Source organism: Ylistrum balloti, unplaced genomic scaffold (assembly GCF_031769215.1).
Source record: "Ylistrum balloti isolate Yb309-2 unplaced genomic scaffold, AGI_CSIRO_Ybal_v1 Utg370100, whole genome shotgun sequence".
NCBI classification, from domain to species: Eukaryota; Metazoa; Mollusca; class Bivalvia; order Pectinida; family Pectinidae; genus Ylistrum; species Ylistrum balloti.
In genome coordinates, this window is record NW_026782127.1 from 370,917 (window position 1) to 485,830 (window position 114,914).

At 35.2% G+C, this 114,914-nt stretch overlaps 3 protein-coding genes and 1 non-coding gene across 4 annotated transcripts; 1 reads left to right on the forward strand and 3 right to left on the reverse strand.

Annotated features, from left to right (window-relative positions):
* Positions 1-20,593: 20,593 nt before the first annotated feature.
* Positions 20,594-31,115, reverse strand: LOC132550009 (probable peptidyl-tRNA hydrolase 2). The gene is made up of 6 exons (XM_060214003.1): positions 30,986-31,115; positions 28,823-28,958; positions 27,614-27,706; positions 26,669-26,880; positions 25,991-26,105; positions 20,594-25,587 (listed from the first exon to the last, which is right to left on the reverse strand). Exons 2-6 carry the CDS (start codon positions 28,940-28,942, stop codon positions 25,501-25,503), a joined length of 627 nt encoding a protein of 208 aa, XP_060069986.1. The 5' UTR covers positions 28,943-28,958; positions 30,986-31,115; the 3' UTR covers positions 20,594-25,500.
* A 4,742-nt stretch (positions 31,116-35,857) lies between these two features.
* Positions 35,858-90,608, reverse strand: LOC132550022 (E3 ubiquitin-protein ligase UBR5-like). Its single transcript, XM_060214020.1, has 48 exons — positions 90,547-90,608; positions 89,428-89,554; positions 88,773-88,846; positions 88,458-88,583; positions 87,289-87,466; positions 86,672-86,731; positions 85,112-85,346; positions 84,590-84,807; positions 84,227-84,349; positions 83,603-83,871; positions 82,859-82,985; positions 81,526-81,671; positions 80,988-81,121; positions 76,878-76,999; positions 76,584-76,706; positions 76,009-76,275; positions 74,955-75,146; positions 73,386-73,467; positions 72,798-72,920; positions 70,284-70,440; positions 69,695-69,988; positions 69,186-69,426; positions 68,584-68,675; positions 67,781-67,927; positions 66,774-66,961; positions 63,952-64,078; positions 61,121-61,226; positions 58,687-58,853; positions 58,095-58,275; positions 57,369-57,542; positions 54,782-55,025; positions 54,444-54,593; positions 53,942-54,055; positions 53,190-53,440; positions 52,524-52,755; positions 50,587-51,994; positions 49,986-50,144; positions 49,225-49,444; positions 48,622-48,801; positions 48,272-48,341; positions 47,554-47,855; positions 47,020-47,150; positions 46,267-46,491; positions 45,564-45,792; positions 44,601-44,726; positions 41,552-41,696; positions 41,150-41,235; positions 35,858-39,675 (listed from the first exon to the last, which is right to left on the reverse strand). The coding sequence occupies exons 1-48, from the start codon at positions 90,606-90,608 to the stop codon at positions 39,463-39,465; spliced, it is 9,147 nt and encodes a 3,048-aa protein (XP_060070003.1). The 3' UTR covers positions 35,858-39,462.
* Positions 73,727-74,001, reverse strand: LOC132550025 (small nucleolar RNA U85). Its single transcript, XR_009554206.1, has one exon. It is a non-coding gene; the product is annotated as a small nucleolar RNA U85 (small nucleolar RNA).
* A 1,311-nt stretch (positions 90,609-91,919) lies between the features above and the next one.
* Positions 91,920-99,658, forward strand: LOC132550024 (translin-like). Its single transcript, XM_060214021.1, has 6 exons — positions 91,920-92,006; positions 93,751-93,844; positions 94,729-94,825; positions 95,291-95,406; positions 96,322-96,401; positions 97,162-99,658. Exons 1-6 carry the CDS (start codon positions 91,929-91,931, stop codon positions 97,387-97,389), a joined length of 693 nt encoding a protein of 230 aa, XP_060070004.1. The 5' UTR covers positions 91,920-91,928; the 3' UTR covers positions 97,390-99,658.
* The last annotated feature ends 15,256 nt before the right edge of the window (positions 99,659-114,914 follow it).

Sequence of the window (114,914 nt, forward strand, 5' to 3'; positions counted from 1 at the left end):
GGAATCATACCAAAGTGGTTTGATATATATTATCTCTGCCTCCAAGGATTCTAAGATTGACTTAATTACAGAAGTGAGAGAATTATATATATTTGTACACTTTTCCAAACAATTAACAGGTAGATTAAGATATTGATAGAATCAATATTACCTGTTGATTTATTTTAGGACAAATATATCGTCTGTGTAACATTAGTTTTGAAAAAAAGTTTTGAAAGCTGATTCTTGTGCAAAAATTGATTCGACAACTGTCGGCATTTTTGTCTAATACAGCGTTGGTGTAAATATTAATGTTGAAAATCTTCACAATTTTTATAAATTTGATTCTGATTTTCATGTAGTGATTCACTTGACCTCGAAAGGTAAAAGGTACACTGTGTGATGGGATTTCCAGTCAATTTCAAATGGTGGTTGGTTTTATTTTTATTTTTTTTTTTGCCGTTTCATGAGGTTGACATTTGAAAAAACCTGACTAATCATATAAAAAATAAAGTACTGTACTTGAAAATAGAATTGAAATGAATGCCAGATGGCAAAAGATATTAAATTATTTTAAAACTCTTAAACAAATCTTACACACACCATAATAGAGATCTGTCAATTTTCTCAGTGCCTCAATCACTAACTTCATTTAGGTAAATCACTAAAGTTTTTATATACAAGAAATTCAAAATGGATTTTAGAGTGTAGTTTGTGATAGGATGGTCTGATGGTTCATTTAACATTGCGTTCCCCTGACTTATTTTAGTGAGGCGTGATGTCACCTTCCCACAACTAAATGGATTAATTTCTTCTTGGTTCCTTCCCAACTTTCTTCAGCAGTAAATTCTTCAGCACACTTTAACCCAGGCTGACAAGAATCTTTTGTAGTTGTTGATGTAACTTCATGTATAATTCTTACAGAAGTTGTTATTTTGTATGTGAATGAATTGGTAGTACCATTCTATAATGTAGAGTTATTGCCCTTGATCTGTTTTTGAGACCAATGTAGGACTGATAGAAGAACCTTACAATGAAATATTTTTGATGTTTCGAGTATGAATATCACCATATAATTAAAATACATGTTAGAAACTTTAGGATATCTTCCTACAGACAGACCATTGTCTGATCAACACTCAGAATTCATATACTTTCAATGTTTATGTAATTTTTTATATTTAACATGAGGATTTTTATCAATAGGTGATTTCATAAACATAGTTCCTGCAAGAAATCAAGTGCCCCCAAAATAATGTTTTATACAGAAGTCTTAATAATTGGAGACCCAATGATACCATCTTTTTCTTGGGGCTCCCTACAGGATTTGGGTTAAAAATTTCTTTAAATTGCATTTAACTTTACAAATTAAATGTAACGTACATATAAGCCTTTTAAAGTTACATAATTATAATTTTTCATCATAAAATTACATAATGATTCCCATATTTTTCTGTAGACATGTGCTTAAAGAAAACATCTCTGTACATATTGAGTAAATTTGATGAAAAAAGATTTATTTATAAATGTTTGAATTGTTTACCTGTAACATCAATCCCTTTGATGTAAATTTCTGTAATTATAAATGATTACTTGTAAGCCACTTTTTAGTGTAGATTATTTCAACTATTGATTTTTACGTGTAAGGTAAATTTGTTAGTTGTAAATTTCTTTATTTATAAAAGATGTTGATGTTTCATTACCTACAAAATGACTCTTTACCCCCGATAGAAGCGTGCTTCAATTTACATATGTTTATTGACGACACAAAGATGCCCATTTCACCAGTTAATCTTAGTATGGAGGACACTTAACCAGATGTACTAGCTGACAGGATAGATATATTGTATATTGATCTGTTTGTAACATGGTCAGGAGACAAACCTCCTCACTGCTCCCCCACCCCACTTTCACCTTTTCCCTCTCTCTTTTTCCCTTTTTGTCTTTTATTAAACTTCAGAAAAAATTCAAGTTCATCGTACATCTCCATATTAGCAATACAAATGCATCAATATATAGATCGAGCTTTAAAAAATATTTAATGTTACATGTTATATGTCAAAAAGCTAACAATGCTTTTAGATAACTTGGGGTCCTTAGATTTTACAAGAAATCACTGGTATTGTTTACCTTAGATTATTAATCAACATTAAGGAGATCAGGTTTAGCTCACCTGGGCCAAAGGTGAGTTAAAATGGTCATCTCATTGAGTGTAGCCTAGCGTCGACTTTTTCCTTTAGACAACTTTTTTTCTGTGACCAAAAGTTTTTTTGCTGGTATGTTTCTGGGATGAAGCCTGAAAAAGTTTTCGAAAAGAAATCAATTTGACTTATATTCAAGGTTAGAGGGGTCTAATTTGTTAAAACATTTAAACAACTTCTTCTCATAAACTAAAAGGCATAGAGACATAATATATGGCTGCTATGTTACTGGGTTTAAACCTGACAAATTTTGGAAAAAGTAAAGACCTTGACCTATATTCAAGGTTACAAGGGTCAAATTTGTTTAAACATTTAACTGTAAGTCCTAGAGGCATGATATTTGGCTGATAAATATACAAGGTGAGTACTGCTGGCCCATTTGGTCTCTTGTTCTACTTTCAAATTTATAAATATCTACACTTGACCTTTCATTTGGGCCATTATTGATTCATACACAGTTTTAACTAAAATAAGACTGAGAAGTGTCTGCAGAAACTCACCAAAGTAGATATTTTGTCTGCTTATGTTACAGACTGACAGGGTTTGAGTGCATTGGTTAAAAGATTATATATTGAACTTAGATATAAATATGGGTTTACAATAACTCTGTCAACAAAGTGAGATATTTGGCAAGTTCAGGGGAAGATCTGAAATGTGTGGTTTGATTCCAACACAGGTCATTTTATGTTTCTCAGAAAGCTATATACATGCAGACAAACCTCATATTGTTGAAGGTTAAGGGGATTTTCTTGCAGGAACTTTGAGGTAAATTGAAAACTGATGACCAAATAATATTGAGTCTTGATTGAAAAGGGATGATTTTGGTGGAGGTTTAACGACTCCTGATGGATGTTTTATGGTTTTGTTTTTTAAGACGTGTGATCAATTTAAGTTTTAAATTTTAGTGAACTATATTTGGATGCTTCTTTTTCTTCTTAAGATAAAAGAGAACAAGGAAATCTATTTAGAGATATTTTTTGTAGATATTGAGTTTGTGGGCAGAGGTTGCTTTCTGAGAAATACATATTATATATGAAACATACAACAAAGTGTGACTGTTTGAATTCCACTTGAATTTTTAATGTTTTTCTTTCTTTTCTAAATAAATCTTCATTTCAATGTTATTAAGCAATATTATTGAGTTATAAATGATATATTTCAAATTGAACAAAATTATACCAAAAAAAATATGTGAAACATTCATCCTTGTTTGGAATAAAATAGTTATCTCCCCTTGTGAGTTAAAACATTATCTCCCCTTATGAGTAGAAACCATTATCGTATGATGAAGAAGGAAGTAGACACAGCTATTAAGCCTTTTAGAGGAACAGTTATCTCCCTTGGGGTATCACAAATGGCTTCTGCAGGTTTTCTTTTCTTGTCTGGATTGCCTGTTTTTCAGGTATAATGTGACCATATAGAATGTCCTGCTGGTTGATTTGCTGTGTGATAGCACTATAAATAAGCTTCTATTTCAGGCTATCACAAGGAGTAACTTTAACATATCACAGCCTCCTGTAAACACACACTCAACACATGCATTCTCTCAACTCACATACATAGGGAGGCCATGATTATTGATCATAACTGGGGCATTAAACAGTAAAAAAATAACCTAAATCCTTTTTTATTTGTATCTCTTTTATTAGTATTGGACAACAAGAGGAAGTTTATTAATTTCTGTTAATGAAGGTTTAGTAGTGAAATTACAATATCACCCGTACAACGCACTTGTTTTGTATGGAAAAAAACTGAATCTATGATGTTTTTGCAGAGTTGGTCTCTACACCATCCTCACAGCGAATAGCAACAGGTATGTGAAGTTTATTTCAGTTGCAATTTCACAAAATGAAAAATGATATTTAATATCAAATAATTGTACACAAGGAAATCTTTCATACTGATATTTCATAACAATCCTCTGCTCGTTTAAATTTTCTTATTAATAGATATACATTATTTCTTAATATTTAAATTGAGATTAAAGTTGATAACCTGGTAATAGCAATTTAACTAGGATTTTTACATTCTAATTTAAATTAATTTTGATCATTTTAAGAATAATAATATCACATATTACTTCTAATTTAACTTCAAATAAAGATAATGAATGGTAATTAACTTGAATGTTTTCATCCTAATTGAAATAGCTTGCATCAGTAGCCTGGCTTCGTGACCTTGACCCTAGATGTTGACCCTTGACCCTAGATATTGACCCTTGACACTAGATTTTGCTTTAGATATTTATGTCTTTATTATCTTACTAATGAATAAAATACTATTGTTGATGCTAGATTGCATGTTTTAACTACAGATATAGTTAAATCAAATCTTTATTGCATATTAACCTATTAATATGAAACTATTTACCTGGATAATGTGCTGATTATATGATTGTATTTTAATACAAAAACAACAAAGAAAACTCTTGTCTGAATTCAATCACTAATTCAATAAAACTATGAAAAAAAGAACAAAAGAAAGATTTATGCAGAGACTCCAGAAGTGTACAAGGATAATAAGACCAGATGTTTTGTGTATTCTGCTTGGTAAATCCAATTAATCAATGTCATGTTCACAAATGTGAACAAAGTCATCAACAATGGGCGTGTAAACCCCATTGGTTGGGGATGCAGGTATGCTGTTGTCCAGAAACAGAAAATTCACAATAGGGAAATAATGCCCATCTTATTGATATTGTAACGACAGATGTCTAAACATTTATGACAAGTTTCAAAGAGACTTCTGTATTAATTTCTGGTTAATTATGACAGTTTAAACTAAATTTTCCAAGTCTTCTTCATTCTTTAAATTTCCAGAAAAATATTATATCTTTGTATGCATCTTTCTTAATGAAAATGTTTAACCCAAGAATATATATATGAATTATTATTTTAGTTTTAATGACTCAAATTTGTTACTTATTCAAATATAGATGCTTACTGTAACTAAATCCCTCAGATCATCCTAACCATCCTGTATTCTGTTCTTTTTTATCCTGTTCCTGATTTTCATGGATAATGGATTGGTTGAACATTAATTTGTAACACTGTGTTAATACTAAGGTAAAACGAACAGACCTATAGGATGTGAGACCGTAGTTTTCCTTGTAGATATAATGATGTGTAGAAGTTATGATTTCAGCTTAGAAAGTTTTCTCTCATGAATTGTTTTTTTCAAATTTGTAAAATGGCCGATCACCAAACCAGTTTATCTGCAATCTGATGATGCATTTCTGGCATAAATTAGGATGAGCCTGTAAATATCTATACCGGCCTCAAACGGCTTGGCTGAAGCTTGACAGAAAGTGAAATAAGATCAGTAGGTCTTCACTTATGTAATAAATGAACAACCCTGGTCCAATCTGTCAAACCAATAATAGTAAAAACAATCCACTTACCTTGATACATTGTGTATGTATGTATGTGATACCTACCTTGATACATTGTGTATGTATGTATGTGATACCTACCTTGATACATTGTGTATGTATGTATGTGATACCTACCTTGATACATTGTGTATGTATGTATGTGATACCTACCTTGATACATTGTGTATGTATGTATGTGATACCTACCTTGATACATTGTGTATGTATGTATGTGATACCTACCTTGATACATTGTGTATGTATGTATGTGATACCTACCTTGATACATTGTGTATGTATGTATGTGATACCTACCTTGATACATTGTGTATGTATGTATGTGATACCTACCTTGATACATTGTGTATGTATGTATGTGATACCTACCTTGATACATTGTGTATGTATGTATGTGATACCTACCTTGATACATTGTGTATGTATGTATGTGATACCTACCTTGATACATTGTGTATGTATGTATGTGATACCTACCTTGTAGCAAAGTCCACAAACTGAAACCAAATTGTATGTTCTTTGACTTAACACCCTTAAAACTTCTCAGTAATCAATTCTCTGAGTGGAAAAAAATTATTCAACCATAGTTAAAACACAATGATATGGCATAGAACTTTGTATGAAATATTACATAAAAGAAGACTTTACTTGTATCAAACAGTTGATAAATTTTAACGTCAGATTAGTCCTCTTCATAATATCATGTTTTTCAGAGCTCTCAGCCCTTATGTTCACGTTACCACCAGAAATAACACTCCTTTGATCTATAATTTCTGTTTTGATATAAAATTCAGTCAACACATATGATTGTGATCAGTTTAATGTTTTGAATCAGTTCTGATTTGACATTTTGTAAACCTATACTTTATAAATATCTCCATTATGTAATTTAAGTTTGTTGACACCTCCTATTAACACATGTGGATTTGTGTTTGACATTTCTATGTATTGTTGACACATGTCTTTGTTTTTTAGTTTTTTTTTTTGACATGTGTACTTGTAGGTTTGTTTGCACCGCTATACTTGCTTCATTTGCACAATCTATATTTAAACTTTTGTTTGCAGTGTTGTGCTTACTTTAATCTGGTGTGGGTGTTCTTTTTTCTTCTTCTGTTTGCCTGTAGAATTAGAGTCACCTCCCCTTACTAGTACTCCTCTCAGCTTGGCATCAGATTTCCTGACATGGTCAAAGTTCACCACTGGGCCAAAGGTCACGACCCCACCTGTGTTACCTCATATTACAGAGAGACCTCCACCAGTGAAAAAGGAAAAGGTCAAGAAGGTCAGACGTGAGGTCAAGGATCATGATAAAACAGAGAAGAGACAACTGGTCAATGGAGACAGGGTAGGTAATAAGGTCAAATTCAAGTTCATAGTTCAAACTACTAAGGTTACCAATAAAATTATCGAAGTCATTAGGTATTAAAAAGCTTAGGCATGAATGTTGATAAGTAACTTATTGTTATCACTTATTTCTCTTTACTGTTTTTGAACAAGAATTATGTGACTTCTAGCAAAATGAATGCCACTTTCCTGGTGCTGACATCTCATGGCATGCTGAGAAATCAATTACTTGAAATGTGGACATGTTTTCTCTGTATATATGTCAGTAGTTAGTGAAAATTCAACATAACCCAAATATGATAAATATAAGTTCAAACTCTATATTAGCCTTAATACTTGTTCATGAACATTGGACAATTCTGAAGCAGGCTATTACATACTTATTTACATTTTTTTGTTGTAACTTGGAATGACTGTTCCTTTTTTCTGAAATATACAGACGGAGATAAAAACAGAAGCTACATGTTTTTGTTTTCATGCATATGTTCTGCAGGTTTCTGAAGTTTTCTAAGGTGACTGATATCTTATTTTGATTTTAGAGCCATGACTTTTCTCAAGTGCAACTGGAACAGGAACAAGAAGTCACTCTCATCAATAGCACTGATGAGTTACCTCCCCTCACAAATGGACATGTTGAGTCACCAGAGTTACCTCCAATGGAAATACCCCCGTTACCAGAATATGTGGAGGAGAAAAAGGTAGTCCTGAAGTTTCATGCGTAGATTTCAAACAAGCATGTTGATTCTTCATAGAGCTTTACCGAATGTGCACCAAAATAGATTCAGAATGACCTATGTGTGTAATTTGACCTTGACCTTAGTGACTGAAATCAGGTATGGAATCTACAGTCCAAAAATACAATCAATCATAGTTAGTCAGAGTGAGTCAAGAAATTATAAGAACATGGGATCAACACAATCTATTTTAGGTAAACTTTATTCAAGTGTGTTGTCAGTATGGTGTGGCTGGGTGGGGTGTGTCGTCAGTATGGTGTGGCTGGGTGGGATGTGTCGTCAGTATGGGTGGGTTGTGTCGTCAGTATGGTGTTGCTGGGTGGGGTGTGTCGTCAGTATGGTGTGGCTGGGTGTGGGGTGTGTCAGTATGGTGTGGCTGGGGTGTGTCGTCAGTATGGTGTGGCTGGGTGAGATGTGTCGTCAGTATGGTGTGGCTGGGTGGGATGTGTCGTCAGTATGGTGTGGCTGGGTGGGGTGTGTCGTCAGTATGGTGTGGCTGGGTGGGGTGTGTCGTCAGTATGGTGTGGCTGGGTGGGATGTGTCGTCAGTATGGTGTGGCTGGGTGGGGTGTGTCGTCAGTATGGTGTGGCTGGGTGGGGTGTGTCGTCAGTATGGTGTGGCTGTATGGTGTGGCTGGGTGGGGTGTGTCGTCAGTATGGTGTGGCTGGGTGGGATGTGTCGTCAGTATGGTGTGGCTGGGTGGGGTGTGTCGTCAGTATGGTGTGGCTGGGTGGGGTGTGTCGTCAGTATGGTGTGGCATATTATATCAATGTTATGTTGGGTACCAGAAATTAAAAAGCAACAAGAAACAATGCTATGATTTATTCTTCAGGGTAAAAGAAATAAAAGGAGGTAAATTTGATTTTTAAAAAACAAGACATCTTGGGTAGTGTGTTTATTTTGATTGTGAATTTTATTTTGTTGCAGGAAGTAAAGATTAAGGAGGATAAAAGGACTCTCATTAAACCCCTTCCTAAACAAAAAGAGGCCAAACTTCCACCCCCACCTGCTCTTAAAGGACCCAAGAAATCGGTGTATGTATATAAACTGGATTACAATGTACTTTATAGTAATTATCAAACGTCTATTGATCAATTAAAATTTAATGAAAGCAAACAATGTAATACTTGATAATTACGTGACAAAATTGTTAAGTATTTCAATTGATAGGCTTAAAACAGGACCCAAGAAGAAGGCACGCGTGCCGTCAGCTGAGGCGCCAGTCACTCAAGAGGAACTCAGTGATATGACAGATCCCTTGGATTTTCTCACAAAATATTGCATTATACAGTACGTAATCTCACAACAAACTGGAAATTGGACTTATTTTTCTTTTCTTTTTTTGAGTCATATTATTTTTTTTTCAAATTTTTAGACAGCATACAGGTACTAACTACTAAACGAATGTTAAAAGTGAACATTTTTAAACTGTTTACAGATTTATGTAACATGAGTTCATGGCTTGTATAAACTTTAAAAAGATGGCAGAAAGACCTATCGTCAAATTTATGAAATAACTCAACTTCGATAAAATCCAACTTACAGTATAAATATACCGAAGTCCCTGAATTAATGTTAAATGAATGTGTAACCCATTTGTAATCCATTTTATTACAGAAAATATGTTATAAAATGAAACAATAGAAATCAGTGTTACTCCATACTAAATTTGTCACTGCAGGTTTTGTTTTTGTTTTTTTTCTTTCTTTATTCAAAAACAAAGAATTTCTGGTGCATACTTTTCCTTTGGATGAAGTTTACATTTTTATGACAAAAATGTGGAATTTATTTTGTATATCAATACTTTTCTGGATGGATAAATAAATGGAAACTTTCTCTTAATTTTGTGGATATGCCACATAAAAACTGATAAATGACAAAAAATTCAGTGTACTGATGTTATATCAAAATGTGACAAATAACATTGTCAGCATTTTGTTGTTTGGGGCTCTCACAGTGAGCTCATGTAATTTGATGAAAAAAAAAAAAAATGAAAGAGGAATTAGGAAGAGGAGACGAATACGTGTACTTTAAAAGCTGTATTCAGCAATTGGGATTTACATTATCATATATAGCAATATTCAGTTGATAGGTAGTTTATGTGTTTTAAAAGTTTTTTTAAAAATAACATTAAGTTGTAAAATCTTTCATTTATTGTTTTGCTATTACAGTATGGATCGTTTACCATTCTATGAGAGAATATTTAGCAATGTTGTGGAAACACAGACCCCACGATATGAACGGGTGCGGCCATTGTCTCCACGAACTGGAATGCCATTGTCCCAATCTGAGATGCCACAGTGGGGAAAACATGAACTTGGCATGTTTCGGGACTTGGTTGTCATAAGTCGAGGACAGGACCCTGACAAAATCGTAAGTACTTCACAGTATGAATAAATGTTTTTCTCCATAAAAGAGGTAATTATCAGTAAAGAGAGAAAATCTGTTGATATAAAAAAAAATAGAATATTTGTAACAAGACATAATAGGTGATAGGTAGTAATTTACTGTTCAAAGGCAGAAAATTGAAGTAAAATTAAATTCTGCAGTTAACAGGGAGAGAAAGTTCAGAAGTACTACTCAGGCGAGTCAGAGTATATCCTGATGCAAGGGAGATAATTAAGCACTTTAAACAGAAAAAAAAACATATAATTTTATATAATTAGTAATAAAACATGATAAAATTTTGCTAACCAAGATACAGAATTTTAATTTCATTGATTTTTATGGTTAACTTCAACTGATAAAGGAAGATGCATGTCAAATGACATAGCTAGAAAAAAATCTGATCTTTTTTTTATTGTGACAGGGCCTGAGTCCCCCTGAACAGTATCTAGAAAAAATCTGTTACACACTAGAGATCCTCACAGACAGACGCAAGGACATTTGTGCCTGTCTAGGTGAACTTGAATGTAAGTATTCTGAGATGGATATGAAGTAAAGTTTGTTTATTATCTATCTATTTAAGAGGTTTCCCTTTTCTGTAGTCATGTACACTGTATAAAATATGTGGTTCTCAAAATACTGAGTACTTGATGTAGTATTCTGGCCATAGGTTATGAGTTGGCCATAGAAGACCTGATCAGATTTAATTGTTCCAGAAAATCAGCTGCTAAATATTTTGCAGTGAACACTTTTAAAACTTGAATGACATGATGAATATTGAAATCACTGTTCCATAATTTTTGAAATTTTAATTTATTTCAGCATCAAAAACTAAGAAATTAGCGGAAAGGGCTAAAGAGGTTATAAAGGACATCATCAAACCAAACTTCACCCCCAAAACACCGAAAAAAGGAAAGAAGAAGGTATCACGTCCAAACTTACTTTTGTCAATGAAATTGCAATTAGAGTATTGACCTCATACCTATGTCACTGTCATATGTCACTGTCATTGTCACTGTCATATGTCACTGTCATATGTCACTGTCATTGTCACTGTCAATGTCACTGTCATATGTCATATGTCAATGTCACTGTCATATGTCAATGTCACTGTCATATGTCAATGTCACTGTCATATGTCAATGTCGCTGTCATATGTCAATGTCGCTGTCATATGTCACTGTCAATGTCACTGTCATATGTCATTGTCAATGCCGCTGTCATATGTCGCTGTCATATGTCAATGTCACTGTCATATGTCAATGTCACTGTCATATGTCAATGTCACTGTCATATGTCACTGTCAATGTCACTGTCATTGTCACTGTCAATGTCAATGTCACTGTCATTGTCAATGTCACTGTCATATGTCAATGTCGCTGTCATATGTCACAACTGTCAATGTCACTGTCATATGTCATATGTCAATGTCACTGTCATATGTCAATGTCACTGTCATATGTCAATGTCACTGTCATATGTTACTGTCAATGTTACTGTCATATGTTACTGTCACATGTCACTGTCAATGTCACTGTCATATGTCAATGTCGCTGTCATATGTCACTCTCAATGTCACTGTCATATGTCACTGTCATGTCACGTCATGTCACTCATATGTCACAGTCATATGTCACTGTCAATGTCACTGTCATATGTCATTGTAAATGTCACTGTCACTGTCAATGTCACTGTCAATGTCACTGTCAATGTCACGGTCATATGTCACGGTCATATGTCACCATCAATGTCACTGTCATATGTCACTGTCAATGTCAGGCAATCTTTGAATGTAATCGGATTCAAAATTCAAAATTTTCTTTCACTTTCTGGAAATTAATACATTTGTCATATCAATGATACACAATTCTCTCTCTGTTAATACTTGTGGTATTGTTTTCATACAATTCTTATCTTTGACAGAAGAAAAAGAAAGGACAGCAGTCAGTTGACGAACCCGAGGTGCCTCCTGTACGTCTCACGTTAGATGACATCACAGATGAAATCATCGTTAGTAGGATAGATGAAAAAACCATGAAAATGGTATGTAATATTCAAGATCCTTATACAGTAAGAAATGATCTGTACAATACTGTTGGTTAAATTTTCGAGTCATCATCACTCACCTGTTAATTAATTTTCAAGAAAATGAAAACTGTTGATCTTTTCTTGACTGATTGAATGTAAATACCATTTATTTTTCCCGTGAAACTATGTTAATGTGGAGTTGTACGATTGAGATATGAAACAATGATTTACTGCAACTAGTGTAATGTTGGAGAGTATTACAGTTAGGGAACTTTTAGTCTTTCTGTAGATGTATTAGATTATTGCTTTGTGAGTTATTTCCCCTTGATACAAAATGTATATGAAGTGATTAATTGGTTGAGTTGATTCAATTTTTGTATCTCCTTGACGCTGTTTTAGTAACTAAAAACAAAATTAAAAAGGCCACGAAAAATGCCAGGATTAACAGTACTAACTTGTATGATTAAAAAACAACAAATATTAATGTGTTAACACAATCATAATCTCAAATTCAATAAAACCAGAGCAAAATAGTAAAACAAAAGGTTTATACAGAGACTCCTGAAAAAGTACAAGGAGAATAAGACCAGGTGTTCAGAAGAGTAAGCATCTTCTGCTTCATCGAGTTATACAAGGAGAAATAGATATCTCAAAAGAGAAATAATTTCTGGTATCCTGTTTGTACTGTAGTTATGTAAGGAAGAAGACATCTGTCAGATCAACCTGGAGATGGAAAGATGTAATGAAAAACTGGACAACATTGAGGAGAGGATGCTGCACTTGGACGGTAAGTAGCTTCTTACATATCATTGTTCAGATAAATGTAGCATCATGTACACTTGTCAAGATTAAAGATACAAAGATTCATGATATTTTATTGAACAAACATTTGTATTCTCTGTTGTTTAAGAGACAAAGAGTCAGGATATTGTATTGAACAAACATTTGTTTTCTCTGTTGTTTAAGAGACAAAGAGTCTGGATATTGTATTGAACAAACATTTGTATTCTCTGTTGTTTAAGAGACAAAGAGTCAGGATATTGTATTGAACAAACATTTGTTTTCTCTGTTGTTTAAGAGACAAAGAGTCTGGATATTGTATTGAACAAACATTTGTATTCTCTGTTGTTTAAGAGACAAAGAGTCAGGATATTGTATTGAAAAAACATTTGTATTCTCTGTTGTTTAAGATACAAAGAATAATGAATTTATTCACTCATTAATTATCTGTTAACAATGAGTAAAATGTAGAAAATGTAACAAGCAGTTGTTGAAAGCCCTTGGAATAGACATAAAAAGTAGACTCATCATTTTATTGTATAACAGTACAGTGTAGGAAGGTATTCAGTTACAGACGTCTTAAAATTTAAGTTAAGGAGATATGCTACCTTTTAATTACTGGAAAATTTGTTGACGATAAATATTTTTTGATTCATGAAGAATAACCTTGACCTTTGACCTTTTTTGTTATCCAGGTGAAAAGAATATATTGGGGATGTATTGTATGGAGGTGTACTTCCTTGAGCAATTGAACAATCAAAAGCCAGTGGAATTTCGTCGAGCTCAAAGTGCCCTCTACAATAAGATTCACCCACATCCTGTATGTACTGTCACTTCAAGCAAATCATACTGCTGAATCCTTATGTAACAAAACTGAATTACTTGCTTTTTAAGATGCTAGGCCATTCTGTAAGACCAAAAGCACATCCCCACTCGCCCCACCTAATGATCTGGAATAAAAATATTTTGATGACTTGAATATTTTGAATCAAATTAAGTAAAATTCCAAAATTGGACTTGATTTTTTTCCCCAGGATGTTGAGATGAATGTGGATGAGTTGGAAGGATCCCTCCAAATCATAAACAACAATCTTCTGTCTACAAAGGAGTTTGAATACCTTTTTCATGTAAGTAGTGATTTATACCATGTAAGTACTAAGTGATTTATACCATGTAAGTACTGAGTGATTTATACCATGTAAGTACTAAGTGATTTATACCATGTAAGTACTGAGTGATTTATACCATGTAAGTACTGAGTGATTTATACCATGTAAGTACCATTTTGTGTTGTCAGAATATTTTCTTGATCAGTTTTTGTTGTTATTTTACAGGTGCTCAATTTACCAGGTAGAAGAAAATTAAACTTCAAGTTGTTCAGTATTGTGGCAGCGTTATCGGAGAAGGTCACACAGATGGAGTGAGTACATTATCCATCAGATAAGTCATGCGCTCAGGTGATGATAAAATCTGTACATTAAACAAGGAATGATATAAAAGTTCTTAGATAAATGAGTCTCTCAGCCATTGTTTTTTTTAATTTTTTTAAAAGTTTACATTTAATTGAAAAAAAAGACACTTAACCATTGAAAAATAAAATAATTCACTGTTGTCTCAAATTGCAGCCCTGTCGTCCGGAAACTGATCAACAAGATGGACTATCATGCACTAGATCACAAGATGAACAGGTCAAAGGTCAGTCTGTTTATAAAATACTTAATTTTACACCAAATTTTAATCAAAGTTAAGTTATATTTGTGAACTATACATTGTAGTTTTCTGTAGTTTATGCTTACAAATCAATCATCCATGAGTCAAAGTTTTTCCTTTGTTCTGCTGCAGGATTTGTTTGCGTTGATCTGCGATGGAGAACCCACACCTAGAGGGAACGCAACAGCATCAAACTTGGCTGTGGAACTGACAGCTGGCGGACTGACCCCAGAGCATGTCAAAGTTGTAAGTAAACTTATTGTATCAGAATCATTTCCAGGTATCATTTGTATTAAATTGCTTTTCTGTAAAATAAACAAGGCGACGCTGTTTTAAAGGTCATTCACCATAGTTGTCTCATATTAAGCCCTTTCAGATAGAACCTAAGTTCTAACTCAGTGTAGTCAGGCAACTTTACCAAAGATTAATAGTAAAGCAATGGTTGGCATTTCAACTGAGACTTTGTAGATTAATTTTTCAGAAATGAGCTTAATACCAGGAACATGATACACATACTGGGCACAATCTATATGTATGTTAATAAAATCCATGTACTTTTCACAATCTGTTTTTGTCATTTCAGGTCCTGAGCAAGTTTAACCGCGAGGGAAGTGGCTACATAGACTTCATGGACTTTGTAATGTACATTCCATTGTTTATAGAAATACATGAACGTATTGTACAAAACCCTCTTGATGTCAGATTTACATTATGATGAATGTTATTGGGCCATTTGTTGGAAATTACAGCACAACAAAGCGATAACCAGGAGATTCATGTGAGGCTATTGTGTTTCTGTTCAATATTGTTTTAAAGATATGTTGCTGGACTTTTTTTCAACAACTATGATAAAGAGAGAAGAGATCTGGTCACACATGTACTGGCTACTCAAGTCCGTTTGGTAACAAGAGGTTTGACATCATACTGAATCTAGTTCCTCTACAAAAAGTCTCTATTGTAAGTTAATTTTAGCTCAGCAAGAAAACTTACAGTTTAATAATATCCTCTTCTGTGAAGTAGCATTATTGGATACGCAGTAAGGGAAATTAGGATTGTGCTAAAAATATATAGTGATTCCAATGACAAATTATAAATTGATACCTTTTCCTCTTACCAATTAATTTTATTTATAACTTGGTCTGTAGATCTGTAGGAGGTAGGTCTGTAGAAGTCCTATTTAACTACATTCATTAAGTAGGATCCGATAAAAAGGAAGGTGTATGTTATCTCCCTTTGACGTATGGTAGTTAAATGAATCTGTTTAAAAATCATTATTAAAGTTTGTTTTCCTCTTGCCAACAATTTTCTGACATGCTGAGAATTGTTTGCTATAAAAGCAAAAATCTTTAGATAATATCAAATATTTAGCATATTTTTTCTTTCTTTTTCAAAAGATATGGTAAAGTGATTATTTTTTGGAGGGTACTATAATTTGCTGTTTGTGAGGATATTATTGTATTTCAGTGTTATTGAGAAGATAATGAAATCAACAAATAAGATAACATTGCTATAGAATTTATTGCAAACGCTTCACAGTTTGTACGATAATTGCTGTGAGAAAAACATACCTTTGGCATTTGAATTTTGGCAAAAATAGGAAAATTTGAACCATAAAAAAAAACTTACTAGTTTGATTTGCAACATTGATGTATAAATAGAAAGCTATTTTGTTTTCTCCATATTATTCTTTGTTGTTGTTTATTTTCCTCTGTTTTTTTTTAGTTAAATTATCTTGCAATAAAGACTGACTAACAGTTGTTTGAATTTTAGCAAGGGAGATAACTCCATGTTGTTGATCAGTGATTCATCATGTTTAAAGTTGATGTGGTGTAGAGATTTGTTTTCCAATAACTGGAATTGTTCAGTCCTTTATAAGTAGTATCTTATTAATTAGTCAGAAGAATGATCCCATAATCACATCGATTCACTGACTTTTCTCCCAAAAGTTACACTTTGTGATTAACTATCTATGTTTGCTGTTAAACCTACCCATCTTAAAAATAAAAATGGATGATTCATCTGGTACTCAATCTTTAGTCCAAAAGGTTTCCTGTAACCTGCATGCAATTTTTTACTTCACTCCAATACTGGCACGGCTCTGTTCTATTGAAATCATGCAATATTGAGAATTATTGAATTGTTGAACTTCAGGTTTGATATGTCTCAGCTCATCTCCTTATTGACATCCTTTCTAACCACTTTGGTTTTTCCTTTGTTAGGTTCTTAGCATCACTAAACAGTGGTGATGGGAAAAAAGTTTACTGACCTAGAATTAACATCAAGAAATTATTGGGAGATGGCATTTTTATTACGTATAATATGATTTTTATGTCATCTGACCCAAAGGGTTGTGATGACCTGTAAACATCATGCTTCATCCGTTGTTGTTCGCCATGCATTGTCTGCCATGCATTATCTGCCATGCACCTTCCACCATGCATCATCTGCCATGCATAAACTTTTGGCATTTTAAACTCCTTGTAAAGTGAGAATGAGTTCCAATTTGTTTGAAATGATCCTGAGATGGTCCTGACCAAGTGTTGTTATTTTTCAGGTTGGTCTGAAATCAAAGATGGCCACCATCTTGAAAAACATATTTTAAACTTCTTCTCCAGTTCCACTGGTGCAAGTGAGCTAAATCTTTGGTGGGAATGTTAAGGAAAGGTAGTCAACAAATTGTTTTTAGACCTTGTCAAAACTTCAACACAGCAGCCAGGGAGGCCATTTTGTAACATGATTTTCATGGTAATTATGGTTTTCCTTTGCAACACCTATTTCAAGCTTCTTCTCAAGTTTCACAAGTGGGATTGAGCTCCAACTTGTCTGAAATGATCCTGAGATGGTCCTGACCATGTGTTGTTATTTTTTCAAGTCGGTCTGGAATCCAAGATGGCCACCATCATGAAAAACATATTCTTAGTAAGATTTCATACTAAGAAGAAAAAATAACCGTTCCTTTTTGTAGACAGATGACCATTAAGGCCTGTTGACCTCTTTGTTTTTTCTTTGTTTTTTTTTTTAACTATAGACACAAGAATATATTGAATATTGATGATTGATTATAAAAATTACAATCAATCATTGCTTCAAATGATAATCGATATCTGATCATCGTCCCATCACTAATAAACAGATAAGTCCTAGAAAAGAAGAAACAGCTGTATGATGCAGTTCAATTCACCATCTAGCTCTACTGTATCTTATCTAACATTGTAAGGTGCTAATCACTTGTGCGTCTTCTCCATCCTAAATATTTTGCTCTCAGTCTATTCATTTGGTTTAATCACCTGTCAGGCTGTCGGAGATAACATAGACTTAGTTTACTTTGCCTCGTATATTTCGTTTATAGAGAGTACTTTATATGTTGAAGTAATATATCCACACCTCCACACAAATACTTAATGATCACACTTAATGCACGCATGCTATTTAAACAGATTGTTAATTAATTAGTATTTAATGTGATGTAGAGCAATCAGACTGTGATAACTTATTAAGAAAATGACCTGTGATAATTAATTGTTGTTATTATCATGTATATTCCTTGTTACACTTTGTAAGTAAATATTTCTGTTTGATTTAGTTCATACCTTGAGATAAACATGTTTGTTTTATTTATTTACTTTTTTTTCAAAGATCCCTTACAATGTAGCTGTATCAAGTTATTTGTGTACTTGTAATTAAATAGAATCTACACAATTTTACCTTTGGTTTGATAATTTTAGATTCTGCTACATTTAAATTATAGCAACTGATATTTGTATGTTAGAATTCACGAAAGGGAGATAATTGTACAAGTCTATATGAGCAATTGATTATTACTTTTATACATATTATAAAAGAAAACATTTGGTATTACAGAAATCAGAAGGTAATTTGTAGAGATAGACAGTCATGTTGGGGGATTTCATCGACTTTTACTCAGATGTTATTTTCTGTCACATGTATATCTTTGCTGATATAAAAATCCCTCTGTAGGGTTTATACAAACAGGCAGTTATTGGAGACTAAATGGTTTGCTAGACCACCGAGTATTAGCTCTGTGACATCGTTAATGTTTGGCAGTTTCATTTTCGTTGGATTTATAATTCCATGAACTTTTAAAATGTTGCAACATATATATGTTTGTTAAAAATAAGAGGTTTCCAAAGTATATTTTATGCAATTAAATATGGACCTATCAAATTGGATTTTTAAAAATTAATGAATTTTATGTCTTACAAAAATATAAGATTTTTTTGTCTCTGTTAAGTGTATTGTAACTCTGTGGCAGATTGTTTTATTTTTTGTGTTTGTTCACCTACAATAATTTACAAACACTTTGTTTTGTTTTTCTGTTTGTTCACCAACAAGAATTTACATACACATTTATATCTGAGTAAAAAATGCAATTTTCTCACAACTTGCAATATTTTCAATAAAATTATTGCGCGATTAAATCTTTTGTTTGTCTTTTATAAGAATTGTTCTTTGCCAGAGATGAAGCATATGAGTGGTGGGAGGAAATCCGGAGTTAAACCCACATGGTCAATAAGGTGACCTCTTATCTTTCCATGTCAGTCTGCTGAATCAAACCCAGGACATCTAGGTGAAAGGAGAGGATGTTACTACCCGACTACCAAACTCTTCAGTTACGATATTGTCAATTTTAATGATTTATGAACAAATTACGCAGCGGCACATTGCGGGGAATCTTAATAGTTTATTACATTATAATAATATGGGCTAAGGGGCTATAACAGCTGTAGTGCTTGCCAAAACTTCAGTATTACCCGGCCAACAAGTAAATGCTTAAATAGAACGTCAAGATATCGAAGCTGCTGGCCGAGCTATGTACCTGAAGAGAGGCAACTTAACTATTTACTGCCAAATAGAATTCTTGGGGGACTTACGAATTACATAATGAAGTGAAATGCCCAAATAGAAGATGTACCACAGCTGAAATACCCCCCAGTTTTAATGATTATTGTATATCTGACAACCAAGAGGTGGTAGCTTGTTTTTCGGCCCACCGGCTCGCATCTACAAGATGTCTGCTTATGAACCCATGGATTTCCAGTTTAATAGAAATTTGAATGATGAGGTCCTGAAGAAGCTCGCCACCAGGGCGAAACTAGTAGACCATATCTCACTAATAAATCCCTTAACTGTAACGCTCAAACGTGTTGTTGGTTCCTACCATTTTCTGACATTCATTTTTTACTATCTAACACACATCCACATGAATTATGTCAGAAATCAAAAGACTGATATCTCAAAATGCAGATGATGGAATGTATTTTCCAATGCTGACAATCAAAAAGCTTTCACATGACCCTGTGGCATTGTTCCTGTCATCGTCTTAAATATTCTTTCTCTCTATGAAGAGCAGTGCACAATGTGTTTTAATCAATCAGGCCCCACTTGTATAAAACATCTCAACTTGAGATTTCCTCAAGTCGAGATTTTCCTCAGCTAATATTTCCTTGAAAATATCTTGTATGAAAATTCCTCAAGGAATTTCAGGACATCCTAGCCGATGCCTTCCTCCTGTTCCTTGAGAAAATTATATACAAGCCGTTTTTGAGGAGATATCAGCTGAGGAAAATCTCAGCTTGAGGAAATCTCAAGTTGAGATGTTTTATACAAGTGGGGCCAGGTAAATAGTATCAATCACAAAAGTCTGTGGAGTGGATGTTTTTGAGATTTATTAGGTATTTGTCGCCCAGTTTCGCCCTCCTTGGCTTCTTCAGGACAACAATATCAATTCCAACCCCACTAAAGTACATAAAATGCGGCTCCAAGTTTGCTAAAAATAGTACATCTGCTATTATGATGTTATACTATTGCAAGTTTGTTAACTCTAATTCACGGTACAAACTCTGTATGTTATCAATTCCTTTCCGTCCTACTATACATGTATATACCTATGTACACATTATAAGTTAATTATTGACATCAAAAACAACATCGTATATCCATCACAGCTAGTAGATCATCAATACGTTGTTATATGTACATCAATCAGTGTTCATCTAGATATAATGTAGATGTCGATACATAGTTCTATTGTTTATATAGTCCCTTATCTGTGTATCCTCATCATTCTCCGCAGTGTTCGGTGTGGATCCAGATTCGGCACCCATGGTGTTGATTAATTAATCAAAAAAACTTATTTCATTTTGCCTTAAATATTTCATTTTATTTTCAATTTATCGTCTAACAAATGAAATTATAGACCACAATGATCATACAGTTATGTAATGGTGAATTCAGCAACACTGCAGTAAAATGCAACAGATTTTAAAACAAAAACCATTAATATCAAGGAACATAAATGCCTTCAATTAAAAACAAAAATGAGAAAGAAAACTGATGATATGATTTTCCTGTTCTGTCAATTGTATTATTAGCTGTGATCTACTTGTAGTACTGGTCCCAAATATATATAACTAAGATTGTAATTAAAAAATTGTTGGTGTTTTACACAAATCTTTGATTCAACAGAAACTGTTTAGAATCACTTCTATAGATACTGGTAATGGTTTCTAGATTGTTAAAAATGATGTGTGCCTTTCACAAACCTTTCATTAAACAGATACAGAATTTACACTGAGATGTTTACCTGATCCAGAAGAGAATACCTTACAGGGGAAAGTTCTCAAGAGAAGAAAAATTTTAAAAGTAAAGTATTACATATGATATGAAATTGCAGTGTTTACCAGGACAGTAAGAATCTCAATGATAAGATAGCTAAACAAAACTGACTAGTATGAATATGTAAATTGTAACATTAAATGGCCTCTCGCTGAATGAAGTGTGATTGTCATGCTCAGTTACTTACATATCTACCATCTACTTAAAGTCCAACCAAACAGATTACAGGAAAATGAAAGGTCCCCTTCTTCTTACAGAAGGATCAAGTTGTTAAAGATGAAACAAATACAAAGTTATCATATCAAAAATGACCTAGTAGTATTATTGCCCAATCTGAAGATTCCACATAAAGCTAAAAAACAGAAGTCATTTTGACTGGACTATAGTCATGTCAACACAAATGACTAGTAATAAAGAAAATTATATAAAGAATATCAAGATATCTAAGTTTATATTACCATGACAATATTACAACTCTCACACTAGCATGAAGATACCACCGATAACATAAATTAATATGGTATGGATAGATAATATTCCTCGTAAAGCTATTTTTCAGTCCCCAATACCAGCATCATATTCATGAAGTTAATCCATGAACTCTATGTAAAAATCCTCTGGCTTCTTTCAGAAAATATTCTACTTCGGAATAATTACAATCTTCTGCTCCTGCGATGACAAGTAAGAAATAAAATGTATGCCTGATACTCTTTTTCGTATCTAAAATCTCATTTCTAACTGTTTCATATGATTTCAGAAAAATGAAAAAAAATTGATGAGATGGTGATATTGAACATAATCTTCAACATGATGAACATTTTATAGATCAAATAATGTTCTATGCATGTCTGCGTGAAACCACACTCCATTCCTAATCCTTGAACACATAACTTAAGTAACAGTACAAGACTAGACTCTATAATTTAATTTCTGTGATAATTCATTTGCAGGGGGTGAAAATCCACAAAAGATATCTTTTACAGACTCAAAAAAAAAAAAAAAATGGTGAACCAGGGTCTGGCTGGTAGGTTAAGTCCTTAAAAATATCCTGATATACGAAAAAAAAATCTACATACATTTCCAGACTTTCTCTCTTTTGATTGTGATTTTAAATTCTAATTTCCAATTTTTGAGCCATAAATCATGTTTTTTTTAGACCGGCAACACCATTAAGATTCCGTAGCCGCCATTCAAGTTAGCCATTTCTGAAGTCAGTTTCGTGATCAGTTTTAACCTCTGGTAAATTTGTTAGACCTACCTACTTCTGGTCTATGGTAAATGTGTGTTTAGTCCATAAAACATCATTAATTCAAGATTATTAAGGTATCTTTATATACAAAATATGACTTCAAACTATTCTATGTAGACCTCTGAAAACAATTCTTCAGTATTAAAAGGTTCTCATATGATTATAACTGAATCGTTACTATATGAACCTCCAAGGTGACAAACTATTCTGTAACACCGAAAATTCCGAGAAAGTCATCTTTTTGACCTTGGAATATTTGGGGATTTGAAATTAAAGAATCTTACATCTGATATTTGATGGCATTTTTTTTTCTTTCATTTCATCTTTATAGCACCTATTACAGTAGAATTGTATTGATACCAGAAATTCCTCCGCTGCTAACTATGAACTGCACACACTGGAAATGCCAAGGGCAAGCAAAACTGTAAAGTCACGTTAAAATGTGAGAAATGTTGTGTTTTTTATCTAATTCAAAGAGCAGCTATTATCTTAAAACTAAAAAAAAAACCATTAATATTTCAGTTTTGAAAATGTTGAAGTATGAACTGTATTACCGATCTAGATAAACACATTAAAAAATGATCAACTGAAAAACAAATATATTTGTAAATTTTCAAATAATTTCAAAAAACTTGAAATAGATTTGTTTGTTGATCCTGGTTATGTGCTCAAGACCTGAAAAACTGGACCCCACCAGTGGTAAAATAACAAAACAGACAGATGCACAACTGTACTAGTATGATACAAATGCCCGTGATGGGTTTTATCAATGAAGATACATATACAATACATAATGCTGTGAAATACACATCATACAATAATTAGTGTCTTTAACAAAAATCACAACTGTATTTTTGTATTCACTTCACATAATGCTTACAACAACAGATTAAACAGGACCCAGATATTTACAAATTGGGACTGAAATAAATGCAACAAGATGTGTAATACTGTAAAATTATAGATTTTTGTGGGGGTTCAAGTTTCGTGGTTTTTCAAAAATAAACATTGGTTAAATCTTGCTCACAAAGTCCACTGATACTATAATTTGTCAATTTTTAACTGTTTATCATTTCACGCACAAATGAAATTTGTACCCACAAATTAAACAAAAATAAGTCCCCCACATAGTGATCATCGTAAATACACTGGCCATCTTCAGTGACTCTTCCTTACTTTTCTAGGATTTTTCCTACAAAAGAACAAGAAGCATGGGCCAGGAAGGGTTGGTAACAAGTAGGTACACTATACCTTTGTCAATGTTTGGTGTAGATGCTGCTGTTTTTTTTTTAAGAATCGAAAGGTCTTGCTCTTGATTACCTTCTCGTGATCAAATGTCTCTCCCTGATCTCCTACAGACCACGCGATATGTTCACCCTGATCTCCTACAGACCACACGGTATGTTCACCCTGATCTCTTACAGACCACACGGTATGTTCACCTCGATCTCCTACAGACCACATGGTATGTTCACCCTGATCTCTTACAGACCACACGGTATGTTCACCCTGATCTCTTACAGACCACACGGTATGTTCACCCTGATCTCTTACAGACCACACGGTATGTTCACCTCGATCTCCTACAGACCACACGGTATGTTCACCCTGATCTCTTACAGACCACACGGTATGTTCACCCTGATCTCTTACAGACCACACGGTATGTTCACCCTGATCTCCTACAGACCACATGGTATGTTCACCCTGATCTCCCACATTCTATATTCTATGATATCCCTGATAATATGAGTCCAATTTGTCTACAAAAAATGTTACAAAATGCAGCACGCTTTAAAATCACGGATTTTTGTAGGAATTGTGAAGCTTATTAAGAAATAATTATGTCATAGACAATGATGCTCGATTTCAGGGATGAAAACTCAAGATATCCATTTAAAAATTTAATTTCATGTTAAATTTTGAACAGCTTATTGATACATATTAAAGAGTACCCCTGAAATCAACGAAAAAGTTCCCCCACAAAAATCTGGTTTTACAGTACCTGTGATGCTTTGATTAAAAAAAAAAAGTAATATAGCAGTGTTACTGCAAGGTTTACACATTTTGGTCTAAGAGTGTCTCTCTGATAATCTCATGAGTACTAAGTACAAGAACCATCTTTCTAATTGGTCAGTGTTTTAATACCTGAAACTGAATTAACCCAGGAGTGCTTAGTCAGAAGACAATCCTAGGTGTAAAGTTGATACCAACACTGAGAAAGAATCCCTAGGATTTTAGAGATATCAGTTACCAGGGTGTACCTTAACTGCCCTATATTCATAAACATGGAAACATCCTAATTTAAACTATTTACTGAAAATTGGTATGTATGTTTGTATTATAATTTTTTTTTTATTTTTCAAGAAACATTAAGTCTAAAAAAGAAAAATTCAAAACATGGTTTTGCCATCTAGAAGACTTAGAGGAAAACTCTGTGTGAAAAAAACGCTTTCTGAATGTTTATCATAACTTACATAACTTTTAAAGATTCATATTAAACCTGGGAATCTGTTATCTTTTTATATTAGTTTGATGAAGTTCTCATCCAATACATGTAAGACATGGTAATGAACACACTGACCAAATTGAATCAAATCTTAATCAATGACTACACCTATTAAGTAATGAGTTTCTGGTGATAACATTTTTTGTCTACAGTAAGCTTTAGGGCCTTACACATAATCTCTGACTCAATCAGGGGAGAAAGCAAATGAAATGCTATTGGTTTGTAACGCAGCAGAACTGAAAAGGAGTTGGTTCTCCAATGCGGAACTCTTCACACACCGACCAAATGATTAAGTCCCTATGATACAGAATAAATTGTGTCGTCTTCAAGAGTTAAAAAAACTTGGCTATCAACTAGCCAAATATACATAAAATTATGAAAACTGCAATTTTTTAAGGTGCTTTGGTAGAATGGTTTTCTAAAACATGATGATGATTCAGATGTTTTGGCATCAGAGCATCTTGTACACATACTTGATTATCACAGCGCAAGCAAGGCCAACAATGGTCACACGCAATTTTAAATACTCCCATACCAGAATTCTAGGATGATTTTCAAAGCAACTTGAGACTGCCTGTCACGCTGTCTACAACATCGATCTTTCCCATAATTCCCAGCACTGTAACAGATCCAGCTGCAATCTGGTACAAAAACAGAAAACATCTTGTTCTGAATATTTGTATATGATAATATCAGTAAAGGTGTATTCAGTGTATTTGGTGTATTTTGTGTCCTTTGGCAAGACAAATTGACCTAATTGATCTAGATGAAATACAACAGACTTCCTGTAGGTCGTTGATTGAGATAGGCACCAGCTACTATAACGTGACTCCACCTCAAAATGACCTCAGCTGGTCAAGAAGCAATAAACCCTACAAACAAGCTACAGCTAAACTGGTAAATCATGGTGAATTAATATATTAAGATCAGAAAAAGTATTAAGCAAGGGACCTTAATTATTTATATAATCACCAAAACTTCATGCATAAATTCTGAAACATTAAATTTCCTCTGAAGTATGCTAAAAAAAGGGCAAAGTTTCACCTGTGTTTTGCCCGCGTCATGGACTAGATAATTGGGGAGCCCAAGTCCTTCAGCTTTACTCGTCAAGTCCATCAGCTGTGTGGAGTTGTCTCCCTTCACCACAATTTTTGTTTCTCTGATGACAAAAAAAGTTCCCATACTGCATTTATGCACAAGAACAAAATCAATTGGTAAACATCACCTGAGGATTCATTTCCCTATTCAATTTGTAAATGCACATGGATGTTTTCAAGAACCTCTGCTCTCTTCCAAAAGCATGACTGCAAATTCATCAGTGATGGCAATACAGTATTTTTGGTCTGTGCTTCAATTATATCAAAATACTTTGGATTTTCATATATGTAGTAGTAATTACCTCCCCTGACAACACTGGGCGTACTTTGTATAATCAACATGGCTGACACAACATAAGGAGGGTAACCATCTAGCTGCTTCGTCAGTCTTTAAAGCTGCAGATTATAGGATTTACTGTTTGAAGATCACACCACAATTGTTAGCAAAAGAATGCCAGATGTCTGTATTTTTGTCCAATAGTTCATTTATATCTCATATGTCACAATATTTATTATCCCATGACACATTTATCGTGATACAAATCCTAGTTCCGATGACCTAAACTTTGTGATACAGATGTCTTTTATTTGACTATAAGTATACCAAATTCAAATCAATACTTACCCAAACTGTTCCCAGCTCATCAGCATTTGTCCATACTTCTGTGGTGTTTCAAGCAGAATTCTGTGAAGTCCGAGGGCAGCATGAGCAGCTTGGGCCGCAATCTTTCCGACACCCATGTTTAACTCTGCGTTTACAACAAACACCATCTTGTAGAAATCGACACCCTCAGGAAAATAGTCTTCCTCACTATCATCTGAGTCACCAGCATCTTCCTATGATAAAAAAGGAAAAAATAATCAACTTGTAATGGCATCTAACCAACTTCTATTTTTTATTTTTTGACCCTTACACGGTTAAAATACTGTTCAAACATAACATTGAACAACATCTGAATACATACAACGGTGATAATTACACAGTAGAACTGATCAAAAGACCTTTTTCCTTCATGATTGTTTAAAACACTTTGTCACTCTTGATTTTAAAGGGCTATCACCAGTTATTACATGACTAGAGGTTGATGACTGTAAAATTACAATTTCACACCAGACAAAGTGGCAGTCTTGTTAACTCTCAATAAATGATTTCTTCTAGTACAACACAAATTTGGATAACAAATGTACTGAAAGTGTATATAACACATAATTATTACCGATGAATTGTTATCGTATAGCATTTATATGCAGATGACTGATACTGTGTTCTGGCAAACATCACAAGTACAAAAGATGATGTTCCCCTGTCATTCATATCAATTATAAATGTCACATCGTTTACAGGAATTGTACATAAAACAGAATCCTAGCTTTCTCATTGCTTTTGCATAAGAGTAAGGCACATAATATGACATAAAATAGCCTAAACATATTGTCTCATACTGCTCAAAAATTAGATTATAACTTAACCCTAAATTTTATTTTGTGGCAATTTTTTGCTCCTTATAACGACATTTACAAATATAACAGGAAACAAACCACCACATCTATTTTTTTTATTTGGCCTGACCTGGAGTGGACTATCAAGGTCAGGTTTTTCCTGGTTGTCCATTATCCAAGCTGCAGCCAAATCAGCATTGTAGTTTCCTGTGTAATACAGACCCTAACAAAGACAGAAAACAAATATATGTATTGTTACACCTGTTTCCTGTGTAATACAAAGACAGAAAACAAATATATGTATTGTTACACAAAGACAGAAAACAAATATATGTATTGTTACACCTGTTTCCTGTGTAATACAGACCCCAACAAAGACAGAAAACAAATATATGTATTGTTACACCTGTTTCCTGTGTAATACAGACCCTAACAAAGACAGAACACAAATATATGTATTGTTACACCTGTTTCCTGTGTAATACAGACCCTAACAAAGACAGAAAACAAATATATGTATTGTTACACCTGTTTCATAGATTGTTACATGTATATCCTCTCTTCTTTAACTCTCAACAACAAAAGGGATTAAAATTCTTTCAAAATTAAAAAATGAAAAATATTCTGATTTTGATTCCAAAATATTACTGCTGCCTCGTACACAAGTATTCATACCCTGTAATAACAAGTCCTACAATCGATGTAATGTTTCAGCTATCAATGTTAGATAAAAAAGAAAACAATATTTCTTACCCAGTTTTGATGGCAATCTGCCAGCTTGATCATTAGTAACATTAGTGATAAGGAATTTACTTCCACCTTGTTCACAACACCTCAGTGGCAAACATGGTTTCATAAACCCTAAGTGCCCTATAATAAGTCCATATTCACTGCAGTCAAAATGAAATGCCAACAAAAAATATTTCAGTTGTCCTGAAATAATCCTGCTTTCCTACTCTGACTCAAAGAGACTGCCATACTTTAGGATCAACTTGTCCTCTTGTTGTGACACCAGGGAACAACACTTTACTGATGTCTGATATGCCTAACATGTGTTGTTGGGCTCAGAGGATTTTTGAGCTTGTGTAGGATAAATAAAGTGAATCAAATGATATTTGTTCAGTTTATGGATGACACTTTGATACACAGTGCAGTTGAAAAAATTATTTTAACAACACTCACATCCTGATTAGAAAACTATGAACCAAATAAGGAACATTTAAATATCAGCTTGTTAAATCACAATATCATATTATCTTAATTATTATCTCCTCATAGCATTAATTCTTACGCAGACTATAAGTCTGAAATTTGGGAAATAAAGGGAGATAACTCTTACTTTGATGGCCGCATTCCTACTAAAAGCTAGAGACTGGACAAGGACCTGTACTAAAGACTCAACAGGCTTGAAGGTAGGACTGCTGTCTTCTGATTCACTGGATTTTACTGAAGCATCCATGTCTATACCAACAGCGCTGTAACACAAGAAATCTTCATAATTTATTTGATTACCTGGGATCATTAAAGGATTTGCCAGGTTTGGATTGTGGAGGAAGTCTGGAGTTCCTAAAGAAAAAAAAAACAAAACACTGACCAGCAGCAAGTATCTAGCAACTGCCATATATAGGATTTGAACCTGTGACCCAAAGGTGCAAGGCTAGTGATAAAGACAGTTAGATGCCAAACCACTCAGCGGTCGGAGCTCTTAGTCTCCACTGGTCAAGGGTACTTATGGTGTTCATATTAATTAATATAAACTTAAATGAACACACAAATTTTGTATTGAATGTTTACTATCACTGTAATCCGAACTTTGTCAAATGACCATGATGCTAGGTCTGGATATTATGGAAAGTACTATTGGATTTATATGAAGACTTCCTCCAGGGCTATTCTTGTTTATGACGTCATAATCTATTGTTATAATCACATGACCTCCATTGTCACTCATCTACATGTAAACCAGGTAAGCCTGATGACAGTTTGCCTTAAGGCCAAAACATGTCGGCAAACAAACAGTAGAATACAGTATTTGGCTTCAGGAGTAGGTGTTCTTCTTTTATTTTAAGCTATTTTTGGTTTTATCCAGCTTTGTATTGTGTTAACCTTTAAAATGTAAATTATACAGAATATAACTCTGACTGCGTCTCATAAGTCTACATAGGTCGAGCATTCCTTACACATCAAATATGTTACTCTGTATACTTCATATCCTGAGTGACTTGTATTGAAATGTGTGACAAACTTAATGAAATATACATCATCATTATACCGGTAATTATCAACCACTGGCTAAAGAACTAAGTAAGATCTGTTTTTGCTGGTGCAGACTGATTTCTATTTTGAAATGTTAAAGAGACATCATAGTAAAACTGTTATTCTTATTATTGACTGTGCATCTTTTATATAATTCCAATTACGTTTATATGCTATCTCAATATGCAGTTATTTCCAATGTCCAGTTTGACCACTCAATATAGGAGACCTCTCTCAAATCTGTAGCTGATAGCATCATGTGACAGTTTTAAAAATGATAGACACCATTTTTTTGCCACCCAAATTTATCATCGACATGTATACATTGTTTAATAAAGTCAAATTTAATTAAGAATCATGAAAACAGTGACATTAATAGCCATCTTTGTGTAAAAATCACATTCCACTTTTACATGTACTGTAAACACCATGCAAAGCTTTGACCTAGTTAGTTCCATGACGTCATTCCATGAATCAACCCAGCATAGTACATGCACCGTCAAAAATGCCTTCTCCTCTAATAAGTTCTAATCTGCCATGGTAAGCTTCCTGAACAAAATTCTCTATGGCTTTCATCTGCCCATCCTTTTCTTTGTGACTGCTGACTTTCAAATTTAGTGGGATAAAAATTTGTGAAATATGAAATCTTATAATTCTTTTTAGATCATGATAAATATAAGCCTCATCCACTATTCCACAAAAACAGGGAAAGAGGCTGAAGCATGAAGGTGTTTCTGAATCATGCACTTTTGAGGTCAAGTTTGGATAGAAAGGGGAAATATATCCTGGTTACAAAAATATACTGATGTAGATGATCAACATGAATTCCTTTATAAATCACTGATCAACAAAACTAACAATTTATTATTGATGGCTTTCAATGTATGAAACATGAAGGTAGGATCATAACCGAAATGTTAAAGCACCATGTGAATGAAACTGTCTTATAAAACCTAGTCAATCTCAAGATTTGCTAGGTAGTTCCCAACCTGATTGTCTCTCCAAAATGTATACCCTGGGGATTTATTGAACGGGAAAAGACAGAACGATTTTAACACGTAATAAGGATGATATGCTTATACATTAAGAAACTGTGCAGCAATTAAAACTTTGTTATTAGGTATTGAAATCTTGAAAGAAATTTGAAAAATTGACTGACGTAATCGTCAAAACTGGTGACACGCACAGAAAGTGTTGAAAAATTGTCGGCATATTATGACCATATAATTCATATTAATATTCTTACGTTGTAAATGACAAAATAATGTATGTCAGAAGAATGGCTCGTTCTTGAATGATAGTGCCCTTCACGCGCCTATACAGACTTAAAGAAACTGTGGTTAAATGCACGAATCACCAGCATGCGTCATCCTCAGACTCAATGTTATAGGCGGCGGCCATAATGTAGTGACTAACTGGGGAACCAGCTGACTGACACGGAAATTATTCCGTTCCTGAATCTCCATGATTAATTCGGCTGAAAACGACCATCGTATAAAATAGATTATTTGCACTATGTCAGTTCTCAGCCATATTGTAAGATATTCAATGGTTCTGTTTATATAAACATATTCTATTTGAACTCGTGCTAGATATAAGCTGATCTTTCAGGAACTGGTTCAGTGTCTATTTAACTTTGTAACATGGTAAATTATTTTGTTTTTTTCCTGAAACATAAAAGAGTTATAATAATAATTATAACTCAAAATCGATAAAACAAATGTAAAATATTTATAAAGAAAAGTACAAACATTAATGGAATGCATTTTCTCTAAGTAAGAACCAGGGTAGTGTCCCTATAACGCAGCCATAAGTCATGCTAAGGAGCATCAAGCCGAGGGTTTCATAAGGTAGGCAATACTTGATAATGAATGATAATGTCTGTATGAATTGAACAATTTCTACTTTATGTATGCAAATATGGCGCTTATGTTTATTCACCCAGTCTTCAAAAAGGACATTGAACGGAGTTTAATATTGTTATTTTTATACAGGAATTTACTGCAAGCTCACAATCTCAAATGACAATGGTTGCATGTAATATTAAATTAATTTCTTTTCTGTACCATTTTTTGGGGTTCACATATTGAACGTACTGCAGTGAAATGTTGATCCTAGAGGGTGTTTCGCCATGGAATCAGCAATCTTCGTTTCACCATGGCGATACAACAATTTATCATTGATGTGTTTATATCATTTCCAATGCATCTGTAACATTAAATTTATCGACGTGTTCTAAATTGGTTGTCCATGAGTAACTTCCCCTGCCGATATACTTTATTATAAATGAAACTTTCGTATTTCGTGGGTGTATAGATCCGAGTCAAAACAAAAATAAAACACAGCAGTGGCCTTTTCCGTTTTCTGTATGTACATTTCCCCAACATAATTTCACTTTGTTTTCTGTCCACATTTCCTGAACAGTATCAGGGACGTCCCTGACAGTATATTGTAACGTTTTCCCTTGTCACAAATATTTTTAAGGGCCCGTGATAGTCTGCGAAAGTACAAGAAAACAACTCATTACATTTACATTTATTGCTATAGTTTAGATTACAACGTGACAGGTGGTAAAATAATGTCACACCAACCAGACATCTTGGTTCTGTGACACCAACAAGTTACCATACAGGGGGCTTGGTAGGTACTTGGTATTTGGTAGCTACCAAAACCAGGTACCCCACCAGATGTGATTGGTGAACCTCTAGTCACCACTCCCTTATGTAAGGGTATCTGGTGGTGGCTACTTGGTTACTACCAAGTCACAGAATAATGAGGATCTGTACCAATAAACGTACCATGATTTGAGCTTGTGTCATAGCAAGATGTGCTTCTCTCCTCTCCTGAAGGAGATACCAACGGTCAATGTATACCCTCACTGGGGTTATAGGTCATGTGTGCCCATGCATGGCCTAAGACAGCCAGGTGTCCTACACCTGAGCACATAATCACAGGTAACCCCCAGTGCTATATACAGACAATAGGGTATATGTAAACAAACACATATATTATAAAAAATAATGTTATCACAATATTCTTGTTTTAAATCCACATTTTCCCGTTTTTTCCCCCTGTTTTCTATCCTCTTAATTTTGTCTGTATGTTTCTGTTTCCTGTCCACAGCCAATATTTCTTAATTTTCTGTCTACATCTCGTCAGTATTTGTCAGTTTTCTGTCCACATCTCGTCAGTGTTTTTCCATTCCTGTCTACATCTCGTCAGTGTTTTTCCATTCCTGTCTACGTCTCGTCAGTATTTTTCCATTTCCTGTCTACATCTCGTCAGTATTTTCCCATTCCTGTCTACGTCTTGTCAGTATTTGTCAGTTTTCTGTCCACATCTCGTCAGTATTTTTCCATTCCTGTCTACGTCTTGTCAGTATTTGTCAGTTTTCTGTCCACATCTCGTCAGTATTTTCCCACTCCTGTCTACGTCTCGTCAGTATTTTTCCATTTCCTGTCTACGTCTCGTCAGTATTTTCCCATTCCTGTCTACGTCTCGTCAGTATTTTCCCATTCCTGTCTACGTCTCGTCAGTATTTTTCCATTTCCTGTCTACATCTAGTCAGTATTTTTACCACTCCTGTCTACGTCTCGTCAGTATTTTTCCATTCCTGTCTACGTCTCGTCAATATTTTTCCATTCCTGTCTACGTCTTGTTAGTATTTGTCAGTTTTCTGTCTACGTCTCGTCAGTATTTTTCCATTTCCTGTCTACATCTAGTCAGTATTTTTCCATTCCTGTCTACGTCTCGTCAGTATTTGTCCGTTTTTTGTTCATATTTTGTTGATATTTTTCCATTTCCTGTCCACATCTCTCCAGTATTTGTCCGTTTCCTGTTCATAATTTGTTAGTATTTTCCCATTCCTGTCCACATCTCGTCAGCATCTGTTCGTTCTGTGTCTACACTTCCTCAAATTGATGTTTTTTCTATCCTCAAGGATAAATATGGGATCCTTGTTTTATGAAGTTCACAATTTTGTGAAGCACATGAACATCCTTGAATCTGTATGGATATTGAGATATTGTGATTTCAGTTGGCCCCACCCATCAGCCCTCGAGGTCAGTCAGAGTCAACATGGGCATAACATCAAATATCATTCCATAGATAATTCTGACCAAGTTTGAATTATTTCCATGCAACATCAATTAAACAAATCACGCTCAAACGTGTGATATCCCTATACAAATATAAACTAGAGATAATTTAACCCCCTCCCCAAGGGAAATGTAGGATCCCAAGGTCACAAAATTCTTGGTTTTTGTAGTGATATAAGACCTTACAAAAGAACATAGAAGAATTTTGAAATTTTAGTGAACTTAATCTTTTTGGCCCGATTCATCAACCTCTGGGGTCAATCTTGCCCAGCATGTCTACACCAGCAAATTACCAACCATTGGGTTTACTAGATAAATTGAGGTGTCATTTAAAGATCACATATGACCCCTATGACCTTGTAATATAATAAACTCTGTCTTACAGTATACCCTATCACCACAGAGCATGTGTTTTAAAATGTACTCCAGTATTACCACTGATCTGCTGAACGTGTTCTCATTTGGGAACTTGACATTACTGATGTAGATTGACCAAGATTTACATATTACATGTCATCAATGAAACAGATGATGCTTACTCTTCCTGAACACCTTTCTCTCCTTCTCGAACTTTTTCAGTAGCCTATTTCCCTTGTTCTCATTTGATCCAGTTTCATCAAATTTAGTTTGAATATTTTGTTAACATGTCGGTATTTTTTTTCTCTTCTCAAACTTTTTCAGTAGCCTCTTTCTCTTGTTCTCATTTGATCCAGTTTCATTGAATTGAGTTTGAATGAATATTCTGTTAACATGTCGGTATTTTTATTCTCTCATTCTCGAACTTTTTCAGTAGCCTCTTTCCCTTGTTCTCATTTGATCCAGTTTCATCAAATTTAGTTTGAATGAAGACTCTGTTAATATGTTGGTATTTGTTTTTCTTTTTAAAACCGAGCAAAATCTGTTGAGGAATGAATGAGTTATCTTTTACTGTAATACCTATTTAGTAGACAGACATGCACATATATGTTCCTGCCTCTTTACCATGCCAAGAATTACGATAAAGCCTAAGAAAACTAGAACTGTTGCCTAGATAGCTGACCAATACCCCCCGCACACTGCAACGAGTCAATGGATAAGTTAAAGTGTTATTCTGAGAGTAATTGACATATTCTGCATGTGCCTGCATTTCTGGAAATCAGAAGGGGTGGAATACATGTTGTTCATGATCAAGAGAGTGTTGCAATACTTACAACTTTATTGAAGTAATATTTTCCACTGAAGGGCCACAGAGACAAAAAAATGGTCATTATAATAAGTGGGTACTACATCAATCTCAAACTCCTCTGGCAATCGGTTGATAATCAGAGACCAGGATTGTGTTTCCGCGGTAACAGTTTGGGAAACTAATATGTCCAATTATTGGCCTTACCGAATTACATCTTTTTACTAAGTTTGAATACAATCAGTCAAATAACTGAGGAGTTATGGACATTTCTTAGAAAACAAGTTTATAGTGACCAGTTACCATGGCAACCAAAATTAAAAAAAAAAAGAACGGGGCATGCATATCTACACATGTTTGTCATGGCAACGAAACCTATTTTATAATGTTTGGCATCCCCTAATAACCCTATAAACTAGATTTGGTCAAAATTGGACAATATCTAAATTTTGACCAATCAGAGGCCGGGATTGTGTTTCTGCGGTAACAGTTTGGGAAACGTCTAATATGTCCAATTATTGGCCTTACTGAATTACATCTTTTCACTAAGTTTGAATACAATCGGTCAAATAACTGAGGAGTTATGGACATTTATTAGAAAACTTGTTTATAGTGACCAGTTACCATGGCAACCAAAATTTTCAAAAAAAGAAAGAAGCATGCATATCTACACATGATCCTTAATATTTCTGTAAAGTTTCATCAAAATCGGTTCACAGGTTTAGGAGGAGTTAGCCGGACAAAATGTGTCTACAGACAGACTGACGGACGGACAACCTGATTCCAGTATACCCCCCCTAACTTCGTTGCGGGGGGTATATTGAAGCAGTGGAGAGAAAAATAATGGCAAAAAAGAGTATAATTTTCCATATTTTCCTTTAATGTATACCGTCTCTCTTACAACTACACAATCTCTCTCGCACTGAAGAATCAAACAAGTCACATTCCTCGGGACCAACATCTGATGGAATTTAGTTCAAAAACAGAACAGGGAAAATTAAATTTGTTTTTGTCCCCTGATTATAAAAATATTTATCTCTTCAGATCCTGTGTTTATTTTATAAACTATTCTAGTGGTATTTGATTTTACAAACTATGCAATCCAAACGAAACTTAAAGAAAAGGATTCTTTTTAAAAGTTTTTTTTTTTATTATTTTTGAATGGGGGGGTGGGGTGGGGGTTTACAAATCCACATTATAAGCCTTAAAATTCTATTTTTTTTAATCAATAAGCTAGTTGTTGAGTTACTAACCAAGCTCTCAAAAAAGCATGATCATAAAAACACTTGTCCGCTTCACAAGTTATCCAACTTTTGTCTGATTTACATAAAATCTGCAGATGATGATTTGAATCCACAATGTTTGTCTTTTATATTTAGGATATCAAATTTGAATAACCCTCAAAAGAGGCTGACATATGATATATCTTTGACAAAAAACAGTCAATAATATAAAACTAAAGATGTTTTATCTATATAATTAAAACCCCCCCAAAATCTTTTAATTACATTCCATCAAATGTTTGGTCTATAAACCACTCCTACATTCAAACTTATCACATCTAATTCATCTTGCACTAGACATTCAATTGCATGATATAAATGCTAAACTCATTTAATTTTCAATTTCAGTTTGATTTATCTAACACAAGTGTACATTCCCGATGTGCAAGAATTCTTAGGTCATCGAGACAAAAAGAAAATAAAAAATAAGAATATCTTCAAACGAATCAAAATCTCTGGCTATCCAATCATAGACAAATGACTTTGAAATAAAGGACCATATCATCCAGTAATAGATATACTTGTACTAACAATATCAGAACAGATTTGATATATAATTTTTGCGTATTGCTACAGGAATCTAGAGAAATTTGCGACGTAGGAAAACCCGTGCCTGGTTGTTCAAAGCTTATGACATATTACATATTGCAAAAAAAAAAAAATTTCTAGGATAAAATCATAATGGTTGTAATACAAAACTAGACTTTCTTCAGTAGTTAAAAGAAACACAACATGTGATATCAGATATTTCTATAAAAAAGAAAACTGCACTTAGAATAATTTCTACACAATTTCCGAAATAATTACAATTTGAACAACTTGGCATATATTACTTGATGTATCTTGTATGTTATCACAATCAGATGGATTGACAGCAGCACGAGTAATAATGAGGGTTTAGAAGTTCTCCTCTACTTAAAACTCCAGTAGGATCTACTGCAGTGTTTATAAATCTTACAATGTTAAATACATCCCAACTATTAAATAATGTGTTATTCATTTTTCCTTGACACACTTAAGATTTTTCATGCCTCTCACAAACAAAACACACATAAAAACAACCAAACCACACAAAGATGTCTCACTTGCCCAGTTTATACTATTATTCAGCATACGATAACCACTGATGTTGTATTTGTTCAACAGTAAGCAAACACCCAGGAGCCAATTCAGTTATGTTGTACTTCAGTAGAATTGCCAACAAATTCTACTGTTCAAATAAATCTATGAAGTAAATTTTGAACAAAGATAATTTATTGGCCACTGGGCTTATTGTAGGACAAATACAGTAAATAAATGACATACATGTGCCTAAAATGTGATCACATCCTAAAATCCATGATTCAATATACAGTACATATACGTCTGCATGGTTATCATACTGTACTGTATAATGATTTCTCACCTAATTCTAAAAATTAGATTATGTAGTATACAGAGTAATTCATATCATTTCTAGATATCTTATTACAAATTTCTCTGACTATGTAGAAAAAAATGGAAGAATTACAGGAAAGAAAGTTTTTGACAGTACACCTTACGTAAAACGTAAAAGAACTGAAGATATTGATTCAATCCCTGAAAAATTCAAAACATAAAATTTCTCTTTGAAGTTTCACTTTAGGTAAGATTTGATAGAACTATGAAACCTCAATGACAGATTATCGAGAGGCCTAATATATGGGTATAAAAGAGCTCCAAGATTGTGACATATAACCAAAATAAGTTGAAATTTTATTTTGAAACCAGGATGAAATGTTTAGAGAATAAAAAAGACACAATACCAGAGAGAATTAAACCTTGAATCAATAACATCAAATCATGTTAACATCTCTTAATGCTGTCAAATGATATTACACTTTATGCTGATAAATGTTTGTTCCATGAGTGTTTCAAAACCGGGTCAATCAACTCATTTCAAAACCGGGTCAATCAACTCATCTCAAAACTGGGTCAATCAACTCCTTTCAAAACCGGGTCAATCAACTCATTTCAAAACCGAGTCAATCAACTCATTTAAAGTGTGTTAAGTCTGTAAGCTTGAAATAGCAGTATATCATTAGGTAAATTACGTGACGACGCTGAAAACTGTTGACAAAAGCTGAAAACCCTAAAATGATTTCTGCTAAAACATTTTGATGACTTAAAGAATTACTGCTAGTTTACAATAATGATATTGTAAAGGACAAAGAAATAACTTAAGTGGAATAATTTGCCATGGTACACTCAACACAAATAGCATACCAGTAATAAATTATAGCACTTATTTCATATCCACCAGAATTATGAATGTTTTAAATAAGATTACCTATCTCTAGCAAGATAACTAAATTTGAATGAATATTAACTGCATTCATTGCATCATGAATGCAAAACCTATAAATACCAGTAACACATATTAGAACGCATGTATTAATATAAAATCAGTATGAGTTGAAAAGGTCAGCATTTTTTAATCTGTTTTGCTTTATTCTAAAGCCTTCCAAAACAATATAAAGACTGTTTCAGTCATCCCAGCTAAATTCTTCATGAGTACTGTACTGTATGTGGCTATCGTTTTCTCATATTATCACTATTACACCAAACTGATTTCAACGATAATATACTTTTTACTATATCAAAAGCAATATTTTGGTTTTAACTTCGAGAATGTGGTATTTTAAAACTATGAAGTATTACGTGCAAAACTGAAACATCATTATTGATATACAAAAATTAATGTTTGCTATTGTTAATATATTTAAAATAGATAATTTTTTCTTTCTAGAAAAGTCAAATCTTAGCATAAAACAATTTAAATAAAGTTGAAATAATTGCTGTCACAGGTGCTCTCCATTCTCAATATGTGCCCACACGGTCGAGGCTCATATGACAAAACGTTCGTTTTGCTATCCTGGAAATTCCTGGTTCTCCAATCGCATACATCCTCAATCAAACACTCAAGTTATCTTTGAGGAAGTTGGCATATTACAAAATATCTTGGAATATTTCAGCTGAATTTGAAATGTTTCTTTATCCATTTCTATTCAATAGATACATGGCAACAATGATTTTAGTAAGTTCGTTATTTCGGGGTTGGAAATTGTCTTTGCAACCCATAACAGATACTTTCAGAAAGTCACATCTTAATTAAAATCTAGTGACATTTTCTAGTGTATATTGCAAAATTTCCCAACACATCTCAGACAAATCCAAAAGCCTTGGTTTTGATGGCCAGTATAAGCTTGCTGCGTAGTACAAGCTTGGAAGAATACAGGGGTATGTAGAGACGTGAAATACAGGTGTTGGCTGTCGGGAGATGATCGTCATCTGCTGGCCGAATTGTGATGCTGGGCATTGGTTGAAATCCTTCCTCACTAGCTGGCAGTGCAGGACTGGACGTCCAGAAATATACCTAGTGAGAGTGATAAAAGTAATGGAACCATTTTATACAAATTAATTTTTTTTTTAAAAAAACATAAATGTTGAGATCACAGTGTAAATCTTTAAGAAAACATGCACAAGATTGAAGTTGAAATGAAATGGAACAAAATGTCTCGCCAAAAGACTAGAACACTGACAGGTGAGCAAGGTCTAAGCTATTTGGTCTGACAGGTGAGCAAGGTCTATGCTATGTGGTCTGACAGGTGAGCAAGGTCTACGCTATTTGGTCTGACAGGTGAGCAAGGTCTACGCTATGTGGTCTGACAGGTGAGCAAGGTCTACGCTATGTGGTCTGACAGGTGAGCAAGGTCTACACTATGTGGTCTGACAGGTGAGCAAGTTCTACGCTATGTGGTCTGACAGGTGAGCAAGGTCTACGCTATGTGGTCTGACAGGTGAGCAAGGTCTACGCTATGTGGTCTGACAGGTGAGCAAGGTCTACGCTATGTGGTCTGACAGGTGAGCAAGGTCTACGCTATGTGGTCTGACAGGTGAGCAAGGTCTACGCTATGTGGTCGAAAGTCCCAAAAAACAATATCCCAAGCAAACACTTTTGGTAAGGATGAATTTTATGAAGTTTTAATTAAATTGGGCAAAGTAAATTCAAATTATTGCAAGGAAACTGATTTTAAATAATTCTTATAGTGACCTTTGACCTTTCGTTCTGAATGGCAATCCATCTCAAACAAGAGAATTTTTAGTTAAGAAGCATTGCATCAAGTTTGAGTTAGATTGGCTACACTCCATAAAATGGTTTTTCCATTGCCGCAACAATTTTGACTTCTGGGTTTGAAAGGAATCCCTAGCAAGCATTGTCAGTAAAAAGCATTGTATAGAGTTATGTCAGAGAAACCAATTTTCTACTCAGAGTAACAGTAATCTGGACCATTGACCCTGAAAAGTGAAAAAGCGATTCAAAGCAAGCCACTTTAGTAAGGAAGCAGTGTACGAGGTTTGAGTTTGATGGACTAAAGCAAACTTGAGTTATTACAGGGAAACTGACTTTTCTATTTATAGTAACTTTGACCTTGATATTTGACCTTCGAAGATAAAAAGCAATCCGGAAGTACTGTATGAGGTTTGGGTTAATTTGGCCAAAGCAAACTCTAGTTTTAACATTAACATGCAAGCCCTTTCAAGAAAGAAGCAATGTATGCTGATGGCCAGACAGATGGACAAAAGGACGGACAGACAGAAGGACAGTTGGGGGGATGGACAGGATATCTCTAAAATAAAAATTTGATGACCATTGGCTCTGCATTACATTTGTAAACCATGAGTTAGAAGCATTGAACCTTGGCTTTGTAGACCAATGCTCAAATTCACTGCGCTATTGTGGCACCTTTATTCCAGTATAACAATGAATGTAAATTTTTACCAAATGTGGTATGGTCATACATGTATTGTCTCATCAGAAAACCAGTTGGTCATGTCAGAATACTAACCAGGTCTTGGCGTTCATGGTTGTTCATTTTCTCCACCACTGACCAGAACCAACGTTTAAATCTCTGTACCTTGTCATTGTTTTCACCTGAAACATATCAGTTCATTGAATATAAAGATGTTGTATGCATTATGACATCTAAAACATTATATTCTCTTTTTTTTTTTTTTGCTTAATTTTTCAGTAAAACTGTTAATAACATTTTAAGGTAGCGCAGGTTTATAATTCCTAGAAATAGAAGGAGTTTTCTCATTCATTTGTTGTATTTCTACAGTATAAAAAAAAATTTACAGATGAAAAGTTGTCACAATTTTTTTTTACATATATCGAGTTATAAGGTGATTTCTAAATTGATACTTTATACCTCTTGTTTATAACAATCAATATCAGTTCTATCACTTACCGCTCTCGTCATTAAAAGAAGTGTAGCTAATAAGTGTCTGTACATTTATATCCCCAACTCCGTTTAGAAGAAGACGCAGGTCCTCTGAAGTTAAACCCTCAAGTGAATTGGATGGAATAACATCAAACACTCCGAGGCGCAGGTTCTAGTGAAAAAACAAAATATCCAGATTCATTATGTTTTCTTCTCAAGTGTTTTAGTTACAGTAAAGCTCTATTTAAGAAAACTTAGTACCATGTTGATATAATTTACTTGAATTTTAAAGCACCAAGTATATGCTTAAAAGTACCATATCAAAGTCAGAAATTTTTTTTCTTGATAATTTTGCAGTTGATTTGAACATTACCAGGAGCAAGTAATTGATGGTTGTTAGCGGCCTGGTATAATAATACAAGGTTATCGATGTTGAAATCTCAACACAGCTAATAATGAAATAATCTGTTTTTAATTGGGACTGGCCTAATATCAAAAAGTTGAGGACACTCATAGACGCTATGTGTATGTGTATTGAAATAAACAAATAACAGAAGTGGTAAATCAGAATAACATAGAATCTTGAGTGATTATAGATATCAAAATATCTTCAAACAACATGTTGAATTTCACCAGACAATGAATTCAACCTTTACATATACATATATGAAAGTTAAAGGCATGTTGTCAAGATTAGATCATCATTATGATGGATGAGTCTGATTGGAGAGGTAATAACTGATCATACCCCGTTAAGTGTCAATCTGAAATCTTTTCCAGCGTAGTGCATGGTTATTGGTCATTGAAGATTATAAAGCAGTGAACTCTCATAAATTGGTTGAATAGTTTTTTTATTGTTCATGGTGATGGGTTGAGATTTCAACATCAGTAACCAGTTATTATAACAGGCCGCTAACAACCATCAATTACTTGCTCCTGGTTAACGTTCTAGCCTTGACTAGTGATATTTTCTCGCTAATCTAGTGTCCAGCGTGTCTTGCCAGAGATTCTCGTTAATCTAGTGTCCAGCGTGTCTTGCCAGAGATTCTCGCTAATCTAATCTAGATTCTCCTTAATCTGTCCAGCGTGTCTTGCCAGAGATTCTCGTTAATCTAGTGTCCAGCGTGTCTTGCCAGAGATTCTCGCTAATCTAGTGTCCAGCGTGTCTTGCCAGAGATTCTCATTAATCTAGTGTCCAGCGTGTCTTGCCAGAGATTCTCATTAATCTAGTGTCCAGCGTGTCTTGCCAGAGATTCTCGCTAATCTAGTGTCCAGCGTGTCTTGCCAGAGATTCTCCTTAATCTAGTATCCAGCGTGTCTTGCCAGAGATTCTCGTTAATCTAGTGTCCAGCGTGTCTTGCCAGAGATTCTCGCTAATCTAGTGTCCAGCGTGTCTTGCCAGAGATTCTCATTAATCTAGTGTCCAGCGTGTCTTGCCAGAGATTCTCATTAATCTAGTGTCCAGCGTGTCTTGCCAGAGATTCTCGTTAATCTAGTGTCCAGCGTGTCTTGCCAGAGATTCTCATTAATCTAGTGTCCAGCGTGTCTTGCCAGAGATTCTCGTTAATCTAGTGTCCAGCGTGTCTTGCCAGAGATTCTCGTTAATCTAGTGTCCAGCGTGTCTTGCCAGAGATTCTCGTTAATCTAGTGTCCAGCGTGTCTTGCCAGACTAAACAGCCTCCCCAGAATCATCAGTATTGGTGGAGGTGAAAACCACAAAGAAGAATTCAAGCTACAGGCCTAATTCACACCCCAGCAGCTAAGGGCTGTATTTTTTATTACTCCTACCAATTACATCTGTTTATTTTAATCATGTGCAACAAAACCTAAGAAGATCTAAACATCTTCATTTTTAAGTGAAAATATAAACCAATCAATTTCTAGATACAATCCACAACTGCACAATAGGTTTCATTTTATATTAAAGTTGGTATATCTGTGCTTACGATTTACACATTCCAAATTATCACAAGAGTATACAGAGACCAATAAAACATGAAATAAGAAAGCCTATTAGCTAAGCGTTTAAAAATGCTCTTCCAGTATGCTGTAATTTCATGATAAGGCCTGTAAGCTTATGACAAAGATGAACGTGTAATCAGAACTGTTGATGATATAAAAAAAAAATTAAAAACCTTAAATAGCAAAAATTTGATGACATAATCTAAAGACTGCCCTGTTCACGTCTATGTAGTTTTCAGATTGCATCATATTTCTTCACGCAATATATCTTTCACACTCTTAATCATTTTCTCATCCATGCTTACGAACAAAGTTTACCACCAGAATTTATCCTAAAAAGCTAACTGCTATAGTCAATGTTTTTTATTCAAATTAGAGTTTTCAGAAAATGTCCAATTCATTCATCGTTATCATATAATTATCAAAAATGAGAAGAATTTCACACATCTATTTGATAAATCATGTCAGGAACTCGGAGACGTAGTAGTAACACCAACTTAGATATTGACAGAGAGTCACTAGTGGTATTGAAAATGAAACTAAGATTCCAACTTCTGGTTTTAGAATAATGTTAGAAATCAGTTACCCTTTATATATCTAGAGAACAGTAATATAATAATTGAAAATATTCAAACATCTTTTTAGTTATGTAATGGAATTAAGATTTTACCACAAAATATCTGTGTAAGAAACTTAGTATGGACAAAGGGAGATAAATTGATAAAACAATATAACTTTTCTTCCAAACAGAGAAGAAGTGTACTAATATCTGCATGAAACAGTTCCCAGATGTAATTTAAAAGCCAACTTCTTTTAACATTTTTGTATTTTCTTTTGTTTCTACTCATCTCACTGAGATGTATTTATAAAATAACAGCATCAACTACTTCATGTACTAAATACAAAACACATTTTATATCCTTTCTGAAAGGTGTATGTGTGTTGTTGGGTCTTTTTGTGGCGCAAGTTCTGCCCAGTCTATAAATAGCCAAGATAGCTAGCAACTGATCCTGGTGATGGTTATAAACGCTGAGCATCTGTTTGTTATTTAATCTGTTCAAAAATTTATCATTTTGGAAATCAAAGTAATGTTTTCTGCTCACTAAACACCTACCTTAAGTGCTTTGTCTGCGACCTTCACCATTCTATACTCTGCGTAGCGGCGTACGTAGTCATGCACATTCTGGGCATTAACTTCAACGTCTGAGCCGTTTGTCATCAGCTCCACTTGTTCTCCTCCCTGTTATAATATTCACATGAAATTAACACTCTCTCATATTTATGTAAGATATAATTACCCAATTAACAGCATTTTATCAAAATTAAATATTTGTTTGTTAAAATGAAACTTCATGCAATAGTCAAATACAAAAGACTACTCATGGAAATAATTTTTTTCCTGAACAATATTTTAAGTTTCTAAATTATATATACATCAACAGTTTCCAGCATATATCTGTACACTCACATATATCTACAGTCAACAGTCTCTCATGTATGTCCCTAGACAAAAATACATATTATACAGTCACAGAACTTGTCTTTTTTGTCTTTAATATGACTGAGGATATTAACACCAGTAATAATAAGACTTAAATTGGTAACAAGTCCTGCCACTAATTAAAACTAACATTATTCCGTCATGATAATTAAATAATATGACTGAGGATATTAACACCAGTAATAATAAGACTTAAATTGGTAACAAGTCCTGCCACTAATTAAAACTAACATTATTCCGTCATGATAATTAAATACTGGTTCATAGCAGCCGAGTTTTTTTCTTTCACCGATTCCATACTTACAGAGAAAATCCTGGAACTTTACATAAATGCAGTAATTTTCAGTAATTTTCCTAAATATAGGAATAAAGAAGGGTTTTTCGATATAAAATTGGAAATATGGAGAGGACAATTTTTTTTTTTTAAGCACCAATGACCCCTTGACCTCTTACAGGATTATCTATGTATTTTTATACTAATATGAACTATATATTAGACAAGTTAAGTATGTGTTGTCCTTTATTTTTTACTGGTGATTGACAAATAAGGAATTTTAATTTGTGAAGAATGCTTACCTCCTCTGCACACAACTCGACACAAAAGTTCATGTCCAGGGCAGTGAAAAGAAGAGAGGCATCTCTCATCTCAGAGTCTTGGACAAGCTGACGTAAACTCTCATACATAACAGGGTCAAAGAACGCCAAATCGTGCCAGCCGATTTTGCGGCCCAGGATATATTTCAGTACATGTCGGTTGAGGAAAAGTGGACATAATTCATTTTGTAGTAAACACAAACCAAGTACCCTGTAAACACAGAAAGGAATCAGTTTAAACGCTGAAGTTTTAAGACATAACTTCCATTTCTTTACAGTGTATCAAAATACATGCCTCCACCATTGTCTTTAGGACAATATTTCAGATTCTACTACAATAATACAAATTTCTTTTCTTTTTTTTAATAATACAAATTTCTACAAAAGAGAAAACTGAACTACAGAATCAACAATAAAGTTAATTCATACCCAAAGTAAAAAGATCCAATGACAAATAGTGTAGATTATATGGCCCTGACAAGATAGCTGAAGGACACAACACAAAACTATAGCATCCGGTTATGGAATAATAATTCATGCAAATAGGACTGCTACTTATCAGAGAGGAAAGATCAAAACAAAGCATCTAGTTCTCATACAAAAGGTAACTTCATGCATAAAGAAACTGTAAATGAGCTTGTTTGTTTTCAATTCAGAACAAGAAAATATTTTGTCTTTTCCTTACCGGCCAACATTTCTAAATGCGTTCAGTCGTTCAGACGTGTTCTTTCCCGGCCTTGGTGAGTAAAATCCTCGTTTCCCTGGTTGCCAGAATAATGGGGCATTGTCTTCTAAATCATCTTCTTCCTCAACATCACTACGACGGTCTGAACCCGTTGACTTCTTTTTCTTGTCAGATGATGACAAATTAAATATATCTAGGTCAAGTAGTGCTTCTGCACTCAGTTCTCTGAAAAATAATGATAAAAAAATAAACTTTTCATGATCTTTCACAAATAAAAACATTTTCTAACATTCTGGATATCACTTCCACATGATTCACTGATGTTTCAGGATGAGCAAGTAAATTACCGGTACATCATTTCAATTGAGAAGAATTAAACATTTTGTCTAACAGTTCCAATTGAGAAGAATTAAACATTTTGTCTAACAGTTCCGATTGAGAAGAATTAAACATTTTTTCTAACAGTTCTGATTGAGAAGAATTAAACATTTTGTCTAACAGTTCCGATTGAGAAGAATTAAACATTTTGTCTAACAGTTCCGATTGAGAAGAATTAAACATTTTGTCTAACAGTTCCAATTGAGAAGAATTAAACATTTGGTCTAACAGTTTGCACTTATTTACAACAAGATGAAATATACATTGTCTTTAAATCTTATTTGAAAGCATTTTTTATTATTATTTAAACAAATTCAAAACCAAAATTAATGTCTTTTCAGAAGCAAAAATGTCAATACAGAATCTTTTACTTACCGGCCGTGTGAAAGGATGATGTCAACTGCTTCGTCAACACGTTGTCGTAACGTCTCCTCAGACGTTAGCATCAAAAGGAGCTGGGCAGGAGACAATTCCAACAACATTCCAGTAACCTTTGGGGCCAGTGACTGAACAAAGGTCAAAGGTCAACATATCAAGGTTAATTCAAACTCACAAGCAAAAGCCCTAAGGACAGCATCAAAACAAAGAGGTTAATCTTAAATTACAAGGGATCAAAAGTTAAAAAGCTTACAAATATATTCCAAATACAGTTCTGTTGTATTTTAACATGGGTGTCATGTGATGGAAGTATGTAAATGGAACAACATTATCATTTAGTGACTCTGCAGTTTCATATATATATCTGTGGTAACTTGAGTCATGTTTGATTGTATCAGCAGCACATTTTAGTAAATTTCTTTTGTAGATCAGAACAGAGAAGCCAAAATTCTATTTGAATAGATTTCACAACTGTTCAATTTAGTGTAGTTATCTAAATCTGAACAAAGTTAATATATAGATACTACTTACTGGCTGTAAAACTCGCACCCTGGGGTACAAACGCTCGCCCAGTTGTCTACGGTACTGTGATATCGTGTCACTATTGCTACCTTCTGGTGGGGGCACACCTGCCCCCTCTGTGGGGTTGGGCACAGCCACACTGGGGGGTGTGGTCGCAGGATTAGCATTGGCACTTTCTGCTGGCATGTAAAATGGTGGGGCATCATACGACAATGTACGTCGTGTTTCACGGTCACGACTTCTCTGTCGCTGAACTGCAGCTCTCTGACGGTCACGTTCTCGCTCACGTGATCGTGCTCTCTGGATCAAACCTAAAAAATATGTATGCAATGAACTTTCAAGACTGCTAATGGCTCTCTTCATTACGACAAAATATTTGATATCTGTATTCAATGTATTTGACATATTAAAATTTTTCTCTTCAACCTGCTTTATATATTATCTAAATGTATTTATTTACAATTACAGGACTAAACAAGCTTTTTATTGATCAATTATTGGAACATAACTGTGTAATCCATTTACTCTAGAGACAATCCTTTCACTGAAATTGTTCATAAAACCATTTTTTTTTTTTTACAAAAGTCCATCCCAGATACTACTGGAGTAACCAAGGGGAATAATAGGTAGTCATGCCATGTTCTTCATTTTCAAGTCGGGAAGGAGGAGTCATTCATGGACAAGAATTTCTATTCTTGACACAAGAGTTTTAAGTGTAGATACTCACTGTATTGCAGACTTTTGCCTCCAACCATCACACCATCCAGAGCAGGCAATTTCTCCTGAGACAAAACGGCCTACAAAAAACATACAATTGATATCGATACCAATTTGGCCAAAATCAAATACATGTTTTCAATATTTACAACCAATTAATTACTTCAAGCAAGCACTTCCTGTATATGTTTGACAATTAATGAAGTTTACAATTTCAGCTTCAGAGGGCAGATTTTCTGATAATTTTTCAACAAATAAACAAGTATAACTTTATTTTTTGTTTTTTCCAACAATCTGCAGACTCCACTAACAAACATGTGGGCAATCGTGTTTAAGAACTTAGATGGGATATTAACTCACATTAGCCAAGGCAGTGTAGAAGCTCCGGGCTACTCCACTACCCTCTCCAGGTTCATCTTTAAATGTGACCTTGACACGATGAACAGCCAAGGGCTGGCTATTACTGTTGGTACGTCGGTTGAAGAGTGTGTTAAGTTGTCGGAAGGCCTGTATGATCAGCAGATTCCTGTCCCTTTCCACCTGTTTCAGACAGTGATAACTTCTTACATCTAAATCTCACAAGCCTTAATTCTTATCTAATTTCTCTCATATATAGACCTTTATCTAATTTCTCACCAACTTAGGTTTACCTCAAACTTCTCGCACACCTAGATCTTTATCCAGTTTCTCAAAATATCCAGGTTCTCGTCTAACTTCTTCAACACCTCCAATCTCATCTGCTTATTCACATACCTATGTTCTCATTTAATTTCTAACACAGAGCATTATTTTCATCATATTTAATTTGCAAAAAAACACTTTTCTGTTTTGAAGATAAATTTAATTTTTTTGACCTTATTTGGACGTACATTTATATCTAACTGATCATGTTGAATTTTAATTAACACATAATAAATAAGAATAAAGAAATCTAAAACCATTACCGATCACTTTCGTAATTACCTCCAATGTCAGGTCTTTCTGTTGCGAGTTTCGAATTTTCTCCATCTCACGTCGGAACTTGCTTTCTTTGACTGGGAATCCCCCAAGCTCACTAATAACAGATCCTGGCTCCGCTCCAACATCATCACAAAACACGCCTCCGAACAACTCGAGGGCCAGACGCCATCGTCCCAACAAAACATCATGCGATACCAATGTCATATGACCAATGTACATCTGCCTGAGAAAGTTAAAATATTGGAATCAATACCAATGACTAGTCAAAAAGATTTAAAATATTTGTTTCTTTCTAATGTCAAAAGGTTACAAAATGTTGAGATACCACCTGCCATTCCTAGCTGTCAATAAGTCAACTTCTTCATAATCTGATAATTTTTCCTTCACTTTCCACTTTTAAAAGTCAGACAACATGAACACCATCAAAAAACAGATTTAACCAAACAGGTTTCCCAGCAGGGGTATAATGACTGTATTCAATGATATAATCCAAACATATTTCTGAAATTTCTATATAGTTATAAATCAACTATTATGGATGTGCTACTTTGCAAATTAGTGCTCATTGTAGAACATTTAATGTTTAAATTAATTTTTAATTAACTTAACCTTAAATTTTCACCTATTTCATTAAATTAAACTTACAAAAAAACCTCCTCTTTGCTTCAAACAGATAGCAAAGAATAACTTCAACATTAAGTACATGTGCAAACATTGAACAACATAGATTTGGTACACAATAGTCAATCTACTTAACCACTTACTCATTACTCTGGTGTCTATTAGGAGCTTGAGTTCCTGTGGCAGGGGAGAGAACTCCAGTTTGCGACGTTTCCACAACAACTGTGTTGGACACATTTTCATGGGCTCCGACAATATCCACCGGAGTGTCAAGACTGGAACTCTGTATGGTGTCTCCAAGGCTACCAAAATAATGAGATCATGTACAAAGAGTTTTAAAAGTTACAGAAATAGTAAGGCAAAAGAACAAAGTCACAGAAAAAATGTCTCCATGATTACAGAAATATTGAGGTCACTGTATGTTGATGGCTAGTATAAAACATAATTTTCATTCACCGTATCCATTAAACTCATGCTAAGAAAATCCTTTCACATTAGAAATCTTTGAAAACATGACCAAGCTGAACATTCAATATACATACATATGACAGTTTTGAATACATTACAAAAATTTTATACCTTGCTATACCTTATTCAATTCTAACATTTCTACACGTCAGTCACTGGATACTTTTACCTCTGTGCATGTTGTCTGGTCTAATTACACCTTAATAGTGAAGATCATTAATTTGAAAGAAAACATTGAAATTTCTTCTAATAAATTTCCATTTTTTGGTTACCTACCTGCCTGCTAAGGAGGATGATGGTAGAGTAGAGAGTGACCCTGTTGATGGAATACTGGGTCCAGTTGATAAACTGCCACTAGGTGGCACTGACAGGCTACTTCCTGCCTGGGCTGAGGAGGTTTCTCCACTATGTAAAGCAGACCCTTGTGACAGGTCCATGCTGTTTACATCCATGGTTGAACTCTGACTTTGTGACGACCTTTGACCTGAAGATGAAGACCCCTGATCAATATTGCCTAGTCCAGTCAGTGTGAGTTCACTGTTAGCTGATGACATCATAGAGCTACTACGATTTCCAGCACCAAACGTCATGCTGTCAGATCTAGCTGGTATCATCAGAACGTCGTGTGACAGTGCCACTCCCTGTGATGAAGGTGGTTGAGCCATCATGGGAGTCTGAGAGGAGGACGAACTTGCATGAACAATGACACTTGCCTGCTGACCTTGACCTGAATTTTCCTGAACCTTTGGTTTTGGTATGATCGGAGAGGCTGGAGATTCTGTAACCATGTCAGTCAGTGTAGAAGAGGCCCCAGAATTTGACCCCAGGATTCCAGAACTTGATCCCAGGGAAGAACTTCCCTGTAGAACAATGTTGGTTGCCTGTTGTACGATACTTTCCACAGCAGTTCTGCTGCCAGTATCCATTGGAACAGGTGTGGCCCCAGCTGTAGACACATTAGAAGGTTTCACAATCACACTTGGGTTACTAAATCCTAAGTCAGGAGCCAGGGAAGACTGCTGTGCTCCACCGGTTGCAGAAAACACAAGTCCACTAGATTGTCCTGACGCCTGAGATGACTCAGACATACGACTAGCAAATCCCATACGTACAGGAAGTTTATCAAAATGAGTACGGTGGGGTGATGTTTGTGGAGCATTTCCATCAGAACTGCCACGGTGTGGTGGTACAGAGTGATGGATCATACCAAACATGTCCTCACGGCGTGCGTTGGGCTGAAGCAGGTGAGGCTGATCTGCCAATGGCAGTGCTTCCACTAGTGGTGTCTGGAAAGGGTCCGGAGGTGGACATCCAAGGAAAATGGTTGAATCAGTTCGATGGAAGAATGAATGTTTTCGTCCAGATTTGGCAGTGACATCACTTTCACCGTCAACACTCTCCGCATCCATCGACAGACTGTTGTTTACTGGTTCGTCTTCATGCTCCTCGTTTTCATTTTCATCATGGTCCCATGATATTACTGATATTCCATCACGGAACACCTCACTATCTGTGTCTGTACTACTGCGCATGTAGTATATAAGTGCATCAAAAACATAGGCGACATGACGCATGGCGGAAATGTCGAGACTAGGGAGTGTGTCGGAGTGTTCGTCATTATGGGATCTCATAAGAGACAGGGCGTAGTTAAGGAAGTCACGTCTTGCCACATTACCATCAGAGCCTGTGTAATAAAAATTTGATTATGGATCAAACTCAGAAAATCTAAAATCTATACTGTTAGAAGCCAAACTGGTGCCTCAATGCATCCAAAATGGACCAGAGGACATGTGAGATCAAAGGAGGTATATATATATATATGTCTTCAATTTATGCTACTTTGAATCAAGTCGTCCAAAAGCAATCCTGCTGGTGGGGATCATTGATATATAAATTTTCCTTCAAAATCTGGATTTAAGACTTTCTTTATCAAGCAAGATATTAACATTTTAATGCCATTGTTAATTTCTTTTAAACTCATTATGTACATATCTACAGTGACCACTGATTAGCTAATTTCGTCAATAATAAATATCTTGAAAGAGTCATTTAGTTCTAATAGTTTATACAGCAGATTAAAGACTAAATGAACTACTTTATACTAAAAAATATAAATTTGAAGATAAAATGATAAATAAGATGAACTCTGTAATGATACTGGTTGGGGAAACCTGAAAACACACAGCTGTTCAGACACTGTACCCTCTACTTACCAATGGTACCAAATCTTGCGCGACGTCTATCTAAAACCTGTAAGATACGGTTCTCCTCCCTGTTTGTGCGGTCTCGCATGGTACGCACATAATTGGAGTGAAGAGGATGACCAGGGTTGGCCGGGTCTGTGGTATGACTGAGAGCAGAACCAAATCGTAACTGTGCCTCAGTGGCGTCCATCACATCAACAAGCCACTCCCACGTTATCTTTAGATGGTCTTCTGTGTATAACTGTAACAGATTAGGAATGCTATTATAATGTAACGTAACAGATGTCATTATTTATGCCTCTGATGGGATTCAACCTTGGAACCTTCACCTTACTAGTCTTAAAACTCAGCCAATTGAGCTAAAGAGAAGATCTCTTCAGCAGACAGGTATATTGAAATCTACCTGAGTAGGTTACTATAGTGTGAGTGGTCGGGTGTCGCAGTTGTAACACACTGGCCTTTCACCTAGCCGGTTTTTCATGGTTACTCCGGTTTCCTCCCACAATAAGACCCCTTGTGCGCTTAGGAGTTAGTATAAGTTGAAATAACTTGTTTCGCAATTGTTTTAAAATAAGTAGTTTAACAAAAAAAAAAAAAAAAACAGTGTTCTACTATAGTGTAATAGTTTCCTACCAATTATTGCTTATAAAACATTTTATTTGCAGGATATTTTACCTGTAGATCAATGGAGTCCTGATCGGTGATGTCAAGCACACGTGGCAAACTAGGGGCTAATGCATGGTAGTCTTGTAACATTGTCAGTAAGTCTGCGATTTGTCGTACTACAATTCCAAATGCACGTGCTAACTGACTTGCTGTGGTAGTCATAGTAACAGCCGTATCCTGTACTGCTGGAGTTGTTGTAGTGACTGTTGTTGTCCTTCTTAGTGTGGATGGGTCAATGTAGATAAGTCCTCCACTTCCTCCTTTGAATCATAAATAAACAGTCTTTCAAAAAATCCCTTTCTTCTATTTTTTTTTCTATCTCGGCTGTTTCCATGTTCTATTTACTGCAAACTTTCTTCAAGTTAATTATTGGTTAAAACAGTAACTTGTACGTTTAAGGCCTCAGTATTTTCCTTGACATTCTACAAAAGAATGTTATTCTTTGTTTCCTCCCATTTACTAAAGATCAGCATGTTTACCACCAATGACCTGAGAATTTTACAGTTGAACTTTACATTACAGTCCCAAGAAATGTCTTTGTTCCCAGGCAAACTTGAAAAGTATGAAAGTGTATTTTACATGTAATAGTGGAATTAACAGGTTGATCCGGGTCGAGTATTTCATATGGAAGTTTATTGCAAGGAATATAAAGCCTCTATTGGTGGTTGATTTGGGGAAAGTCAGTAAACTAAACTACAAATTTTATTAGGTAAACGGCAAGCGAACAGAAAGTTACACAGTGTTAAGTAAAGAGATTTTACCTGTGTTCGTGGTCGTGCCAGTGGCTGGGGGAGGACGAGCTGTAGTTGCCTCCCTTTGTCGGATAGCCCACTGCATGGTCTGTGGTGCCTGGAGTGTTCGCTGGCCATGGGAACCTAAAACAAGTGTATAAGGTTTATAAATCTACGTAGAATCTTGACTTCCAACTGAAAGCATAAACCTGAACCCCAGATTCCAAATAAACTATCTAAGGTTTCCATCAACGAAGCTGTCAGTGCATGGAAATTTGCAGAAAATGTTTATTCTTCCTGTCCCCGATGAAGAATGGGAGAGTGGAAAAACTGATGCCATTGGAAAGTTATGCCACAACAGAGAAAACTGATACTTTAAGCTCATACATGTAGAAGGATTTAGTCAGGTACTATTTGACCAGTATAAATCAGTCTGTGATATCCCTATATAAACTGTAGCATTTGAATTTTGAAATTATCAGCAGTGATTTACTATCAGATAGAAAGGCATGATATACTCTTCACTCAATACCTGATGTGTTACATCGCTCCAGCTGTTCGTCGATGTAGTTCATATCGTCTGCGTCATTTTGATCGCTTTGGTCACCTTCACTTTCATAGTCGTCCTCTTGATTGGATGATTCACCCGAGTCCTCAGAAAAGTGAGCTAGACTACCGAGACCTAAAACATGTCAAAGGCCAAAATATACAGCCCCCAGGACTGGCACTGACAAGTCTAACCAGATGTTTTATTATCACTGGTCTTCAAACTTTAATAAAATCTTGCATTCAAGATCAGAAACTATTTTTTTATAGCGTCCTATCATATGCGAATCATCGCAAAATTCCTGATTCAACATTTAAGCCTACCTGCATCTGAGCCTGCAGTTGCTGCAGTAACAGCACTGCGCTGTACACTGACGTTATCCTGGTTGCTATGACTACTATCACTGTCACTATCAGACTCAGCAAGAAGATCAAGGTCCATGTCACTTTCAGCAACACCTTCCTCCTGCTCGGCCTGGCCATGGTCAGCATCAGAGTGTTCTGATTGGTGGTCATCACGGTCGTCATGGTCACTTCCCTCATCTTCCCCTCCATCCACAACTTCAACCTATCCCAAACAGTAAAAGTAAATAGAGCTCAAAAAAGCATTTTCTTAAAATGATGCCTTTTATAAGAAATATCTTCAAAGACACTATTTACTGTTCTGTAGCGTCATTGATTTAGACACTAATTACTGTTCTATAACATCATTGATTTAGACACTATTAACTATTCTGTAACATCACTCATTTAGACACTATTTACTGTTTTGTAACATCATTGATTTAGACACTAATTACTGTTCTATAACATCATTGATTTAGACACTATTTACTGTTCTGTAACATCATTGATTTAGACACTATTAACTGTTCTGTAACATCATTGATTTAAACACTATTTACCGTTCTGTAACATCATTGATTTAGACACTATTTACCGTTCTGTAACATCATTGATTTAGACACTATTTACCGTTCTGTAACATCATTGATTTAAACACTATTTACCGTTCTGTAACATCATTGATTTAGACACTATTTACTGTTCTGTAACATCACTCATTTAGACACTATTTACTGTTCTGTAACATCACTCATTTAGACACTATTAACTGTTCTGTAACATCATTGATTTAGACACTATTACTGTTCTGTAACATCACTCATTTAGACACTATTACCGTTCTGTAACATCATTGATTTAGACACTATTTACTGTTCTGTAACATCATTGATTCAGACACTAATTACTGTTCTGTAACATCACTCATTTAAACACTATTTACTGTTCTGTAACATCACTCATTTAGACAATATTTACTGTTCTGTAACATCACTCATTTAGACACTATTTACTGTTCTGGAACATCATTGATTTAGACACTATTAACTGTTCTGTAACATCATTGATTTAGACACTATTTACTGTTCTGTAACATCACTCATTTAGACACTATTAAATGTTCTATAAATCATTGATTTAGACACTATTTACTGTTCTGTAACATCATTGATTTAGACACTATTACCGTTCTGTAACATCATTGATTTAGACACTATTTACTGTTCTGTAACATCATTGATTTAGACACTATGAACTTTTCTGTAACATCATTGATTTTGACACTATTACCGTTCTGTAACATCATTGATTTAGACACTTTTTACTGTTCTATAACATCATTGATTTAGACACTATTTACTGTTCTGTAACATCATTGATTTAGACACTATTAACTGTTCTGTAACATCACTCATTTAGACACTATTAACTGTTCTGTAACATCATTGATTTAGACACTATTAACTGTTCTGTAACATCACTCATTTAGACACTATTTACTGTTCTGTAACATCATTGATTTAGACACTATTAACTGTTCTGTAACATCATTGATTTAGACACTATTAACTGTTCTGTAACATCATTGATTTAGACACTATTACCATTCTGTAACATCATTGATTTTGACACTATTTACCGTTCTGTAACATCACTCATTTAGACACTTTTTACTGTTCTATAACATCAATGATTTAGACACTATTTACTGTTCTGTAACATCATTGATTTAGACACTATTACCGTTCTGTAACATCATTGATTTAGACACTATTTACTGTTCTGTAACATCATTGATTTAGACACTATTAACTGTTCTGTAACATCATTGATTTAGACACTATTAACTGTTCTGTAACATCACGCATTTAAACACTATTTACTGTTCTGTAACATCATTGATTTAGACACTATGAACTGTTCTGTAACATCATTGATTTAGACACTATTTACTGTTCTATAACATCATTGATTTAGACACTATTAACTGTTCTGTAACATCATTGATTTAGACACTATTTACCGTTCTGTAACATCATTGATTTAGACACTATTTACCGTTCAGTAACATCAATGATTTAGACACTATTTACCGTTCTATAACATCATTGATTTTTGTGGGGAATTTATTTTGGTTGATTCTGTGGGTACTCTGAAAAGACAATTTCTATGTCCAATAAATGATAAACAGATGAAACTTGAATGGATTTAATACTATTTAATACTTGTGAACTTGTAAGCATCCATGAAACAAGGTGCCAACAAAAAAAATATTTTTGGAAAACCACGAATTTCAACCCTGCATAGATATATGATTTTACAGAATACAGCTATGCTATCATGTTTTCTAGTGATCACACCAACAAATTTACACTGGCCTTTGGAGTATGTTTTAACATATCTTTTTACAAAATCTGAACATTTGTGTGATCAGATCAGGTCATGCTGTCTTATCAACAACCTGTGTAATGTGGACAACTGTGAGTAAAATTTAGTCAAAATGGAGTTCACGTGATACAAATTTATTGATTTGGTTTTTTTTCACTAAATTCCCTTTAGTTCTTACCTCTTCCACATCGGCTGCCATGATGTCATCGTCATCACGGTCCGTGTTGGGATGGGTTGGCTGACGACGGGCCTGGCTGGGGTGGGGGATGTAGGTTGTGACAGGGTGTGTATCAGTATCTGTGGGTTCGGATCGAGGGGGGATTGGGTCTACATTAAATACCTCTTCACTTCCCTGTAATACCATGAGTTTTCAAAGAATTTAACATTTTTACAAGTGGAATAAATACATTTCTTCAACTACTGGAATATAAAATACAATTTTAATCATTTCTTCAACTACCGGAATATAAAATACACGTTTTATCAGACTATCAATGAGATTATTTTATCCTAAAACATAATGGTTGGCTTTCCCTATTTTGTGTTTTTCCCCAATATCCACTTCCACCAAGGATGTGGTTTGGAAGTTTTGTTTTGATACATTATTTGATGCAATAACCTTAGGGATTAACACAGCTCTTCCTAGTCAAAGTCAGTCAGTGGGCTTATCACAAGACAAGGAAATAGCACAAGTTCATTAGTTACAGATACTAATATATACATTAGTGGGCTTATAATCAGACATAGAGTTATTGCATTATAACTTGGATAGTGACAAAATGTTCTGAGTTTTGAAATTGCCTTCAGTATCATAATATAGAGAAAAGCATAAATACCAACATTTTTGTATTAACTCTCATTCCTAACTATTGAAAATCTAAAATGTTCTCTGTGACCTCTATACCTGTATAGCCTCGCCGTTTGCCGACACAAGGGAAAATGGAGCTGTGGGTCGAGTCACACCCATTCGGACTGGGGCAATCAGGGAGTTGGCAATCTCACACAGTTCCTCGATAGCTATGTTTATCAAAGCCTGGAATGCTCTCTTACATTTCACAAGAGGCTGACATGATGTCAAGGTCGAGCTGTCAATCAGAAGGGGTCAATAATTCATATTTAGATTTAGTTCTTACCACATCCAAGAACAAAAGGTCATATATCATGTTTAAAAATCAATAATTAAAGAAAAATCCAAAATTTTACCAGGCTGAAGAGGGAGGAAGGAAACATGTTTTTCTGAGATTTCATCAATCATCAAAACATATCCAATATGTCCATTACCACCAACAGACAATGATTAAATTCCTTCTCCACTTTACAGTTATGGAATAATACCCAATTATTTGACACCTATCTATCTTGTGACACAGACTACTGTTAAGCCAAGCATCACAAACATCATCACAATGGGTAAAACATCCCACGATAACGCTTCACTATTACAAACTTTGCACCATGAAATTTAATTTTAACTTTCAACCACTGTCATTACTCACCTCTTTTTCTTATTAGTAGAAGGCGTCATTTCTACATTCAGGACAACAAATATTCTAGCAACAGAGCGTAAGAATCGTTGTGCTATAGTGCGAGCTTCTGCCTTTCTACCCTCCACGCTATCGTTTTGCATCTCACGAATCAATGTTGTAAGGAGGGTATCCAGCATCTATGAATGAATTATATATCAAACATTGTAACATTGATCAGTTTTATTTTTCTCTGTTGTATAGTCTTTGTCAGGAAAAAAAAATATAATGGTAATCCAGGACTTTTAAAGTCCTTTCCTACAAAACTAATCTATATATGGTCAAAACCTGGATAAGATTTTCTGATTTCAGTCTTCACATTTCATATGAAACTAAAATCCATGACAGAAGAAAACAATGAATTAAAATTTTAATTATCAATCTATACAAAATTTAAATAAGAATCAATCTTCCAAGAAGAAAACAAATCAGAATTATTCACATTTCATCATTTTTCAAAAGACGCCATAGCAAACTCAAGCATAAACCTATTTTCAGTTAGTTTTCAAGCATAAACTTAATTTGATCATTTTGCACTTTGTTTGTATGAGACCGCGTTTTCCATAATTTATCAACACAACCATCAAATGGATTTCACAGTATTTTGTATTGTACCACAGTGATGTTAGAAAGTAACACATCAATTCAAAGCTTAAAGTCATAGTCCATTATTATCTTATTCTTGTGACAGGCTTTGACCTTCTTTATAATAATGATTTCATACTTTCGAGATGGATATATGTCAAACAGACTTTTCCGGGCAAAGAATTATCATATCAATTACTTGGAAACTGATATTTTAGAACATACACCTAGATAATTCCCCCCTTCCCTCCTCCCATTTCCCCCTTCCTTCCTCCCACCTTTCCCTCTCCCCTCCCACTTTCCCCTTCCTCCTCCCATTTCCCCCTTCCTTAATCCCACCTTTCCCTCCCCCCTCCCACTTTCCCCTTCCCTCCTCCCACTTTCCCCCTTCCTCCTCCCACTTTTGCCCCTTCGCTCCTCCCACTTTTGCCCCTTCCTCCTCCTACTTTCCCCCTTCCTCCTCCCACTTTTGCCCCTTGCCTCCTCCCACTTTCCCCTTCCCTCCTCCCACTTTCCCCCTTCCTCCTCCCACTTTTGCCCCTTCCTCCTCCCACTTTCCCCCTTGCCTCCTCCCACTTTCCCCTTGCCTCCTCCCACTTTCCCCCTTCCTCCTCCCACTTTTGCCCCTTCCCTCCTCCCACTTTCCCCCTTCCTCCTCCCACTTTTGCCCCTTCCCTCCTCTCACTTTCCTCCTTCCCCCACCCACTTTTCCCCTCCCCCCTCCAACTTTTCCTTTCCCTCCTCCCACTATTCCCCCCTTCACTCCTCCCACTTTTCCCTTCCCCTCTCATTTTTCCCCTTCTCTCCTCCCACATTTCCCCTTCCTTCCTCCCACCTTTCCCTCCCCCCACCCACTTTTCCCCTTCCCCCTCCCACTTTTCCCATTACCTCAGTACTAGTAAGTTGTGATCAGAAACGCAGTTAATCTAGTATTTAATAACCTTACCTCAGTACTACACTTGACCAGTTAGTTGTGATAAGACACAGTAAATCCAGTATTGGATAACCTTACCTCAGTACTACACTTGACCAGTAAGTTGTGATCAGAAACGCAGTTAATCTAGTATTTGATAACCTTACCTCAGTACTACACTTGACCAGTTAGTTGTGATCAGAAACACAGTTAATCCAGTATTTGATAACCTTACCTCAGTACTACACTTGACCAGTAAGTTGTGATAAGACACAGTAAATCCAGTATTGGATAACCTTACCTCAGTACTACACTTGACCAGTAAGTTGTGATAAGACACAGAGTTAATCCAGTATTTGATAACCTTACCTCAGTACTACACTTGACCAGTTAGTTGTGATCAGAAACACAGTAAATCCAGTATTGGATAACCTTACCTCAGTACTACACTTGACCAGTTAGTTGTGATCAGAAACACAGTAAATCCAGTATTGGATAACCTTACCTCAGTACTACACTTGACCAGTTAGTTGTGATCAGAAACACAGTTAATCCAGTATTTGATAACCTTACCTCAGTACTACAATTGACCAGTAAGTTGTGATAAGACACAGTTAATCTAGTATTTGGTAACCTTACCTCAGTACTACACTTGACCAGTAAGTTGTGATAAGACACAGTAAATCCAGTATTGGATAACCTTACCTCAGTACTACACTTGACCAGTAAGTTGTGATAAGACACAGAGTTAATCCAGTATTTGATAACCTTACCTCAGTACTACACTTGACCAGTTAGTTGTGATCAGAAACACAGTAAATCCAGTATTGGATAACCTTACCTCAGTACTACACTTGACCAGTTAGTTGTGATCAGAAACACAGTTAATCCAGTATTTGATAACCTTACCTCAGTACTACACTTGACCAGCAGGTTGTGTGTGAATTTGTCCAGTCTGGCTGTCCCACTCTGACTATCCAAATACAGCTGATCCTCATACAACAGATCTGGTGAGCTACAACAGAGAATGTTTATTCTATACTTCAAGACTGATGTCCAATTCTTCTATACAATCTCATTTCACTTATATTCTGATTGTCATTTTTAATATCATATTGACATGAAAATAAAGCATATCCATAGCCAATACAATCAGTACACAGCTTTTAAAGAACTGGTACAAACATCTAAACTTCGGGTCAACTGTCTTGTCCAAGGACAGCACATGACAGCCCAGGATGGTCTGTGATCTCAGCTTTCAGAGAAAAACAAACTGCCCGGAGTAGGGAAAATCTAAACCTCCCGAGTAGGGAAAATCAAACCTCCGGAGTAGGGAAAACCAAACCTCCTGAGTACAGATAATCAAACCTCCGGAGTACGGATAATCAAACCTCCTGAGTACAGATTATCAAACCTCCGGAGTACAGATAATCAAACCTCCCGAGTATGGATAATCAAACCTCCCGAGTAGGGAAAATCAAACCTCCAGAGTACAGAAAATCAAACCTCCCGAGTATGGATAATCAAACCTCCCGAGTAGGGAAAATCAAACCTCCAGAGTACAGATAATCAAACCTCGCGAGTAGGGAAAATAAAACCTCCGGAGTAGGGAAAATCAAACATCCTGAGAAAAATCAAACCTCCGGAGTAGGGAAAATCAAACCTCCGGAGTACAGATAATCAAACCTCCCAAGTACATATAATCAAACCTCCAGAGTACAGATAATCAAACCTCCCGAGTATGGATAATCAAACCTCCCGAGTAGGGAAAATCAAACCTCCAGAGTACAGATAATCAAACCTCTGAAGTACAGATAATCAAACCTCCCGAGTACAGATAATCAAACCTCCTGAGTACAGATAATCAAACCTCCGGAGTACAGATAATCAAACCTCCGAAGTACAGATAATCAAACCTCCGGAGTACAGATAATCAAACCTCCGAAGTACAGATAATCAAACCTCCTGAGTACAGATAATCAAACCTCCGGAGTACAGATAATCAAACCTCCGGAGTACAGATAATCAAACCTCCCGAGTACGGAAAATCAAACCTCCCGAGTAGGGAAAATCAAACCTCCCGAGTACAGATAATCAAACCTCCCGAGTAGGGAAAATAAAACCTCCCGAGTAGAGATAATCAAACCTCCCGAGTAGGGAAAATCAAACCTCCCGAGTAGGGTAAATCAAACCTCCGGAGTACAGATAATCAAACCTCACACCTTAACTCTTCTATGTTGTATAATCGGACGGTCTACAGTCTGACTGATCTCCTACAGCTGAAATAATCTACAAGTCTGTTTATATTTTTTTTACTTTTTAAGGATTACTAAATCATTTACACTACAGTGAATCTTCACCTAACAACCACCTCAAAATTACGACCACCCTGTTATTACTTTTTTTCAGTCCCGTTTTTTTCCACTATATATCTTTGTATTGGTCACTTCAGTATTATGACCACCCCGCTATTCCGTATTACGACCACTACAGTCCCAACGACCACTAATTAACGATAATTGACCTCAGAATTACGACCAAGTTCTGACCAGTGATTAAAGTTTACCTGGTGGGCAGTGAACCACAAACCATGAGCATGTGTGTCATTCTCAACCATTGTTTTTGTAATGTGATACTGACTCTGTCACCAGGTGGCATTACACAAAGTAAACATCATTATCGGATAAACTTTGCCTACCCGTCTGAAACTGCGTGCCAGACATGTTTTAGTAGCGATCTATTGTTGGTTACTCATATATTGATAGATTGGTAGGTATGCTGTTAAACACCTTAGAAGCCCTGCATACCCAAAGGTGAATTATGTAGTCTCTTCAGCCTATATTCCTTTACTCGCACACGCTCACGTTGTCAAGGGTTTTTAACTGTTTTTGTAGCTATATTACACTCTTGACATCGTTTGAACAATAAAAAAACATATATATGTTCCAAATTTTGCACGACATATTTTCACTGTTACAAAACTCAGATGAACTTTATCAAGCAATGACGAAACTATGTAAACGAAACGAGCTATCGCGATTGGTAAAAAGGACTTACAGAATAGGAAGCTGTCCAGATTTGTAGCTCTTCGCAACTTTGTGCACTGGACTCTTTTTTAAGTAAAATGACAAATGAGTTGTACTGAGTGATACACCGACAGAGTTAATGTGTTTGTAAATTTATGTTAAAAATGAAGCGTTGGAAGACTTTATAGTGACTTCGTTAATGTTGTTACAAATACTGAGTAAACGTGTTTGTAAATTTATGTGAAAAAATTGAAAAATTAACATTGAATTCCTATTGAACTTAAAATTGATTATTTGTTTTCTTTTATTAAATGTTTACAATAGCAAATATACATGTATATTATGATATAAACTAAGGAATATATACATGTTAATTCTTTTGTCAATTCACCAATTTTATCTTTTTACATTTATTTAATAAAATTCAACCTTTTATATACAGTCTAGTTATTATTGTTGAATAATATACATGTACATTACTTAACAATATATATAGTCTTTATTTTAAACAGAGTTACAGTTCTTTGCGGTCAATCTCATCTATCTTGCTATTAAGACCACCTCACTATTAAGACCACTTTTGTCCAGTTCCTAAAATGGTCTTAATAGTGAGGTTTCATTGTATTACAATTCCCATTTCACAGCAGTGACCGTGACCCCGCTTCACAGCAGTGACCGTGACCCTGCTTTACAGCAGTGACAGTGACCCTATACCTGGTTCTTGACTGCTTCTTCCCACTTAGGATCATAGCCTTGACCGCTGTCCAGTCATTCAAGATCCGCTCCAGTGCACGTCGGCTGAACCGTGGAGGGTCAAGGTCATGCTCTGGCATTTCAACATCTAAAACAAAAACAAAGTAAAGATTAATAAATCATTAGAGACTGATCAATCTTCTATATAAACACCTCTCTATCAATGTTCTCTAACTTCTCAACAATTTGACAATACTTAACCTCTTCATATCGCTTTACTCATTCATAGAACTGTCTGCTTATTTTCTCAACAAGGTTTCAAAATAATACGATATTCATTGCTAAATTTCTTTATAAAGCATAAGGTGGTAGTGATGTTTACTGGGTATACAATACCTTATCCAATCATGTGAGAGTGAAAATATACCAAATAACATACAATGTCTGGTGAAGTTCTTCAAACTTCATCCCAATTCCAGGTCAAATATTGCTCAATCGATGTATTGGCATTACATCAACAATTGTTGTTATATCAAATACACAAGCAAATTCTGCCTTATCTGATAAATTCTGCCTTATCTGATAAATTCTGATAAATTCTGCCTTATCTGATAAATTCTGCCTTATCTGATAAATTCTGCCTTATCTGATAAATTCTGATAAATTCTGCCTTATCTGATAAATTCTGCCTTATCTGATAAATTCTGATAAATTCTGCATTATCTGATAAATTCTGCCTTATCTGATAAATTCTGCCTTATCTGATAAATTCTGCCTTATCTGATAAATTCTGCCTTATCTGATAAATTCTGATAAATTCTGCCTTATCTGATAAATTCTGCCTTATCTGATAAATTCTGCCTTATCTGATAAATCTGCTGCCTTATCTGATAAATTCTGCCTTATCTGATAAATTCTGCCTTATCTGATAAATTCTGCCTTATCTGATAAATTCTGCCTTATCTGATAAATTCTGCTGCCTTATCTGATAAATTCTGCTGCCTTATCTGATAAATTCTGCCTTATCTGATAAATTCTGCCTTATCTGATAAATTCTGCCTTATCTGATAAATTCTGCCTTATCTGATAAATTCTGCTGCCTTATCTGATAAATTCTGCCTTATCTGATAAATTCTGCCTTATCTGATAAATTCTGCCTTATCTGATAAATTCTGCTGCCTTATCTGATAAATTCTGCCTTATCTGATAAATTCTGCCTTATCTTGCCTTATCTGATAAATTCTGCCTTATCTGATAAATTCTGCCTTATCTGATAAATTCTGCCTTATCTGATAAATTCTGCCTTATCTGATAAATTCTGCCTTATCTGATAAATTCTGCATTATCTGATAAATTCTGCCTTATCTGATAAATTCTGCCTTATCTGATAAATTCTGATAAATTCTGCCTTATCTGATAAATTCTGCCTTATCTGATAAATTCTGCCTTATCCGACAAGGTCTCTTTCGCAGATTCCACTGATGCCAAAAGCCTTAAATGGCCATATAAAACCTAATTATGTCAAAACACACAAGTTTTAGAAGTTTTTAATATAAATCAAATACCATCATCATGTCGCAATACTCAGGTGTCAGATAAGGCAGGTTTTACAGTACGTACACAGTCAGTGTAGTTCTACATACATAGTTAAACCTAATGAAAACATTAATAAAGCAAGATATTAAAACACTTTTCATCACTACTTCAGTGTAGCAAAATATCAACAGCGTATTGTAAAACAAGTTACTGCCATTAGAGTTTTTATCACTCTTGTTGGCCCAGATGGAAGCTCAGTTGTTGTGGAGGGAGAGCAGAACAAGCCCACATGGTTGGGAAAGTGACAGGTGAGTGGGTTACTACCCTCTCCCCAAACCCAAAACAAAATAAAACAGCATAAATAATTTCAAGTATTTCAACTGAATCATTTCTAAAGCTTAAATATATTTGATTGCTGATATTTTCATACATAGGTGTCTTTTGTTCCACACAATGTTCATCCACAATGGTACAACAACGACTAAATTAAAAGTATACAATGTAACCTGTCTACTAAGGTCGCAGCAGAGAACAATTGATTTTACAACAATTTCACTATCAAATGTTTCAATTATTAAGAAAATGACACAAGTGGCCTTCATGGGCATGTTAACTTTGTAATTGAAATTAATTTTGATTAAAATGCAAATTTTAAGTGAAATCAGGCCATATTAAGCAGTTTTCTGTTCTATAGAGGTGGTGTTTGTAGAGATTTTGTTGCAATAGACATGTCCTTTATATATGATTTTGTTACACAAATATAGATGGTCCTTCTAGACAGGTATTTGTTATATAGCAATGGCTTCTGTTGACAGGTATCTGCTATATACAGATGGCCTTTACATACAGGTAATTGTACAATCTTTAATGCAAGTTTGAATCATGTTGTCTTATTTAAAATGGAAAAGGAAATGCAACATTGTTTACATTTGACCTTATAACTGTGATCTCGAAAAGGAATACTAATTGGAGACAGGACATACATTATGACAGTGTTTGTGGTAAGAATTTCCAGTTTAAATACAGAAAGCAGCATACATAAAGACAGGCTGACATAATTCTGAATGCCTCTGAACATTTCATGCAGACAACAAGATCAGTAGTAAAGCAAATTATACCTAATATGAAAGCAGATTGGTTACATTTTGTTGTAGCTAAAGTCTCACATAAGTTTGATTGTTATAGAATGTAAAAAAGGCCATGGTAGAATTAGCAGCAATGTCAGAATATGTTGTTAATATCAGAAACTACTGTAAATATCAGTGTCAGTGTGGGCGTGGCCCTGTGAAAAGTGGAATACTTATTACTTGTGGCTAGCTGTGATTTGCTAGCTTTGTTATATTTGTGTCCAGTGGGCCGTTGGGTCCACTGACCTATGTCAGGAAGGATCGGCTTGCGAGGGGCAGGCACTCGAGGCCGCGACGCCCGATACTGACGCTGCTCAACAACCTGTCGGCCCACAGTCTGAACAAGGAATAGTAGGATATTCTCTCCCCTGTATGAACATAAAAGAATAAAATAAGAACTGCTAAATATTTACATAGAAAGCTGACATTCTTGTGATAATTTTCCTGTACAACTGGTTTTGCCCTAAAAATAAAACAAAGATCAAACCACAACCCATATCTATGACTGCTTTCATGTAACCCAATGGAAATGGATCATCTGGCATGGAAACATTTCATGATAAACAAGTGCAGCTGTACCAATGTTGGAAATATTACATGATAAACAAGCCCTATCTATGACTGCTTTCATGTAACCCAATGGAAATGGATCATCTGGCATGGAAACATTTCATGATAAACAAGTGCAGCTGTACCAATGTTGGAAATATTACATGATAAACAAGTGCAGCTGTACCAATGTTGGAAATATTACATGATAAACAAGTGCAGCTGTACCAATGTTGGAAATATTACATGATAAACAAGTGCAGCTGTACCAACGTTGGAAATATTACATGATAAACAAGTGCAGCTGTACCAATGTTGGAAATATTACATGATAAACAAGTGCAGCTGTACCAATGTTGGAAATATTCCATGTAAATCTCAAACTGTATAATTTCCTGACATAAAACAATAAAACAACAGTAAGACATATTCCATTCTAACCCCTAATGTTCACATTTCCAGAAATATATGCATGCACCTACCCTACTTTATGCTAAAGTTTATCAATATTCATAGTAGCAGTGTAGGTAGAAATTAAAATAATTTCTCATTATTTTGCAATCAGACAAATTCCCAATTGGAATCAAACATTCTAAGCGCCAATACTTGTATCTGAATAAATACAGTTATATACTTACCTGCTATTAGGCAGTACGACAAGGTCAGTCTCTGACAGGAGTCGGTTGAGGAGGTCAAATCGTGGTCCTTGCTGTCCAGCGATGAGTGCCTTACATTTACATTTCTCCCAACAATCACAGTAGGCAGTTGGCGATGTCTTCTTCATCCTTAATAAGACAAAGAAATTAATTCATACCCTTCTATTTCTTCCAGTCATGTTTTTTTTTTTTTTTTTTTGGTTAAAGAGAGGGATGGCACCAACAATAGCAACTTTCATCTTCTTGGTTTAAGGAAGATACTTATTATGTACAGAATAATCTTTTAAGATAAAAATAGAAAATATCTCCAAGATTTGAATTGTGGACAAAATTTTATACAAGCTTCTAGCTTTTCTTCAAATCCTCCTTTCATATTTGAAATTGTATTTGAAATATGCAAAATGTCTGAAATAAAATATTGTTCAAACTCAAGACAGGTATGTCCCTACACATATTTATATGTAAACGAGTTTCATTATTTGACAAATTTCTATAAATAGTAATGATGACCCTGACCTCTGAATACTACAACAGGAACAAATTTATTTAATTCTCTTAAAAAAAATTTGAACAAAATTCTAACTTGAAAAATGGTTCCCTAACTTCTTTTCATGTTATTATGGCAGTGAAATCAATTTCATTATAACGAAAAGGTTTCTCTTTCATAATTTTATTTTCTGTGAATGATTCTTAGTTTACAAGTCTTCTGTTTTCATTCAAGGCGATGATAGGGTAGACTTTTCAGTCACATGCGAACTCTTCCAATGACTCAGCAATGCACTTACTTGCAGTCATGGCCCTTGTGGCAAACTCGAGCACACTCGGTACAGCAACAAAGTGAACCAGTAAGACCGCACGTTTTACACTCAAAGATATCCTGAAACATACGTAGCTTTTTCTTATACAATATCAATATAAACTGTAATCTGAAAAATCTGACACACAGTAAGAAATCAGGATTTGGTTGGATTTTACAGGGTGTTGGAAGTCAGAGTTTTGTTTTTTTACATTCTAGGTCTAGGAAATATCCTTTAACTGTTCATATAACCTACGTCATTTACAAGGAGAAAAAATAAGCACAACTGAAACTGACACAAGTAAATTTTAAAAGGGCTTTTAACAAAATGTTCACACATTTTTCTATTTACATCTGGAGATACAACTCTATTGTCATTTGTGTTGATTTCTGGTTCACTATTGTTAACTCTGTCACTGACTTCAACCATTTAATGTACAAAAGATACCTGTCATTCATCAGCAAAATTCTTGAATTTCGTTTAACATTGTCAACACATCACTGTGCATTAGACAGTTTTAGAGTCAGGGTCAACAATATGACATTGTAGTTTCAGATCAACAATGATGTAAATCGGGGTGAAAATCTAACCTGCTTGATGTGTTCTCGACCAGTCCAGGTAAAACTACAGGTGTCATTACAACACAACACCTGTAGTGGTGAATTATCTAGACTTGATCCAGTCGGGTAGATCATACTCATCAATGATGGTTTGTCAAGTTCTCCAGAGTTATTGGTGGCAATCCTTTTGGCACATTCGAATAGAGTTATGGCCCCTGCATAGGCACATCCTTTTACAGCTTGCATGAATGGTGTACAGCCTTCAGCATTCCTATCATACAAAGTAATAATCACAAACAACTGGTAATCACCTGTACAACACTCTTCTCTTCCTAAACTTAAATGGTGAATTTTCAAACAAACAAAAAATTTCCTTGTGTCTCTCAACTCTATTTAGATATTAGTCAACATTTTGAAGGGAAATTGCAGGAACACATGCTTACAAATTTTGCCTTCCTAGGATCAATTTCTTTTTGTAAACAATACCTTACATGTAATCAAGTAAACATCCTCATGTAGAAATGATATTGCAGACCTACCTAGCAGACATTAGGTCACGAAGATGAGGCTGCAGAGACGGTGAATCACACAACAGACGCAGCATCTGTACAGCAATGGTCCTGCGTTCCTTTTCCTCCAGTTTAACTGGTGCCATGGAGATGGTGCTAACCTCTGGGTACAGTGACTCGTAACTAGGAGGCGGGTCTGGGTTCCAGGAGATATTTGGCGTTGCTATGGCAGCCTCATCCCTTTCCTCTCTTTCTCTGACCTCCATCCCACTAACAGCTCGGGCAGCAGATGAGGCTCGGCGCATCATCTCCCGCAGGGTCACACTGTTATGAACACAAGGGAAAAACATATGTTGAGTACTTCACTATTCAAGAATACTCAATAGGGTCCGATTTCCCATTCTTTTTTTTTTTAATTTGCAATGCTCATAACAACTGCTATTAAATTATACAAATTATAAACAAAAGAATTAAGTTTCAATAAAGCTAAGAAACATACAATAAAATCACTTTCTCAATATCACTGACTTACAAATCTGGGTAAAAGAAATCTTCCTTAATATTCAGAAAATTTATTTTCCTCTTTCCTAATAATCAGAAAGTGAGTGTGAGACCTTACCTGCGGGAGCTGGGGTCTGTAGTGGAGCGTGATTGTATGGCAGCAAGGGCATCTACAGCACTGCTGACAGCGTTGATGGCCTCCAGTGCGGATGTGAAGGCACTGGTTGTAGTCGTGGTAGGAGTAGTTGTAGTCGTTGTCCCTGCTGCCGCAGTATCTAGAGAAACATAAACAAATTTATGATTTGAATACACCCAAATTCATCTATCCTGAAATTTTGAATTCCGGATTTCAAACTACAGAATACTTTCTTCCTCCATTATATATTTGCATCTTTGCTTTGTATATTTTATTTGACCTTAATAAAAGATCATCAATAAACCTTCTGTCAGTGATTTAGTCAGCCTTCAGGTAAAGATGTCTATGGTATTTAGTCAGCCTTCAGGTAAAGATGTCTATGGTATTTAGTCAGCTTTCAGGTAAAGATGTCTATGGTATTGACGGTCAGCCTTCAGGTAAAGATGTCTATGGTATTTAGTCAGCCTTCAGGTAAAGATGTCTATGGTATTTAGTCAGCCTTCAGGTAAAGATGTCTATGGTATTTAGTCAGCCTTCAGGTAAAGATGTCTATGGTATTTAGTCAGCCTTCAGGTAAAGATGTCTATGGTATTTAGTCAGCCTTCAGGTAAAGATGTCTATGGTATTGACGGTCAGCCTTCAGGTAAAGATGTCTATGGTATTTAGTCAGCCTTCAGGTAAAGATGTCTATGGTATTTAGTCAGCCTTCAGGTAAAGATGTCTATGGTATTTAGTCAGCTTTCAGGTAAAGATGTCTATGGTATTGACGGTCAGCCTTCAGGTAAAGATGTCTATGGTATTTAGTCAGCCTTCAGGTAAAGATGTCTATGGTATTTAGTCAGCCTTCAGGTAAAGATGTCTATGGTATTTAGTCAGCCTTCAGGTAAAGATGTCTATGGTATTTAGTCAGCCTTCAGGTAAATATGTCTATGGTATTGAAGGTCTGCCTTCAGGTAAAGATGTCTATGGTATTTAGTCAGCCTTCAGGTAAAGATGTCTATGGTATTGACGGTCAGCCTTCAGGTAAAGATGTCTATGGTATTGACGGTCAGCCTTCAGGTAAAGATGTCTATGGTATTGACGGTCAGCCTTCAGGTAAAGATGTCTATGGTATTGAAGGTCAGCCTTCAGGTAAAGATGTCTATGGTATTGACGGTCAGCCTTCAGGTAAAGATGTCTATGGTATTGACGGTCAGCCTTCAGGTAAAGATGTCTATGGCATTTAGTCAGCCTTCAGTTAAAGATGTCTATGGTATTAACGGTCAGCCTTCAGGTAAAGATGTCTATGGTATTGTTGGTCAGCCTTCAGGTAAAGATGTCTATGGTATTGAAGGTCAGCCTTCAGGTAAAGATGTCTATGGTATTGAAGGTCAGCCTTCAGGTAAAGATGTCTATGGTATTGACGGTCAGCCTTCAGGTAAATATGTCTATGGTATTTAGTCAGCCTTCAGGTAAAGATGTCTATGGTACTACGGTCAGACTTCAGGTAAAGATGTCTATGGTACTAACGGTCAGCCTTCAGGTAAAGATGTCTATGGTACTAACAGTCAGCCTTCAGGTAAAGATGTCTATGGTACTAACGGTCAGCCTTCAGGTAAAGATGTCTATGGTACTAACGGTCAGCCTTCAGGTAAAGATGTCTATGGCATTTAGTCAGCCTTCAGGCAAAGATGTCTATGGTATTTAGTCAGCCTTCAGGTAAAGATGTCTATGGTATTAAGTCAGCCTTAAGGTAAAGATGTCTATGGTATTGACGGTCAGCCTTCAGGTAAAGATGTCTATGGTACTAACAGTCAGACTTCAGGTAAAGATGTCTATGGTATTTAGTCAGCCTTCAGGTAAAGGTGTCTATGGTAGTAACAGTCAGCCTTCAGGTAAAGATGTCTATGGTATTGACGGTCAGCCTTCAGGTAAAGATGTCTATGGTATTAAGTCAGCCTTATGGTAAAGATGTCTATGGTATTGAAGGTCAGCCTTCAGGTAAAGATGTCTATGGTATTGAAGGTCAGCCTTCAGGTAAAGATGTCTATGGTATTAAGTCAGCCTTCAGGTAAAGATGTCTATGGTATTGAAGGTCAGCCTTCAGGTAAAGATGTCTATGGTATTAAGTCAGCCTTATGGTAAAGATGTCTATGGTATTGAAGGTCAGCCTTCAGGTAAAGATGTCTATGGTATTGAAGGTCAGCCTTCAGGTAAAGATGTCTATGGTATTGACGAAAAGTTATCATATGGATATAATACATCTCCAATTCATTTAAAGAGAGATGCTATAGCGTCCTTACCTATGGAGTTGATATCATTATGGCTCAGGTAATACAAATACCTGACTATAAATGATTTACATAGTGACATCTATGTTAAGAATATTGACCTTATATTTAAAATCTGATGTTTTCTCCTTTTTCCACTTTTGGTCTGTAAAGATTGTACCCACTATATTGTAATACGATATACAAAGTGCTGTGAGAATTTATTATCTGTGATATGAAAACGAACCATTATCATAATCCTTGTTAGAGGTGGGTACACACATAGCCACACAGGTGTGCATAATGTTTCGGTTACCGTCGCAGTGTTCACGCAGCAAATCTTGTAACAATTTCTGACTAGACGCTGTTCCTGAAACATCACGAAACCAGGTATTTTAAAATGCTTTAGTTTAATAAACAAGTTCTTTTCAACAATCTAAACAATATTTTCATTAAACAAATTCAAGATAATTTATTTAAACCATAATGGTGAAAAAATAATTTGACAAAAACTAAAAGTAAATTTTCAAATCGGCTATTGTAATCAAAGTTTATTGAATAGGTAAAATCTAATTATAAATAACAAAATTAAGACCTGAACCAACATCCTTGGATCACATAGATATATATCCATCATGCAGAAGCATGGCAAAGCTCGTGGCCACATGCATATATGTATTACCCATAATTCAGAGATATTAAGGAATTTCTTGAGTCTCATCAATATGCATTAGCCTTGCTCAAGTCCACAACAATAGGATAATCAGACTAACTGCCATCAGTGACAGGTTCAACATTCTTGAAAGTGACGATTTTGAAAGGATATTTGGCTCACCTGGTTCCTTCTCTAAGGACGCAAGGATAGATTTGACTTTCTCAAGGTTACAGCGAAGAATGTGAGGAATCAGAACTTGAAGCTGTAGTGTTGAAAAAAAATCAGAAAAGTGGGAACATTTGTATAATGTTTAAAATTTCCGATCAGCAGGACCTATTCTAGGCTTTAATCAACAATATTTAATAACAATTACAAAATTTTATCAGAACTTTGACTTCAAATAACTTACCTATTAAATTACATCTGGAGACATGAACATGTGAATGCGAGCAATATTTCAAATAACTGATAAACTTAACAGTATTAAAATATTCCTTAATTCCCTATTTAAAAACAACTCTTGTCATCAGATTACTAAAGATAAAGGTCACAGGTCACTGGTTACCAAAAAAAAAAAAAAAAAATTTCCCCACCCTGTTCCCATCCCTGTTGGGCCAGGGCGATGTCCCCAAGGTCACGACTTAGACTAAGAGGACGCTATCCCGGCCCACCCTTTTCTATGTCCGGCCTTACAATGAGTGTGCAGTCTCCATCACACTCATCAAGATTACAGACAATACATGATACTCTGGTTTGTCTCCAGTTGACCTCAGAATGCACATCATCATCACTTGACCAAGAGTTGGATTTATGAACACATCTGTATCCTAGAGTATATGTCCAAGTTTCTTTCTAAACTCTACTGATCTTACTCAAAAAAAGTGATAACTCTTAACCTCCTAAAGATCTAACTCCTAAGTTCAGAATGGCTAAACTCCCAACCTCCTAGAGGTCAAATTCCCAACCTCCTTGAGGTCAAACTCCTCACCTCCTAGAGGTCAAACTCCCAACCTCCTGGAGGTCAAACTACTAACCTTATAAGGTTCAAACTCCTAACCTCCTAGAGGTCAAACTACCAACCTCCTAAGAGTCAAACCCATCACCTCCTAGAGGTCAAACTCCCAAACTCCTGGAGGTCAAACTCCTAAACTTATAAGGTTCAAACTCCAAACCTCCTTGAGGTCAAACTCCTAACCTCCTAAGAGTCAAACTCCTCACCTCCTAGAGGTCAAACTCCCAACCTCCTGGAGGTCAAACTCCTAAACTTATAAGGTTCAAACTCCGAACCTCCTAGAGGTCAAACTCCTAACCTCCTAGAGGTTTAAACTCCTAACTTCCCAGTGACCAATTAAACAATAGTCCAGCCACTAAATAAATTACTACTGGCTATAATAATGCACTCCTAACAATACGTCAAAATTATTTTTTAGATGTGAGAATGAAAAAAAACCTCATTTCTTTTAAGCATGCTGACTATTGCTTTAGTTAACCCTTGAAGTGATTTCCTCCCCCCCCCCAAAAAAAAATTGCCCACAGCACATGAGTGTTCCAAAAATGTATTGAATTAAAACAATGCCACATTTGTTTTCCACATTTCAATTACATTCGACATTTCACTAGTTTTGCTTCAATATTAAAAGTTTTGTTATGTGTTAGTGATATCCTTGAGGTGCTATAATCCACACAATATTTCCTGTATTTTATTTTGCATGTCTTCCAAATCTGTATATGTCATGCCCCAAACCTTACCTTGACTGCCAATACCAGTACAGCAGCCTTGTTTTTCATGTTTGGAATCATGTTGTTTAACGACTGGACCCGCATTCCTAGACACCTGACAGGGGGTAGGTTGAGCCAGAGTGGATCTCGAATCCCCTCCGTACAGTCCTTAGCAAGTGGATAGATAGCCCCATTACCATCCTGTAGCTGGACCAGCAGCTCCTGTATAAAAAAGTGTTTACCAAGTTCAATATTCCCCAATTCTGCTTTATAAACAAGTGTTTACCAAGTTCAATATTCCCAAATTCTGCTTTATAAACAAGTGTTTACCAAGTTCAATATTCCCAAATTCTGCTTTATAAACAAGTGTTTACCAAGTTCAATATTCCCAAATTCTGCTTTATAAACAAGTGTTTACCAAGTTCAATATTCCCAAATTCAGGTGTTCCACTTTTTGACAGAAAAAATCCACGTGGAATTCATCATTATGAGATTTTCATAGTAAGTGATTGTGGATAAAATGGACACTTTAAAAACAAGTGTTTACCCTGGTCAATGTTCCCCAATTCTGGCATTCTACTTTTTGACAGAAAATATTCATGATGAGATTTTCACAGTAAGTGATTGTGGATAAAATGAACATTTTATACCAATGTTTTTATAAGAGATGAAAAATAGTTCTCATTATTAAACATTTCACTGTCACGAAAGCTTATCTCTCTTGATTTAATAATTGGTAAAGGATTTCTTTACCAACGTCTAAAAGAAATTCACATGAATAATTTAATATATAAATGAATATAAACATGTATTCAAATTATTAGAATTTAATTAATTTAATTAGAAAAAAGTAACAGAGCATCAAACAGATGGACAGACAGATGACTCCTGGTGAGTAGATAAAGATTACAAAGGAAGAAATACAACATAATATTTTTGGCTGTTCAGGATTAAAAAATTACAGCAATACAGTCATATGAATAAATCAAACTCACTTGATACCAAACTTTAGCTCAATATCTTTTTATTCTTTTCTTCGTCGTATTTTTAATCATTATGTCAGCAGTAATTCCTTAATACTTACGTCTCCTGTGTTGTGCAGTGTAATATCACTGCGATGACTTCCCATAAAGGCCTGAGCATCTGTTGGGAAGACAGAGTCTTGCTCCACTTTGCCTGTTGTAAGGTTGTATACAAGATAACTAAGTCGTGCCCCAGAGCGACAGATGACATGTATTCCATCACAGTCTACAGCTACTGCCAGGATCTGCCCATTCTCAGAAATTGTCACTTTCTTGGGCGTCTTCTGGAAGCAATCTGGCAGTCGTGGGGCACTTGCGCTCTTCACAACCTGATTCACAAAATATAGGTATCATAATCCAATGCAAAAAAACTATTTCACATTCTAGGAAACAATTATTTCATGTGAAGAAAAGTTCACGCTTGGAAAATGTCTGTAAGACAAGAATGCCTATCCAAATAAGAATTTGATCAAGTGTAGATCTAAGTAATACAAGACTATGGTGTAAATATGAACTCAGAAACAGAAAAGGCTGACAGACATAGGTAGTCCATTTAGGTCAGTCACTAATTGAATTGTCAGGAAAGATGACTAGAGATTGACTACAATTCCTGTATATTTCTGTGGAATCTACACACCTGAAGGTCATCCTTCCTGAGAAGTCGACAGTCCTGTAAGAGACTGGTCAAATCTTCCTTACTACCTCCTGCTTCGGGGTTGTCTTTTACCTGGAATCTCACTGCCGCATACGCTCCATCGACCTTCAATCAGAAAAGAAACATTAGAAACAGAATGACTCTCTCTTGGAACACCTTGAAAGAGTTCTTAAGGAAAACTTATATTTTTTGCAATGTTTCACTTTGTAGATACAAATTCACATCTAAATTTTTATTTTACTTGGTTCCCAAAGAATCATGTGGAAAATTAAATACCTTCAGCACTTTCCCCACAGGTACAGTTTTCACATCCTCAACAAATATCACATTTTTCAACGGCCAGCTTTCCTCATCCTTCTTTTCAACTTCCTTGATAGGTGTTGGAGCTTTCTTTCTCTCTGTTTGGAATAGAGACAATAATTTCCTTAAAATTATTACAAATTGCTAAGTCAAGCATACAATGGTTCTTAAAACTGGGAAATGGTCAGCCACATATCATTGCTTACTTATAGAGATTCATGTCCAAGAATTTAACCCAAAATTTTGAGTATCTGCACATAGAAGCTGGAGTGACCAGTGTGAGATAACTGTGATCATTGACCAATGCTTATGGAGACTTCGAACTGACCATGGGTGACCAGCTCAAGTTTACTGTAATCACCAACCATTCTTACTTATGAATAGTAGTGTTTAGAGATTTCATCTTACTGACTGGCTGGGCTGACCAACGCAAGTCAACTGTAATCTGTGGCCATTCTTATCTTTATGACTTAGTGAGGCTGGGCTGACCAACGCATGTCAACTGTAATCTGACCATTCTTATCTTTATGACTTAGTGAGGCTGGGCTGACCAACGCATGTCAACTGTAATCTGACCATTCTTATCTTTATAGACTAGCATTTAGAGATTGGATTTCAGATGACTGATACTGACTTAGTGAGGCTGGGCTGACCAACGCAAGTCAACTGTAATCTGTGGCCATTCTTATCTTTATGACTTAGTGAGGCTGGGCTGACCAACGCAAGTCAACTGTAATCTGTGGCCATTCTTATCTTTATCACTTAGTGGGGCTGGGCTGACCAACGCAAGTCAACTGTAATCTGTGGCCATTCTTATCTTTATCACTTAGTGGGGCTGGGCTGACCAACGCAAGTCAACTGTAATCTGTGGCTATTCTTATCTTTATCACTTAGTGAGGCTGGGCTGACAAACGCAAGTCAACTGTAATCTGTGGCCATTCTTATCTTTATCACTTAGTGAGGCTGGGCTGACCAACGCATGTCAACTGTAATCTGACCATTCTTATCTTTATGACTTAGTGAGGCTGGGCTGACCAACGCATGTCAACTGTAATCTGACCATTCTCATCTTTATGACTTAGTGAGGCTGGGCTGACCAACGCAAGTCAACTGTAATCTGTGGCCATTCTTATCTTTATCACTTAGTGAGGCTGGGCTGACCAACGCAAGTCAACTGTTATCTGACCATTCTCATCTTTATGACTTAGTGGGGCTGGGCTGACCAACGCAAGTCAACTGTAATCTGTGGCCATTCTTATCTTTATCACTTAGTGAGGCTGGGCTGACCAACGCAAGTCAACTGTAATCTGTGGCCATTCTTATCTTTATCACTTAGTGGGGCTGGGCTGACCAACGCAAGTCAACTGTTATCTGACCATTCTTATCTTTATGACTTAGTGAGGCTGGGCTGACCAACGCATGTCAACTGTAATCTGTGGCCATTCTTATCTTTATCACTTAGTGGGGCTGGGCTGACCAACGCAAGTCAACTGTAATCTGACCATTCTTATCTTTATGACTTAGTGAGGCTGGGCTGACCAACGCATGTCAGCTGTAATCTGACCATTCTTATCTTTATGACTTAGTGAGGCTGGGCTGACCAACGCATGTCAACTGTAATCTGTGGCCACTCTTATCTTTATCACTTAGTGAGGCTGGGCTGACCAACGCATGTCAACTGTAATCTGTGGCCATTCTTATCTTTATCACTTAGTGAGGCTGGGCTGACCAACGCATGTCAACTGTAATCTGTGGCCATTCTTATCTTTATCACTTAGTGGGGCTGGGCTGACCAACGCAAGTCAACTGTAATCTGACCATTCTTATCTTTATGACTTAGTGAGGCTGGGCTGACCAACGCATGTCAACTGTAATCTGTGGCCATTCTTATCTTTATCACTTAGTGGGGCTGGGCTGACCAACGCAAGTCAACTGTAATCTGACCATTCTTATCTTTATGACTTAGTGAGGCTGGGCTGACCAACGCATGTCAACTGTAATCTGTGGCCATTCTTATCTTTATGACTTAGTGAGGCTGGGCTGACCAACGCATGTCAGCTGTAATCTGTGGCCATTCTTATCTTTATCACTTAGTGAGGCTGGGCTGACCAACGCAAGTCAACTGTAATCTGTGGCCATTCTTATCTTTATCACTTAGTGAGGCTGGGCTGACCAACGCATGTCAACTGTAATCTGTGGCCATTCTTATCTTTATGACTTAGTGAGGCTGGGCTGACCAACGCATGTCAACTGTAATCTGTGGCCACTCTTATCTTTATCACTTAGTGAGGCTGGGCTGACCAACGCAAGTCAACTGTAATCTGACCATTCTTATCTTTATGACTTAGTGAGGCTGGGCTGACCAACGCAAGTCAACTGTAATCTGTGGCCATTCTTATCTTTATGACTTAGTGAGGCTGGGCTGACCAACGCATGTCAACTGTAATCTGTGGCCACTCTTATCTTTATGACTTAGTGAGGCTGGGCTGACCAACGCATGTCAACTGTAATCTGACCATTCTCATCTTTATGACTTAGTGAGGCTGGGCTGATCAACGCAAGTCAACTGTAATCTGTGGCCATTCTTATCTTTATCACTTAGTGAGGCTGGGCTGACCAACGCAAGTCAACTGTTATCTGACCATTCTCATCTTTATGACTTAGTGGGGCTGGGCTGACCAACGCAAGTCAACTGTAATCTGTGGCCATTCTTATCTTTATCACTTAGTGGGGCTGGGCTGACCAACGCAAGTCAACTGTTATCTGACCATTCTTATCTTTATGACTTAGTGAGGCTGGGCTGACCAACGCATGTCAACTGTAATCTGTGGCCATTCTTATCTTTATCACTTAGTGGGGCTGGGCTGACCAACGCAAGTCAACTGTAATCTGACCATTCTTATCTTTATGACTTAGTGAGGCTGGGCTGACCAACGCATGTCAGCTGTAATCTGACCATTCTTATCTTTATGACTTAGTGAGGCTGGGCTGACCAACGCATGTCAACTGTAATCTGTGGCCACTCTTATCTTTATGACTTAGTGAGGCTGGGCTGACCAACGCATGTCAACTGTAATCTGACCATTCTTATCTTTATGACTTAGTGAGGCTGGGCTGACCAACGCAAGTCAACTGTAATCTGTGGCCATTCTTATCTTTATGACTTAGTGAGGCTGGGCTGACCAACGCATGTCAACTGTAATCTGACCATTCTTATCTTTATGACTTAGTGAGGCTGGGCTGACCAACGCATGTCAGCTGTAATCTGACCATTCTTATCTTTATGACTTAGTGAGGCTGGGCTGACCAACGCATGTCAACTGTAATCTGTGGCCACTCTTATCTTTATGACTTAGTGAGGCTGGGCTGACCAACGCATGTCAACTGTAATCTGACCATTCTTATCTTTAAAGACTAGCATTTAGAGATTGGATTTCAGATGACTGATACTGACTTAGTGAGGCTGGGCTGACCAACGCAAGTCAACTGTAATCTGTGGCCATTCTCATCTTTATGACTTAGTGAGGCTGGGCTGACCAACGCAAGTCAACTGTAATCTGACCATTCTTATCTTTATGACTTAGTGAGACTGGGCTGACCAACGCATGTCAACTGTAATCTGACCATTCTTATCTTTATAGACTAGCATTTAGAGATTGGATTTCAGATGACTGATACTGACTTAGTGAGGCTGGGCTGACCAACGCAAGTCAACTGTAATCTGTGGCCATTCTTATCTTTATGACTTAGTGAGGCTGGGCTGACCAGCGCATGTCAACTGTAATCTGACCATTCTTATCTTTAAAGACTAGCATTTAGAGATTGGATTTCAGATGACTGATACTGACTTAAAGAGGCTGGACTGACCAACGTAAGTTAACTGTAATCTGACCATTCTTATCTTTATGACTTAGTGAGGCTGGGCTGACCAACGCATGTCAACTGTAATCTGACCATTCTTATCTTTATAGACTAGCATTTAGAGATTGGATTTCAGATGACTGATACTGACTTATTGAGCCTAGGGTGACTAGCTCGAGGCTTCTCTGATCACTTATCAGGGTTTGTCAAATAATCAGTACTAACTGAGGGAGGCAGGGCTGACCAGTGTAGGACCACTGTGATCACTGCAGGTTGAAGAATCTGGTGAGGGAGGAGGTGGCATCTCCATGCGACTTTCGCTGACCTTAACTTCTAATTTGACTTCTGGCTTTGGTTCGCTGAAAAAAAAGGATCAGAATAATTTTCAAGGAATTATGAAACACTTTTGATACAATGAGGTAAAAAACGACATGTAAAAGCAGTGAATAATGAGGTTATGAGTTGGAAATCTGTTGGTATAACACAAAACTTAATTCTGACAACATTTACAGTGAAATTAAACCTTAAATAGCAGATGAAATGAAAGCAACATGTCTAAGTTACCTTCAGAGGAGTCAGTCAGCTACAATATCTGATCAACCTATGACCACCAAACTGTTTTACAACATCTGCTAGGTGTTTATATTTCTAGCTTCACACCACCAAAGAAAACATCCACGACCTCATAGCCTTCTAACAGTTTACCTACAGAGTACAGGTCATCACCATATCTATATTTATCGTCATTAAGACAAGGACTTACCTTGGTGGGGTCTTAATCAGCTTGAATCGACAGGTATCACTAAGGGACCATGCTGACCCAAGCAATTGACCGACCTTTGGTACTCCATCAATGGTTGCAAATGCCAGTGCTCCAGCATGGTACATAGGAGAGCTCCGCAGACATACCTGAAAATACACATTTCATAAAAAGTGTTTTTAATTCACATACCAACGAAACGGATCTACTTTAATCATAATTTGAGAAAGAAATCGCTTACCCAAAGCCAAGAATCTTTCATTCTGTTTACTTTGTTCAAAAACTAATACACAGTCAAATTTCTTTGAATCAAACTTTTTGAATAAAATTTGTTGATGCAACAAATTTTTGCCAAAATCCCAAATTTTATTCCTACATAACACTAATAACTAACTCCTTCATGAATCCAAGTTTCATACATCAAACTTTTTTTTTAAAAACAAAGTTTTTCCATGAATTGTTAGCTATGATAACATAGTCATAACCACCTCATGATTCGAACAAACACCTTTACTGTACCAGTACTTTAGCCCCGCAGCAGAAATACGCACTACCTGACAAAGGAATTATGATAGAGTGCTGTTGTTTACACTTTGTTACAATATCAATTAATGACAGGACACAGATTAAATTAAATAAGTTAAATTGTGTACTTACAAGTCATAACAGTTAATCAACAACGATAACAGTATTTGTCTGATAATCACAATGGTGGTTATAGCAAGTGACGTCTAATTTACAAAACTGATAAAAACACAGAGGAAATCCTGAACTTGTGACAACCATTTTAGTGCTGCATTTGGTTTCATTCAAAATTGGGTCGTAAAATACATACTAGTATATTACCAGTATATATTCCTATGTAAACATATGTACATGTTGTCCATTTCTAAATCATTTCTGTTAAAAGTTGTTTTTCTTTCATGGATGACAAAATGTATTTTGAATAAAAATGTCCCTTAATGTTATTTAGTATATACTGTTTTTGTCGAGGTAGAAACATTGAGTCATCAACTACGGTAATGTATATGAAAACATCAATACCAGCTGCCATAAATAATTCCAAGTCTCAATGTATTAAAGATGTTGTGTTAGTCCCTTGACCTTCGAAACATCCAAGTTTGACTGTATCTAATACATATCCATGTACTCAATAGCAACTGAATGAGACAACATTTTAATGAGATTTAAAACAATTCTTCAATTGTCTAACAATATCTGGTAATAAAAGTACCTTGCTTTCTTTTTATCATGTTTTCATATACAAGACACATCCTGGACTCATATGCAGTCAAGACAACAATAAATCAGATGAGTAAGTTTATTTGTATCTCACCAATGTTCCTGTGACTATATCACTGGTTCCAGAAGATGATGCGGAGGCTGGACCATCTTTTGTTTTCTTTTTCTTGGATTTCGTCCTTTCCACCAACTTCTTTCTCTGGGCAAATGGCATCACTCCCCTGCAGCAAAGATAAATATTACAGTGTTTCATTGGAATTCTTACAGATCAAGTGTTGTGCAGTTATTAAGTTGATTCAATATGACCAGATAATTCAACACATTAACTTCTTGAAAATGTTAATAATAGGAACATCCTAAGCTTAAATGCAAATTTAAGTACAGCCAAACACACATTTTTCAAGTGCCTCAAATTCCATTGTTTTACAATAACAGGTATTTTAATTAGCACTTAATATCAATAATAAAACTTGTTCACAAAATCCACTCATTAATTAATGTCAATTATGATTTGTTAATCTTTGGACATGCAATTTAATTAATTAATGATTTAACAGTATCTAGATTAAATAAAATTTGTTAGTAATGATTTTTACATCGAGACACACATGGCAGTGTTGACTTTTCTGTAAGCTTAGTATACATGAACAACAAAAACAGAGTCATTCAGAGTATTGAGAGAAAGTTTTGTTGGCATTTCAACAGAAACTGTAACATTTGTTGGGGGGGTTATAACAAAGCAAGCACTTATTGTCTGAATAATATGGTAAATCTGTTTTAAGCAACATTTACAGATATATCATGCAAGTAACCTTGTAAAACCAGTGATGACTCTTACCACCAGTAGAGAGCCCCGCTTTCCAGTCTGGCACATGTGTACAGTGAGCATGTGTGCAGTGAGACAATCTTGTCAGTGGTGAATTCTGGGAAGGTCTGAGCAACATGCTCCAATTTGGATGCAACAGTGTTCAATGTCTCGTCAACCCAGGTGGCAACTTTATCCGACTCGGTGAACACCGAGGCACGTACGTTACATGCCGACAAGCCAACAATGTTTTCATTGACTAAACACAGAGACATGGCCTTTGGGTGTTTCAAACTAGGATTCTACAAAATCAAAATTATTTCAGGTTGACAATGCATTGAGAAAATCTTAAAACAGAAATCAATCTTTATTGTAGTCATCTTGAAAATAAAAATTTCTGATAAAAAAATGAATACAATAACATTCTTCAACAGCATTAGTGCCTGATGGTTCCAAGATTCCAGCATTAGTGCCTTATGGAAGCGCAGTTCTCTATAACAGGTTCTGTTGTTTGAATTGTGACTTTAAAGTTTATTTTTGAAAAGCAATGGCTTGGAACTTTTTATATCTCTATCAACAAGAGGTTATTCCTCACATTCTTCTCCTTCTTTTTAGCTTTGAAACTGACAATTTTAAATTTGTTGAAGGAAACCTTACATCCAGATTTTTGTATGGTTCGGGGTCATTCCACCTCCAGCTGTACAGCTGACCATTAGTTCCCACAGCAACTAACTCCGAATGCATGGCAGCAATGTGGGAAAATTTGGGACAGTTTCCTTCCTGTTAGAAATTAACAAAATGAAATGATCAAAGTTGCTGAATAAAAGATTTAGCTGTTCAAGAAAATCAAAGCAAAAACAAACAACATACAGCTACCAAGACAACGACACAATAATCATACTGAATACTTTCAAAATTCAAGCTTTAAACCATTATATTTTCAAGTACAATGCATCATTTCAATAGAAGTGAAATACAATTTTAAGCAGTGAAATATATGTATATAACTGGATTCATTACCTTTTCAGTCCAGAACTGGAGCTCCTCCCCCAAAGCAACAGGACTTTGACCAGACATGGTTTGCTTCTTTAAATTTTCAGCTTCCATATTTTCAGTCTTGTCACGATCTAGTGCCTTAAGGGCCTCGTCACGTAGTGTGGTGTCCAGTCTCCGACGGTCACGAATACGGAATATTGTCTCTCTTTCTCTGTCACGGTCCAAATCTCTTTCTCTGTCACCTTAAAATAGAAAGAAAAAAAGGAAAAATCAATGTGATATTCCTTTTTTTTCACATTTCAACAAGACCAGTATCCGTGTTGCAAAATTCTCCCACATGCCAACCCCCTTCCTCTCCCCCTGCAATAATTTTTTTGAAAAAGATTAAAAAAAAACTTCAGTTATCAGTTATTTTGAAAAATCTTCTTATAATACCAAAAGTCAAAATATGTACATTTCACTTCAACACAATCAATTTGAGACGAACCACATTCATGCAAGTATAAAGTCAGTTTAATGCCTTGAAGATTATGCCCAAACACATGCCTAATCTAGACCTGGTGCCTGAGCCTCTAGTACGTAGAGTTGAGTAGCCAAATACATCCTCATTATACATGGTGTCTGCGTCAATAATCACACTTGGATGATCAGCATGTATCCCGGAGTCGAGGAGTGAGATAAGATCATCAGGCATGTAGGAGTCCTGGCTGTCGTCATCATCTGCTTCTCCTTCATCGTCACGGCTTAGTAGGTTGTTCACAGCAAGGTTGACATCTAAATTCTATAACACATCATATAATAATTAACAATTTTACAGCTTCACAGTTAATACAGACTTTTTAAAAAAAAATTCAACGACTTTTATGACACTTTGGTCTTTTATCAAGGCATATTTTCAACAAAATATCAAATCAATGTGTATAAGTTTGAATCTACAATGCATGACTACAGGCAACATAATATATAATTAGTTTCATTCTCGCATGTGGCCACAGGAATCTCATCCAACTCGTTTTGTTCATGATTTTCATGTTAAGGTTTGTTTTTTAAATATGATGCCATTGAACCATTGAACGTCTGTCAGATAGCATTTATTGTCAATATGAATGCAATCTGGGTGACAGATAAATAGAATGACATCCGTTAGTAAAACAATGACAGATTGATAAAACAATAAAGTTTGAAACTTTATTAGCTGACGAAATGAATATGTTTAACACTTTCAAAAATTACTATTTAATGTCAGTACTTAAATCCAGAGAATTAAAATTTCACTATGCAGGTGTAAACCATAGGCCTACCGTGCCCGTCCATTCATTCAGAAAAAATGGCGGCGTCATGTCACTTCGAGTTAAAAGTGAACAAACAGCCTGAAAATGATGAGTCGGCGGAGAAACTTGGTGTAGCCGTATTGGTTTGGACATTTACATTCATGTTTTGTCTGAGTGAGTTTAAAGGAAGAGGATTATCGCTTGAAGAAAGGGACTCCGATGAAACACATGCTACGGTTTGTGAGGAAACTGCTTGTGGGGATCTTGAAACTGTTGCTGCGTGATCGGTAACTGGGGATCGCGAAACTTTCGCTGTGTGATCGGTAACTGGAAGTGTCAGGGTAGACCACGATGCACTAAGTGACTTTTTCTGTGTTGTCGAAACTGTGCGGTTATAGGACCGAAGCGAACTTTCAGATTTATGGGAGCTCATGAACATGATGTGTCTAGCCTGAAATCCTTGATCATTCAGGTATTGGATACTATTTGTATTTAGCCTACCACAGAAAAAATATTAATGCACACTCTCTGAACTGCATGTACAATACTGTGAATGCAGTCCAGATTAATATAGACATAATGGGTGACCACAGAGCAAAATGTAAATATTAATGTGTTAATGCTTTCATACATCTTTTTTCACTTCTTTAAAAAAAAAAAAAAAAATTCAAAATACATTGCACACTTCATACATTTGGATGGGAAATTACTCATTTTGTTTATTTATTGCAACAAAATCTTTGAATGGAAATGAAATATTTTCCTTTTTCTAACGCGTGCTAATGTAAGGTAAAACATGATTCACTATAACCGGAACATTATCGTCAATACTTACTGTTCTCTGCAGTTCTCGGATTATTAAGTTTCTGGACTTTCCTTGTAGTACAACTTGACACTGTAAAAAGAAAATATTCCATAAATACAGAATTTATGATGATTACCAGCAGTTTTCTGTAACTGGACAAGGATGTTTGGAAATATTGTAAGACAAGATATGTCCAGTGATGTCTGGTCAAGTAACTAGTACACATCCCTTCCATCAACTGGACTCCAAGAGCAACAGTTTTTTGAACTGATGTCAAGATTTCCTGTAAAGGGTAGTATAATTCTTGCTTAACAAAAGTAAATGAAAACAAAACAGCCCAATTTTAAGCATCAGAATTTGGTAGCAACACAGTGTTACAGCACAATCCCAAAACCAATACATCGCTGTCATCTATCAAGATACTGATACATGATCAGCCTATAATATCACCAGATCACAGGCAATCAACATTGAGACCAAAGTCAGCAATAATACAAGGCTTTAACGCCAGCAAATGCATATAATCAACATATCAAAACTAGAAATCAATTTCTCCATCAGACCAAATGGAGTTTTTACTGTAATATATTTGTTATATTTGAGCGGTCACAACTTTCTATCACAAAGTTTCAACATTTTTCACATACCTGGCTTATAAGATCCTCTGGGACTACAGATGCAGGGACCAGAGGACGTGTTCCTACAATGACCCCTGACCTCCGACCTCTGCTGACATGGACTGCTCTCTGCATGCGACTATAAGCCTGTTGGTTATTATTACGTGATGCTGCTCCTCCAGCTGTAGTTACAGCTGTGCCCCATCGTCTGTACAGATGTAAAATTTTATTAGAACAGGGAAACAGGTGGTTTCATTGTAACATTATTACGTTACTGAACTATTTCAAAAAGAAATGTGAACATAGAATATGAAATGCTATTTTCAGTTGTAAACAAAATATCTCTACTGAACAAAACTTCTTCACCAAAACATTTTACAGGGAAAAGCACTCATCTGTTCGTCATGGACAAGTGAAAATTGTCTTGGACAACCAGATTTATCTTTGTTAGTCATCTGTTGGACGAGTACTTTTTTCCAATGATATTAATGTTACAACTTAAATTTCAATTAACACGTAAAGAAAATTTGAAACAAAGAAACGTGTTTACAGTACTTGGAAAACAAAATATTCCAGTCTGCACTCTAACTTTTGATTACACCGAAACTCCCATGACGTCAAATATAGTATTTGGAATAACTTAGTCATTTTCCCGCGTAACAGCACCTAGTCAGTTGGATGTAAACAAACACTACGGCTAGGCCTAAGTCGTGCACAATGTCTGACACAAAAGCAATCATCACTGCATAGTTTTTTTTCGCTTAAACTTAAATAAAAATAGAAAAAAAGTCACATGTCACATCCTGGCTGATTAAGTAGCCATTTCATAGCTGAATTTGGACAAGTAAATTTCCTATCCGGACAAGTAAATTTTTCAGCCCACTAGTCCTGTGCCTAGTGGTTTAAAATATTTTTCCAGACCCCTGATTTTAATGTACATTGCAACTGATTTTTTTCTTGCAACATATTTCATAGTAAATTATTAGATGTATTATCATATAACACATTGAGGATATTAACAATAAGAATCCATAATATTAAAACATCCTATTTTTGTAGTCAGATTGGTCCATCAGATATGAATCTTGGTTTTGAGATTATGATAAATACTAATTTTTAATAAACACTTAATTTTGCACTTCCTCATCAACGAGTCTCACAAAATGAGATGTTATTTCTGAAGAATGTAAAATTTTTACCCTGCAGTCTGTTCAGCACTGGATCCAAGGACATCAGAGACCAACACCATGGGACTATCCACAACATGTGTTCCGGCCCTAGGCACCGACGTCCTCTCCCGTTCAGGACGACTGACTTTTGTGGTTCTGGAAACCAGATTGTTATCATAACTCTTTCTGATTTAAAATTAAAATTTACATTGTACTTTAGATATAAACATATTTTCAAAGTATTTCAATAAAAAAATTCATGGAGGTATCAAATGTAACCTCTGCAGCAAAAAATATGAATAAAAATACTAAAAAATTGATTGATGATATAATGCTGGTACTCACGGTTTGTTTTCTGCTTTGTTGAGGTCCAATCGGTCATTGACAACAGCAAAAGAAATACGACAAATTCTTCCATCCTGCATAAGACAGTATGTACAAGAGAATGATAGCAGTTTGACTCTTAAATGATGTAAGAAATGACAATTCTGTAAGGATCTTTTCTGTGTTTTTTTCAATGTTATCCTCATTTCTGACAAAACGGATAATATATTACTGGATCATGAAAGTGTAATAATGAATATAAGTAACAAAATTGACATGGAAGTTTTAGAAAAACTGATACTAAATGACTATATAATTACATATTTCTCTCAGGGTCTGGGTCAACATACAGCAATTGTTTGTAGGAACTTTTTTCCAAGTAAGTAAAACATTTTCAGGTATACCATTATTTCAGAGATACACAGGGTTCTTAATATGAAGGAGAGTCTATAAGAAAAAGCATGAGATCAGGTCTCAAAAACTAATTTTAAAAATATATTAAATTATTAGAGAGATCTTTCCTGAATTCAACAGTTTCCTTTTTTCATTTTTCTTGCTAAAATCTTTGATAGTTAAACTTAAATCATTGCATTTTGAAGAAAACTTTTGATGGAGGTGCACTCAAATTATCTAACAAATTTTACATTCTCTAATGAGCATTCTTAAATCAACAAACCTCGAGTAGTAGTGCTATGTAGTTTGGCCCAACAACACACTGTACCACTGTTAGATTTCTGATTGCAGAAAATGCAAGTGGACTAGAAAAACCATGGTGACTTATCTTTTCTGCTACTTCTCGCAATCTACAACAGAGAAGGACAACTTTAAATTTAAAACTCGTAGAATTCTTGGGTTTTTTTCTTTCATGAAATTTATTTCATTAAATCTCTATGGCAACAATGGAAGTTTTATATCTTCTAATGCAAATTATTCTGTTGCATTTTCTACTGACAGACCAATATAAGAAGGTGATGTGTAGTCTACATATCTTTCAATAGCCATTTGTCTAATGAAGAATTTCATTCAATGAAAGTGACACATTTCTTTCTACTCACTTGAAAGATTGATATCATAATAATATATTTATACATTATTGTCCATGACTCAGATTGATGACAAGCAATATTTCACATCTTAAAACATATGTTTTATTTCCAAGGAAATCTAAATTTGCATTGACTAAAGTTAAGTATTGAAATAAACAATGTAATGCAATTTGTAGTTGTGCTCGCACCAACATATTTGTAAAATAATCTTTGCATTATGCGTTATTATGATTAACTGAATTTCTAGTCAATATTTTCATACCTGTCAGCTTTCTAAACTAAAGCATAAATACAATATTTAAGGAATAACACTTGAAAATGGCATCTTTTGAATTGTTCATTCAAATGAAATCATTAGATCTTATAGAGAAATATAAGAAAATTGTAGCAACTTCGCTTGTTGAAAAAGGCAAAATAAAGCGTACAAAATCGGGAATCTCCCTCCTAAATAGGGAGGGTTGTCAAGTATGTTTTTCTCTTTCTGTCCCAGACAAACTCCATTTTGAATTTCTCTGTTGGCACTTGACCTCATCCGCTTATCATAATTTTGTGGGTAAATTTGCCTAGAAAGTCTGAATTTAACCAATTCTTTTCTCGAATCATTCAGTAGAAGGCAAACACATACAAAAACAAATCGCTATCGTCTGTCTGTTTCATTTTTTTAACGAAAGGTATACGTTTCTTCCAGACAGATTATTGACAAAATTATACAAAGAATCGCCATTGAAACGCCCGCATTTACATCATACCTGTCGTTGAGCTGGTCATCAGTGCCTGGTAATGGATGCACTACGCAATGAACAGAAGTCATCTTTACAAAATGGCTAAATCGGGAATCTTAAAATGGTCTAGAAATATTATAATTAAGTGATATAAAATTAATGTTCCCGACGCCACACTAACATGTGCGCCATCTTGATGTCTTCCGATGGCGTAAACCATTCTGATTGGCTTACTATTGCTGAAACAGATATGGGTGAAACGTTCCGAATAGAAGCAACAAAATGTGCTCATACTGCCCGCTATAAGTTGCCATGGCTGAATTTCATAAAATGTTAAGATACAGATTTCGATAAATTGCTAGCAAATGCACAAATTCTGCCAAAATCATCTAGATTCTATAACTTTTATCTTTAAAACATGACTTCAACTCTCAACTACTTCGATACACATTTTCAAAGTAGCCGGTTTAGCCGAATTCAGAAATTCATTATTAATAGTGTTTGGATCATATATGTAATTTTCCGGATTTGGTTAAAATGTACAGGATATTATCAGGTTGTCACAAAGATTATTAAATTCTCCTTGTCTTTTATTAAGCAATTTAATATATATATATATATAAATACATGTAAACATTATGTAGCTTTACTGTATAGCTGCCATGATTTTGTCTTTTGTCTGTGTTAATATAGTATGTTACCTCATGTAATGCATTCAATGTATCTGTGGATATCAATTAAACTTGAAATTGGAAAACGACAGAAGATGTATGACAAGTGAGCAGTAAAGATAAATATACCATATATGGTGTTGCGTTGGGAGAAACATCCCAGGTAGGTGATGTAGGTGACCATTTCCTCCATCTAAGTAAGGTGGGTTGAGGGAGCGATTATGAAAAGTTCAGCACAAAAATCCTGACTGTGTTTTTGTTTTTGTTTTTTTTTTATGAAAGGATACCATAAGATATCTATATGGATATGTAGTATCAAAGCATTTTTTACTTGCATACAAAAATAACAATTAGAGAAAGCCTTAGAATCCTGCTCGTTAGCTGCAACTTTTGCTCTCATGTTCTTCATATCGTCGTTTCAAATTGTATAACGCATCTGTTATATATCGTCACAGAATTATTTTTTACTTATCCAAATTGAAACTGTACAGTACTATGATTTTATTTGCCTGTTTAATCTATCGAAAATATCGTTCAAACACTTTCTGATCCCACGTACCTCTCACACATTTTAATCTTAGGGTGTTGGCTGTAGTGATTCCACTGAGCGATTTTCATGAATTCCGGATTTTTTTACCCGCCTGCCAATTCATTCGTCATCTAATGGAAGGGCGGTAACTCTAAATTGAATTTTGTCCCTGTCCAGCCACACGTGAGACGATTTTGTTTAGACTCACCATGGCAAGCGATTCGTCGATGACAACAGTTTTTGCTGATTTTCAGAAATATCTTAACGATGAGCAAGAAATCAGAGAGGTAAGAAATTTAGAACAATTCAATTGCTATAGATTTGATGCGCGAGAAAAATATAGAAGAAAGAAGCAACATCGAGGGGTAAACACATTCTTTCCAAATAAAATCGAACCCATGCTCCAGCACTATACACGGCATTAGCAGTTGAGTGCAAGCAGAAGTAACTCCCGTCAATTGAGCGTTACTTGTTGTTTGGTCGTTTAATTCCCGTGCTTATTATCCGGTCAACAGATAGGGTGTTTTTGAGACAGGTCTCCTTGAAGCTTTTGGATACCTCACAAAACAACCCAAGAGAGGCCCATTGCAGGCGATACAGAGCGACTGAGTGAAGTATTTTTCCCACGCAAACAATAAACCCACAGAATTAAACAACAATTGCGAAACAAGGTTTCTCAGCTTATATTCAACACTTTTGTTGGCTTTGTGCATGAGAGCTTACTGTGGGAGGAAACTGGAGTACTCAAAGAAAACCCATGTGGATGGGCATGTAACCCAGCAACTTTTCACGTCTGTTCAGGGACCCCGGACATCTAAGTGAAATGGGAGTATATTACCACTGCATCACCTGGACACTCTGCTATTTATTACAAAGATTTTCCAAAATCAAATTTAAAAAGAAATTCTTTTATATATGTCACATTTACCTAAGTGCGAGGGATTCTGGGAAATACATATCTCTGCAAAGAGCCTTGACATGAATCAAATGTGGGTCCATGGTATTATTATCCACAACTCTTTGTACCAATGACCTTGTCATTTGGTATTCTGTGAATTTCAAGCAGACATAATGCACTGGCATAAGGTCTGTACAAAATGATGAATCAAAAGATCAGATCCCAAATTTAGTTTTCTTTTATGAATCAGAGGCATGGATCTAAAAAAAATATCAGGTTTGTAACACTTAGAGTTGATACTGTGACAGGATTTCAAATTGAAACAATTCCCAATTTTATTATGTGCGATAAAAAAAACTTGTATACTGTAACACTTGGCAGATTGAACCTAGAGGAATATTTGGCATCATATATTTTTATGTGGATTTATTTAGATTCAACGATAGGACCAGAAGACTATCAGATTAGGATTGATCAGAAATAAAAGCAAAATCCTGAAATTATATGTAAATTCAAATTATGTTGTGTCTGCATTTTTCGTATACATGTAGAAGTAAACATTAATAATGAATTGTTGCCCTTGTTGTCTTCTCCCCCATTAGTAAGTAACTTTGTCCTGTAAATACATACCAATTAAAGTTTGAATGTACATATGCAGTTTTTGCAAAATGTCTGTATGAAGACTGAGCAGATAAAGTGATTGACACCAAGAACACATGTCTTCACTCAAAGTCAACCGCGAACATCAGAGTACATGGTTTATCCTGAAATAAGCCAAAGGCATAGGTTTATTAAAGAATAATAATAAGTCTTTGTTTGCAGTTTTATTGGACTGGAATAGATATGAGCAGGCTTCTTAACCACATATGGGCTTATGGCTTGATACCAGTATATATGATAGATGGATTGGGTTTTTTCTGTATACCAGTAAATATGATAGATATGTATTTGCTTATCCCTGAATGCAGGTAGATATGAATGAGGTAAGTAATAAGTAACTAGGCATGGACTGAAGGCTTGGTGATTATTGAACGCTACTCTGGCATAACTATGTATTGAAACCCAGGTAAATACTAAAAAATCTTAATTTGATTTCATCTGGAAGTATTGAAATCGTGCCTGATTTATTTCAGCAAATACGAGTTTTGGTACGAGACATAGAGCAGACAACACGGGAAATCCATACACAACTTCAGCTTGTCCACCAACATGGCGGAATCAAGCAAGGTAAATGATAAAGACACTCTTGTTCCTTTGTTTAGTATAATACTGAATAGCTCCAGTAATAAATGGAATGTAGATTGTTTTAAGCTCTGTTTGTAGATGTTTTTGATTAGTAATATTTAAAACAAGATTTTCACTGCTTCCATTTTGAAATTGATAAATGTCATCAGAACTATTTATTGATTTAACTAAGAAAAAAAAGTATTTTTTCTTCTATTCTGTTGAAGCTTACAGTTAGTCAAACATTTTTGTGAAGAAGACCTGATAATTTAATATTAATATTACTCAGTATTAAGTGTATTATTTGCAAAAAGATGAGCTTTTCTGGTTTGACATAATTACAGTATTTTGTCCAGATTTGGTCTTTAGCATCCTTGGGTGAAAGGGAATAAATTTTGTATAGACCATGTGAATGACACCCTTGGCGGTAGGAGGGGCAGGGTTTAAATCAGGGAAATTTACTTAATTCTTTAAAATCCCTCTTTCCCTTTTGAATGATATAGTACAGATTTGTTGAAGCATCCTTGGGTGCAATTTTAATTTTGTATAAATAATGGGAGAGTTCCCCTGCCCCCACCTCTACCTGGACACAGAGGGGCAAGACAGGCTCCAATATAGTAAATATCTTGAATCTTTCTTCTGTTTGAATATTTTTTTACTGAACTTAGGCAAAAGCATCCTTGGGTGACTGGGACTTACATTTGTTTAGTTAGTGGCATTGAACCCATAGTGCTGTGGTGACAGGACCTAAAAGGGGAAATAGATATCAATTTTTATGTAAAGTTTAGATAAAGCAGTTTCAGCCAAAGCAAAGCAGGTGAGCAACACAGGCCCTTTGGGTCTTTTAGTCTCTTTCTACTGATAAGGTTCTGGTTATATTTGTATAGTGCAGGAGTTCTGTGAAAAAGCTGAGGCTTCTTTTGAGACACTAAGGGAGCAGTACAGAAAATTGGCTGAAGCTGTTCCACCAGGACAATACTATAGGTAAAATATATGTCTTTTTTCCCACTTATTTATCCAAAAATAAGTCTATGCCTGGTAATAAGTCCACAAACATCGATTGCCATTCAACTAAAACAGCAAATTTTTTTATTGCACTGTTGTAAACAAACCTCCTTATGTTGAATCAGTTAATATATTGACTTCCTGTTATCCAGCAATATGCCCATGTCTGGTGATAAGCCCACCACACCTATTGCAGTTTTACATAGAAATACCATCAAATGCTATGGTTTTTTGGATTTGGAAATTACAATACCTGGTCAAAACCACTTTTTCAGAGGTACAACTTTTTATTAATACATTTGTACATATGATGCAAATTTGACAAAAAAATGTATGATTCCTTGCAGGATGTTTCTCATGAGGAGAAAAGTGTAATAAACGTGTGCAGCTTATCTTTATATAATTTCTTTTTAAAAAATTTCATGTACAATTTTGTCTTTTTAGGTTTCACGACCATTGGAAGTTTTCTATGCAACGTTGTTGTTTTTTGTCAGCTTTCATAACCTATCTCCAGACAGAAAAACTAGTAACAAGGGAGGAAACTGCTGCAAAATTAGGAGGTAATTCTTCTATTGTTCAATATTCTCGAGCAACATTTGGATTCCACTTTATAAGGTCATCAGTCAAAATGACTGTAGTCATTGTATTTTGTTTGTTGTCACCTGCAATTTAAATCTCTTCTTAAAAAAATTGTTGTTGCATGAATGTAGATAAAGTGTGTTGAAGTAAGTGAGTAATATTATGTATCTTAAATGAGCAGTAACAAAATAAGGTACATGACAATTCATAGACTTGTAAATGAAACTGTGAGACAGGTAGATCTTATAGAATCAAGTATATATATATAACAGGTAAAAATCAGTAAAATCATGATATATATGACATTATCACATTCTATAAATGATAAACATGGTAGAAAAGTTGTAAAATAACATAAATGCTCGGTATTGTAATAAAATATAAAAGTAATGGTTTTGTAATTAAATAATGGGTGTTTTTGATAAAACAATTTGTAAGATATTAAGACATATTAATTTATGAAATAAAACAGCACAAATTATTAAATTAATTATTGTAATAAAAATGAATTGAATTCAGTCTGAACAAAAATAATATTTCCTGTTTCCAGTAGTCTTACTTATCCTTATATTTTGTACCTAATCTAAACTTCTTAAGGCAATTTTCAAAGAAGCACTTTTAAAGTCAAGATCTCTGCTATACAAACCATGTTAAGTTATAAGTTGAAGTAAAAACATTTGCCTACCTACAGTTCCTAAATTTCCCAATATGTTCAAACAGACACCTATATTTTTTTGTTTGGCCTTACGTAAACAATGCGGTGTATGAGAAACACTGAAGAAGTCGGCAATAAAAGAAGTTCTTTTTCTACAGAACAGTTTTGTTTTACACAAGGGAGATAACTCTGATGTCTTTATAAGTTGTCTTTTAATATCCCCATCCTTTGTTTCCTATAGTTCAGGTGTCCAGGGACAATGGATTTCACATGGATCTTGATGACTTCTTAATAGGTGTCCTTCAGGTAGCCAGTGAATTGGTGAGTATTAGGACTCGATGAAATCAAAAAGCTAGATTAGAGACTATGTATTTAAGTGATGGTATGGATTCCATAAACTTCTCTAATCGATAATGGATATCACGGACGTGATAGATCATCGATCCATGAGATTTTCATGTGATATTTGTATTTTACAATGTTAAGTTGACAAAAGATCATTTTCTGTTCATATTTTTATTGAAATGTTCTCGTTTTCTGATATACTTTGGTATCTTTATCCCAATATGAATGTAATATAATGAAAAGGGTTATAGTCTAGAACTGAGATTTTTGTCTTGAGGTAAACTAAATATATAGAAATATTTTATCACACAATTGACCTAATTTCATATTTTGCGAAAATGTCACTGTTGTGATATACCTTTGATAGTTCTCCATTGGCTGTGTCAGTCAGATATCCATTTTTATTTCATAACATTGACAATAACATGTCATGAATTGAAAATGGCACAACAAAAAGCTGCCTCTGTTTGAGTTAGCTCTTTTGACTATAAAACATATTAAAATAATACTTTTACAAAGACTTTGTATGAAAGGTATCTTGCATTTGTTTCCATTTCATACCATATTTTATGAAACTCGTCTTGAAATTTTGATTTTTGCTTTCCAAGGCTTGCAAAAATTTTCAAAAACTTTTGAAAACTTTTTTCATAAAATCTCTTACAAAATGAAATCTTTTTCTAAGATCTTATATATGTGTATATCATGATTAAGTAATGTAGAAGTTTTTCATTTTCAGTCACGATTAGCTGTTAATGCAGTCACAGCAAGTGATTATTCTCGGCCGTTGCGGATAGCAAAGTTTGTTGCTGAACTGGACGCTGGCTATAGACTGCTAAATCTAAAGAATGATGCATTAAGAAAGCGATTTGATGGCCTGAAATATGATCTGAAGAAAGTAGAAGAAATTGTGTACGATCTTACTATCAGAGGCCTAAAAGCATCAGAAGATCCACCTAAGGAATGAAGGGGCAATAACTCCTGTGACTTTGAAACAATGTTGTCCACTGTTACTTTGTGACAGTCCTGTGTGTTGGTGACTTGGAAACAAGAGTTTTTTGGTGTTATAAATGGCTACAGAGGTGCTGCTACAGTTTGTAAGGACAGAAAATAAAGCAGATTCCTATACAATGTATTTCACAACTACAGTATGGTTTTTCAGACTGTATTGAAATGAAGATAAACATTTTCTAATATGTTAAATGATATGGGTGAATGCAGGGGACCAAGGAAACACATGCTGAAATTAAATAAAACGTAAAGCAATTGTCATGTTTTTCTGTCAATAAGCCCATTCATATATTTATATCATAGTTCTCTAGAATCACTAAACTTTATAATTATTCTGTTTACAGAACTTAGCCATCCTTTGAACATGTGTCATCTCAAGAGAATCCCCATTGTTTGTCTTTATGCATAATGCATGATCTGACTGAAAGGATCAGGATAACTTTTAGCGATTGTGTTTTGTCTATCATCACAGCAATAAGAAAACTGTTTACATTTTAAACTTCTCCTCAAGATCCACCTGAAATAATCCTGGTCCTTATTAAATGTTGTTATTTTTTTAGTCAGTCCAAAATCAGAAAGACACCTATGGTCGTCATCTTAAACAAAAAATTTTTTAACCTCTTTTTTGAAGTTAAATTGGTGCCATGGAGTTGAAAATTGGTGGGAATGTGAAGGAAGGGAAGCTGACAAAGTGTTGTTATTATATTGCTTCATCAAAAGGTTCAATATGATAGTCATAACGGTTATTTTTCAAACTGATCGTGCATTCATGGAACCTCTAAAACTTCTCAAGTGGTATTGATCTGAAACATAGAAAAAATGATCCAGAAATTGTTTTTGATTAAATGTTCTTATTTTCCAGGTTTCCATAAAACTGCCATCTTGAAAACACATTTTAGACTTCTCCGCTGGTGCCATTGAGTTGAATTGTTTTGAGAATGTTGAGAAACTGAAATGAGGAGAGATTGCCTTTGCTGCTAAATGATTCCAAATTGATTTAATCATTTAATAACTGTTCCTACTACAAAAACTACTACTACTAAATTTATATCCTATATAGAACTTGATAATCAGAAGACCATTAAGGCCAAAGGGCTTCTTGTCTTATTTCTTATCATTCTTAAACACTGCTGCTGTGATTTCAATAAAATTTAGCAGAAAGCTTCCACTGGACACTTCTTAACTTAAATTTTCAATTTTGTGATTCCCACCCTCATGGCTGAAGGACAGTACAAAATGAGGAAAAATTTGCTTATATTTCAAAAATCTTCTCCACGCTAAGATACTGTACAATAAAAAATTCATCATGATTATAGTGATACTGAGCCTCTTGTATTGTGATGTGGAGCACAGGAAGATATTAATATAGAGACGTAGTTTATGGCTAAACTGTAAGAGCATGGAGCATATCATAGTAGCTCAGTACTGTAGGCTGGCCGATGTTGTGACATACCGCTGCACACATTGAGGAATATCTGACATTAATCATTCTACAAGCAGACAGTCAACTCGTAATCTAACAGAGTATTCATGTGCAGTGCAGTTAGAACGTAAAACAATTTTTCATGTGAAACTTAGTTCTCCCTGAGATACAAAGAATGACCAAAGTCTGATTATTCATGACATAAACTTTATATAACATAATAAATATCATTTAACATCATTTGTTTAATGCCTGTGCATTGGTTCTTGGTCCTTTTTATTTCCTTCCAACACCTGGTTTTTTTTATTCCTAGCTTCACTGAAATTCTATGACGGCCTGGTACTCCAGAATGGGCAGACATTGCTGTCATTATAAACAAGAATACAAGAAAACAAATAAAAACCCTGTAAAGGTAAATATGTTAGCGGTGCAAGTAATGCACTAAAATAAGATTGTGTTAATTGTTGCTTCTGGATGTTAGATATACTTTAGCATGTATATAGTTCAAATCTGTGGCGTTAACTTTTGTATTCTGAAATACAGAAAGTGAAGTAGCAATAAATTCCATGATCTTTGATTGACAGGTACTTGCATTGATTGACAGGTACTTGTTTATTTGTTTTTATGTAATGTTTAAGGTATATATGAAGATTTTAGTCAACATACAAGGAAAAGAACGCTGACAAGTTATTCAGGTTAAAACTTCCGAATAGGGAAGAAAGGATGATTGTGGTAATATGATTGACCATGACTGATTGGTCAGAGCTATGAAAAGTTTGATATAATAAATACTTTTAATCTGCTTATTGTCATGTTTTTCTGTCAATAAGCCCATTCAGATATTTATATCATAGTTCTCTAAAATCACTAAACTTTATCATTGTTCTGTTAACAGAACTTAGTCATACTTTGAATATGTGTCATCTCAAGAGAATCCTTTGAGAAGCATACCTGGTAAAACTGTGTCATGCTATTTTATGCATAGCTTTCTGGGATGAAGTCAGTCAAGAGTGTTTTAGCTAACAGGAATTAATCTTCAAAAATAACTTTGCTGAATGCACAAAGCCTAAGAGTAACATTATCTCATAGTTAGCTCTGAGCTATGAAAAGTTTGATAAAATAAATACTCTTAATCTTCTTTGAAGATTCATCAAATGTGGAAAAAATCAAGAAAATTTTTTCAAAAAGTCTATACATTTCCTTAATATTACAGGAGATCCCAGAGGGATCCTGACGTCCACCGTTGTCTGATCTTTATTTGCTCTTTGAAAGTTTGATCTTTTCTCTTCTTTTCTCTTCTCTGTTTTTGCTTTTTAAACATAAGAAATTTAAGCATTCCTTTTCAAAAATAACGATAATAATCTTTAACTGCCAAATCCATGATGGTCGCCTGAAGCCATTGTGTATTTTTATCAGTCCCAAAACCAAACAGGCACAACTAGATACCAACAGGAACCTACAAATGAAATTTGGGAGAGATGCATTCAGTACTTCTCCAGAAATAGGGATATAAAACTTTATTAAGCACAATCCAAGATGGCTGCCTGTCCGAAATTTGGTTTTTCTGATCAGTCCTAAAATTAAATGGACACAACTAGGTTCCAATGGAAACCTATATATGAAATTTGAGAGAGATCCGCTCAGTACTATTTTAAGAAATAGCGATAACAAACTTCATTGAAAAAATCCAAGATGGCCGCCTGTCGTCCATTTTGTTTTTTTGATCAGTCCCTGAATCAAATGAGCACACATACGGATCAAGGGGAAACTAGAGATGTAATTTGATCCATCCAAAATTCAAGAAAAAGCGCTAACAAACTTTGTTTACGGACGGACCACTGACGTAGGGCGATTTGAATAATCTGGATATTGACGTTCAAAATTTAAAGTATTATTAGTTTATCAATAGAACAAGCAACAGGAGACCCAAAGTCCTTAACGGTCTACTGTGTCACAATTCTTCTTGTCATAGAAATGATTTTGTTTAAAAAAGTGATATAACTTTAAACAAGGACATAGTCATTAAGACAACCCCCCCCCCCGTCCATGTTCATATGTAAAATATATATATTTTAAGTGAACAACATTGAAAACAAGAAAAGATACCAGCCAATCAGGTCACAGCAGTCCCATGCACAGAATTTGCCCATAATCAAACCTGAACAAGGAATTAAGGTGTTAAGTCTTAAAAGTAAGTTTTCTAAAACCTTATCATTCCTTAATAAGATAATGTGCAGAAAGATTAAAAAATCAGCCATTCAGGTCACATCAACCTCGATAATATGTGTGGAATTTGCTGTTAATCGAACTTGAACAAGAGATTAAGGTAACAAGTGTACCACGCAAGGTTCATAAAAAATATCATGCGGAAAGCAGCATCCCAGAGTGATTAAAGAAATCAGCCAATCAGGTCACAACAGCCTCATTAAATAAGCACGGATTTCCTCTTCAAATCAAAATTGGGCAAGGGATTAAGATAACAAGTGTACCAACAAAGTATCGTCAAAATCCAACTAGTCCTTCAAGAGATATGTGGAAATCAGTGTCCCATGCTAAGATTTTCAACCAAGTTTGAATTGAAAGAAATTACACCCATGACTTGAATTTTCCAATATAAAATCTTCCATCCATGAATAGTAGAACATCATTTGAAATTCCAGACATTTTGACCCATTTTTGGCCCCATCCATCAGCCACTGGGAATGAGTAAAGGTCAATATGTGCATAACATGAAACAGTCAGCTTATAAAAATAAAATTCTAACCAAGTATGAACTATTTCTGAAAAAACCCACAAATTATGCTCAAAAATGTAATTTTCCTATATAAGATATAGTAAAATTTACCTTCTCCCCTTTGGAAAATGTGAGACCCTGGTGTCTGAAGAGTATTTGGTTCTACATCATCTCGGTATTGAGAAGATCTTTGAAATTTCAGGCAATATGACCTCTTTTTGGCCACGCCCATCAGCCCATTGGGGTCAATCGATATCAATATGTGCACCTCATTCAACTGTATACTTAAACTAATAATTATAACCAGGTTTGAACTATTTCCAATAGAAAATAAACAAAAAAAATGTGATTTACCTATATAAAGTACAGTAGACTAGCCCCTCCTCTGGGGAAATGCGAGACCCAGAAGTCATGAAATTACAACCATTTTGGTAAAGCATCTAAAGCCTTTTTCATCCATGAAGAGTACTTGATTCTTACATATCTCGGATTTTTGATGTTTCAATCAATTTGAACTATTTTAGCCTCATGCATCAGGCCCCTTGGGGTTGGGGGGCCCATATAATTTACACTTTTCGTGCACCTTTCAGCTATGGAAAGTTTTTGTAAAATTTCATTTAATTTCTTTCAAGAGTTTTTCCAGAAGAAGTCGAAAATGCTAAAATTTTACGACACACAACGCAGGAAAAAGGCGAGCGCAATATGTTTAAAAAGACCTTAAAGTCTTAAGTAAACCTAAAACAACAAAACAGCATAAAGCAAACTTCCAGATGAAATAAATTTTATTAACATCAAATATCAATTTCAATTATGACAACAAAATACAATCGTAAATTCAAGATGAAAGACTAAGTTATAGATCTCGGCACCACACTAACCCTACAAACCATTATGCAATGGAGTATTGTGTTGCCTTCCTCACTGTAACTGCTCTCTGAAATCACTACTGTTAACATTCTGTCCTGTAACTACCGTCTCTTGTAACTACCCTATAGCTCTAAAACTGCACGGTAAAGTCATTAGTTACCTTAAACTGTCTTCTGATCAGCCCTTCCACCTCCCCTAACCCTGTCTCCCCTGTGATAACTCGGCCCTCCACCTCCCCTAATCTTGTCTCCTCTGTGATAACTCGATCCTTCCACCTCCCCTAATCCTGTCTCCCCTGTGATAACTTGGCCCTCCACCTCCCCTAATCCTGTCTCCCCTGTGATAACTTGGCCCTCCACCTCCCCTAATCCTGTCTCCCCTGTGATAACTCGGCCCTCCACCTCCCCTAATCCTGTCTCCCCTGTGATAACTCGTTCCTTCCACATCTCCTCTCCCGAAATTTGTTCTGTGATAACTGAAGCTTTTCCGGACTCTTTCTCTGATAACTCGGCCCTCGATCTCCCCTGACTACTTTCTGTGATATTTCTGCCCCACCACCTCCCCTGACCATAACTTCATTCTGTGATATATCAGCCCTACCATCTCCTCTGACCCTAACTTCCCTCTCTGATATATCAGCCATACCGTCTTCCCTGATTCTAACTCTTTCATATATCTGCCCTACCATCTTCCCTATTCCTAACTTCTTTCTGTGATATATCTGCCCTACCACCTCCCTTTATCCCGACTTCATTCTGTGATATCTCTGACCTACCACCTTCCTTGACTCTAACTTCATTCTGTGATATCTCTGCCCTACCTCATCCCCTGAGTCTTTTCTGTGATATCTCTGCCCTACCGCCCCCCTGACCCTAACTTCATTCTGTAAGATCTTTGGTCTACCACATCCTGATTCTGACTCCTTCCCATCTTTGCTGACCTCAGCTCTTCCAACTGACACTAACGCCTTTCTGTGATAACCAAATCCTATCACCTCCATTGTCCCGAAACCTTTTCTACTATAAATGCCCTATAACATTTTCAAATCGACATAATGATTTAACAGATATGGAATATTTCTATATATCTTTAGATAGATCTGTCAGTTTTCAATAAAGATATAAACACTCTTCTGCATAAACAAACGTGATATATACAACTTTCCTATTTGTCAATCATGTAATACATAATACATGTACATTTATGTAATAGCATGTTGTCATGTTTTGGATAAACAAAAATATGGATGCAGATTTTTTTTCTTTATAACTTGTTTGAAATAGACAAAACATCATTGAATAAATATGTCACAGTGATAAAGATACCATTATTTGTCCTCATTTACATCACAACTCTATTTATAGTTTGCCATATAGTAACGACTACCCTTCTGTGACAGGAGTTAAGGCTGTGTGCTACATAAACGTGGAGCTGTATTAAAAATTACATCTTTGTGCTTCTGTGACAAGAGTTAAGGCTGTGTGCTACATAAACGTGGAGTTGTATTAAGAATTTCATCTTTGTGCTTCTGTGATAAGAGTTAAGGCTGTATGCTACTTCAAACATGAAGTTGTGTTAAAAAAGTTAAGACTGTGCTGCTGTTAACAATGAATTTTGTTAAGAGTTAAAGGTGCATGCTTCTTGTCAACATCGAGTTGTGTTTTTTAAGAATGTATGCTACCTTTGCCATGAAGTGCTAAAGTTTTGGGTTGTGGATGTATGCTGAAGGGCAATACTTGAATGCAAAAGTCAGAGGCAACTGTGTCAATTGGAGAACTACATCTTCAACAAAGGTAATAAACAGTTTAAGAAAACAGAACTCTTTTGAAAGATGAGATAGATAATACATGTATTAGATAGCACATGAGCTTAAAATAGGTTGACCATTTACGTTTTTGTAATAGTCCCGAATGTTTAAAACAACAAGCAAATATCAATTTTTTTATCATAAATATATGAATATATGATTGTCTGAACAACTATTTACATTAATTATATAATTGTAACATATATCACATTTTAAAAAGTATAACTAATATATATTAGATTAGGGATCATAATGAATATAGAAACCTAAGGGAACCTGCATCTATCATTGCCTATGTCAAATTTTGGCGAGAAATCTGTATTTTAATTTTTACCATCTTTTACTGTTAAGTGACCAGGCCCCACTTGTATAAAACATCTTAACTTGAGATTTCCTCAAGTCGGAATTTTCCGTAGCTGATATCTCCTCGAAAACGGCTTGTATAAAATTTTCTCAAGGAATTGGAGGAAGGCATCGGCTAGGATGTCCTGAAATTCCTTGAGGAATTTTCATACAAGATATTTTCAAGGAGATATTAGCTGAGGAAAATCTGGGCTTGAGGAAATCTTAAATTGAGATATTTTATACAAGTGTGGCCAGGTTACCACGAAAACAAATTTTTTCAACAAAAAGAGGATGTTTATATGTGGACCATTATACGAAAACGTGTATGTATAACAACCAGGTTACCAAGGAAACCAAAATATCTTTAAAATACCTTCAATATTTTTTTCTACAGACAGACAAGTTGGTTAAAACCTCCCCGTCACCTGCTGGGGATATGTTAATATGTAAAAAGAAATATGACTCTGAAGTCCATTCCTTGTACAGGTTACTGGCACATACACTTTGCCGCGCCTCTACAACACCAAAAAATCGAAAGTTAGGCTGATATAGTACATATTTCGATAGCATTTGGCTCACAAGAGCTATTGATAAGAATTTTTAACATAATTATGTAAGGTATTATTTTTTTCCGTGGTTTAAATTTTCGCAAGTTTCAGAATTTCGAAGCAATTTTTCGTTACAAAAATATTTCATTTCAATTTCTCTTTGTTTATATCATTTTATTGTATCTAAAATGGCGAAACATAAACCCAGTCAAAATAACTACCTTTACAGTGTGTAAACAATAACGGCAAGAGGAAAAACTTCACAATAAAATACCACATATATTTAGAAATCATTTCTATGAACAAAACAATACATTTTATCATATTAATTAAGTTTTCTGTTTCCATTAATTACGCTGCTTTCTATAACATCTATCCGGAATTTGTCCCATCACCATTAGGTCTATAATTTGTGTGACATTTTCTGTACTTTCCTCTAGGTATTTATTGTATAGACAGACAGTCATGTCAATAGTTTATATATTACTTGGTTATGATGATATATATGTTCAACTGTGTTAAGTCATTCCAGGCATCAAAGTCATTGACAATCTTAAGAAAAGTAAATAATCAACCCCCCCTCCCCCCCCAAAAAAAAACCCATTATACATGTCTTCCATATTGTTATTTACCAAATATTCCGGCCAGTCTCTAAACAGTTCAACATTCATTTTGTTCTTCCAAAAAGTCTCATAATTTAACGAGCACAAATACAGACCAAGAGGAATCTGATATATAGCCTGAGAAATTTATTCAGAACATTCCGATAAAACGTTTAACTGTCAGAAGTCCATGTAGGCCATCCTGTTCTTCCAAACAATATTAAACATAATCAGAGATGTATAATATATTGTTATATATTCTATATCATATGTGCCTCGCATGATGAACTAGAAATCAAGGAAAAAACGAAAAAATGAAAAGAAAACTACTTCTTCACGAGAAATATTGAAACAATCTTCGGGAAAGATGAAGATCGACAGATACAAAAAATGCGATCAGATCAGTAAGAACTGTGACAATTTCACAAGTTAGACTTGACCTAATAAGCGCCATGGACATCTGGCTCCCGTTGCTCTTAGTTTAGAGTAAACCATTGTAAATGAAACTTTCAGATATGAACTGAAGAAAACCAGGAGCATTCGTCACCATTTCACGGCTTCAGATTTGGTAAAGCAAGTCATGTTGATATTTTTGAAAATTCAACGAGCACGGCCTAGCGGAGAAAAGTTGTAGTAAGGCAGGTAATCCAGTACAGTTTATATCTTCTTACGGAATCGACCGAGAAGATGCGAAAAACATCCTTTTCTTGATTTCCCCGTCTTGCGGAGATTCCCGACTAGTTTAACCATTACTGTTTTTCCATAAGAAAATTTAACTTCAAACAGTAAAGTTTGGACGAATTGTTTCACTTAACTGAAGGCATTTACATTTTATTATGTATTTTTGAACGACATATATCTTAATTAATACTGTTAATTGTTTTTTTATGACATCACGTAAGGCTTCAATATGATACCATCAGATACACTAACTGCTATCAACAAATATATTTAGTTTCAGTTCTGTTTAAGATATCACACATCGTCAATTTCAAACATATCACAAAACTGAAAAGAACAAATTATTCAATGTAGGTCCATCTGAATGCAGATATATCCAAAATGTTTCGCGCATTCGTATACAGAAATTCACAAATTTAACTCAAGAGGATACTTTAGTTTACAATTTGGTCTAAAGCACAGAATAACCGTATATAAAATTTTCACTCTGAACGTAAAATATTGTAGAAACAGTATCATGGTGAATGAAGAAGCTCGCATGTCAGATCCATTTCCAATCAGAAGATCATTATTATCATTTTTTCTAATTAGGAATATATCGTGGAAGCATGTTACACATATAGACGGTTAGTTATCCTTAGGCTCTTCTTTCACTTTGCAGAGGTAGTCCGCCACGTGATGACTCTCACTGCCAGAATCACCCTGGTCTAAGTTCGCGCGGAGCGATTCATAGTCACCGGTATCAGCTTCCCGGCACCACTTCTTAAACTGAAAAGACAAAATGAGACACATTCATCTTTTTCGCACACAAAACAATAGTCCTTTTATTCATATTTATACGATAACAATCAAACAGTTTTGTCGCCGTTTAATTTCTGTTGAACTATGTCGTCCGTTTCATTAATGTTTCTAAGATCTAGTGGATGTGAAGAAATGAGTTAAGCTTCGCTCACAAAATAATGATTTGATTAATGTTACAGTGTAACAAAATTGGATTTCATCGAAATTCTGTGTATTGTAACATACAAAATAGGAAGAAAAAAGAAAATGAATTAATTTTTCTCGATGGTAACGTTTCAACCTGGCTTGGCTCTCGTCATACAATCGGTTGACAGTCAACGCAGAAAACATGTTTTCCCTGGGTAGCAAACAGGGTACACTGTACACCATCAAAAATCTAGCAATAACGCTTTTTCCTAAAAATTGAGACTTGCATGGTGAGAAACCTATTGTAAAACAAGAGGCCCAGAGGGCATGTATCGCCCATCTGGATCTTTATGACCAACAGTACTACATCTGTGCTTATGTTATACAGTAGATGCTTAAAGCAATGTGACAAATTACTCCATTTGGGTTCTGTCCCTTAGTTGTCAGCCCCATCATCTGTGCAATGTTGAATTGAGACTTTCTTGTGATGTTTCCAGTTAAATATAGTTGATAGCTTTCTTTTAAATCAAGGAAAGAAGATGGCCAAACAATACAGCAGAAAAAATTCTTAGTTATAGCTGGACGGATGACCCAGGACAGCAGAAGCTTACTTGCCCTTTAGATCATTGTTTACAAACACAGACACAACATGTTTGAGACATGCACAAGTCAACAATATATAGCAACAATTAAATATAAAGACAGGAAAAATTAAGGTACATGTAATTATAAACCATAATCCTAACTCAAAACCAATAATAAAACGTTTCATGCATATCATTAGTGATGTCACCATGGTCAGCTAAGCCCCGGTTACTGGAGATATACTGGTAACAGTTTACTGTAGGCCTATAAACACTGCATAGCAAATGGGATCAACTTAAAATTTCTTATCTATTTATGCTATAATCATGAAGAATCTTAATCAAAATGAAGCTCTTGCAATTATCTTTCCAATCATGTTTTCTGTATTATAATGCTGTGAATAGAACATAAGCAATTGGCTAACATGTAGCTTTTCACATTACTTAGCTCAAGCCTCTCAGACCTCCAGGGCACTTGGCCTAATCTATTTTTTGGAACAGTGTGACCTCACTGTGAAAGGTCTTAATAATTTATTCCAAATTATGCCAAGAAAATTCCCAGCCGATTATACTCCTTTAATAAGTCATTGGAAGGCTCTACATATTTGTATATAAGCATTTGTGTAACTTTTACTGGCAAATTATGATAGCCTTTGGTTAATCAGATGTTGTTCATAATTTTACCAAATTTAACCCCAGTGACCTTAAATATTTTTATGAGTCAAGCTTTTTTTTCCACACACTATGTGGGCACCATAAATGGAACCTTTTGGCCAAATATGATTTTAGGCCTTTTGGTTAAGCAGAAGTTGTTCAAAGGTTTAACGCATTTGACCGTTGTGACCTTGAATATGGGTCAAGGTCATTTCTCAAATATTATCGGGCATCATTGAGAACCTAATTATGCATAATATCACTATCCTAGATATTTAGTCAGAAAAAGTCGTTTAAAGTTTTAACATATTTGACCCCTGTGACATCGAAGATTGGTCAAGGTCATTTCTTTTAGCAAACTTTGTAGGACACCATAAGAGGAACATATTAGCCATATATAATGATTCCAGGCTTCCTGGTATTATGGAAGAAGTCGCTTAAATTTTTTAAACACATTTGACATCTGTGACCTTGAATATGGGTCAAGGTCATTTCTTTTTGCAAACTTTGTTGGGCTTCATCAGAGGATAACTCTACATCTTTCGGTATTTCAGATGAAGTTGTTTAAATGAAAAGTTGACAGACGCAGGACGGACGCAGGACGGACGGACGACGGACATCGCGCTATGGCATAAGCTCACTTGGCCCTTTGGGCAAGGTGAGCTAATGACAGGTAACCTTGTGTATTCTGGAATTTTCTATGAACGACAAACAACCATAACAGAAATTAACATTATTTTTGCATGGAAATGAACTTCACGATGCCAACAAGGTTCATAGTGACATATTGAACAGTTTTACTTCGTCTTCATTTAAACAGTTTGTTGGAGACTTTAGACAACAGGACTCACTGGAAGAAATCTTTATTGTGGGTACATGTACTTTGAGAAGTGACGTCATTTATCTGTATGTAACGTCGGGACAGGTAATTTCCACTTCTTTTATTGTACCAACTTGATACAGTGTATAGTATCTGGATCAATCCTATGTCATACCCACATAAATAGGTTTCCCAGGTTTAAAATGTCCTTTGTTTTCAATTGAGCACAAGACTCGATGTAGATTTTATGTTTAGATTACAGAAAGACATACGTCCAAAGCCCTAAGCCTTTGTATACTAAATCAAGTTAATTTCAAGCTTAAAACATTTCATTGATCCATTATCACTTTGTTTTAAGAATCTTATAAAATGAATGACCACGTTATTAGATATCATAGCACAGAACACGTATGAGTACATATGAGTCAGAAATCCTTGGAATTTGGAACTCTAAACTTTTGATAATTTCCCGGCAATTCTCGGAAAACTATAAGTAATATGTACGTGTGTTTAGAAAACACGTTATCGTTGAATTATCTGCAGTGACTTTAACACATTTTAACGTGACAGAACGAATCCACAGTATCAATTACTAACACCGCGTGATTTACATACTGTCCAGAAGAACGTCTCTTTATATAATTACAAGATCTATTTCATAATGAAGTAAAGAAACTCCCAACCTCTTACATTTCAAAAATTCCTTCGGTCAATTTTCATTTTAACCATGTGTTTTCCTAGGTTTGACACTCTAGATCCCTTGGAAAACTTACCAGTCATATAAGAACGAAATAACTGTATGAAGCTTATTGTTCAATTCTATAAATTGTACTGAATGGTGCTGTTCTCTAAAAGACAGGCATAACATTGGTTGAATTCATAGATTTATTTATTTGATTGTATCTAAACAACCTATTTTACCAGATGTAAAAAAATAAAAAGGATCGACGAATGAGAGGTATCGTTTCCGTTCATAGAGCGAAGAAAATTAACAGGTCATTGAAACAAATCTGACAGTATTTTCTGATACACATAAAGAGACCTTGTACTTTGTCACTGATATGTCTTCAATTTCCGGGCGCGATGTGAATATCTATGTGTTACTACGATATTTATGGTTTTGATGCCATCACTCTGATGTTTTTTTAAAAAAAATCCGCCTTTTTTTCGCTTTTCGTACGTAAAAATGGGCTAGTTTGAGTACATGGATATTTTATAATTCTATAATTTTTGTAAAATTCACAGAATCCTTTTTGTAAATTTTGTTTTGTTTCAAAACAGTAAGGAATGTGTTTAAATAATGAAGCATCTCCCATTTATTTGGTTTTTTAGATTGTTGTCGCTAATGTAAATATCTACGGATAAGTAATCAAAATTTCATCTGATTATGATATAACCCAATACAAGTATTACAACAAATCTATCAAAACCATATTTGAAATGCTACCGCATTACACTTCCTCTACAAGATAGCACGTGATCCCGTTGACTGACATAGCACGAGACTAATTATTGTCATACGTATCTAACTGACTTCCTTGTTACACTTAACATGGTCGATGCGCATTGGGCAAATTTTGACGGCTATATTTAGCCAGGTTGCTATTTATAAACATAGCTTAATCTCCCATTATATACACAGACTCTAGTGTTAAAATAGCACGACCTAACAATGACGATACTGTTGATATACAATGAAATAAAATGACGTGATGAAAATTTCGAATTTCATTTAAACTTCCTATAACACGTACTTATCAAGCTACGATCACAGTAAGGTCTGTTTTAGTTTAAACATTTTTATTGTCAAAAGATAGACAAAGGATTAGGCGCAAGTTAATGCAACTTATCAACGCCTTCTCCCAATATACATTTTAAATGACATTACAATCATGACAATACAAATATACAATTATTGTTACACATTGGCATCAAAATCTCTTGCTGGATTTAATATCGTTTTGCACAGATCTAAAAATGATTGCATTAAGGTACACGGAAAATTGAGAATTGCAAAACAAAAAAATTCTATATCTAACGCAACGTTCCAATAATTTAAGTTCTGTAAAATAGCCCGTAAATATAAATTAAGCTTAAGATTAACCGATACATACATACCTATATGAAAAAATCTGTCAATTCAGCATATGAAAGTATCATAAAATGAAAAAATTTATTTCAAGATGGATGATAAATGATTACTGTACGAGTTGTTACGATTTTTTGTAAATCTATAGTTACTGATTTCCATTTCTCTTTTTTATTTTAAGATTGTATTTCTAAAAGAAGTTTATTTTCAGCCATGTTGCAAGACAACGCATTATTTATGTTGAATGGACAGATTCGATGTCTATCCAGAGTATTGACAGTTTGCGTGTTCAATTTCTAAAAATATGCCCTATGATCTACCACGCGAGAATCCGTAAATCCAAAACATTCATATATATAGGTTACATAGTTGAATCAAACAAAACTCACGGACCATTATTAATATGAAAAGAAGAATTTTAGGAATAAAATTGTAATGAGAAATATTATAAATTTTAATCCGAATAAGACGTATGGGGAAACACTTATTATAGAACATTCCAACCAATTATAATTCGCCGTTTAGCTTTACTTTCGTTTCTGCAAAATGTTCTTCTGACTTCTTTATTGACTGTAAAATTCCCAGGGATAAATATATGTTTATCTTCAAGGGATTGGTAAGAAATGAAACACGTATCTCATGTTGGAAAAACTGGTAAAACGGTGACAAAATATAAAATATTAGGAAACATTCCAACCAATTATAATTTGTCGTTTAGCTTTATTTTCGGTTGTGTTTCTACAAATTGTTTCACTGAGTTCTTAATTGACTGTAAGAATTCTGGATATTTCCAAGGGATATATATATATTTATCTTCAAGGGACTTGTAAGAAATGAAACACGCATCTCATGTTGGAAAAATTGGTCTAACGATGACTAAAAATTAAAATATCAGGAAACAACACGTGCTTACGTATATACTTACTAATATATGTATCTCTCTCAATCTGCATTTGCTTATTTGTATAAGTGTAATTCTTTGACAGAATTTGTAAAACCGAAACACGACACTACGATCATTTATCACCAAAAACACCCCTATGGAATTCCTCTGACGTGACACTCCAACTGGATGATGCATTGATCCGTCAAAATATTTTGCCAACGCCTACACGTTCCAAGTTGAACGGAGATGAAAGCCATATTTTACACTTTCTTGACTTTCTATCAAAACATGTTCAGTCATTCAATTTTATTGCCCGGACGAGTGAAAAGGACATGGCCTTTAACTGATTTCTTTGATAATAAAAATTACGTTATATCACAGTCCGTACAAACTTTATTTGAAATAAATAAGGAAAAGTTTAAAGTAATATTCAATTATGTTGTATTGAAGAATCCGCTGAAGTAGATAATACCTGTAAATATATCTGATATATAGGAACTAATGAGACAGGGATGAAAACTATATTCAAACTATCAACGATGTTCAGATCAAAATAACCTAAATTTCACACGTCTTACAGATTGGAACGACACACAACCAATTAGGAAAAAGGGACACAAGGAGCCCGGTCAATCTAGGCCAAGACTACCGCCTTGTACTCTGTTCTCGGAAATCGTCAAATAATAAGAGGTATGATTCCGAGAAAAGGGTGAAGCTATAAACAGAAACATTCTTTCTCGAAGATAAACAAATTCTAAGAACAGGAAGATTTTCACTGAGTTTTTATTTGTTGATAAAGAATTCAGGCATGTTCCAAATCAACTTACTAATTATTGTTTTCTGGTATAAGAATGCTTTGTTGTTATAATATTGTTTTCAGTTTCATAATCCTTGCTTCTAAGTAAGATCCTGTACTGACAACATTCAACAATTCAGCCATGAAATGAAAAAAAGTCATAAAAACAAGACTATAAATATACCTTGATTTTTGCGCGGGGAATTCCATTGCAATACATAGGTTTTTAATCAAGGCACTGGAGCGTGGAATGCATCCCCCTAATCACCACCAATTCAAGAAGAATTTCTTAACCGGTTACAGTCTCCCAGAGATGGACTCATCATTCTATTTTACCGAGCAACCTATATCATCACTAATAGAAGTCCACGCCATGTAGCACTTTCCCCAAATATATCTGGATTGTGAAATTCTTTTTTTCAAGGTTGAATTCGGTATCTGCAACCTCTTTTCTGCGGTTTCCCATATTCAACAACTGAAGTGAATAAAAAGCTGTGTAGCAAAACAGTAAAACATATAGGGACAGAAATTCTTCTAAACTGGATTGCATGTTGAATTCAGCATCCTTGTTTTCTGTAGTACCCCGTACTTGTACAACTCAAGCGAATAAAAGCTCTGTAGCAAAATTGTCACATAGACATGGACTAAACAAATCTTCTGAACCTAATTATGGAAAGGTCACATGAGGATTTAGCTCAAATAAATCTAAATAACTTGCATTCTTCAATAATTCCTAAAGGTACCCATGCTGGACTTATTCAGTACCCATCACAACTTCGTTGAGCAGGAGATTAAATAATATATAGCAAGATATTCTATATTGCTTCTCATTCAATCTTGTAATGTGAAACGAGAAACATTCCATTTCCTTGTGGGAAATGAATTTGGAGGTGTCAAATTCTTACTATGACTGTTTGTACCGTTGTATATTGTTTACAGTGTTTCCCATTGAAAATGTGTCATAATTTACTTGGATTGGCCAAAATTTACATAGCGAGTGTCGTCGATGAAGCGGGGTATTTTTCCTGGTACTTTCTATCAATCGTACTTCACCCTAGTTTCACCGAAATTGATTTTGATTTAAGATTCTGTTAAAATGTCAGTATTGTCTTTGTCATTGCTTTTCTGCTGTTTACATAAAAAAAAACAAAAAAAAAACAGGCAAATATGTGAATAGGGACTAATGACATAAAAACACAAGAACAGAAAGTCCTTCAGATATCAAGGTATGTGATTATGTCTCTCGGCATTTCCATATCAGTAAGTTCAACTTTACCCTTATTTGAAATAAATCCGACAAACAACTTCAGTATCGTTAAATCACCACGTGACACTTGATACGTAATTGGTGGCAAATCATTACATAATGTCAATAACAGTAAAAATATGTGTCTTAGTCGTATAGAAACTAAAATCGGTATTGGTTTCTCATTTTTCTATAAAATAATGAGTCCAAATTAAAAAGAAAAGATTTTCTAAATATTTTTTATTAATTCGATAAGAGCTTGATTAAATTACGTTTGATCAAAAATATCGATGTCAGCAAACATCGATTTAAAGATTTTTGAAGTCAGCCTGGCGCGACTAGTAACTGATAAACACGTTTAATCGAAATACAATACCATGCATCAGCAGTCCACAGTATATATTACTTATCCAATGTATATTCATATAGATACATACATTTTGATCCTCAAATCGTATATAGAAATCAGACT

Excerpts from the sequence above, each read along its gene's own strand:
- LOC132550009 (XM_060214003.1), bottom strand. The coding sequence starts at position 28,942 with ATGGATGCTTCAGTAAAATCCAGTGAATCAGAAGACAGCAGTCCTACC. Across the intron at positions 26,881-27,613 it reads ACCTTGATAGTCCACTCCAG|GAAGATGCTGGTGACTCAGA; the intron begins GTCAGGCCAAAT and ends TTTTTATCATAG. Across the intron at positions 26,106-26,668 it reads ATGAGCTGGGAACAGTTTGG|AGAAACAAAAATTGTGGTGA; the intron begins GTAAGTATTGAT and ends TTTTGTCATCAG.
- LOC132550022 (XM_060214020.1), bottom strand. The coding sequence starts at position 90,608 with ATGACTTCTGTTCATTGCGTAGTGCATCCATTACCAGGCACTGATGAC. Across the intron at positions 87,467-88,457 it reads AGTGCTGAACAGACTGCAGG|ACGATGGGGCACAGCTGTAA; the intron begins GTAAAAATTTTA and ends ACATCTGTACAG. Across the intron at positions 41,236-41,551 it reads TTCTTTTAATGACGAGAGCG|GTGAAAACAATGACAAGGTA; the intron begins GTAAGTGATAGA and ends GATATGTTTCAG.
- LOC132550024 (XM_060214021.1), top strand. The coding sequence starts at position 91,929 with ATGGCAAGCGATTCGTCGATGACAACAGTTTTTGCTGATTTTCAGAAA. Across the intron at positions 93,845-94,728 it reads ACATGGCGGAATCAAGCAAG|TGCAGGAGTTCTGTGAAAAA; the intron begins GTAAATGATAAA and ends ATATTTGTATAG. Across the intron at positions 94,826-95,290 it reads CCACCAGGACAATACTATAG|GTTTCACGACCATTGGAAGT; the intron begins GTAAAATATATG and ends TTGTCTTTTTAG.